The 144,179-nt window shown below is 37.1% G+C and overlaps 3 protein-coding genes across 10 annotated transcripts in view; 2 read left to right on the forward strand and 1 right to left on the reverse strand.

Moving 5' to 3' along the window:
• The first annotated feature begins 14,199 nt into the window (after positions 1 to 14,199).
• On the forward strand, positions 14,200 to 97,363 carry CMC1 (C-X9-C motif containing 1). The gene is made up of 4 exons (XM_025883268.2): positions 14,200 to 14,409; positions 39,061 to 39,150; positions 93,773 to 93,863; positions 97,117 to 97,363. Exons 1-4 carry the CDS (start codon positions 14,391 to 14,393, stop codon positions 97,235 to 97,237), a joined length of 321 nt encoding a protein of 106 aa, XP_025739053.1. The 5' UTR covers positions 14,200 to 14,390; the 3' UTR covers positions 97,238 to 97,363.
• Positions 97,364 to 100,151: 2,788 nt separating this feature from the next.
• On the reverse strand, positions 100,152 to 134,235 carry AZI2 (5-azacytidine induced 2). Its single transcript, XM_025883271.2, has 8 exons — positions 133,735 to 134,235; positions 120,639 to 120,859; positions 118,878 to 119,003; positions 118,314 to 118,413; positions 117,054 to 117,202; positions 110,415 to 110,473; positions 104,457 to 104,575; positions 100,152 to 102,178 (listed from the first exon to the last, which is right to left on the reverse strand). The coding sequence occupies exons 2-8, from the start codon at positions 120,852 to 120,854 to the stop codon at positions 101,766 to 101,768; spliced, it is 1,182 nt and encodes a 393-aa protein (XP_025739056.1). The 5' UTR covers positions 120,855 to 120,859; positions 133,735 to 134,235; the 3' UTR covers positions 100,152 to 101,765.
• Positions 134,236 to 134,265: 30 nt separating this feature from the next.
• The window catches only part of ZCWPW2 (zinc finger CW-type and PWWP domain containing 2), a 149,898-nt gene continuing 139,984 nt past the window's right edge, over positions 134,266 to 144,179 (forward strand). For 3 of the 8 annotated variants that reach the window (XM_073901076.1, XM_025883283.2, XM_073901102.1), the window contains exons 1-2: positions 134,266 to 134,396; positions 142,259 to 142,373. The gene's annotated coding sequence lies outside the window, so the exon portion shown is untranslated. The other 5 variants (XM_025883290.2, XM_073901105.1, XM_073901089.1 and 2 more) reach the window with 4 other exon arrangements.

Consider the following 144,179-nt stretch of genomic DNA (forward strand, 5'->3'; position numbering starts at 1 on the left):
TTGCAAATCATTCATTAGTAGGATGAACTAGAGTAAAGAACATTGTTTATTTATTTTTTATTTTTTTATTTTTTTGAGAGAAAGAGAGCTCAAGGGGGAGCGGAGGGGGTGAGGGCGAGGGAGAGAGAGAATCTTAAGCAGTCTTTATGCCCAATGAGAGGCTCGATCTCACAACTCTGAGATTATGACCTGAGCTGAAGAGTTGGATGCTTAATTGACTGAGCCACCCAGGCACCCCATAAAGAACATTTTTTAAAGTGACCTGCAGTAAATATGACCTTTTTGACCTTTCTCATCTATTAAGTCTGATGATAGGTATAGGAGTACCTATTATATTTTCTATTTAAAACATTTAATAACAAAAAATAAATTTTAAACTTCTAATGTGATGAAAAATGCAAACATTGAAGGATCTATTTTTTTATGATCTTTGTATGAATAAAGAGAACACTTGGGAAATTTGCCAGTTCTCAGTATTTAGATTATAGGGAGATGACAAGAAGTGCTTATTAGAAGCACCTACTGACATCCTAGTGCCACTTTATATTTGTGAAATCAAGTTGTGTCTCTAAAGAGGGGTTTATAATCATGAGGAGGTGTTCTGGACAGAAAATGAAGTATCTCGGGAAGATTTTAGGTCTCTACCCTTCCTTGAAAGAGTTGCTGCCTATCTAAAACCTTCTATAAATGGAATGAATGGGGCCCCAGAGGGATAGTGATAGTGGGAAGGAGTGGGATTATAAAGTCAGGTTAGGCCAGATGTAGGCCTGGAAGGCCTACGAGTTTGGAAAATCTGTGGAAACCTGTGGAAACTTAGATAATTGAAGGGTTTTCAATAAGCAATTCCATGATGAGTTTGTGCTGAGTTTGACGTATTGATACAACATCAACATTATTCAATAGGGAGCTGGAGATGCAAACCTGAAATTTGAGAAATTAGAACTCCAGTAATATTTGGGAACCCTCCACATAAACTGCAACAGTTGCATCTCCAAAAATGGATGGATTCTCTAAGAGAAAGTCCACAGAGAAGACCATGGATCTCAAGATTGTACATAATGGAAAAGTCAAGTATTTTAAAATGGAAGAGGGTAAATCCGAGAGAAGAAAAGGGCAGACTTCATGGGAGAAGTAGGTGAATATAGTTTCAATCTGGTACAGAGAAAAAGGCTTTCAAAAAGAACAGCTCGGAGTGGGGGGAGTGGGCAACAGTGTTGGATACCACAGAGAGGCAGAAAATGAGGGCTGAGAAGTGGTTCCAATGCATTCAGCTTCCAAATCCATTCACAGAAGCAGCAGTTTTAGTGATTTCCTACTTGTCTCATCTCTTCACAATAAACCTCCTCTTGGCAAATGTGATTCTGTTTTGCATAGTGGAATATGCACATTTCCCACTGAGCTTGTCCATCTCCCCTCCAATAGCCTTTCTAGAACACCAGATGTGTCTAATTGGGTACTTTAAGTGTTCCAATATTCTTCTCGAGAACACTCCAAGGAGCAATTCACTCTACTTGACCAGAAAATATAACTATTCATGATCATTTGTATTTCCTGTAAGAAAGCCCATGGATGCCTAAGCTATTTCTGGGACTATGGTACTATTATGGGACATCTAACATTTATGGTACTATTATGGGGCATCTAACCACCAACTGTGCACATGCATTATCTAGCATTTCCGCAATTATTCCCTCATTTAATACCGACAATAATACTGCAAGTTGGACATTATTAAGAATTATTGTTCCCCAGTTTTTGAATGGTATCCCAAGATTGTTTTATTCCCCTTGTAGTAGAAGGCAGTATCTCTATGCCTTTTAAAACTGAAAAAAGAGCCCACTCTTGGTGGAGGATCTCAGATCCTAATAGAATGAAAGGAACCTTACAGGATGTCAGAGCCACCATATATCCCACGAATGGTTTAAGCCTTTTATGAATAATTAAACTGAATTAACCTCAAACACAAATTCAACATATACCAAGCAGCAATTCTTGGCAGACGCTATGTAAATCATCAGAAATACAAAAGTGAGACACGTCCCCTGTACAGTCAAACCCACAGTGAAAGAGAAGGGCTTGAAAAGTAATAAAAATAAAGCGGTAATATAAAACAGAGATACGAACACAGTGTGTGGAATCATTAAAATACTCCAAAAGAGTAAGAGAAGGCCGCCCAGAGAAGAAGCATGTGAGCTGGGTAGGAAATAGACTGCCAGCCATGAAGGCATGAAGTATGACAGCGCCGGAAGTATTCCAGATGTGGTGAAAATGCGTGGGTAGAATGTAAGATCTATGGGAGTTAGAAGGAGGGGGGTGCAGAAGGGTAAGCAGGAGGGGGGTAAGCAAGGGTAAGCAAGCTGAGGCCAGAAAGAGGCAAAAGCTGGGGGTCAGCCTTCTCTGCAGGGCAGAGGTTCTCCAAAGGTAGTCCCAGGATCCGTTTCATTAACATCATGGGAACAGGTTAGAAATACAAATTCTCAGGCCTTGCCCCAGCCCTACAGCATCAGAAACTCTGGGGGTGGGGGGGATGTTGGTGGAGGGACACCAGTCTGTGTTTTAATGAGCCTTCTAGGTGATTCTGATGGACAATGAAGTTTTAGAACCACTGTCACAAGGAAAAATGAGACTACAGGGAGGAGTTAAGCGAGGGAGTGACAAGGTCCTATTTTCTTCTCAGGATGAAAACTAGCCCAGGTATGGAAGATGGACTAGATTAATGGCTGAAGACCATAGCTATTGCAGAATACAAGAAAGAGAAGCTGAAAGTTAAGTATCTTCAATGAGAAAATGTGGGTCAGAATTTGATACCGTGGTTAGAAAGATACTTCATGGTCTGCAGCAATTTGGAGTCACTAATTACGGGAGGACCAAATAACCCTAATGTTGAGTACTACTGTCTATTTTTAAAGTTTCTCATACCTTTCATTTCAACATTTTTCTGTTTTTGTCTTATTTCTTATATAATTAGACATAAATGGCAGCATTACTTTTATAATAGTGCAGAAGGCAGAAAGAGAGTGCCACAGTACTGCCTAAGGTAGGCTCCCCTAAATCTTAATGGTTTTATAATAAGCCCTGGAAGTCTTCCTGTTATGGACTGAATCATGTCCCCCCCAAAATTATATGTTGAAGCCCTAATCCCCAGTGTGACTGCATTTGGAGATAGGGCCTATAAGGAGGTAGTAAAGGTTAAATGAAGTTATAAATGTGGGGCCTTAATCTGATAGAACTGGTGTCCTTATAAGAAGTGGAAGAAACACCAGAGATCCCTTTCTCTTTCTTTCTCTCTCTCTTACTCTCTCCCCCTCCCTCTCTGCATGTGCCCAGGGAAGAGGCCACGTGAGAGCACCGGAAAAAGGTGTCCCTACAAGCCAGGATGAGAGATTTCACCAGTAACCAATTCTGATGATCCCTTGATCTTGGACTTCCAATCTCCAGAACTGTGAGAATATAAATTTCTTTTGTCTAAGCTACCCAGTCTGTGGTATTTTGTTTTGGCAGCCTGAGCTGACTAAGACACTGTCATAGTAGAAAGAGCATGGCCTCTGGAACCAAATTCATGTGGACTTATATTTCAGCTCTACCATTTATTAGCTCTATTTTGTACCTCACTTTCTTCTTTGTAAAATATAGACAAAGAAGAGAATATTGCCTCCTCTAGTCATTTATTTATTCAGCAATTATTTATAGAGTCCTTTGTATGCATTAGGTACTCAACAAAACATTGCTATGGTCTGAGGTTGCAACAGTGATTAAGAAACAGACATGGTCCTTTACTTCTTGGAGCTTATGATATAGAGAGGGACAGTTAATAATGAATGCATTTCACAAATTCATGTTAATTTGTAATTATAATTCTGGTAATTGTAATCATGATTAGTGCTACCTGCTAAAGAGACATGCCTCATCCAAGGTCATCAAGGTCATCCAAACAGAAGGCTCCCTACAGCAGCGTTCTACCAATGATTGGTCAATGCAGGAGTATGAAGCCCAGCCCCCTAGCTCCAATTCAGGATAGTTCTGAAGGGTCATCCAGCTTCAGAGTTTGGCTAAGTTCTTGTTAGGACTACACCACAGTTTATCTCCTCCTCCTACCTAATCCTATTTCCTTCTCTTCTCTTCCAAAAGTCTTGACCACCAGAGCACTCCCTAGCAAACTTCCTGTGTTAATCTCCGCCTCAGAATCTGCTTCCCAGGGACCCAAGGTATAATAATATAAATAGTATGGAATAAATATAAACATGCTCTGCAACCAAGGATGGGAAGTCAAGAATCATTCTTTAGTTGAACCTGGGGAAGGGGCCATGGGCTCTCGTAGCCCATCCCCCATCTGTCTGCTCACAAACTAGGAGCCAGCAGGCACAGAGCCAGAGTGGATGGGGCAGGTGACACTGCTCAGTGTCCTGACACATACCAATCACAGACATTGTCTTGAGCCTTCAGTAAGTTCAGTGCTAAAGTGTGCTGAGACGTGGCCTGAAATGGGAAGAGATGAAACATCATTTGTATCTTCTCTTTACCTACCCAGAGCTTAAGAGTTAGTTGAAAAATGAAAAGACTATGACATAGTCACAGAAGTAGGCAGGGAGATGGAGAAGACAAAGAGCCTAGAAATAGATTCAAGATCAGAAAAAACTGAAAAGGAAAAAGTAGGTTATTTGGTAAATACTTTTGGGAAAACAGTGTTAGAAGAATTGGTTAGTTCTTTGGAGAAAAGGATAGATTTTCATTTCCCACCATAAGAAAATAAAATAAAGAGGAAGAAAAGAAAATAGTTGTAAAATAGCTATTTATTTATTTATTTATTTATTTATTTATTTATTTATTTGCAAGAGGGAGGGGGGAGAGAGAGAGAGAGAGAGAGAGCACAAGCAGGGAGAGCAGCAGAGGGAGAGGGAGAAGCATGCTCCCCGCTGAGCAGGGAGCCCAATGCAGCACTCGATCCCAGGACCCTGGGATCATGACCTGAGCCAAAGGCAGACACTTAACCGACTGAACCACCCAGGTGCCCTAGCAATCTATTTATTAAAAAAAAAAAAACAGGAAACAAGAAATATAGAGGATAGGATGGGTTATCTCTAAGAATTAAATAATGAAATAAATAACCAAAAGAAAAATACTCCATATGTACATGAGTCTGTCAAATTATTATTCATAAAAGTAAAAGGAAAACAATTATAATAAATGCCACAAACAGGATAGAAAAAAGCTTCATATAAAAAAGCAATAGATAAATCAATAAGAAAATGGTAATGGTTTAATTTAAAATGGGAAAGAATATGGATAGAGAATTCATAAAAGGACAATAAGTCTATTAAGCAAAGTATGTATCACTACTAATAAAAATTAATGAGTTGTAACAAAATGCCTGTCTGTGTCAACTTAGCAAATATATTTAAAGTGACCCTATATTGCCCCTATATTGTTGGTAATTTATCCATAGTAATTAGTACCATAATTCCATTTCTAGGAATTATCCTTCGGAAATACACAGACCTAAGATGATAGGTCTATTCTATAAAATTACTATAGGTCTAATTCTATAAATTTACTATAAAATTACTTTTAGAATATTCACTTCAGTGTTAATTTTAAAAGAAAAATTAGAAACAGCCCAAATCTTCAACAATAGTTAAACAGTGAGGTAAAGTGTGGTACCTAGACACAGCTCGCAACAGGAAAAGAACAAATAGTGATGTGGAGTAGGATTTTTGTGTGTGTGTCTGGATTTTTATGTATTCTCAATGGCACATTGCATAGTTAGGGAGAATTTGATTGACTTTCAACTGGGAGAGGGTGATAAACATTTACAAAGCACTACAGAAGTTAAGAATGTAAACCCTGGATCAGATTTCCATGTGTTCCCATCTAGTTCTGTTGCTTGTATGCTCATATTCTATGGGCGATGGGGGAACCATTGCAGGGCTTTGAATTAATCTGGACAATGTCTTTGAGTCGCAAGGAGCAAGAACCAACTTGAATCCATTTAAACAAAAAGAAACAAGGCACAAGTGCTCTTTTTGCCTAGATTACGTGCAAGTGGGTTATCTTTGAATATCATCCCAGGAAGTGGGAAGGAGGGACAGGGAAAAGTGAAGCAAGGAAGGAGGGAAAGATAATATATTCATGTTTTAATGAATGTCCCATTTTACAGGTGACTGGTACTGGGTACCATGAGACTGTTGGAGAGGTCTTATAAAATGTGCTTCAGAACTGTCTTCCCAGGGAATAAAAAGTGGGACATATTTATCCATTGGATTCCATTCACTGTTGATCACAGTGGCCCCATAGACATTAACTTCCCCTGCACTTCTGTATATGTGTATATGTGTGACTCTTCGGAGGATCCATATGGGTGTTTTGTGCAGTAGTGTGAGAGAGGTACAAAGTATTACCAGCTTACACCTATATGAAAGTATCTGAAGCCTACAAAGAACTAGTGGTCACATGCAAGAATTGTGGCCGAGAAGATTTGGAGTCATATACAAGACATATCCTATATAAGAGTCTTTGGTGGCTGAAAGAGCCAAGACTCAGAAAGGCAGGAAGAGAGATGAATCTCAGAGAAGCTACAACCAGAGGTTCAAACTCCATATGGATTTTCTCAGTCTTGAATCTCTGTACCTTTTAGGTTAGGCATCATCTTTCCCTTTTCCTTAGAGATAACTTTCTCTACATGGCACAAAATTCATCTTTTTCTTTTCTTTTTTTAAAGATTTTATTCATTTATTTGAGAGAAAGAGAGGGGTTGAGAGAGAACACGAGAGGGGAGAGGGTCAGAGGGAGAAGCAGACTCCCTGCTGAGCAGGGAGCCTGATGTGGGACTCGATCCTGGGACTCCAGGATCATGACCTGAGCGGAAGGCAGATGCTTAACTGACTGAGCCACCCAGGCACCCATAAAACTCATGTCTTAATGACTGACACATTCTGCATTTTACAATTCTAAACTCAGGAGACAAATTGATATACTTAGACCCACAGCTAATATTTCCTAGGCAAAACGTCATTGGTCACTTTAGGTCATGTATCCATTCTTTGACAAATGAGTATGGCTAGAGAGAGATGTCCTATAAGGACATGAAAACATTGGTAGAAACCATGTAATAAAGCAGGGGAGGAGCAGTGTCCAAAAGAACAAGATGTCAAGCAGATCGTGCCATAAATGTGTATATCGTGTTCTAAGTGAGGAGATGCCTTGACCAGAAAACATATCTTAAAGAATGAAAAAGTTGTCTTTAGCCAAAGATCAGAAATGGCAAAATAGAGACTGAATTGAGGTAGGGGTTAGTGACAGGAGGAGGATGGAAGTGATGCTAAAGAGAAATAATCAATGGACCATGTGACCCATATTAGTTTTACATGGTGCCCCTATATTCTCCATTAACAGGATCTTATGCAACCAACATTTACCTTGCCAGATGCCAAGTCCTCTGAGAGGTGCTATAATGGTGCATAAGACTGTCTCTCTCCTCAAACAGCAGAGTCGTGTGGCTTAGCAACAGCAATACCACATTCTTTTAGGAAACTCTTCATCCGTACCTTGGGATCCCTGGCTCCATGACATAGAATTTGTTTTTTAATTTTTTTAAGATTTTATTTATTCATTTGAGAGAGAGAGAGAGAGAGAGAGAGAGAGAGAGAGAGAGAGACAGAGAGAACAAGAGCATGAGCAGGAGGGGAGAGGCAGAGGGAGCAGGTGAGGGAGTGGGAGAGGGAGAAGCAGACTCCCTGCTGAGCTGGGAGCCTGATGTGATGCCGGGCTTGATCCCAGGACCCTGGGATCATGACCTAAGCTGAAGGCAGACGTTTAACCAGCTGAGCCACCCAGGCATCCCATGACACAGTAAATTGTTAAGGGAACAGATCTGTGTAAACACTCTCCTTTACTGAAGGTCAAGTCCTGAGCTTTTGGGAGCTCTTCATTTGGACTTATTGCTTAATGTCCTATGATAAATATACCAAAATCGATGACATAGGATTGTTTTGACTGAACATAGCACTAGTGAGAAAGCATCAGAACTTGATAACAATTCTCATTTTTATCTCCTTGGGTGTCTATGTGGCTCCAACTAATAGTGGCCAAACTCACTATTTCAACCATATTTGTTGTTCATGATGGTTACCCTATGCCTATTCTATACAGCAAAGTGCTGTCAACTATGACTCCATTGTCTTTCTCTTGTTGAATAATAATTTTTAAAGAGTTACTTCAAATGTAAACATTCATGTTTATGTTTATCTTCTGGAAGTCAAATGAATTGGGCTCCGTCTGGGCTCCCACATCACAGTTTATCATGTTGGACTGTAATTATCTGTTTGTGTGTTTGTCTTATGCCCCCTGTACTGTGAGTTCCTTAAGGGAAAGGACATCATCTTATTTATTTATTCCAGGACTCAGCACAGTGTATGGCACATAGTAGGCTCTCTGACTTGGGAGAGGAGTGGGTAATGAATTCAGGAAGTTTGCCCTCTGTCAGATTAATAGTGCAGAAACATCTGGAATCCTAGAGTTTTCACTAACTTTATTTCCTCCAAATAAGCAAAAGATCCTTGAGATGTTTTCAGGGCAGCTGGCCATCTAATCAGAATGTCACTGTTCTTTCAGACACACTGTACAATGAAAAGCACTTCTGTTTTTGTTTGTCAAGTTTGCCAGCTCCTATGAGAAATTCTACAAAGGATCATAGCATCTGCATAAGACCAAGGTAAGAGAAATCCAATATAAGTCATGTCATAGTCTGATCATTATCTTTATTACTTTTTTTTTGAGTATTTTTTAGGAACAAAAGTCTGTGACCCCAGAAACAACTGTGGTCTATCTTAAAGGAGGCCACCCAGAAAACAATTCACAGTAAAAACAAAACATAATATATAAAAAGCATTCCACAGAGGTGAGAGGTGATTTTTTTTCACACTTTTTTTTCTCACCTGATAAGTGATAGGGCACACTGTTAAATCTCCTTTGTTCATTTGAAAGGTGTTCACATAATACTGATTTAAACATATTGTTACCCAGATTTCAGTCTTGAAGGCAGAGTAGCTCAGAAGTATTACATTAAAAAAAAAAAAACCCTGAATATAGTGCAATAGTTCAAAAGGACAGTTTTGTAAAAGTAAAAGATAATCATCACAATAACAATAGTTAGAATTTAGCAATGGCCTACCATGTGCTAGAAAACACTATCACTGTTTGTTACAGGTCTTCTTTAATGCTCATACCAATTGTGCAGGGATGGTGTGATTGAGGACACTGAGACTTGGGAGGAGACACAGTTTACCAAATGTAAATTAGAAGTAGGAGAGCAGATATGTGGATATATACAACATGAACGAGTCTCACAGCTATTGGGCTGAGCAAAAGAAGCCAGATATGAGAGACTACACTGTATGATTATGTTTGCATAAGTTCAAGACCGGGCAAAACTAATACATTCTCATAGAAGTCAGGAGAGTAGTTATTTTTATGAGAGGGGTTTCACTAGGAGGAGGTATCAAGGAACCTTCTTGAATGCCTAGAAATGCTCTAGGTCTCAACAGAGGTGTAGTTCAAAAGTATATACATACTTAAGAACTCATTCAGCTGCACAAAGATTTGTGCCCTTTTCTGTATATGTTACATCTCAATAAAACAGTTAAAAAGTAAAAGAAGGCAAGAGGAATTAGAATTTGGCTCTGTTTAGTTCTACAGCTCCTGTCTTTCCACTACACACTCTTTCAGAAATCAGTTTCAAGTTTCTATGTTCAACACAGAATTTTATCTGTTTTTCTAGGATAGTGTACAGAAAAGTCCCCACAGATACTTTCTAAACTATTGCAAGTAGGCTCATATAGTGAATAATGTAGAGTACAAGCAGGTTGTTGATGAAGGGATGATATAATAAGCTGCAACTTGTCTATCAGGGGCTTTGTGAACCTTGTCCAAGGAAAGGGTTTGGATTTTATTTATATGAGGAACCACTGAGGGATTTTACATAAAAAGTTTTATGATCCTATTTGCTGTTGTGGGTGGAATGAGTTAGAAAGAAATGATGGGAGGAGAAACATCCTAGGAACAGAGAGCAAGTTAGGAGACTGTTGTAAACATCTCTGCAAAAGCAGGTAGATCTTGGACTGAGTCATACCAGTGAGGTTGGCAGATGAAATAAAAAGATTTGTTAAAGAGCCAGGTGGATGTTGTGATCCGTTGGGTGTGGGCAATGGGGGACAAAGAGGAGCTGACTGAAGTAGCTAGGTGGACTGAGCCATAGCAAGGCAGAACCTATTCAACCACCAGAAAGACAGGGACAACCTCTATTGTGCTAGGGTGACGCGAAAGCTAAGGAAGTTGTCAGGGCTCTAGCCAGGTGATTTGGGGACTCCAGGAAGGGGTCTGGTCCTTTGGACACAGACACCCACAACCTGAAGACTATGTGAAGATACTGGGAGAAAACAGCCATCTGTAAGCCAAGAAGAGAGGCCTCAGAAGAAACCAAACCTACAGATACCTTGATCTTGGACTTCTAGCCTCCAATTGTGAAAAAAATAAGTTTCTGTTGTTGAGGCCACCCATTCTGTGGTACTTTGTCATGGCAGCCCTAACAAACTAATGTAAGTGTTAACCTGGACCTAAGTCCATTCAAATGGGAAAAGGCACAGGTTCTGGGGTACTGGGGGCTAAATTATGCAGCTCAGAAAGCAGACAGGGCCACCAGGGTCCAATGGATAGTGATCTTCTAGTCAAGAACTGGTTCCAAATTTCATGTACGGTAGGGATGGAGCTTCTAGTATTCTTCCAAATGCAATTCTCATTGGCTCAAAGACAGGGCAGAGCAGAGTTATCAGTGAAAAGTCTTCAGTTCTGATGTTGGGCAGTTGGAAGCAATCAGGGACTATCTCGACCTTTAAAAATAACTAACTGGATATCAACAGAGAGCAAAAAGGTGTGCTAGATCTAGTCAGAATTGATGCAATAAACAAGATATTTATGTGTACTTGCAAATTCCTTAGATATTAAATTAAGATATGTATATGTGTGTGTGCATTCATGTCTAGTCTACATACAAAGCAGTTCACTTCTCTTCGCTTTTGCATGCTCTGCCACAGATCAGCTACTGTCCTTGCCTCCCTTGGGTCACTACAATTTCCTCCTAGTTGGTTCCTCTGTCTCAGTGTTGCTCCCCAGTAATGAGGATCAATGGCAGATCATTTGAGGCATGAATGGGTGCATTGCCACGATTTTCTCATTTGTCTGTGGACATTTGCCAAGGAATGGAATCACCTAGAAAATCTTGACTCCCTGTTCTAGTCTCCTAAGTCAGTTATGAAGAATGGATTCTTCCTTTCCAGGTACATTCACATCCGTCCTTTCTTTTACATTGCCACATATACTAATTCAGGCTCTTTTCATATCCTACCTGAACTGCAATAGCCCCTTACCCTTCTGCTTAACCCCTGCCTCCTCCTCACCGCCTGTATCTAGCCTACACAAAATCTTTAAAAGACACCACTTTGACCACAAGGCCGTTTTTCTACTTGTTAACCTTCAATAGCCCCTGACTGCTTATAGCATCAAATTCAAACACTCCTCAGCCTAATGTTTAAGGCTTTGGGAATCTGACTTCTTCTAACATTTGCAGTCTCATTTATAACCATCCTAGCTTCCCAAATCCTCAAACGAATGGTTTCAGGCATTGCTCTCCACCATGCCTGCCACACAGCTCTGCTTCCTACCCCTAGCTTCTGCACATGTGTTTTTATTCCTTACCTTCTATCTTTTCCATGCTTCACTTGTCCTTCAAGAACACCTCAAATCCCAGACACTTTTTTTTTTAAGGATTTTATTTATTTATTTGAGAGAGACAGAGACAGAGCACAAGCAGGGGAAGGAGGCAGAGGGAGAGGGAGAAGCAGACTCTCCGCTGAGCAGAGAGCCCAACGCGGGACTGGATCCCAGGGCCCTGGGATTGTGTCCTGAGCCCAAGGCAGACGCTTAACTGACTGAGCCACTCAGGTGCCCCTCCCAGACACTTTTGTTTACTTTTCTCCTAGTGTGACATGCATTCTTCTCTACTGACACATGCTACCCATCTTAAACTGCCAACCATAATTTCTGCCTCATCTTTGAAGTCCTTCCTAACCACCCATGCCAGCATTCAGCCATTATGTACCAGATATTGTCTAAGCCCTAGAGGTCATGCTTGGATAATACAGATTTCTTCATTTCCAGGACAATGTGCTCTCCTCTTTTTGTTCCCATTGCAGTTATGGCTCAAAGAATTGCCCATTAATAAAGTGATATCTTAGGAAATTTCTTCTGTTTTGAATTACCAATTACATTTCTATGATTTAACTTTTAATAAATAACTTATCTTTCCCAGGTATATTATAAAGACTTTGCCCCCAAATGATCTTATTTAGCATGAGACAGGAGCGGGGTACACTGTTATGTACCAGGTACTGAGGTGCTTCTCATAGTGTGATATGTTCAGCAGTCCATTTTATGGGACACACAAAACCCTTGATTTTACAGATATTATTGCGTAGGGTAAGGCTAAAGTGGATAGTGCCCATGTAAGTTTTTCTTTAAGTGAGTTTAGATAAAAAATATTAAATAACGGTTCAAGTGATACTCAGTTATGGCAAAAACTGTAGAAGCGGTTTTTCAATGGCTGAAACAATGTTAAATGATATCACATTTATTCCTCACAATGATTTTACAAATTAGAAACTAAAGTCTAGAGAAACGTTGGAATTTATTCAAGTCATAAAGTTAATAGGTTGTGACGCAGGATTCAGGTAGAGGTACTTAGGTCTCTGACTTAAAGCTCCAGGTGATGCCCTTTTGCATGTAGGAAGATTTAGTTTAATTACCTAAGTGTGAGTGTCTGGCTTGTGTTTTTATACCCCACTTCATCTCCTTAAAAAGATTTATTTTCTAAACGAAATATTCCACCTCCTGAAAAAGAAAAGGGGCACCAGAATGAATCTGGTATGTTTCAAAACACATTTATAAAACACACAAGAAAACCGACCTGCTTTCCTGCCTGGCTGAGTGAAACATTAATTCTTCACCTTGGCATCTCAACCTACAGCTGTAATAAGGGCCGTTATGCCCAAATAGGCCCTTAAACGGAAGACCTGCTGAGCAGAGACCCACTTTCCCAGCCCTGTTCAACTGTGGCTGCTTTTTCTGCCAACTGACCAGGCTGAAGCAGCAGCAGGGGAGGAGGGACTGCAGGTAGGTGGGGAGGGGATCATTTTGAAAGCTTTAAATCCCTCCCAGGGAAGAAGCAGCTGCTCCTTGTTTTTCTAACATCTGTCCCATCTGTCCCGGCCGCACTTCACCCTTTGGAATCTCCAACTAGCGAAACGTGGATATGACAAGGAAGCATTTCTGAAGGCTGGTTGGTGAGTGGAAATGAGCATAACTGCCACCAGAAAGTTTCCTTTAATGAGAAGAGGGCAGTTGGGGTTCTTCAGGAGCATAGCTATCACCTTCCTTCATTTTTCTCAAAAACATACAGCTTTAATTGACAGAGTCGGGATTTGTAACATCACCCAAATCATGCTGTACGCCCTAAGGATAATATTTGCTAGCGCCCAATTTTTTATTTCCCCTCCAGGGGAGCCACAGGCTCCTGATTTGTGGGAGAAATAATGATACCGCATGAACTAGACCACCTCTATAGTAGAACAAGCTGTGCATATCTCGCATGTGTGGAGTTTATCACATTTAACAGCGTGTTGCTTGTATCTGACTCTCCTGTCAATACGATAGTACTGGAGAATAGGGGGACCTTATTTTTATTCAGTTATTTGCCCCTCGTATTTAGAACCCGTGGCTGGAACCTGACAGGCATAAAATAGACATTTATGAATGAATGAACATTAACGAAGAAAAAATAAAGGAAGAGGATGATTCATTCCGTTCTCCAAAGGCGGACGTGGAGGGAGGGGCTTGGCCGGGAACCTAGTAGCCACGTGAGGCGCACTCCCAAAGGCCCACAGCTTCGGCTCTGGTCCCCGCAGACCCGAGTCTGCAAGCGGCTGCTCACGCTCCTTCCCAAGCCAGACTGCGTGCGTCTGAAACAGTCCCGCCTCCCAGGCACGCGAGGCCACGCCCCCTTCCCGGTCATTCCCTGGGAGATGTCCGTTCCCCTTCAGTTACAGGCTTCGGGGCGGGGCCAGGAGGGCGCAAGCGCAATGGGCGGCGGAAGTAGCGAGTAGGGAAATAAGAAGGAAGGAAAGAGGCCTGCCGCGCTTTGCGGAGGGCACTGCGCTCCTCCTCCACCCACTCATCCTCCCGCGGGGAAGGTCCGGGCGGCCGCACGTGCCGCCCAGCCCAGGCTCCTCCCCTCCCTTCCCCCCCGCCCGGGAGCGGCCAGGAGCTGCTTTCCTCCGCCCGCCGAGATGGCGCTTGACCCCGCAGGTACGGGGGCGGGACGCGGGGGTTGCTGAGGAGTCACGGCCCGGGTCCCTAACCGCGGCTGTGCGGTTGGGGGCCGGCCTGGGAAAGGGGCCGAGCGCTGAGGTTGCACCAGTTTCGCAGACGTCCGCTCACGCCCGGCCCGCCGGCCTGCTGCCTTAGGGTTTCTGGCAGCCCAACTTCTTCCCTGCAGTCATCGGTCTTCTTCCCGCTCCTTGGGGTTCGGGTTAGGTGAAAGGCTTGGCTTTGCTGTATAAGCTTTCGTCCATTTGTGGCTTACACACATTTCCTTCTTAACGCGACTGGTCTCATCTTTTTCGCCCCTCTGGGGCACTGATTCCTTTAAGTATCTGTAATCTAACTTAAAAGCGATAATCCAGAAGACCCATCATTGTGGCAAGAGTCCGTTTCTTGAGAAAGGATTCCCAAGGTTTTGATCAACGTTATTTTCACTTTAGTGTTTCCACCCCACTTCATTAGCAGCGGTAGTTTGTTGCCTTCGAATTCCCGTCCTTACAGAAGCTCACCTGCGGTGTCCTTGCTTTAAGCTATTATGTTACGGAAGCCTGAGGTATCGTTATTGGGTATTCATGTAAATATAGGGAACTTCATTTTTGAAGGTAATGGTCATTGGTCTAGTCCACTCCCTTCATTTTATGAATATGGAAACTTGAGGCATTGGGAGGAGTAGTAATGGCTTCAAACCTTTGGAGATTCAGAAATGGAAACGTCACTTTGGTGGCTCTCAAGGAGAGCGGAAAGTGTAGGTAGCCAACAAGTAATACCAATTATTGAACGCTTTATTATCAAGCTAAGTATTCTCACTTGTCCAACAGTAGTGTGTGGTGTGGTAGATAGTGTTATCTCCCTCTTACGGATTAGGAAACAGGAGAGAGGATAAGGGACTACTCTAACGCATAAAATAATTTCTGGAACACTTAATAATCATACCAGTATTGGGCCAGGTGGTTGGATTAGACTTTATGAGGCAGTTAACAATTGATCTGGGCTTTAAAGGATAATTTCCAGTGGTTGGAGTTGGAGAAGAGGCAGCCGAATGAGGAAATGTATGGGCAGTAAAGTGCGCTGTGTGATGTTTGGTTGCAGGGTGTAAATAAGGGGTGGGTAAGGAGAATTAGAAAGTGGATTAAGGCCTATTACAATAACGTCACACCCAGCGTGGAACCCATTGTGGGGCTTGAACTCAAAACCTGAGATCGAGACCTGAGCTGAGATCAAGAGTCCAAAACTCAAGCGACTGAGCCACCCAGGTGTCCCATAGTTCTAGTATTTCCAGCTGAAATTCAAAGCAGTCTCATACAAATGAGGAAACGGATGCAGAGAGAGGTCAAAGGCTTTCAAATATCTATATTCTTGAATTTAGATCCACGAAAAAATTTAGAAAAAAAACATACTTGCCGTCTCCACTTTTTTTTTTTTAAGATTTTATTTATTTATTTATTTGACAGAGAGCCCGCGAGCACAAGCAGGGGGAGAGGCAGAGGGAGAGACAGAAGCAGGCTCCCAGCTGAGCAGGGAGCAGCAGAGGGAGAGAGAGGGAGCTGGACGTGGGGCTTGATCCCGGGATCCTGGGATCATGACCTGAGCTGAAGGCAGGCGCTCAACCGACTGAGCCACCCAGGTGCCCCATCCACTTTTTTACTGTCCAGTTACTCTTAACCCACTCAAATCTTGTGGTATGCCCAAGGCTACCCAGCGAATTGCTGGTTGAGTCAAGTCTGGAATAGAACTCCGTAATTCATTTCCAGGCCAGTGTTACAGACCATGCCTCTGTTGGAGTATTTATTGATTAAACAAATACATGCCCGTTACATGTCACAAGCATACAGTGTTAGAAGAAAGAAGACAGCTCATCCCTCTGCCCCCATATACATTTTGCCAGATTATGATAAACATGAAGAAAATAAGCAGTGTCATGTGGTAGGTGGTGAAGAGAGGCCTACCTCTGAGTGATCAGTGAAGAGCTCTGTGAGGAAGTGTTGTTTGAATTGGAAATCTGAAGGACAAGATGAAGTAGCAATATGAAGAGGTAGGGAAAAAGTATGCCAGGCAGTCAGAAGTAGCAAATGCTTAAATATTTGCCTGGAATGAGGGCCAGAGGGGTGGAGGGAGATCCGTAACGGAAGATGTTGGGAAAGTAGGCAGGAGCTTGATGCTGCAGGGCCTTGAAGGCTCTGATAAGAAAGCATTCGGAGGCTTCTAAAGAGGGCAATGACATAATATAAATTATGTCTTTACTACCCTGACTGCAGTGGTAGCATGCACTGTGGAGGGGTCCTGAGTGGAAGCAGGGAGACAGGTTAAGAGATGGTGGCTGTAGTCTAGGCCAAATATGTTAGTATCTTACCCTGGAATGTTATTAGAAAAGCTGGAAAAGAATATAAAGCTTATTTGGTTGCTGTTTTGGAGGAGCAGTTGAGCTGCTGTTGCATTGAATAAAGGTGGTGAGGGAAAGGGAGGCATTAAGGATAATTAGTAGGTTTTTTACCAACTGAGTGGCTGGTGATGGTCAAATCTAACAGTATGATCATTGGAAACTTGATAAAAGCAGGAATGGAAGCAAGATTGAATGGGAAGGAAGAAAGTGGAGTCAGCAAGTTGGACGTTTTAAATTTTTCGTATCTGTTTAAATTCCAGAATAAAAATATATTAAAGCCAGTTTTGTGTTTTTTTAACTTCATTTTTGTTTGGTTCCTAAGTTGAAGCATAGGTTCACATTTTGATATTTCTCTTGCTTTTTATACAGTGGTATGTGCCCATACTAGTAGTTACATCAAATGAGGTTTGCATAGCAAAGTCTCTTTTCCCACTGGTTTATGTTAGATTTTTAAAAAATCTTTTTTTATTAAGTTTTTAATTTTAATTCCAGTATAGTTGACACAGTGTTATATTAGTTTCAGGTGTACACTATAGTGATTCTATAGCATAGAACTCAGTGTTCATCAGGATAAATGTACTCTTTAATCCCTGTTACCCGTTTCATCCATTCCTCCACCTACCTCTGGTAACCATATGTTTGTTCTCTATAGTTAAGAGTCTGTTTCTTCATTCGTTTCTCTTTTTTTTTTCTTTTGCTTGTTTTGTTTCCTAAATTCCACATATGAGGAAATCATATGGTATTTGTCTTTTTCTGACTGACTTATTTCACTTAGCATAATACTCTCTAGCTCCATCCATGTCATCCCAAATGGCAAGATTTCATTCCTTTTTATGGTTGAATAATATTCCATTGTGTATGTATATACCACATCTTCTTTATCCATTCATCTATTGATGGACAATTGGGCTGCTTCCATAATTTGGTGTAAATAATGCTGCTGTAAACATAGGGGTGCATGTATCCCTTTGAATTAGTGTTTTTTGAATTTTTTTGATAAATACCTCATAGTGTGATTGCTGGATTGTAGGGTAGTTCTATTTTTAAGTTTTGGAGGAATCTCTGTACTATTTTCCGCAGTGGCTGCACCAGTTTGCATCCCCACCAACAGTGCATGAAGGTTCCTTTTTCTCCACATCCTCTCCAACACTTGTTTCATGTGTTTTTGATTTTAGCCATTTTTACAGGTATGAGGTGATGTCTTATTGTAGTTTTGATTTGCATTTCCCTGATGATGAGTGATGTTGAGCATCTTTTCACGTGTCAGCCATTTGGATGTCTGTGGAAAAATGTCTATTCATGTCTTCTGCCTATTTTTTTAACTGGGTTATCTGGTTTTTTGGTGTTGAGTTGTATGAAGTTCTTTATATACTTTGGATACTAAACCTTTATCAGATGTGTCATTTGTCAATATCTTCTCCCATTCAATAGGTTGCCTTCACTGGTTTATGTTAGATTTTTAAAGATCTTTATACAAGTTTGATCTTCATTTGGCAACAGCTTTTAACTAACTTTGTAGGGTCCATTTTTCTCAAGAAACTCTGAACCCAGCACTGAAATGCAGGTTATATACTTACTCTTCTATGTAGTTTTATTGAAACTCTTTTTCTTTTTGTTAATGTAGAGGTAATAAGGGCACTCTTTGTACATTTTTCAGCTGTAATTATGTTCATTATTTTCTCTTACTATTTGAATGCAGAGAGAAAAGCTGGAGGAGTTCACAACACCCAAGAAAAGTGGCTGTGGAAAGAGATTAATATTTGTAAAAACTACTCGTATGTGGGTTGCACTCCTGGATATTCAGATTTAATTTACTAAGCCTCTGACATTTTATATAGTCCATAGACAGTTCTAATATGCAAATAGAGGAGGAACCACTGTTCCGAACTCTTCCACTTTTATTGACTTATTCTTCAGCTTTGTTTTCTTATCAGTCTAATCTTCCTATTTCCAGAGAAAATTATCCCTACATTTTTAGCCATGAATGGGACATTTGATGGCATAGTAATGGTTCAGAAATATACAGTATAGCTCATTCTTGTATAATAGGACTTAAGCATAGTCTAGTCCAACTTATATTTGCCAATTTAGAACCCCTTCTACAAGTATTGTATATTTTAAGAATCTAGTCAGACTTAATTGATTGCAAATTTAAATGGTTGTGTATTTTGAATGCATAACACATCACCTATAGGAACAATTTTAAAAGTGGTGCTTGTTAAAGTAGAATTTTCAAAAAGGTAAAATTATTACTCATGTAAATACAAAATGAACATGTGTTGAAGATTTTCTTCAACTCCTTAATTAGGGAAGTAAAATGTAAAACAGTCCAAAAGCATTTGAGAAACTCTGGTGCATCGACAGTTTCATAGATTACTTGCTTAGATAAAAGAAAAATGGTTAGTTTACAACAGGACCATATACTGTAATCTTTGGGGTTATCTTTTTCATTGGTCAGAAGTTATGTCTGTCTTTATTCAACAAAGTTCTAGATATTAACCTCCTCCCGTAACTAGTTATAAAAGGGCCTGGTAATGGAAAGTCAAGCCCAGGGCTGTACTGAAAGAACACCCAGTTATTCCTTTGCTATTTCCAGACTCCAGAGAATTTTCCAACCTGATTATATTCCCAGAAGACAACCTACAGAAACCTGGGCCTGATAATTTTGATTACTTCCTCTAATAACCAGAAGAGATTCCTTTTTTCCTTTTTTTTTTTTTTCTTGTACCATTTCCTCTTTTAGCAGGGTAGCTTAGCTCCCCTTTCCTCATCCATTAGTGTGGATTTGTTCTCTACTTTTGCGTGATGGAGCAATAGCAGCAGAGAGAAGTTTCCTTTATCAAGTGTGTGTGTGTGTCCCTCTAACGGTGTTTTCCAGGAATCTAAGTAGGGGAGGAAGATCGGACAGCAAGGGCTCAGGGGATGGAAAGTGGAGTCAGGAATCTCAGGATATCCCATGAGTAGATGTTGAGGGTGGGTCTTGGGAGGGTGTCCTCATGGCAGTTCTTGGAGTATTTGAATGATAGGGGTTCTTTTAGTGGTTCCTGTGGGCATGTAGGTAGATTAGCTTTAGGGGTACTAGCACTTATTAAATTCACTGGAAATTTTTAAGTTAGACATCTAAACAGATTTGAAGGCTCTTTTCTCAGCACTGTGTAATTAATATATAAAAGGTTATGTAGCTGATTAGAAAAATTTTGATTTTATTCTTGCTTCTGTAGCTCTATAGTATTCTCTTAGACATAAAATACATTTGTAGTTCAGAGCTAAAAATCTGTTTAACTTGTAAATTTTACATATTTCTAAACTCAAAGTATATTTGTTATAGGAGTTATGAATCATGAATCATGAAATGTTTTGTCAACCAGCTCAAGGAGTTTGAATTTTATCCTGAGAAAAATGGGAAGATGCTGCAGATTTTTAGGTGAATAGAACTTTCCTTCATTTTCTGTTTATCTGACTTTTCATCAGATCCAGGTTATAGTGGTGATGTATCTTTCTCTCAGTATCATATGTGGAGGCACATAATGTTTGTTTCTCATAAGTGATATTAATTTTGATCACCCGGTCAAGGGCTTTGTCCCATTTCTTTGTTTTTCCTCTCGTCATTAATTAGTAATCTGTGGGAAGACCATTTAAGACTAGGCAAATACCCATTCCTCATCAAAAAATTCCCCTTTGATGTGGTATCCATTGATGATTTTTGCCTGATTCAGTCTTTCCTACTGTGGTTGCAGAATGACGATTTTCTGCCTCCAGCATTCTCTCCACATTTATTAGATGGTTGTTGACATTTCGATATAAGCCAGAGACTATTTTGTTTCTTGTTTATTTATTTATAGATTTATTATAGATGTGCACTCATGAATTCCTATTTTTCCACTGGTTTATAATTTGTTACTGTATGTAATTTGGTGCTCACATTTTCCCAGATTTAGCCAGTGAGAGAGTTCCTTCAAACTAGCTTCTGGGTCCTTGTGATATGCTCCGATCCTTTTTTGGAGCATTTCCTTTTTTTCCTCATACAAGGTGTTTCTGGCTCATCCATAGAATTCGTCCTATCTCTGACAAACCCTATGTTCCTTTATTTGGGCATGACATTACAGAACAAGGTCTGAGGACCATTGGACGTTTCACACGCAAGTTTATGAGTGGCATGCTCTTAGGGAAAAACCTGTGAGGGACTGAGGGGAACAGGAAAGGGAAGGGGAGGAAGCTGAGCAAGGATGTGGTTTCAGGGAAGGCTGGTCTCAACCCGATCAGCTCTGGTGCACCACTAAGTGCAGGCTTATCCCACTTTGGAGGCAAGGGCACTGGGCTTTTGTGCCCTCTGTCAGTCCTTGCCCACTGCAGGAGATGGGAGAGGGGCAGCAGGAAGGAAAGCTGGAATGTGCTACCATGGCCAGGGGCAGTCCTGAAAAGGTTGCAGGGGTGAATGCTTCTGCATTCTGCTGCAGGGGGTGGGGGGGGGTGGGATTCCAGCTTTGTCCTAAAAATCATTTATCTGAAGCTCCTAGGAACCTTTGTTCAGGTAGTGAGAGTTTGGATAGTGGTAGGTCAGGTAGGAAGGGCTACTTGCACAAATATATAAATACGCACAGGTGTGTGTACTGGCTCCAGGTGTGGACATCATGGGGTTGTGGTAATGACATTGGCCTAAGATATACCTAACATCTGCCAAACTGTGCTTTGTTTTTTTTCCTCTAGGTCATTTGACATGCTGTTCTTTCTTTTTAGAATTTTCCCTCTCTTCCCCATCCCCAAATCTAATTCTTGTTCATTTTTCACACCTCACTTTAGAATCATTTACATAGGACGCTTTCCCTGATTGTTACCACCCCACAATCTTTCAAAAAATAATTTTAAAATTATTTGAGATTTTTAAAAACTACCAAAATGTCATATAACCTGGGTATAGAGTTTTTCATTCTAGACCTAGTTTTTTTCCTTGAGAAATAAAGTGAAACTTACAGATGTGAATTATTGGTATGTGTCCAGTGATTTGAGAGAGGAAGAAAAGCATCGTGTAGAGAATGAGAATATTTACCTGTGTAGTAAACAGTAAATATTTCTCATATGATTTCACCTCTTTAAGTTTATCAGAGACTAGATGATTAGAGAAGATAAACCAGTTAATTACATCTAGATGATAATAGATTGCCCACCAATGGGGGCTCAGGCTGGGGGGAGCGCACTGTCCTGTTATGGAAATAGCACACAATTGAATTGGGAAATTAGTAATGATATCTTCTTGTTTTAGACTTTGCCATTAACCTTAGGCCCAATTCTAAATGGCATAACCTCAGGTTTGAGGATGAGGGTCGGGAGAGTAAGGTTTATCAGATAATTGTAAAAGCTGCTTTTTTTTTTTTTAAGATTTTATTTATTTAACAGAGCACCAGCAGGGAGAGCAGCAGAGAGAGGGAGAAGCAGGCCCCCCTGCAGAGCAGGGAGCCCAATTTGGGGCTCGATCCCAGGACCCCGGGATCATGACCTAAGCCAGAGGCAGCCGCTTAACCAACTGAGCCACCCAGGTGCCCCTGAAAGCTGTTTTAAGCCTTAAACTTTTATGATTTTTAAATACTTGCAGTTGGTCTCAAGGGGTTCTTGACTCAGCACAGAAGTTTATGTTCCATTGGCTGGATGAATATCCTTATTTTTGTATAAAGGTGTTAATAGCATATGTGTAGAATTCCCTAAGTTTATAGATGCCAAAAAATATTACCTTTTACTTGATATAAGTGGATCAAACAAAACTGCCAAATAAGAACACTGGCCCAAATTAACCTTCTCCCCCACCAGCCCCGATTGTATTTTAATATTTTTAAGTAAAGAGATTGAGGGGAAAATTTTTTTAGACATGGTATTTAATATCCTGCATTGTGTGTTTGCTGAGGAACTGTTACTGGGAATTTTTTGTTTTTTGTTTTTGTTTTTACAGATCAAAGGATATGTTAATTAAGCATGAATTAAAATACTAAATTTCAGTGGGGCACCTGCCTGGGTGTCTCAGATGGTTGGGCGACTGCCTTCGGCTCAGGTCCTGGTCCCAGGGTCCTGGGATGGAGCCCCACATCGGGCGCCTGTCTCAGTGGAGGCCTGCTTCTGCCTCTCCCCCTGCTCATGCTCTCTTTCTCTGTCTCTGTGTTTCAACTGAATAAATAAAATCTTTAAAAAAAATACTGAGTTTCAAATGTTTATGCAGCAGAATAAGGAACTAGCTTGCTTTACTCATCATTGTGTAGAAAAGCCCTAGCATGGTGACTGATACGTAGTAGGTGCCTGATATCTGTTAACAGAGTGAATATCTATAATTATGAAATATTGAAACACTGTTAATCATGGGTCATTTATTAAACTGAGTGTATACTTATCATGTGCCAGCAGTTAAAGGGAATTAAGAGATGAATTAGACATGGTCTCAGACCTCACTAAAGTTTCATGCAGCATTCCTTGATTTAGCTACATATTAGAATTATTTGAGGAGCTTTTAAAAATACCAATGCCTGGGTTTATCCCAGCATTTCTGATTTAACTGGTCTAGGTGGTGCCCAGACATCATAATTTTATCAAGCCCTCTCAGGTGCTTATTGGATGCAGCCAGAATTGAGAATTTCTGGTACCAAAATCTGTCTTAATCTCTTTGGCCTGCCATAACAGCATACCATAGATTGAGTGGCTTAAACAACAGGTATTTATTTTTCCACAGTTCTGGAGGCCGGAATGTCCAAGCTCAAGGTGCTGGCCAGTTTGGTTGCTGATTCTTCTTATGAGACCACCTGTCAGATTGGGGCCCTACCCATATGATCTCCTTTAACATATGATTGTTAAATGAATAGATTGCCCAAATAAAGTTATATTAGGGTTTAGAGCGTCAGTATGAAGTGGATTGGGGGAGGGGGACAAAGATTCAGTCCATGGCAACCACTGATCTATCAGGAGAAGAAGATTGCACAGACGGTGTGATGTGATGTGTTAAGTCCAGAATCAGAGCCATAGCATTGGTGAACACAAAATCTTGGGCTTAAAGGAGGAGAAAGCACTTTTGGGTGCTGGGTTCAGAGAGAACCTGGGGATGGAACAAGTGTCTGATTTTAAATCGGTGGACTTTGAAAAGGAAAAGGTAGAAAATGGTAAATAAGAGCAGAAGATTGAGCTGGAGTTTGACTTTAAAGTTTTTTGCTGGGTCATGTTGCAAGATTGCTTTGAGTTTTCTGAGCCTCCCCACTACTTTATAATATCTTGTGTGTGGTGATGTTTGTAAAACAATTCCTTCTACCACTTCTTCCTTCCTTCTTTAAATATTTATTGTGCTTCTTTTGTGTACTGTATAAATGTAAGCTGATTTTTTTTAGGTAAGAAGGATAACATAACCACCAGGATGGCAGAATGAAGATTTAAATTGTTGAAATTTTTAAGTTGAAATCGTGGTGCTGGTGGGACTTGGAAATTGCCAATAGACACCTGAAAATGTGGGCAGAGTAGATTTGGAGCTGGAAATAAGCCCTGAGAACATGGCATAATCAGCAGCATTTTTAAAGGTAGAACCTTGTGGGGTTGCCACAGGAGGAATAGGAGCAGATCTTACCTTGGAATCGTTTGTGCTTTTTCTAGTATTATTACATTTGTTCAGAATATTTTTGAGACTCCTTTAGGATTTGCCTTCAGCCAGTACGGTCCATTCATCTCAATATCCTCATTTTTAGCACATTTTTTGTGTAGGAGGTGAACTTGGATTTCAGCCAAGGTTAGCCAGGGGCAATCTGGTGAAGGTGGTAGATGATCATCCTGGGAAATGCTCCTCCCCCAGAAAAGTTGTATTATGGAACTGGTTTTCATGTTAATGCACACTGACTCTGAAGGCCACACCAAGAAAGACGTTGAGTAGTGTGAGCAAAGTTTTGACTCTTTGAAGTAAGTGAATAACCTCTCAATGTAAAAATAATTCCCCCACTCCATTACAAAGTGGCACATGTTTTTTGAAGAAATGTTATGAAATATTGTAAGATGAAGGACAACTGGTTTAAATAGAGTGGCCAAAAGCACTGAGGAACATTCATAGATTTGAGGATAGTCTACCATGTTCTAGATGTACATCAGAGAAAAATCAGGTGTGTATTGCTGAGAAGGCATAGGCAGGCTGTCACTTATTTCTTTCTCAAATACCTGTTTCTGTCTCCCCTAACACTGCTGATTTTCTAGTATATATCAATGGGAAGTTGTGCTTGTAAGAAAAGATGGTCTCAAAGTTTTACCAAGTAAAGTAAAAAAAAAAAAGTAGAAAGTAAACCAATGGAGATTGCAGCACGTTTCTTAAATTGGCATGTCTTCTTGTATAAGTTGATTTCCTGCTTTGGTATACGTTTAGATTTGTTGTCCCCTTTTGGCCTCATCTTGGTCAAAGTAACGTGGGTGGAAGAGGAAGTTTTCACACCTTGCAATCTACAGAATCTGAGGTCCAAGAAATAGGTGCTTTTGGGAAATGGGCACATCTAGTGTGAACTAGGTGGTTATTAACAGTGAAAGCTGATAGGACAAAGTACTTCAAATGAAGACTACTATTGTGGGATATAGGTGGTATTTGACCCAGAAGCTAAGCAGAAATAGGCACATCTACCTCACTGATGTGCTTTCCATATTTTGTTGAAGTTTGAGCTTATAAAAAATTAGATTGTTGCCAGTTGACCTAATATGTGATGTTTACTTTCTTTGAAGGTATTTTTTCAGCCGGCTGACAAATGGCTCCTCTTGTGTGTTTTTTTTTTTTTTTCTTTTAAATAATTTTCTCCATGCTAGAAATCAGAGAATCAGAATTCCATTTAACTTTCTGATAAAGAAAAAAATCTGAACAGTGAGTTCTTTATTTTGCCTGTGCTTCTGATGCTTCTGAAACAGTCTTAACTATCTAAGGGTTATTTCATACTTTGCATCTTCGGAAGCTTACATAACCTTGTTTGCTGAAATCCCCTTAAGTAGGCCACCACCCCCATGTGTGTGGTGTGTCATGGAAGAAGATTCAAGACCTGGGTTACATGATCTTGGCATTGCGGCTTTATCAGAGACTTGGGTTATTTCACCTCTGTGGGTCTCCACTTCTTTATCTGCAAAATGGAATCAAAGTACTTTACCTGGGAGTGCTGTTACACAGACTATGGGGCATTCATTGCCCTCATCTTGAAGGCCTCATAGCCAGAGGCAGCCCAGAATTTTTTTTTTTTTTTTTTTTTTTGGCTGGGGGGGTGGTGGGGTGGGGTGGGGAAGGGTGCAGAATATCTCCTATTACTGATTTTATTTCTTCTGGTTTTGTCAGTTCAAGTAAGGCTTGAAGGTAAGAATGTGAAAGGAGCACTATCTTCACTGTCTTAATTTCCCCAGCCTAAGTATCTCTGCCACCCACCCCCCCTTCCTCATTTTAGCATAGCGAGAAAGCACAAGCAAGCTGGCAAGAACCTGGAAATCTGATCAAGAGCATCCCTATTTTTGTGCTTTTGAGGAGAACTGGAGGCTGCCTAGCCTCCTGGTGTGAAATGAAGCACTTACTGGAAATGTAGCAATCGAGAACACTGGTCTTTCTATGTTGTGCCTGATACCATCTGCCTGGAGCCCTTCATTTCCAGGCTCTTGGTAGCTAGCTAGTAAAGAAGAGACCTAAAGATAGAAACTGTGGCTAATGAGAATACTGTTGCAAACTTACTGCAAGCATTTTTCTTGTTTTTCCTCCAGACTAAAGAGTAGCACCCTTCAGGAGCAAATACATTTAACTAGGAAGTTAAAAAAAAATGGCATTATCTAAAAAAGAATCAAATTAGTTAAATTAGAACATTTTCACTATTGTAAAGGCATACCTTGCCCTTCCGGCATCACGACTTTCCAATGAAAGATTCTGTAATATTCTGATTTGCTTCACTGTTAACCTTTGTGGATTCATAGCAGGTGCTGTTGTCAGTAGACTTATCATCTACTACTGCCATCCTGCAAGAACACGTGAGCCCCAAAGCAAAATCTGAGCTAACAAATTCAGCCAGTGAAAAAGATGAAAATTGACTTTCAGATGATGATAGAATGTTGAGAAGTTAGAGCTTTGGAAATTTTCCCTGGTGGTGTTATCCTGATTCTTTATCTCAGTATAAATTCATGTGACTGTATAGTAGCAAACTCTCAAATTTTTATTTTTATTTTTCGGTAGATTCTTGTACAAATGTATAACATATATGCACCACGTTGATTTTGAGAGAATCGTTCTGTAATTTTATGAATAGAAAGTATACTTGTAATTGTGTTGAAGATAGCTTTGTAATATGTATAAAGTCGTAATTAATATTTAATATTCAGTGGTTGATATGCTATCAAATGAGAGAATCTTTAACAGAATTTATTTATATATTTTTAAGTCTGTTATTTCTGATTTAAAATCAAGAGTTTGGAAAATCTAAATCAATATTCATGTAATTCTGGAATTGTTTTTTTTTTTTGCCCTAGGAGGTTTTAGGAGAATGATCAGAAGGAGTTTTTGCAAGCCATTTAAAAAAATGTGTTTAAATAGGAATCATAACCTAGAATTCATAAATAGGTAAATTTCTACTATAATTTCTTAAGGAAAAATAGTTCAATATTACACAGCTATGCCTGTATTTAAGGGACTGATTTGAAAAATTAGTGCTTTTGTTATCGAAGACCACTGCAAAGTTTATAGAGCAAAAGATACTCATCAGGACACATTATTAATAAGTTGTATAGATTAAAATTATATAAGTGAAGAGATAACATTTTGAAATTGATTTTATAAAATAGGCCAGTATATCACAGTGTTCTTCTACTCATTAATTTGTGCATTAATAACTGATGCCCCATATGATGTGTGCTGCAGACCAGGAGAAAAGAAGTATGTGGAGATAGTCCCCTGTTATATTATTTCCCTTCAAGTACACATCAGCTTTCCACCCCACAGGATGTCTTGCATATGAAATTCACCAGGTCCACACCTGAAGTCCTCTCCCACCTGGTGTTTGTCTTGTGTTCCCTGTGTCAGTGAGTGGCCACAGCATTTCCCTGGGAGCCAGAAAAACTGGGAGCTTTCTTTGAATCCTCTCTTCTTAGGTCCTGTGAATCTTGTAGGGTCTCCCTCAAAGCTGCCCTTTTTTCTCCTTCCATACTTCCAGTGCCTTCTATAAGCTCAGTTTCCTTTTCCCCATCTTACAGCAGCTCTGGCAAAGCTAAGGAGAAAGAGAAAGTGTAAATAACTAGTTTCGGCCAGAGTTCAGCAAACCATGGTCCAGGCAAAATCTGGTAAGGCCTGTAAGCTATCAATGGTTAGTAACATTTTCAAATGTTACTAATCATTGATATATACATGACAGAGATAGTTTGTAGCCCGTAAAGCTTAAAGTATTCACAAGTATGGTCCTTAACTAGAAATAACTTGTTGAACCCTGGCATAGGCAATGAAAATTGGGATGTAACTATAGGTATGGTAAAGAAAAAAATCATGTGAATATTTCATATCATTGTTTGGAAAGTTTGATGAAATGGATAGTTTCCTTGAGAACTGTAAATTTACTAAAACTGCAGCTGACTAAAGAATAAATAAAAAGCCCTTAGAAAATTGAATTAGTAGTTAAAACTGTGTCTGTCTCACACGTACATACTGCAAGATCTAGGCACTAATAGCAGGTGTATCAGTCAAGAGTTCAGTAGAGATCATAGGGCTACTGTGTGTAGGTACGTACACACAGACATTAAGGCCAGATACTAGGTCATGTGACTGTGGGAGCTAGTTGGGCAAGTCTGAAGTGTAGGGCAGGCCAGGCTCTGGGGAAGAATGGCTATCAGCATTGGAACTCTTGGTTCTGAGCTGAAGCTGCAGTTTACAGAAGGAATTCTTTAGGAAAATCTCAGTTCTGTTCTTCAGGCTTTTCTTGTAACTGTGATACCAAAGCAACACAGAAGAAAATCATAGGCAAATCTCAACATGAAGATAACTATAAAAATTCTAAACGGAATTTGAGCATCCAAAACAGAGGTGCTGTTAGTTTCTACCCATCATTTTTCTAAAGGACATAGCCAGTAAGAATTTAAAAAGTAAGAGCAGAGCTGTCCCAGTGATTGTCTTCATAGAAATTAGAAGAGACTATGGCCAATTTATTAGAACTAATGAGAGTTAAGTAAGATTATGTTGGCTATAAGGACAATGTAAAAAGTTCAAGTGAAACCAGCAACAAATAATTACATGTTACTTATGAAAAGATACCTTTACCAGTAGAAATAAATCTAATAAAAGATGAACAGTATCTTCGAGGAGAAAATAATAGAACTTTTTCTCTACTTAATTATTTAAAGTTATGTGTTAAAATCACCTACTATAAGTGCAGATGTTTATCCTGTTTTAAAGCTAATATATTATAAATTGAGGTAAAATATGCAGTGAAGTTTATAGATTGTAAGTTTTGGTAATGTATATGAGCAAATCAAGACATCCCCCAGAGAGTACCCTTCTCACCTCTCATAGATAACCAGTGTTCTATTCATCACCACCGAGTTTTTCATGTTCTAGAACCATGTAGTATTTATTCTTGTGCCTAGCTTCTTGTCCTCAACAGAGTTCTTGAGCTCCTCCCATGCTGAGTGTATCAGTTATTAGTTCTTTTGTATTGCTGGGTAGTATTCAGTTGAGCATTTAGGTTGTTTCCAGTTTGGGGCTAGTATGAATGCTTCCATAAACAGACTTGTACAAGTCATTTTCTGGAAGTGTGTTGTCATTTACATTGGGTGAATGAATACCTAGGAGTGGAAAGTAGGTTGGGTGTATATTTAACTATAACTTAACGATTAGCTTTTCAAAGAAGTTTATCTCTTCACACTCTTGCAATAGATGAAAGTTCCAGTTGCTCCATGTTCTGACATTTGGTGTTGTCAGTATTTTTAATTTTAGTCATTCTTGTGAGTGTGAAATGGTATAATGGGGTTCATTTGCATTTTCTTAATGACTGATGATTTTGAACACCTGTTCATCTAAATATTTACAATTTGTATATATTTTTGAGGAATCCATTCACACCTTTTGTCCCTTTTTTATTGGGTTTTTTTATTTGTTTTATATTTTTGTTATTGATATGTAGGAGTTCTTTATATATGCTAAATTCAAGTCCTTTGTCAAATATATGTGTATATATCTGTGTATACAGATATAGATCTGTACCTATTTTTTTTTAAGATTTTATTTATTTGAGAGAGAGAGAGCGAGCACAAGTGAGGTGAGGGGCAGAGGGAGAGGCAGGCTCCCCGCTGAGCAGGGAGCCCGATGCAGGACTTGATCCCAGGACCCTGGGATCATGACCTGAGCCGAAGGCAGATGCTTAACTGACTGAGCCACCCAGGTGCCCTGTACCTATTTCTGTGTCTGTCTATCTACTGTGAACGCTTTCTCCTGGTTTGCCTTTTACTTTTCTTCATGGTGTTTTTTAATGAACAGATTTTATACTTGATGAAATTAAATTTATCTTTTTTTCTTCTGTTTAGTGCCTTTGTGTCTTCTTTAAAAAAAAATCTTTGTCTACTCTGAGGAATTGAAGGTTTTTTTGGTTTAATAGTTTTAGTTTTTATATTTAGGTTTATGATCTGTGGCAGCTTAGTTTTTGTGGGTACTGTGAAGTAGATCAGGTTTAGGCTGATATTTTTCCCCCCTCCATTTTTATCCAGGTCTACCACCATTTGTTGAAAATGCTTTTATTGGGTGCCTGGGTGGCTCATTCAGTTAAGCATCTGCCTTTGGCTCAGGTCATGATCTCAGGGACCTGGGATCAAGTCCCATGTCAGGCTCCCTGCTCAGCGAGGAGCCTGCTTCTCTCTCTCTGCCCCTCCTCCCTGCTTGTGCCCTCTCTCTCTTTCTCTTTCTCACTCTCTCAAATAAATAACTAAAATATCTTAAAAATACTGCTTTTATTTCTTCATTCAGTAACCTTGGTGAATCTGTCAAAATAAAGTGACTGTATATAGGTGGAAACACTTCTGGACTCTGTTTTGTTACATGAATCTATTTGTTTATCCTAATGATACCAGTACTACACCACTTTGATTGCTGTAGCTTTGTAGTGAGACTTGCAATCACTTGAAATCAGGTAGTGTAAGTCATCCAAATTTGTTCTTCTATTTTAATGTTGTTTTGGTTATTCTAGGTCCTTTACTCTTAGACATTTTTAAGCTTTTTAAAATTATAACTTTGTTTTGAAATAGTTTAACACATCAAGCTGCAAAACATGGCAGTTTTTATGTTCCTTTTCTCCAGCTTTTCCTAATGATACTGTCTCTCATAACCATAGTACAGGTCTTCAGTGAGTATGATATTGCCTTCAAAGGGGCAAAAATTGTTATTGGAGGGAGAAAATAATCTTGCTCTTTTAATGTATGAACTACTGTTATACATGCAGCATATAAATAGATAGACAATGTGTCTGTGGTATTAACAGTTCATGGGGGCATTAGAAGAAAAATCTCTAAAAAGGCTCTTCTAGAGTAAAAATGGAAAAAAGTTGGGACACACTGCTATAATTAATTGTACCTAAGGAAACCAGGAATTGACATTAGTATGCTAACTCAGATACATATCTTAGTTGAATTTTACCAAACTTTACATGGTGTGTGTGTGTGTGTGTGTGTGTGTGTAGTTATGATATTTTATTGCCTGTGAATAGTCAAGTAACCATGATCACAGCATACAGAACTGTTCTATCAGCACAAAGGAAACCCCTCATGTTTGCTTTTAATAGTCATACTGCTTCCTCAGCTCTGAACTACTGGCAACCAGTGATCTGTTTTTCATCACCCTAATTATGTTACTTTAAGGATGTTATATAAATGGAATCATAACACATAGCCCTTTGAGATGGTCTTTTTTTCATTCAATATAATGCGCTTGAGATCCATCCAAGTTTCTGTTGCTGTTGTGTATCAGTAGTTCATTCTGTTTTATTGCTGAGTAATATTTCATTGTCTTGAACTGTCATTCATTCACCTTTTGAAGTACTTTTGGGTTAATTTCATGTTTTGGCTATTACAGGTAAAGCCACAGTGAACATCTGTGCACAGGTTTTTGTGTGAACATATTTTCATTTCTTGAATAAATCCTGTTGAGTGTGTTTGCTGGGTTATATGGTAAATGTATGTTTAACTTTATAAGAAACTGCCTGATTATCTTCGAGAGTGCCTATATACCATTTAATTTTCCCACTGGGAATGTCTAAGAGATCCAGTTACTCTGCATCCTTGTTAGTATTATTACTTTTTTCTTTTAGCCGTCTTAATAGGTCTTTAATGGTAACTTGTAACTTTATTTTGGATTTCCCCAATGACTAATGAGTTAAGCATCTCTTACGTTTATTCGCTATCCTTATATCTCCTTGTATAGTGTTTGTTCAAGTCTTTTGCCCATTTCCAAATGGATTGTTTTCGTACTGTTGAAGTGTAAAAAAGTCTTTCTATATCGGATGCAAGTCCTTTATCGGGTATGAAATTTGTGAATCATTTTTTTCCCACTATGTGGCTTGTCTTTATCTTCCTAAGAGCAGTTTTTGTAGAGTGAAAGTTTTAACTTGGATGAGGTTTGAATTTATTGATTTTTTTTTTCTTTTATGGATCATGAGTTGGGTGTCATGTATAAGAACTCTTTGTTTAACACTGGGTCATGAAGATTTTCTCCTATGATTTCTTACAGAAATTTTTTTCCTTTAACTTTTTATTTTGAAACAATTAGAGACTCACAGGAAGTTGCAAAAAATACTATAGAAAGTCCTACATGCCCTTCATGCTGCTTCCCTCAGTGGTGGTTTCTTGTATAACTGTAGTATAATATCAAAAGCAGTATTTGTGGAACATAAGGGATAGCATGGAGGACATTAGGAGAAGGAAGGGAAAAATGAAGGGGGGGGAATCGGATGGGGAGATGAACCATGAGAGACTGTGGACTCCGAAAAACAAACTGAGGGTTTTAGGGGAGGGGGATGGGTTAACCTGGTGATGGGTATTAAGGAGGGCACGTACTGCATGGAGCACTGGGTGTTATATGCAAACAATGAATCATGGAACACTGCATCAAAAACTAATGATGTATTGTATGGTGACTAACATAACATAATAAAACTGAATTAAAAAAATATCAAAAGCAGGAAACTGAAGTTGGTATAATACTATATACCTAGAATGTAGATCTCTTCAGTTTTCACCAGTTTTTATATACGTGCATATGTGTGTGTATAGTTGTATGCAGTTTTACTCCATGTTCCTCTTCTTACAAGGAAAACATTCAGTGTTTTACCATTAAGTGTGGTATAGGATTTTTTAGCTATAGGATTTTTGCAGACACTCTGTAGGTTGAAGAAGTTCCTTTTTATTATTGAAAGTTTTGTTTGTTTTTAATGAATAGTATATTAAATTTTTTCCTTCAGTTGATGTGATCATATGGTTTTTTTTTTTAGACCGTTGATAGATCACATTGATTGATTTTCAAATAGTGAACCAACCTTGTATCCTGGAATAAATCCAACTTGATGTGGTGTATTTTTCTTTTTCTATATTGCTGTATTCGATTTGCTAATACTTTGTTGAGAATTTTTGAGTCTGTATTCATGAGGAGTATTGGTCTATGTTTTTTGTTTTTAATATTGCCTTTGCTTTTGATATTAGAGTAATGCTGGTCTCATAAAATGTACTGGGAAAAGACTATAGAATTGGTGCTATTTGTTCTATAAATATTTCAGAGACTTTGTCAGTGAAGCCATCTGGGCCAATTTTATTGATTTTTCTAAAACAACAACAACAACAACAAAAACACTTCAGTGTGATTATCTCATTTTTTCCCTGTTGTCAATTTTACTGAATTCTCTTATTTTTATTTTTTTATTTGCTTGTTTTAGGTTCTTTTTGTCCTTTCTCTAATTTTGTCAGATGGAAGCACAGATTATTAGTTTGAGACTTTCTTCTTAAATGTGAACATTTATTGCTATAAATTGCACTACAAGCACTGCTTTAGCTTTGTCTTAGAAATTTTTGTAAATTTTGTTTTTATTTTCATTCAGGTCATTGTATTCTTCCACTCTCCTTGATACTTCTTTGATCTATGAATTATTTAGAAGAGTGCTATTTAGTTTCCAAGTGTTAGGAGATTTTCCTGCTACTTTTTGTTCTTGGTATCTAGTTGATTCCATTATAGTCAGAGAAAATACTTTCCATTTGTTGATACTCCATTTGATTTATCTAGTGTTTTCAAAATTTTTTTTTTAGTGGTTTTAAAGATTACACTGTATGTACATAGTTTATTACAGTCTCCCAGTGTGAACATTTTATCACTTAAGTGGAATATAGATAATCTTGCTATCATCAAAGTTGCTTTACCATCTCCCCTTTATGGTATAGTCATCCTTAATATTACCTCTATATACATTGAGAATGCTATGATTTTTGCTTCTTTCAAAAATAATATTTAAAACTCAAGAATAGTTTATTTACCTTTCTGTTGCCTTTTCTTCATTCCTGTTGTTCTGAGTTTCCTCTTGTTATCATATCTTTCCTGTTTGAATAACTTCCTCTAGCCATTCTTTGAAAATAGGTCTGCCTGCAAGAAATTACCTTAGCTTCCCTTCATCTGAGTTTTTATTTCATCTTCAATCCTAAAGAATGTTTGATGGATATAGAATTCTTGATTGACAGTTCTTTAGTACTTGAAAATATTATGCACTTCCTTCTGGCATCTGTGGTTTCTGATGAGAAATCCTTTGTCTTTTGAATCTTTGTTCTATATTTCTCTCTGATGCTTTGAAGATTTTTCTTTGCCTTTCATTTTCAGAAGTTTGATTATGATGTGTCTAGGTGTGTGTTTTTTGGGGTTTTTAACTGTTTTTCTTAAATTAATAGGTTTATGTCTTTTCCGCATTTGGAAAGGTTTCAGCCATTATTTCTTCAAATTTTTTTTGTCTCTGCATTCTTTTTCCTTTTTTTCTGAGACTGGTAAAATAAGTGCTAGATTTCTTTTTTTGGTCTTGCAGGTCCCTGAGCCTTTGTTCATTTTTTAAAAAGCTATTTTTTAATGTCATCTCCATTTGATTTTTGTATATTGATCGTATATCTGGAAACTTTGCTGAACTCACTGATTCATTCTAGTAGCTTTTTTTGTAGATTCTATTGAATTTTCTAGATAGATGATCATATTACCTTTGAATAGCTACAGTTTTATTTCTTTTCAATCCAGAAGCCTTTTATTTTTCTTTATTATACTGTCTAGAACGTCAAGTATAATGTTAAATAGAAGTGGCAAAAGCAGACTTCTTTACCTTGTTCCCTATTTTGGGGGGAAAACATTTGGTGTTCACTAATAAATATGTTAGTGGGGTTTTTTCTGTAGCTGTTATTTATCATGTTGAGGAAGTTTCCTTCTGTTTCTACTTTACTGGAAGGTTTTATTAGGAATGGATGTTGGATTTTGTCAGATGTATCTTCTGTGTCTATTATAACCATGTGTTTTTCCTTTTTTAGCTTTTTAGTCTGATGCATTACATTTATCAATTTTTGAATGTTAAGTAAATCTTGCAATCCTGGGATAGACCTCATTTGGTCATGAAGTAGTATCCGTTTTTATATTATTGGATTTAATTTGCTAATTTTTCATTAAGATTTTTTGCATCTATGTTGATGAGATATTGGCTTGTAGTTTCCTTGTAATGTCTGCCTGGTTTTGGTATCAGGATAAACTTCAATTTTCTGTAAGCGTTTGTATGGAATTGGTATTATTTATTTTTTAAATGGTCAAATTCACATGAGACTACCTATGATTTTTTGGGAGAAAGCTTTTAACTACAGATTCAATTTCCTCAGTAGATACAGGGCTATAGTGGTTATCTCTCTGCGTCTTCTCGAGTTACCTTTGGTTGTTTGTGCTGTCAATTTTATTGGCCTACATTTAAAAAATATTTGAAAAGATTATCATTTAAAACTGTGTCATTTCTAATGTTTGTGATACCTCTTTTTTTCCTGGCTGGTGACATCAATTTTAATAATCTTCGCAAAGAATCAGCTTTGGTTTCATTCCTTCTATCTATTATTTTGTTTATCTTCTAGTTTATTGATTTTGACTTTGATCTTTATTTTGTGTTTATTCTTTTTCTGGTTTCTCATGGTGGAAGCTTATGTCATTGATTTAAGACCATCCTTCTTTCTCAATTGTGGGCTTTTAGTGCTACAGATTTTCCTCTCAGTACTGTTTTAACTACATCACACAAATTATAGTAGGTTTTATTTTCATTTTCATTTATTTCAAAATACTTTAATTCCCTTTTGATTTCTTCTTAGACCCATGGGTTATTTAAAAGCATGTTATTTAGTTTCCAAATATTTGGAGATTATCAAGACATTTTTCTGTTACTGATTTTTAACTTAATTACATTGGTGTCAGGGAACATACTTTGTATGATTTGAATTCTTTTAAATTTACTGAGATTTGTTTCATAGTCCAGACTCTGGTTTATCTTGGTTAATATTCAACTGTTGTTAAGAGGAATATTCTGTAAATGGGTCAAAGTAGTTGATAATGTGGTTCAAGTATTTTACAATTTTAATATGTACATTTAAATATGTTTTTCTAATATGTTTTATATATTTCACATTTGTACATCATGGATTTGTTTTTATTTTATCAGAGTATATTCTTTATTATGGCACGTTTTGTTTTACAAAGAAGGTCACAACATTATCTTCCATTCCTCATGCTCTTCTGTAATGTGGCCTTGCAATAAAGAATTCCCCTGCACTTGAGTATAGCCTGTCCTTAGTGACTTGATCAATGTAGTGCTGTAGGAATGATGCTTCCTGGCTTCTATGACAGGGTCAGGAAAGGCCAGATTGCTTTCACTTGGTTTTCTTGGAACTGCTTGCTCTTTAGACATTCCTTCTTAGATTGCTCCCTCTCAGAACCTACCTGCTGCACTGTGAGAAGCCAAACCCCTTGGGGAAGCCATGCATAGCTGCTCTAGTTTACAGTCCTCACTGAGCCTGTTCATCAGCCATTCCAGCCCAGAGGTCAAATACATAAGTGAAGAAAGACATCATCTTGAAAGTAGATCCTCCAGCCTCAGCTTTTGCAGCTGTTGATGTCAATGCCAGTCATTTGACTCTTCCTAGAGGAGGCCCCAAGATACTGTGAGGCAGAGAACAGTCAATTCTGCCTTACCTTTCTGAAGTTCTAGCCTGTTGGCTCTCCAAGCATAACAAATTGTTTTAAACCACTAAGGTTTTTTTTTTTTATTTTTTTATTGTTATGTTAATCACCATATATTACATCATTAGTTTTTGATGTAGTGTTCCATGATTCATTGTTTGTGCATAACACCCAGTGCGCCACACGGAATGTGCCCTCTTTAATACCCATCACCAGGCTAACCCATCCCCCTACCCTCCTCCCCTCTAGAACCTTCAGTTTGTTTTTCAGAGTCCATCGTCTCTCATTAAACCACTAAGTTTGATTGATGGCTTGTTGCACAACAATAGGGGTCACTTCATTTCAGTAGGATTTGCAAGAGGTTTCAGTCCCTACATACCTGAAAATATCTTTAACTGCACTCTTAATTGGCTTTGGAACCCTTGGATGTAAAGTAATTCACTCTCAGAGCTTTGAAGTTATTTCTCCATTGTCTTCATGTATCTCATTCCTCTGTGTGAATATTGTTTTCTCCCTTTTGAAGCTCTTAGGAGTTTTGACCTTCAGATATTTCTTCAGAGTTCGCGTAGGTAATCTCTAATCCATTTCTTTCTGAGGACTCGTCTTTTTATTTGCCTCAGTCTATTTATTATACTTTAAAATCTTTTTTTTTTTTTTTTTACTCTTTTAACTCTCCAAGATTTGGATATTTCTTGATTAATTACATTTGGTTTCCCCCTTTCACCTAAATTGGGCCCGTCCAATTTAGGTGATTCTTGGCTGTTGTTGATTTTGTTTGCTTTTTGAGATGCCCTTTTACACTCTCTGCAAATATTCTCAGTTCATAGTTGCCTGTATCCAGAGGTTGTTAGGAATTGCATAGTACCAGGAAAAGTTTAGGGGTTCCTGGTCTTCCTGGGTGTCACTAGATACTGGGAAACTTCCTGATCCTTTGGGTGTAACTACATGTATTTACTTCTTTTACCCATGGTCTAAAGGCAGCAGAAGAGGTGACCCACTTGCTCCTACGGAGGCATTTCAACCAATAATGCTTTTGTATCCTTCAGGGAAGTCTCTTCACATTTCTGCTGCTTCAGTGCATGGAGCAGTCTCCACTTTGGGCATCAGTTTTTTCCTGGGGAAAAAGTCTTGAGTATATGATTACCTCCTTTAATCTGATCTCATCTGCCTTTTATCTTTCAAAGAGATTCCTGATTATTTTGGTTTCTCTGAGGACATCTACCCCTTTGTTTTTCAGGACTCTATGAATTTAAGGAGCTGGTAGGTCTCTGGAGCAGGTGCTTTGTCTACCGTTTTAGTCTAATTGTGGTGGTTTTGTTTAAAATGCACAGAAGTCTCACGTGCTGTGTTTTTATATGCATGTGTAGTTCTACTTTTTCTTCTGCCAGTTCTTTCTTTCTTAGGCTACTCTTATTACTGGGTTGAGAAACTACTCATGTGTCTCTTAATCTTGGATCTCTTCATTTATCCTTGAATCTCCGTATTGATAAAAATCCTCTTTTTGTGGATTATATTAAGAAGGAAAATTATAATGTTTTATTTATTTTTTTTTAAAGATTTTATTTTATTTGTCAGAGAGAGAGCACAAGCAGGCAGAGTGGCAGGCAGAGGGAGAAGTGGGCTCCCTGCCACGAGCAGGGATCCTGACGTGGGACTCAATCCCAGGACCCCGGAATCATGACCTGAGCTGAAGGCAGACGCTTAACCAACTGAGCCACCCAGGCGTCCCAGAAATTATATGTTTTAGTTTATGACTTTAATTTTGACAAGACTGCATGGAATATGTTTTCAAATAAAAGTGTTGCAATATAGCTTGTAGAAATTTTTAGAAACACACTGCTTGTGTCCCACATTTTTTTCTGTTGTATATAAAAAATACTTAATGATTTTTACTGACTAAAATAATCACAATTTTATGAGGTTGTAAGAGTCAGTTTTTAGTATATTTGTATAGGTTTTCATTTTGAGTAAACCAGAGTGCTTATTTTTTCCCTAAACTGGTGATTTACGTGAGACTTCACTATATTAAAGAAAGATCTCTGCTCCCCCCCACCCCCAGGGCAGCATCTCAGACATGTCGAAAAGGATGTTTTGATTCCTAAAATAATGAGAGAAAAAGCCCGAGAGAGATGTTCTGAACAAGTTCAAGGTAAGATTCAAATATTCATATAAATATCAAATACATTTTTTATAATATGATCTGAATTTAATCCTTAGCCTCAGAGTCAAGTAGTGAATGAATTAATATGTATGAATTGCTTCTCACCCTTTCACGGAGATACCAATATTTCAGCTTTCAGAACTTCCAGACGGTGTTCAATTCATTTACAATTTAAAAATATTCTCCCAAATTATATGACCTCACTGATATGGGGAATTCTTAATCTCAGGAAACAAACTGAGGGTTGCTGGAGTGGTGGGGGGTGGGAGGGATGGGGTGGCTGGGTGATAGACATTGGGGAGGGTATGTGCTATGGTGAGCGCTGTGAATTGTACAAGACTGATGAATCACAGATCTGTACTTCTGAAACAATGCAATATATGTTAAGAAAAAAAAAAGCAGAAGATAGCAGGAGGGGAAGAATGAAGGGGAGTAAGTTGGAGGGTGAGACGAACCATTAGAGTCGATGGACTCTGAAAAACAAACTGAGGGTTCTGGGGGGAGTAGGGGGATGGGTTAGCCCGGTGATGGGTATTCAAGAGGGCACGTTCTGCGTGGAGCACTGGGTGTTATGCACAAACAATGAATCATGGAACACTACATCAAAAACTAATGATGTAATGTATGGTGATTAACGTAACAATAAAAAAATAAAAAATATTCTCCCAAATTATTAGTAAAAATTTTTTTCCCCAGAAGTACAGTTACATATATAGAGAAAAACTTGGTTATGAGTATTTTAGAGAAACAAGTAATTCTGGTGATTTTGATAGGGAAAGAGAAACCTCAAAGGTAACATGTACCTGTTTTTTCTTCATCAATATATTCTTACAGATGTAAATTCTAAGGTGATTTTCTTTGGTGCCATTGTCTATTACTGAATTGTTAATGGAATCTCAGTAGTACTTACAGTGAGTCTTTTTGTTTTTTATTTTTTTACTTTTCTATATTTTACATTTCTTTTTTTAAAGATTTTGTTTATTTGACAGAGAGAGACACAGCGAGAGAGGGAACACCAGCAGGGAGAGTGGGAGGGGGAGAAGCAGGCTTCCCGCGGACCGGGGAGCCCGATATGGGGCTCCATCCCAGGACCCTGGGATCATGACCCGAGCGGAAGGCAGACGCTTAGCGACTGAGCCACCCAGGCGCCCCTATATTTTACATTTCTAAATGGAAGGTATTTATGTAAATGCATGCATTAGGCACCCACATATGCCTGTTTTCTTTAGAAAATGTTTCTTAACATGAGATACTCCTGTATTCTGTAAATCTAGAGAGATGCTGTTGATTAGTATATAATATTTAGTGAAAACATGTAAACAAAGCAGTGGAAGGTAAAAAATGAGGCCATATATGGAGGGTCATTAGAAAAGCAGATGGCAATATTACTGTAGAAATGTCTTTTTAAACAAATCTACCTCCTGGAATGGCTGTCTAAAAGAAATAGTGGTAAAATTTTTGTTGATGTAGACTGTTTCCTGTCTCCCTTCTTCACCTTTCCCTGTAGTCTTCTTCCTTGAGGGACCTCAGTGATTCTTGTAAGGATGATGGGCTGTAATTCCACAGCAGGTTTCTCTACAGGGGAGCCAAGCTGAGTCAACTGTAGTTTGGGGACCATGTCAGTAATGTTTGGATGGCGGGAACGTTTCTGTCCCTCTGATGGTGTTCTCCTTAGAGAATGACCTTTGGAATCCATGGATTGAAGCAGTAAAAGAAGAGTAATTCCTCAGAATGGACATTGTGTGATGGTCCTTTCTGTTTCTTAGATGACTTATTATGACCTTTTCCAGTTTCAAATCCATTCATAAGATTTAAGTTAAATCCATCCATAAGTAATGTTATCAATAATTACTTAGTATCATTCTGTGATACTAGTTTTGCTTTCACTGTGAAGTAGTTGTTTAATCAGGAAGGAAGGTTCCTTCCACCCACACCCCCAGGTGTCAGGAGAAATTAACCCATTGCCACCTGCAGACAGGCCTTGGTGCAAATCTGGAATTGGCAGGTGTAATGCTGATAGTCTCAAGAGAGAATTCTCCCCTTGCCTTAGAACTTGGGGGAAAAAAAAAAAATACCTGTCCTGACTCAGGTGAGGGAGGATAAAAATTAACAATGTGTGATGAAATTATAGGGCTGAAATTTCACTACCAGGAAAATTTACTTATTACTGATATATTGGTTCGAAGTTATAAATATGAGCTATATTTATGCTGTTTTTAACACATTATTCTGATATTTAGAATAAAAAAAGCTAGCTAACTCAGTTATAGATTGAGTTTTTACTCACATGATTCAGATGAAAATGCAGAATTGGGTTTGGGTTTCAGAACTGCCTTTGTTTACTCATAGACGGTGAAACTGTTTTTGTTTTTTTTAAATGAAAGAGAGTATAACTTTAAAATATTTGTAAGTTTGTGTTGCACAACGACTATCATATAATGAGTGGTACAGAAAAAATGTTTATTTTTTGCTTTATCAAAAGTTAAGTTGTTTAGGATGTTGACTTGGTTAAGTTTTTTTCTTTAATATACTTAAAATCTTAAGACTGAAACCATCTTAAAATTTGACATCTGCTTGGGTTATTGCAATGCATTTGTCCCTATTAGAACATGTTATAACAATTGATTTTTGAATATTTGAATCTTTTATAGATAATCATATATTGATTTTTTTTAGGCCATATGGTTTAAAACAGTGTTAGAGAATCTAAAATTGATTATTTTATAAAACAGTACTCTTTAGTATTCTTGCTTAATCATGTGATTTAGTAAAGAGCATACGTTGGTATTAAGCAGCAGCAGAAGAGCGACATTTGAACTGAACATAAGATGTAATTTAGAATCAGGACACTTCCCTTGTAGTTTATTTACTACTTACAGCCTTTGCTTTATTAAATAATTGTAGGAATTTATATAAAAGCATTATGTATATAGTTCTTGGGTAAAGATATAGGAATTTTAATAAGTGATCTGGCTTTCTGCTAAATGCCTTAAACCTGATTATGTAGGAAAGCTTTTCTGTTTAATTTTTTGCATGTCATTTCAACCCAGCTGATCATAAGAACTGGGTCACAGTGCCAGCAACTTAGGTTTGTGAAGGGAATGGAACAGCTTTTCCAAGGACAAAGAGAAATGAAATCACTTTCAATGAAAGAAAGATGCCTCATTATAGTCACCAACAGCAGTTATTGACAGCTACACTTCCTATTAACAAGGAGCATTTAACTAAGAGTTTGGCTGTTGGATCTTTGGACTTGATCTAATTTGCTAGCATTAATTAGTTTCTTTTGAGCACAGACACTTGGTGCTCACAGCTATAGATTTGGAGGGCTAATTAGGATAGAAAATTGAACAGAATGGGGTAAGGCATTAACCTTCAACCATTACCAGCTGGGACACTGATAAAGACCACAGAGTCCAAATGCTCCCTATTGATGTGAAGAGTACCCTAATGAATATCAATTTCAGCCAGGTTGCTATATTCTTACTAGTTCTCTCTTCATTATAATTTTTAACCAGTTTGCGTGATACCTTCATTATCTATATATATACTATTGGTTTTTACTATACACTGATTTAGTCTGAGTTGCATATTTTATCTTATGTTTAAACACAATTAAAATTTGTCTTAAGTAGCCAATAATATTCAGAATGTTTCATTGTTATAAGCCTTAATACTTCTAAAATTTAATTTTTATTTAAAATTCAGAATTCTTATTCTACAGTGAATTTTTATAAAGTCACAGTAACTGATTTCAAATAAGGAAAACTATAACCAGAAACAAGAAAATCTCAGCTTCTGGGTAACATATTAAACTGGTGTCAACTTGACAATCTTTGTCTTTATAAAATACGCTTTTTTGGGGTTTTTTTTGTTTGTTTTGAGTAGAAAAATAGTACTCATCACCTTTTCTTTTGGAATTTAACTTTGATTTGATGAGTAAAGGTGGCTTGACTTAGAGATTAGATACAGAATTGAGAATGCTGATCTTGTTATATACACTTAGATAAGATTAACTGTTGGTAGAGTATATATATCAACAGAAAAGAAAGTGATCAATTCGTTTAGATGGACAACTAAATTTTATAGTATTCTTCTTTTGCCAGTGATATTGGCAATAAATAGAGCCACTAAAATTACCAAAGTGTATTTTTAAATGTTAACACAATGAACACTGACTATGTTGGGAATGAAACTGAAGAAAAATTCTAAAATGTCATGCCTGTCTGCAGGTCTCCCATTTCCCAAAAGCCAAAACAAATTCTCTTCCATCGTGATGGTAGAATCATTGCTTTTCTTGGATCTTGGAGTTACCAACTTGAGGTGTTTTAGGAAGATGGTTTGATGACCTCTGGAGGTTACTTTTCATTCAATGACTTTTTCCATATGCTTGACTCTTTGCTAATTTAATTTATATTTTCTATGTTAGTAATATTGTATCATATGTTATATGATATATATATATATAGTTTGTCATATATACACTTATATATAATATGCATATAAGTAAAGTATGCAGTCTTGTGTTACAATTTTTCTTCTGGAAATAGTCCATGAGAGATAGAGTCACTGAATTACTGTTTTGTAAAAATTCATTATATTTTGTTGCTTTTTTTGAATTGCGTAGTTGGCATTTGATATAAGGCTTCCATGTTGAATACCAAAGTTAGATTTAAAAATAACTTTTTTTTCTTGTTTCTATGACCCATCAAGACCAAAGAAGTACCCTATAATCAGGGATGGCCTGGAGCTCTCTCTAACCTAGATGTAACTGCTGCTTACTAGCTCCTTTCATCCTTTGGGCTTTCTTTTACTTTATTTTAATGTTTCTTTTGTATTAGTGTCTTCTACAGCAGTCTTTTTGATCTTTTGCCCAATATAGGTGGGGTTAGTTCTAAAGGAATTCTATAAAGCATAAGGAAGCACGGATTGTTCATTTCCTAGAGACCTTGCAGATCTGTAGTTAACATAAAATGCCTGTCGTCTTCTGTCAGTCACATGCAATTAAATATGTTACATTTTATAAATTCCAAAGACAATATGAACTGACAAAATCAAATTAAGAATGCTTTGGATATTCTTTAGGATGTTTACAGGTGAGCCTGTAAACATTAAAACATTATTAAAACAAATTGGAGGACTGCAGACTGCAAATAGTCAAAAGAAACCAATCTTTTATTCAACTGCGTTACTTGTATCTGCCAAAAACTTGTCCTTTGTTGTTTGAATGGTGTGTTATCACCATGTATATTTTTGCCATTTAACAGTTCACCAGTGTTAACTAACACTGAAATGGAGATAACTAACTTGGATATACTAGGAGGGTAAAATATGTAAAATCACCAAATATGATGCATATCTGTTATGTATAAGAGTAGGTTATGTACTCTAAGAAATATAAAGAGAAGGTACAGTTCCCCTTCTTTGGCCTTGCACTGGACTCATGACCTATTCATACTCATGCTAAGATTTATTACACCCAAAGGGAAAAGGCACATCAGATGAAGTTTGGAGGAAACCAGGCGTAAGCTTCCGCGAGCCCTCTCCCAGTAAAGTCGCTCAGGATGTGCTTAATTCCTCCAGTGTGGCATTGTGACAGCATGTGTGAAATGTTGTGTACTAGGGAAACTCATTAGAGACTTAGTCCTCAGAATTTTTATTAGGAGCTGGTCACATGGGCATCCTTTGGTTAGCATTACCAAAATTTCAAGACTTCCATAAGGAAAGCAGGTGTTCAGCATAAACCATATGGTTTGCACAAACAGTTTAGACACAGTAAGCCACTCTTAGCAATTAGGGAACGATGGGAACACTCCCAAAATCCAAGTTGTTAGACACCAGCTTAAAGGCCAACCTTGCAAACAGGCTTTTCTAAAGATAGCAGCATCAGGCCTGCCATGTTCACCCCTTTCTGCACATGGACATAATACAGTTTAATTGCCAATAAGTACTTATGTATGCCTCTCAGGCCTAAAGTCATGACATGATGAGTAGTAGACTTATATCTGACAAATACAGCTGAATTATTTTTAAAACAACTGAGCCAAGTATATAGTGGTCATTACTTATTGATATAGTGGTTCTCAGTTATGTTTGTTAATTCATACCTGTATTGTAAGACTTAGTAGCTTATTATGATTGTCTTGTTTTTGAATAACAAGGCAATTTTGTAATTATAATTGTACCTAAGTAATCTTGAATAAATTGGTTAGTTTTCTTCTCACTGAGAGAGGTGTAGTCTGTTTTAGTTTTAGAAGTAAGTTAAATCTTTAAATGCTAAATCTTTAAATGACTAAATTAGCAGGGAGTTTTGTCAGGGCAGATGAATTTAATATCTAAAACAACTAATTTATGCAGCTTATTTTTGAAGGTATAAGTGTGAAAAGTCTACATTTGAACACAAAAGCAAAGAATTACGTGACTTGAAACTTAGGAATATTGTTAAGATGAATAAATATTATTAATATAAAATATGAGCTAACTGTGATTACTTCATTAACAAATTTTTATTATTTCCCTAGTTTTCCTAGGCCTCACCTTTCAATGATTTTGCTGTAATAGTTTTAAATTCTTTTCTGAGAAATTAATCCAAAATTAAGTATGGTCTTTAAACAGTACCATCCTTGTTTATAAAATCTGAGTACAAAATCACATTTCAGCTAACTGATGATCCTTGAGTTGTAATTGACATTCTTTCCAGATAATCAAAGCAGATGACTGGTTAACTTTTTGCAAATACAAATAATTGTATTTTGACTGAAATACATTCTTAGAAGAATCCTGTCTGTTGGAAAGATAAAGGGGAAGTCTGGTTTGTACAAAACTCTGGAATGCATTTAGATTTTGAACCATTTCAAAAATAATCAGTTCCTTTTTACAGGGGGCTAGAATTTGCTTGGAACTGTAATGTATAAAACAGATAAAAGCAGTATTTTATTGTAGTATGTTTAATTTTGTTACATTTACAGAATGAACAGATGGAAACAGTGTTGTTGCATTATTTTCATGAAGCAAATTTTAAATCAGATGTTGTAGATTACAGTTATAGCCTAGTATGTATCTCGTCTTCCAGTTCATTTTTCTGGCTTGCTTTTTTGAGGAATACAAAATATAGAGTAAATCCTAAATCATATAAAATAGTAGTCTAAATAGTAATGATTTCTTATGATTTACTCAGATTTTTGGAGTATCATTCAATTAAACAGCTATGAGAAAAATTTTGATCTGAGGCCCCTAAATAAGTTTATCTGGCATCATATTTTAACATATTGGTTGTCTCCAGTATGTTAGCATTCAATAGTACTATTTGCATATATTTTAGTGTTACCCAGTTATATCACTCAAGATATACATATATATATGATTTTATTTATTTACCTGACAGAGAGAGAGAGAGAGAGAGAGAGAGAGAGCACAAGCAGGGGGAGCAGGAGAGGGAGAAGCCGGGAGATCCCAGAACCCAGGGATCATGACCTGAGCTGAAGGCAGACACTTAACCGACTGAGCCACCCAGGTGCCCCTAAAGATATATTTTTACAAGCAAAAACAGAATTTTCAGGTTCCCTTAAGCACTTGAATGGAACGTTAGGGTTATATGGAACATAGTCAGTCAGAATGTTTGCTGAGTATTTCCCAGCCACCATTACATGAACAATGAATGAAACAGACAAAAATTCCTACCATTACGGACCTTATGTTTCAATGAAGGAGGGAGATAAATATTGTAGGTTATTATAAGTAAATATAAGTGATCTGGAGAAAAAGTTGAGTGAGGGCCATGGGGAATGCTAGAAGGGCACTGCAGTTCCTCCCTCCCTCCCTCCCTCCATTCTTCCCTTCCTCCCTCCCTCCTTTCCTTTTAAGATTTTATTTAATTGGAGAGAGAGAGAAAGAGCGTGCATGCAGGGGGAAGGGCAGAGGGAGAGAATCTCCAGCAGACTCTGTGCTGAGCACAGAGCCCATCGTGGGGCTCAATCCCACAACCCTGAGATCGTGACCTGAGCCGAAACCAAGAGTTGGATGCTTAACTGACTGAGCCACCCAGGCGCCCCAGGACTGCAGTTTCTAATAGGTGGTCAGTATAGTTCTCACTGAGAAAGTGACATTTGGACAAAATTTGTGAACGAGGTGAAGGAGTGAGATGCGCAGCTATCTCTGGGAAGAGTGATGTAAACAGTACATGCAGACCTTGAGGCACTAGACGAAGCTGACGTGTTTGAGGAACACCTAAAAGGTCACTGTGGCAAGGTAGAATGAGGGAGGAGAAGAGTGAAAGGTGAAGGGGTCAGCAAAGTAATTGGGGGTAGAATCCTTTTGGGTCTTTTGGTACTGAGGACCTGGAGGTATTAAGGAGAGAAATGGCAAGACGTTGATGGCTTAGAGCAGTGGAAAGAGACAGGGTCTGGTTTACTATTCAGTAGCATCCCTCACTGTTGTGCTAAGTGTAAATGCATTAGGGTCAAGGGGAGAATCAGGGACACAGGTTAAGGACGTGATGGTGGATTAAAAGGGTGGTAGCAGTGGAGGTGAGGATGAGACATTCGAGATGTATTTTGAAAGTAGAGGCAACATGAAAGAGATACCTTCCTGTTATTTGTCCTGAACAAGTAAAATGATGGCACTGTAGTGCCCAGAGATGAAGAAGAATGTGTGTGGAGAAATACTATTATTTTAGTTTAGTTTTTGGTGATTGATCGATTAAGAGTTTAGTTTTGGACATGTTAACTCTGAGGTATCTAGTAGACATCTAAGTTTGAAACCACTGTATTAAACAGTGGTAAAAATTATTTTAAAGGGAAACAAGGGAGTAGAATGTTTATGCAACTGCAATAGTTCTGGTATCAAAAACTGACATTTTTATTTTTTGGTTTTCCTTTAAGATTCCATATAGACCATTTCCCTTCCAGAGCGAATCATAGCTACACTGATTTGTTTGTCTGTTTGTTTGTTGATAATTTAACAAACTGTACCTCATTACTCATGGGGAAAATAATGGTGCCAGACACAGAGGGGAATCTGAGGACATGGTCTCCTACACAGTAAATGGATTAAGTTACCTCTTCAGTGTGGTGTGACTGGTTAATATATCACAGTTGATATTAGAATCCAGGTATCTTAATTCCCAGTTGAGTGCTCTTCCATTAACATACCATTTAACTATGTCAAAGATAGCAAATGTACTTTATGCTGACTTTAATCAGCTGGAAGTGGCTGCCTAGCATACTACAAAGGGGATTAGTCAGAAACAGTGTCATTACCCAGCAATTGCACTCCTGGGTATTTACCCCAAAGACGCAGATGTAGTGAAAAGAAGGGGCACATGCACCCCAATGTTCGCAGCAGCAATGTCCGCAAGAGCCAGACTGCGGAAGGAGCCGAGATGCCCTCCGACAGACGAATGGATAAAGAAGATGTGGTCCATATATACGATGGAATATTACTCAGCCATCAGAAAGGATGACTACCGACCTCTTGCATTGACATGGATCGGACTGGAGGAGATGATGCTAAGTGAAATAAGTCAAGCAGAGAAAGTCAGTTATCATATGGTTTCATCTATTTGTGGAACATAAGGAAGAGCATGGAGGACATTAGGAGAAGGAAGGGAAAAATGAACGGGGGAAATCGGAGGGAGAGATGAACCATGAGAGACTATTGACTCTGAGAAACAAACCGAGGGTTCTAGAGGCGGGTGGGGTGGGGGATGGGTTAGCCCAGTGATGGGTATTAAAGAGGGCACGTTCTGCGTGGAGCACTGGGTGTTCTACGGAAACAATGAATCGTGGATCAAACTGGTGATGTATGGTGACTAACATAACATAATAAAATAAAATTAAAAAAAAAAACCCTGTGATTAGATCAGTTAGCTGTGTCTGTCATGGGTGGTAGATTTGGTGGTGATTATATGCTCTGCCTAGTATTTGTTTTTTCTTGCCTATGTGCTAGTTTATTTCTATTTAATACTTTTCTGTTGCTGGATTGTGTGTGCTGTGTATTATTTATCCCAGACTTCACCAAGACGGAAAAGTTATTTTCTTCTGTAGCTTAAGCAATTCTGAATTTTTATTTCATTTTCTGGGAACATTTCTGATCTTTCCTATGGCACACTTTGGAGCTCTAGCCCTATACCCACACAAACTACAGACCATTTGCTCGTTAAAAATGCAGTCATACCCGTACAGCATAATTTATGCATTGAACTTGAATGTTTTCCTTATTTTTATAACAGTTAACAATATGTACTTCTTTGATTGTTTTTTACTAGAATTGAAACTCTTTGATTTCCATTACCTTATATCTTATGAAAGATATCACTCAACAAAATATGTGGAGTCTATGAAGGATCATTAACAAATGTGAACATGTTCATTCACTAAGTAAAAGGGCATTATATAAAATCATATACATGGTATAGTTGTAACACCATTACAGATATGTTAGAAAAAGTAAATATATCCAAAATTTAGTAAGTATCTGAAACATGAGAAGAAGGTGGATCATAGGTTCTTTCTCTCTGCATAGCTTTTTCATATTCTTCAGAATGAAAACATTAAGCTTTTTTATATCCTACATGCACAGATTATAAATGTATAGCTTGATGAATTATGACAGAGTAAACATGTGTAACCACTGTAGAAGTCAAGAAATAGAAATTACCAGAAGCCACCCTTCTTTTGGTCTCTTCCCAATCACTGTCCTTTTCCTGCTCTGCCAAAATAACTATCCTTTTGACAGAACTGCATAGATTAGTTTGCCTGTGCTTTAGTTTAGATGGAACCATACAGTATATGATCTTCTGTGCCTGGATTCTTTTACTCAACATTATATTTGTTAGGTTCATCCATGTTTTTGCATATAGTAATAGTTCCTTCATTTTCATTGCCATATTGCACTATTATATGAATGTGCTATAATCTATAGCAGAGAAATGGGATTTCTGGGTCATACACTATATAAAACTTCAATTTCAGCAGATAATGTTAAACAGACTACCAAATGACTGGAAGTATAACTGGTTTTTAAAAAACAGCCATAAAAGGGTATTGGAGGAAGAAGGAGAATGATAGGTGATTTTTATTTTCATAGAATGGATTTTTTTTTTCATTTCCCATGATGAACATGTATTTTCTAAGGAATCAAATGTTATATTTCATAATACAAAACTAAATATAAAAAAATGAAACTTTTTGTATGTCACATCTGTCATATAAACATAATAGATCACAAATAAGGAAAATATATTTGTAGCGTATGTGACAAAGGTTTGCTATCCTTAAAGACTTATCAGTAAGGAATTGGTAAATATCCAATTTAAAAATGAACAGAGGACAGAGTTTCTTTTTGACAAATTACATATTATTAAACATGAAAAATACTTGCCCTCACTTTCAGTGGGTAAATTGCAAACCATACCTACAGTACTATATGTAACCTGCAAACTTGGTATGACTTAAAAGTTCATAATGGAGAAGTTCAGCTTCTGGCATGGCCTAATAGCTCTTATTGTACATGTCTTTCTGCAGAAAACAACTATAAACTATGAACAAAATGTAAAAATAACAAGAAGGCATTTGAGTGTAGACAAAAGCAATTGGAAATCAGAGGGGAGTCACACTGAAGGAAGGGAATAGTACGGGGTGAGTCTCCATCTTGTAAGGTGGCTGCAACTCTGACCAAACAAGCAAACAAAAAAAACCCTTTAGTCTTACTGGTCTGAAGGACCAAAAACAGGATTTAGTGTAACGACTTAGAAAACTTTGTTTTTATTTGTGATGGTGTAAGAGGCGGGAAAGAGCATAAATCCCAACAAGTTGAGAGCTAGAGAAGATGAGCCTTATATTGTGTATAAACTCTGTGTCTCTGGCTCAGTCCTAAACTACCTATTGAGCAAATTCCAAGCCACTCAGTTAAGCCACTCAGTCACCAAACTTTGAGCTGCTACCCACTATACGTTATAGGGGAGATAGGATCCCACAGTTAAAACACTGAAAATATTCACTAACCACATACCTGCCCACAATGACCCAGCAACTCTACCCGGGAGAAACGAATCATTTCAACGTTAGTTTCATTTCTGTATAATAATGCTTATGGTAGATTTTTTATAAGAGCCAAAAATGGAAAATAAGCCAGATATTTCTCAAAAGGAGAAGGGATAGCCTAATTGTGGTGTACAAGTACAACGGAATACTCTAACAATAAAGTTGAATAACTCCTGTTATACATTACAACACAGATGAATCTCAAAACTTTATTCTGAGTAAAATATAAAAGAAATATAAAAGTACATACTTTAAAAAAAAAAAACTATGTTCTAGAATAGGCTAAACTAATCCAAATGATGGTTGCACCATTAGGGTGCGAGTAGGACTAATTGGAAAGGAACTTTAAAGGAACTTACTGGAGTGATTTTTAATGTTCTGTATTTTGTTGGTTTGTGATGCAGAGGTGTGTATATTTTGTTTCATGGAGTGCTATACTTAAGATTTATTTCCTTGTATGTAACTGTTATAAGAAAAAGGTAAACAAGTATAGAATTCTAATCATGTCCACGATGAAGTCTTTGTGGGTAAGAAAACGTATCGTGTACAATGTTGAAGAGGCTTTGGAGAAGCAGGTATGCACACTGCTGGCTAGAGATACAGATCAGCACAATGTCATGAAAGGGGTTTATGAGTATTTTCTCTTTTTTATTTTAATTCCAGTTAACGTCCAGTGTTACATTAGTTTCAGGTGTACAATACAGCTGAATACAGTCCATACATCATCCAGTGCTCATCACTGACAAGGGCACTTCTGAATCCCCATCACCTTTTTAACCTATCCCCGCATTCATCTCCCCTCTGGTAACCATCAGTTTGTTCTCTGTAGTTAAGAGTCTGTTTCTTGGTTTGTCTCTCTTTTTCCCCTTTGCCGGTTTGTTTCGTTTTTTAAATTACACATATGAGTGAGATTAGATGGTATTTGTCTTTCTCTGATTGACTTATTTCACTTGGCATAATAGTCCCTAGCTCCATCCATGTCGTTGCAAATGACAAGATTTCATTCTTTTTTTTTTTTTTCTTATGACCAGGTAGTATTCCATTGCATGTATATACCATATCTTCTTTATCAGTTCATCAATCCATGGACACTTGGGCTGCTTCCGTAGTTTGGCTATTGTAAATAATGCTGCAGTAAACATAGGGGTGCATGTATCGCTTTGAATTACTTTCATATTTTTTGGGTAAATACCCAATAGTGTGATTGCTGGCTCATGAGGTAGTTTTATTTTTAACTTTTTGAGGAATGTCCATACTGTTTTCCACAGTGGCTGCACCAGTTTGCATTCTTACCAACAGTGCACAAGTGTTCCTTTTTCTCCACATCCTCAGCAACACCTGTTGTTTCTCATGTTTTTGATTTTAGCTGTTTTGACAGGTGTGAGGTGATATCTCATTGCATTGTAGTTTTGATTTGCATTTCCCTGATGGTAAGTGATGATGAGTATCTTTTTATTTGTCTGTTGGCCATCTGCATGTCTTCTTTGGAGAAATGTCTGTACGTGTCTTCGGTCCATTTCTAAGTTGGATTATTTGTTTTTTGAGTTTGAGTTTTGTAAGTTCTGTATATATTTTGGATACTAACCCTTTACTGGATATGTCATTTGCGAATATCTTCTCCCATTCTGTAGGTTGCCTTTTGTTTTTGTTAATTATCTCCTTCAGTGTGCAGAAGGTTTTTATTTTGGATGTAGTCCCAATAATTTATTTTTGCTTTTGTTTTCCTTGCTTCAGGAGATCTATTTAGAAAATAGTTGCCATGGCCAAGGTCAAAGGGGTTACTGCCTGGGTTCTCCTCTAGCATTTTTATGGTTCCAGGTCTCACATTTAGGTCTTTCATCTGTTTTGAATTTATTTTTGGGTATGGTGTAAGAAAGTGATCCAGTTTCGTTCTTTTGCATGTTGCTGCAGTTTTCCCAACACCATTTGTTGAAGAGACAGTCTTTCCCTTTGGGTATTCTTTCTGCTTTGTCGAAGATTAAGTGACTAGAGAGTTGTAGGTTTATTTCTGGGTCTTCTGTTCCATTCCTTTGGTCTGTGTGTCTGTTTTTGTGCCAGTGCCATACTGTTTTGATTACTACCACTTTGTAATATAACTTAAAGTCCAGAATTGCATTGCCTCCAGCTTTACTTTTCTTTTTTGAGATTGCTTTGGCCATTCGGGGTCTTTGTGGTTCCATACAAATTTTAGAATTCTTTGTTCTAGTTCTGTGTAAAATGCTGTTAGTATTTTGATAGGGATTGCATAAATGTGTAGATTGCTTTGGGTAGTAGTATAGACATCTTAACAATATTTGGACATCCAGTCCATGAGCATGGTTTATCTTTCTGTTTCTTAGTGTTGTCTTCAATTTCTTTCATCAATGTTCTATAGTTTTCAGAGTCCAGATCTTTCACCCCTTTGGTTAGAATTATTCCTTGGTCTCTTATTTTGGGTGCAGTTGTAAATGGATTGTTTTTCTAATTTCTCTTTCTGCTGCTTCATTATTGGTGTATAGAAATGCAACAGGATTTCTGTACGTTGATTTTGTGTCCTGCAACTTCAATCAGTTCTAGTAGTTTTTTGGTGGAGTTTTCCGGGTTTTTCTATGTAGTATCATGTCATCTGCAAAAGGTGAAAGTTTTACTTCTTCCTTACTAATTTGGATGCCTTTTATTTCTTTTGGTTGTCTGATTGTTGTGGTTAGGACTCCCGGGCCTATATTGAATAGAGGTGGTGAGAGTGGACATCTTTGTTCTTGACCTTAGGGGAAAAGCTCTCAATGTTTTTCCATTGAGGATGATGTCAGCTGTGGGTTTTTCATAGATGGCCATTATTATGTTGAAGTATGTTCAACTAAACCTACTTTGTTGAGGATCTCTATCATGAATGGATGCTGTACTTTGCCAGAAGCTTTTTCTGTGTCTATTGAAATGATCATATGGTTCTTATCCTTTCTCTCATTGATGTGATGTACCCTGTTGATTGATTTGCAAATATAGAACCACCCTTGCAACCCATGAGTAAATTCCATGTGATCATGGTCAATGATTTTTTTTAATGTGTTGTTGGATTCAGTTTGCTAGTATTTTACTGAGGAGTTTTGCATCTGTGTTCATCAGGTTATTGGCCTGTAGTTCTCTTTTTTAGTGGTGTCTTTGGTACCAGGATAATGCTGGCCTCATAGAATGAATTTGGAAGCTCTCCTCTCTTCAATTTTTTGGAATAGTTTGAGAAGAAGAGGTATTAATTCTTCTTTAAATGTTTGGTAGATGTCACCTGTTGAAGCCATCTGGTCCTGGGCTTTTTTTTTTTTAATTGGGAGTTTTTTTATTACTGATTCAATTTCTTTGCTGATTATTGGTCTGTTCAAATATTTTTACTTCTTCCTTTTTCAGTTTTGGTAGTTTATATGTTTTCAGGAATTTATTCATTTCTTCTGGGTAGTTCTATATGTTGGCATCTAGTTTTTCACAGTATTCTCTTATGATTGTGTTTTTGTGGTGTTGATTATTATTTATCCTCTATCATTTGTGATCTTATTTACTTGAGTCATTTTTTCTGTTTTTCTTGATAAGTCTGGCTGGAGGTTTATCAATTTTATTGATTTATTTTTTTCTCAACGAACCAGCTCCTGGCTTCATTGGTCTGTTCTTTTTTTTTTTTTTTTTTCCTCTACCATTTATTCTGCCCTAATCTTCATTATTTCTTTCCTTCTCCTGGTTTGAGGTTTTGCTTTTTCTTTTTGTAACTCCTTTAGGTGTAAGGTTAGGTTGTTTATTTGAGGTTTTTCTTCTTGAGGTAGGCCTGTATTGCTATAAATTTCCCTCTTAAGACTGCTTTTGCAGCATCCCAAAGGATGTGGACTGTTGTGTTTTCATTTCCATTTGTTTCCCTGTACTTTTTAATTTCTTTTCATTTCCTGGTTGACCCATTCATTGTTTGGTAGCTTGTTATTTAACCTCCATGTATTTGTGGTCTTTCCAGATTTTTTGTTGGTGGTTGACTTCTACTTTCATAGTGGTGTGCTCAGAAAAGTTGCATGGTTTGACTTCAGTCTTTGAATTTGTTGAGACTTGTTTTGTGGGCTAATATGTGATCTGTTCTGGAGAATGTTCCATGTGCACTTGAAAAGGATGTGTATTCTGCTGTTTTAAGAAGGAATGTTCTGAATATATCTGTTAAATCCATCTGTTCGTGTGTCGTTGAAAGCCATTGTTTCCTTGTTGCTGTTCTCTTTAGATTATCTGTCCATTGATGTAAGTGGGATGTTAAAGTCCCCTACTCTTACTCTGTTATTATCGATTAGTTCCTTTATGTTTGTTATTAAATGATTTATGCATTTGGGTGGTCCTATGTTGGGTGCACAAGTATTTACAACTGTTACATCTTTTTGTTGGATTGTTACCTTTATAATTGTAAAGTGTCCTTCTTTGTCTCTTGTTAACAGTCTTTGTTTTAAAGTTTATTTTGTCCAACAGAAGTATCGTTACTCTGGCTTCCTTTTGGCATCCATTGGCATGATAGTTGTTTGTTTGTCCCCTCACTTTCAGCTACATGTGTCTTTAGGTCTGAAATGAGTCTCTTCTAGGCAGCATATAGATGGGCCTTGTTTTTTTGAGCCAATCTGACACTCTATGCTTTTTGATCAGAGCATTTAATCCATTTACATTCAAAGTAATTATTGACAGATATGTGTTTATTGTCATTTTATTAGCTGTTTTGTGGTGGTTTTTGAAGATTTTCTCTGATCCTTTCTTGTCTCTTTTTCCTGTTAGGTGATTTTCTTTAGTGATATATTTGGGTTTCTTTCCCTTGTTTGCATTTTTATTTGTGGTTTTTGATATATGGTTACTGTTGGGTTTGTATATAACCTCTTCTGCGTATAGCAGTCTGTATTAAGCTGATAGTTGTTTAAATTTGAACCCAATCTTTTCTCCTCTCCTCCCAACATTTTAGGTATATGCTATTATATTTTGTATCCTTTTGTGTGTGTGTCTGAGTTGTTTGACTGATTTTTTACAGAAATACTCATTTTTACTGCTTTTGTGTTTCCTGCCTCTATCCTGTCACTTTTGATCTCTCCTTTCCACTCAAAGAGTGCCCTTTCATATTTGTCATAGGACTCGTTTAATGGTCATGAGCTCCTTTAGTTTTTATTTGTCTGGGAAACTCTTTTCCTCCTTCTATTCTGAGTGACTGCCTTGCTGCAAAGAGTATTCTTGGCTGCAGAAATTTCTCCTTGAGCACTTTGCAAGCCAGAGGGAGTGGCATGATATATTCAAAGTTTCTGTTGAAAAATCTTGTGCCAGCCTTATGGGTTTTCCCTTCTAAATTACTGTTTTTCTTTTGTCTTGATGCTTTTAAAATTTTTTCTCTATCACTATATTTTGTGAATTTAATTATATGTTTTGGTGTGGGTCTGCTTTTGTTGATTTCGATGGGAGCTCTCTTTGCCTTCTGGATCTGGATATCTGTTTCTTCCCTCCGATTAGGGAAGTTTTCACCTGTTATTTCTTCGAATAAATATTCTGCCCTATTTTCTCTCTCTTCTTCTGGGACTTCTATAATATGAATGCTATTACGTTGGATGGTCGGTCACCAAGTTCCCTAATAAGTCTATTCACATTTTGTAGAATTCTTTTTTCTCTCTTTTGTTTAGGTTGATTACTTTCCATTTCTCTGTCTTTTAGGTGACTAATTCATTTCTCTGCTTCTTCCATCCTACTGTTCAGTCCACCAAGCATCTTTCTCATTTTGTTTAATGAGCCCTTTATCTCTGCTATGTTATTCCTTATCTCTGTTTAAAGGGTCTCCCTCATGTCTTCCATTCTTTTTTCAAACCTAGTGAGTATCCTTATGACCACTGCTTTAAATTCTCTGTCAGGCATGTTACTTATATCTGTTTTGTTTAGATCTCTGGCCATGGCCTTGTCCTGTTCTTTCATTTTCATTTCTCTGTCTTCTCAGTTTGTCTGCCTCTCTGTGTGTGTTCTTGTGTGTGAAGAAAATCATCTGTGTCTTCTCTCTTACATGCAGTGACTTTATGCAGAGGAGGTCCTGGAGTCCCTGCAGTGTGTGTCTCCTGTTCACCAGCATCTAGCACTTCAGGAGAGCAGCCTGTGTGTGTCGCTTACGTCCTGCTGTCATGTCTGAGTCACTTTTCCTTTGGGTGCAGTTGTTGGCAGTGACTCTGCCTGTTGTGGGCTGTGCTTGCTCTCTCTCATGTTAGTGGGACCTAGTCAGGTCAGCTCTGAGGGGTGTGCCTGCCGGGGTACTTGTCAGCCGGGCAGTGGTGGTAGAAAAATTTGTGCAGGGCCCCTAGTCCCATGTCAGATCTCCCAAAGTGCTGCGGCAGTCGAGGGTGTGTGGCTGGGTGGGGAATGTGATGATGACTGGCCCGTGGCTGGGCCCAGCACGTGATGGTGCTAGGGGTGCGTGCGTGGGCACTGTGGGAGGCAGTAGCTATGCATCTGGTGGTGGGCGTGGTGCACATGTACTAACAAAATTTGCCCTGAGTCCAGAGCTGAGGCTAACAGGCTTTGAGCAGGCGAGTCCTGAGGAGAATTTGTGAGGGAAGCCCACTGCTAGCAATCAAGGTAGCAAGTGTCTGCAGCCTGGCCTCCCGCATGTGCCTCTCTGTTTATGCTGGCAGGTGGGGGAAGGAAATGGTGCCTGCCAGCTCCCTTGTTTTTGGAGACGCCCCAACACTCTCTGAAATCAGTATTAATAGATCTGTCCCCTGTGTGGCCCCGTTGTTTGTAAACTGCCCTTTTTCATTTTGCCTCTCCGCTGGGGCTGCTTTCTCTTTAAGGGCAGTGACTCAGCTCTCCTCACACTCCAGGCTCGCCCAGTGCTGAGTCAGCTGACTTCGAAAGCTCCAGGTTCTGAGTCCCACTTGTTTTACAAACTCACTGAATTCAGCCCCTTTGGATTTTAAAGCCAGAGATTACGGGAGTTAGTTTTCCCCAGGTGAGGAGCTTTTTCCCTCCTGCTGGTAATCACCTCCATCTTCCTTACCTTTCTAACCTTTCAGATGCAGCTTCTTCTCTATATTTAGTTGTGGAGTTTGTTCTGCCAGTCTTCTGATCACTGTCTGGTTTATTGACTTGAATGTGGATGATACCTAGTTGTAAATGTGTGATGGGGTGAGCTCAGATTCCCCCTGCTCCACCATCTTCCCAAGCTCCCCCAGTTTGAGTATTTCTTTTTCCTAACAAAAATTCATACATGTGGCTACTGCTTAACCTAGCATTTACAGTGGGAGGAGTGTCTCTTAAGGAAATGATCAGAGGTATCCAATAAAACACGGCTTAGTATATTCAGTACCGCATTATATATAACATGGAATATTGCCCAAAACTTGGATATCAACAGAGTCTATGTAAATTATGTTATGGGAAATGATACATACGCCTTTGCGATCATAATTAAGTCCACTGTTGACGTGAAAGACTAGTCACACCGTACTATTTTCATTCAGGGATTGGCAGTCTACAGTCTCATGGTGAAATCTTGCTCACTGCCCGTCTCTGTGCTTTATTGGAACCCAGCTATGCCCATCACTTCTGTATTGCCTATGGCTGCTTTCACACTGCAGTAGTAGAGTTGAATAGTTGCAACAAATTACCGCATAACTCACAAAGCCGAAAATATTTACCATGTGACTACTGAAAAATTTCCTCACCCCTGGTTTAATTAAAAAATACAAGAAGGGCTTACCAAAATTAACTCATTCTGTAAGTTTTTTATGAGCACTTACCATGGACCAAGCATTGCACATACACTACACTGTGCACATAAGTATGACAGAAATAGATTCAGTCCTTGTTCTTACTGAGTTTAACCAGGGGAGGTAGTTATTCAATAAGTATTCAAATTAAAATTATGGCCAATACTGTGAAGAAAGAGCACTATGAAGAAATGTTAACAGAAGTTACTTATATAAGTGTTGGAAGTATTTGTGATTTAAAAAATTTGTTCTTGGGGCACCTGGCTGGCTCAGTTGGTGGATTGTGTGACTTTGGACCTTGGGGTTGTAAGTTTGAGCCCCATATTGGGTACAGAGATTACTTAAAACTAAAATCTTTTTAAAAATTTTGTTCTTTTTCTAAGTTTTCTAGATTTTTCTTATACTCATCAATTATTTTTTATTGGAGATAGATCAAGAAGATTAAGTAGACAAGCAGACATTTGCTCAAACCTTTTTTAAAACCCTTTTAAAGAATAGTACTGCCCTTAATTTACAGAGTTCATTGTAATAGTCTTATTACATATTTATTGACTGCCTATCACATGTTCAACGTTGTAAGAAGTTTTATAGAGGCCTAGTAGGAAACTTGGTTTAAGAAACTTGTCTGGTTGATGAGATTGATGAGAGACAAACCAGGCATACGTAAAATAGAAGTACATCATGTAAAGCAATTTATAATAAAATAGCTGCATGTTAGTTTAGAAAAAAGAAAAGCCAATAAGTTTCAATTTAATCAGGTGAGACTGAAAGAAGAACAACATGGGCTATGAAGTGGACCTTGAAGGGTGGCTAATGATTTGGCTAAGTACAAGGATGCTGGAAAAGCATTTTATACCACAGACTCAGGATTGAAGGCACAGAGGTAAGAATGGGCACAGTGTGTCTGTACAGCAGTAGGGAGATCGACCTTAAGAGACCAGTGGTGCATTTGGGGAATATTGACAAGTAAAGACTGGGAGTCAAGCCTGATTTTGGAGTGCCTTAAAAAATCTACAGCAAAAGTTTAGATTTGTTTTCCAGTAAGAAACCAGAAGCATCTGAAGTCTGTCCTTTGTCCCTCCCTTTCTTTTTTCCCTCTCTTTCTTCCTCCCTCCCTTTCCAGGAAGAGACTCGATACACATAGAATTGAAAGATTAGTTCTGCAGCAAAACACAGGCTATATTAACAAATTTCCTTTCTAAAGTCTGGTTTTCTACATTTTTCTAAAACTAGAAGGTATTCTTCATTAAAGTGACAGGCAGTGATGTGTGTTTGCCAGAGCTAAAGGGGCACCCCGTCACCGGCTGCTGCAGCAGAACCCCTGGCATTTCTGAAAAGTGTCAGGTTACTGAGCATTAACTGCACATAATACTTCCACAGAGTTACCTGCGACATATCTTTTTTTGTTCCTACAGGTGTCCTTAGGCATATATTACTACCTTTTTTAGACAAACTGATTTGTCAGATTTTTATAACATTTTATGTTGAGTCCTTAAAGCTGAAGAAAAAAAACTTTCTTTGATCTAAGAATGGCTAAATAGCCAACCGGCAGCTTATTCCCTTAATTTAATGGAGTTGATTTCTGCTGCATACCTAATTTGAAAGTTGACATTGTCAGGCTGCTGCTTCCCACCCTCCCCCACCCCCCCCCCCCTAGTCTTTCTCCCCACTCTGATACAGTACCCAGGTCCTTAACCTTTAAAATGCATGAGTGAATAATGTATGTTTGCATTGATTTTTTTTTATCCCTTTGATTCTGCACCATAACCCTAAAACCAGTTTTAATGATGACCAAACTCAGAAATACAGCACAGTATTATTAGATGTCTGTCTTTATTTTAAATATCTCTCTTAGCAAAGTTTGAGAAAATCTTATTGGATTTAACTTATTAGGACTTATTATATTTAGTAAGATTTCCAGGTCATCACACATAAATTCAGCTTCCTCTTGATTTTCTAAACTTTACCATGTGTTTATTACAAATTATTTCTCTAGTTCAGCCCCATATTTACACCTCCTTAGTCACTGACACTGCCAAAGAGCCAAGTCTTACATAGAATTTAAGTGATGGGTAGAATCTTTTTAAGTATCATCTTTTCCAGTGTCTTTTATGTAAGAGATTAGGTAATTGACTAACCTTAGTTCAAACCATAGGTTAATATCAAATACATGATTAGAACTGAGCTCTTTCTGCATCAACATATTGTCTCACTCTTTAAATTGTCTTTCTAAGTCTATTGGATCCTTGTGCTCGGGTAATTTCACTTCTGTTCTGACTGTTCCAGACAGATAGTAGCCCTGTATTGTGGTGGAAGATGCCTTTATTGGATCAGTAGGAACAGTTCTATTCCAACTCAGGGCAGGTTAATGCAGGTATAGCTCTTGTTTACTTTTCTTATCACTCACCTACACAAACTGTGAACTAGACCATCCTAGAAGAGTCAAGACTATGTTTGGAAATTTGAAACTCACTTTAAAGGGAGCTGAATCCTAGATTGTGTCAGTACAGGGTAAAAACTGAAGATATGTTGCATCCTATTCTTTGCCTGGCATATCTCCCATAGATATGCCCAGCTCATAACACTTCTGAAAAATTCTGTTCTTATTGAAGGTTTGACCAGCCATACCTTTTATGTACTAGTGTGAAAAAGGTGATTTTTTTTCTTATTTTGTCCTCAAGAGACGAGACCTATGGTTGACTTATATGTGGTTGAGTTTATTAAGGAAATCTAATTTCATTAGTACCCCCATGATTTTCAGAGTGGACCTATTTATTAAATGCCTCAATGATAAAGGCTTTGGGCCGTTTCTTCTGTGTTATCTTTTTCTTCCACATCTTCCTTCCCTGGTCAAATCTCTTCAGATGATGAGATTCAAATTGTCATATTCTTAGGGTAGAACCTCTGCTCTGCCTCTTTGATTTTATCCTCTCACACACAGACTAGATCAGTGGTCCTCAGCCTTTCCTGTACATCAAGGTTATCTGGGAATCTTTGTAACAATGCCAGTGCACAGGCTTCTCTCCACAAAGAAAGATCAATGTTGGATGTTTCTGTTTTCTCTTCAAGGCTCGCATGGTGATTTGAATGTGCAGCCAAGGTTGAGAACCAAGGGATTAGCCAAAGACACAGAACTGCTCCTTAAAGCAGCACCGGGGAACAGGCCATACGGATTTTACTCCTTATCTGCAGCTCATTTGGTGTATCTTCAAGATACACACCTAACTATCTAGAGCACTTCTACATATGAACCAGAAGCTTTTAGTTGTGGCTGTTGTGACTGTGTGTGTTTTCTATTTTTGAAACTTTATTTCCTTTCCTTCCATCTTCAAGGTTGAGCACCACATTTTCTAGGCCAGCCTTCAGATTCTTTTCTAGGGGGCCAAAGAATCTTAGGAAGTGATGAACCCAGGTATGCTCTTGAGGTCTTAACCCTTGCCTCCTTTTTATCCTATACTCCTCCCTGTCCCCCTTTCCTATTTTGAAAATTACCGACCTCATGGCACACAAACTTCACTCTTCTCAGCAGCCTCTCTCTTCTCTGTGTTCCATTAGTCCATGCTTAATTTGTCATATTTATATACAGATTCTAATCTACATGAGCAGAGTTTGATTTGTGATCATTTTAGATCTGTGAGTCCATAGGATGTAATGTGAATAATTACAAGTAATTGCACATGTGATTAGTTTACAGCAAAGTTAGTGAAGAAAATTACTGTGACATGGAGAAAGGGTCTTTAACCAGCATGTGTTTGTATTCTCTGCCTTCCAGAGGATGGTGGTTCTGGCACTGAGCCACTGGTGACATACCCTGGTGGGGAGGAAGGCCTTGTGTGGTTACACATTCACACTCAAAAACTCCATGGATTGGGGGCACCTGGGTGGCTCAGTCAGTTAAGCGTCTGCCTTCGGCTCAGGTCATGATCCCATGGCACACAGCTCGGCGGGGAGTCTGCTTCTCCTTCTCCCTCAGCTTCCCCCGCTGGCTTGTGCTCTCTCTCACTCACTTTCTCTCTCAAATAAATAAATAAAATTTAAAAAAAAAAAAAACCCCGGGGCTCCTGGGTCGCTCAGTCGTCTGCCTTGGCTCAGGTCATGGTCCCAGGGTCGTGGGATCGAGCCCCGCATCGGGCTCCCTGCTCCGTGGGAAGCCTGCTTCTCCCTCTCCCACTCCCCCTGCTTGTGTTCCCTCTCTTGTTTTGTTTCTCTCTGTCAAATTAATAAATCTTAAAACAACCCTATGGATTGAGTTAAAGTTTTGTTCCAATTAACAAGTACATATTGTAAAGTAAATATACAAATATGAGAGTTTATTGTTTAAAAATCTTTTTGGATTTTAAAAAAAACCACGAATAATCAAGTTACTATCATAACCTCATATATCATCCAGGTAAATGTTCAACTCATTCTGCTATGTTTCTCTGCTGGTATATACATGTTAGGCTTACATATGCTTAATTTCTCAAGTTTCACTAAAAAAAAGGCTAATCAAATATGTCATTGTTGCATTGTATAGGTTAGTGGCCTTGCTAGCTAGTATTTTTTCACATTGATACATTAATGTTTTGTTTTTTCTTTTTCTTTCTTTTTTTGGTATGTCAGTATTTTAAGTAGGCCTATTTGAGTATCAACACTTGTACCTCATGGTATAGAATTAGCTGAGATGGGCAGTTAGGAAATCTTGTCACATTTTTTACTTTGAAGGGGCCACTGGTTTTCCTATAGTGAGTTATATTGGGTAGTTTATATAGGGTTAATTGTTAGTGAGATTGGGTTCTTCACCTTTTTTCCCTATAAATTTTAACTTGTCCTTTAACAAATGTAAAGTTATGCAAAGCATTTATATTAAATAGACTCATTAAGTATAACTTTCCTATCTGCTGCATGGTTCCTACTGAGAGTGCTAATATTCAGATACTCGTTTATGATCTGTGTTATTCAGGAATACATCTATAAGAATACACCATATTCTTCATCTTTGAATTATCAGTGTTTAAGAGCACATTCCGTAATGGTATTTTTCATTGGTGGGTGGAATATCTTAGTTTTCTTCTTTCCATTTCCCTTTGTTTTAAAGGAAAAGTTCCAAGGTATAAGGAAATAGGTCATGGTATCTATAAACTGGTTAGGAACTGAAGTATATTATGAGGTAAAAATTGAAGCTCAGTTGCCCTCTAGGGGTTCAGTTTCAACACAGCACATGTAGAAATCATTTAATGAGATCTTTTGGGGGAAGGGTAGATCTGCTGAATGGCAGGCTGATTTTGACTATTTATTGGGAATGAGAACATCCTGATTTTGTAACCTACAGATAATTAAACATAAGTAAATATTCTTGTTTGTTTTGTTTTAAAGTCAGAGCACCAGTGCCAGAATAGTCCAGCCGTCGACATATTTTCAAGAATTATTTGCTGATCATTCCACAAATTCTTTTCTACACTCTTACCTCCTCAGTGTTGCTTTGATAACATTTCAGGTCAGCTCCCTCCCTTATCTGCCCAAACCCAGTAAAGACATGAGTAAAGTGGTTTGGTCATGAATCTTTATGCTTTCAGGATGCAGTCATGAAATTTTTTCCTTTTGGTTTCAGCACCTGTGACTGACATCTTTGTCTGGATGGTGAGAGTACTCCTAGCTAGAAACACCCTGGCTATTGGCTCTCTAGTCTAAATGGTACCCAGCTTGGAATTGATTGAGGTCCAGTGGATTTTTGTTGGAATCTCTCTCTGTTGCAAAGTGCTGTACTTTGTAATTGCAGAGTTAGACTCTTACTGTTAGGTAAGAGGGAGCAATTTTTTTTTTTTTTTTTTGAAAATGTTAACTAAACTTTGACTTGATTAAGTGGTAAATATGGAGTTTATTTTGTGTACAATTATTTGATATTTAATATTTTGAATATTTAAGCATATTTCTAAATCAAATATGAAAGTTCATATGGTCATTAATATATTTTTAAAAGATTTGTGTGTATTGTGTATGTTTTAATAATGCCCTTTTATTCCCTTTGAAGGATGGTATAAAACTTTCTTTTATTTTTTTAATTTTTTTTTAAAGATTTTATTTATTTATTTGACAGAGAGACACAGCGAAAGAGGGAACACAAGCAGAGGGAGTGGGAGAGGTAGAAGCAGGCTTCCCGTGGAGCAGGGAGCCCGATGCGGGGCTTGATCCCAGGACCCTGGGATCTTGACCTGAGCCGAAGGCAGACGCTTAACGACTGACCCCTAATGTGCAATATTTTTTTCATCCCTGTAGTTTGAGTTTTTCCCTTTTTTTCCTCATGGTTATGGAAAAACCTCGATTATTGTCAGAACACATTTTTGTATCATTAATTCATAATTATATTTTAGGTTTTTATTTAATATCTGAAAACTCCATTAGGTGTTGATATAAATTAAAATATTAAACTGGCTATGATATAGATTTAGTAGTCATTAGTAGCTAGTAGTAGCTAGTAGTCACTAGTCCTATTAGTTACTTAATTTTTCATAGCACTAGTCACATTTCAAATGCTCAACAGCCACGTGTGGCTTGTGGCTACCACATTGGATAATGCAGACTATTGTTCATTTCCGTCATTTTAGAAAGTTCTTTCGGACAGCGCCGGTATAGACATATGAATCATCTTCAGTGTATGTTTAAAAATAATCTTAATATACTGGTAGTTTCCTGTGTAAAATGAATTGAAACATGAAAACATTGTATGTCTTTATGTTTTCTTTTATCAAAAGAATATTTTGGAAATGACTTTAATTGAAACTGATGTCATATGAACTAGTGTTACCTTTCTATTTATCATAAAGATCAGCATATATTTCTAATTATGAACTACATGATATCAAATATTTTATTAAAAATTATATCTTTTAGATATATGTAAATATGTCTACTTTATCTCCATCTTGTGGTAGAAATATATGGAAATGCTTTTCTTAGAATATAGTTAAGCCATATTCATCTTTACATTGACTTATGCTCCTTCCCATTACTCTAAATGTAACATTAAATGTTAGGGTTTATTAATAAAGTTTTGTTACTCAAGGCATCAGCTAAAGATAATTTTAGATTTTAAAATTACAATGAAGGGGAAAAACAGAATTACAGCTACCATTCTGAATGTTGGAATATTGAAACAAGGAATATAAATATTTTAATCATGGTTGAGAGGAAGAACAAGTAAGAAAGCTTTAGCTGCTTACTCGCAAAAGTAGTTTTGTCTTGGTAAAGAGGATTTTGATGAATATGTTTCTGTGATAAATCTGTGATGTTTCATAAACTGTTTCTTACTGAAGCAATTAAAATTTTCATTTTTATAGTTTTCTAGTTTTTGAATGTGCTCATTGTCCTTTTGTGGATAATTATAATTGTAAAATTATTTTTAGAGGTAAAAGAGCATTCAAACACTTTGTAAACTGTAGCATTCTATATAAATGCGTAAAATTCTCTTTTAAAAATACCTAATATGAAATATTTGATTGGGAAGACCATATCAAAGGTTTAAGAACATATTTCATATCAGAATTATTTGTATCACCCTTTCATTTTATTTTTAATTAAAAACTTTAAAATTTTTTCTTTTAAGTTTTTTTCTAACTAAATATATTTAACCTAATATTTACTACTTTTTCTATTCTTCCAGGTTTTTAAATTTTTTGTGTTAAGACTAATCAAATTTATGTAACAGTATTAACTTAGAGTTTTTATATAGAAAAGTCTGAATGCTCTAGAAATTCTGAAAAAAAATGTTTTAACTTCTAAGAGTTTAGGAAGAATTCTATGCAGCAGATAGACGTTTTAGCTAGGTTAGATTTAGATAGCTTTTTTAAAACTCAAGTCTGTCTATCTTATTAAGTATTGGGATGAAATAGCCTATAAATTGGTAACATCTCAATATCCAACTATTTAGAAGATATCCCACATAGGAGTTAAAACATGAAAGCTGAATACAGTGCAAGCTATCTGTGGGACAGTGAGCAGATTGGCCTAATTATGTAAAACTAGTTGCAGTTGGAATCATATTTTGGTGCTCCTTGAAAGCCAAACAAAGAAGTCTAGACTTAATGATATAATAGAAAACAGGGATTTTCATGTTGCCTAGATTTTTATATAGGAGAAATTCTGTGATCTTGGAAACTTAGCATTAGATGGAGCCTTTGAGGGTTACTAGTCCCAGTTCAGGAATCTTTCAAATAATATGTGAAAATTTCTATTTTCAATACCTCTATGCCGATTGAGGCTTTCATTACTTACTCCCCCTACATGTTATTGTTAATTTTTTAGAAAAATATCTTTTACTACAAATTATAAATACTCCATTTATATAATGTAAAGAATATAAAAAAGATGAAATCCCTTCCAAAAACATACCCTAAATCTCAGCATTCACAAATACAGGTATCTCTGTGAACATAAACAGAATGGATTATATAAAAAGCACTATTTTTTAAAGTTGAATTTAGCAAAACTAAACTAAACTGAAAGAGTTACTGAAGTTCAGGTAAAATTTTCCTGGTTAAAAAATGTATTACTGCTTAATGTGCCTCAGATCTTAAGAAAAAATTATGTAAAAGCCATTAATAAGCTTGAATCATTGTGCGTTTTAAAGTTCATATTCTAGTTTGGGGCATTATCAATTGATTCCTTGCTTTGAAGGTGAAATTATACTTCCCCACATCCTGCCTTTTAGGTTCCATTTTTTATAAGGTTTTTTTTATTGTTGACATTTATAATACGTCCGTTCTTTTCTGTAACCATAAATTCAGTGCTCATCACATCTCCTCCCTTTATTACTTCTTTGTTTTGATTCATTGCTTGATTGACTAGACTTCATTATCAAATAATTTGTTTAAGAATCTTTGGGTTTTAGAATCCTAGATATCTATCATGTTTGGAAATGACTGCTTGTTGCCTTATACGTGTATGACGTAATAAGGCAGGTATAAAATTATCAGGTCATATTTTCTTTCCCTTGGAAATTTGTACACCTTGTTTTAGTATTTTATGACATTGAATGTTGCTCTGGGAATTCTGAGCCTGATTTTCATCCCTGCCTCATGACTATCCTGCCATAGGAGTTTTGATTTTTCTTGGAGAGTAGAAAAATTCTTTTTTTAATTCTTTGGTTAGGTCTATAGGCTATATCTTAGGTGGTTATTGTTCTCTATCAGTTCTTTTTGGAATATATGGTGTCTTTTTGATTTGCAGATTCAATTCTTCATGTCAGAAAACTTAAATTATCATGTAAAATATTTTTTTCTTTTCTTTTTTTGGATTTTCTACCTCAGAGAGACCCGTCATCCTTGGAACACTGAAACAGGGTTACCACTTGATGCTATTTGCTATGTAACAAATTACCTCAAAACTCAGTGGCCAAAACAGCACCTATTTATTACCTCACAGTTTCTGTGGGACAGGAATCTAACATGACTTAGCTGGGTCCTCTGCTTTAGTCTCTCTCTCACAAGGCTGCAATCAAGGAGTTGGTTCAGGGTCTGCAGTCTCATCTGAAGCCTCGACTTGGGAAGCTTATCCAGTGGTTGTTGGCAGCCTTCAGTTCCTCTGTGGGATATTGTGCTGACAGTCTCAGTTCCTTGCTCACTGTTGTCTGGAGGACATCCCTCTATTCTTTGCACATGAGTCTCTCCCTCATGGCAGTTTTTATCATCAGAGCATGCAAACTGGAAAGGACTAGAGAACATCTGGTAACAACACAGAAGTCAGGCTCTTTTGTCATCTAACCATGGCAGTGACATCCTGTTCTTCACATTGCCATGTTCTTTAGTTAGAAGGAAACCGCTAGGTTTAGCCTGTTCTCAAGGGAAGTGGTTTCTTCTAGGGCATGGATACCAGGAGACTGGGATATTTTGAGGCCATCTTAGAAGCTGCCTACCACATTTTGGTTTTCTCTGTGTTTGCATAAAGTTTTAAATTTTTTCCTCTATATTTACTATGATTATCTAAAGTCATTCTCACAAAATCTCTCATTTAAATTTTAGCTGTGTGTAGTCTCTTCTTGTTATATTTCTAATATATCAGCACTGTTACAGATCTGTTTAGAGCTTTAATTTAGATTTTTATCTCCTCTTAAATCTCAGTTTTATCAACTCTTCCTTGAAGTCTGGCTTTCTTGAATTTATATTTTTATTAAGTTCTTACATAGTGTGACATTTGAGATGAATCTTTTTTTCCTTAGGGTATGTTTGCAGAGTTGCCCTGTTGTTTCTCTGAAAAATTGTGGGTGAATTCTCTTTAACACTCCTGCCACCTTTCTCTGATATGTTTGTCTTCCCTTGTGGGCTATAGTGTGAGGGCTGAGGTGTTCTTCTCTGTACTTTCCTGAAGCCTGGAGGGAGGGGAGAAAAGGAGCGTACTGGCCAATGCAGTGTTTTGGTTAAATAGCCTTCAGGAATGTTTCCTTTTTTCCTGTGGGGTTACCTTTGGGTTATCCTCTCTATTAAAGCGTGGAGCCCTGAGAGAAATGGCCTACTGTGGGCTTTTCCACCCCTGCTGAGATCCTCTGTAGGTGGGTAGAGGCTTTTATTCTAAGGGGTCTTGTTTTGTTTTTTACTTTTCTCTAGGATTCCTATTTATGCCCTCGGTCTGCTGCTCTCAAGAATAAGGAGTGCTACTAGTGGAGATTCTCAGTACTTTTTAAAATTCATTTTCTTTCCCCAGTGTGTTCTAAGGGGTGGAAATGGGACTAGTGGCCATGCCATGCTGAGCCTCACCATGCTGAGTTTGCCAGTCTTTTCTTTCTTTCCTATTATTTTTTTGAAGTTTAGGTATGAGACTATATATACCTCTTTCCTTGTATTGTGGCAGTTGGACAATTTTTCCTCTTTTGAAACTCCTTTTGTTTATCTTACTGTGGAAGAGTTTATGAGCTTGCAGTATCCTATGATTTTTTTTTTAAACCCAGAACTATCCTCAGTATCTGTTGTCTGAATTGTTTTATTAGCATATAGACTAGCTCTCCCTATCTAGAAAATTTCTTTTCCTTCATCTTCCCTAACTTTACCCTAAAAGTTGCTAGGTAAAACTTTCCGAAGTATACAGTTTAGTTCATGTCATTCTCCACTGCCGATAGGATCAGGTCTAAAGTCTTACATTTAAGGTCTTCCAAGATTTTATTTAAGCCTACTTTACTAATCATAGTCTCGTTTCCTTTCTTGAGCTCATTTCAGGTTAAATTGAAAATTTCTGTATTTTCCCATGCATACCCTGAGTAGATTTCCAAGATGTAGTTAGTACATAACGTGGTGTATACAACTGACCCTTGAATAACATGGGGGTTAGGGATGCCAACGTCCTCATCCCTGTCTCCGTGGCTGACAATCCACGTATCACTTTTCACTCCCCCAAAACTTAACTACTATTAGCTTACCCTGGACCAGAAGCCTTACCAAAAACATAAACAGTCAACACATATGTTGCATACGTATTATATACTGTATTCTTTAAGTTAGAGAGAATATGTTATTAAAATCGTAAGAGAAAATACATTTATACTATTGTACTGTATTGAAAAAAAACCCATATATAAGTGGACCCATACAGTTCAAACCCATGTTGTTCGAGGGTCAACTGTATATACACTGTGGTTTTTCTTTCAATCTCCTGATCATCTTTCTTTAGGAACATGCTTATTTGTCAAGATCCATCTAAACAAATATGTGGTCCCCAGAGAAGGGCACAAGATATCTGTGAGTTTGTGCCACTGTGACTGGGACACTGATACTAAGATGGGTTTAGGTGTTGTATTTATCGTGTTTCATTTTGTTGGATCACGTTGAGTTTATTTGTCATTCTCTTCTAAAATTTGGAAGTATTTCTCTAAACCTAAATGCAGGAGTTTGCATTTATCCCTGAGAAATTTCACCTTAAATTTTTTCCCCCTGGTTGTCCATATTGTTGAGATTATTTTGAATCTCAAGTCAGTCCTCCCTTAAATTGATATGATGCTAATCATGCCTTTTATGTAAGTCTCTCTTAGAAACAGGAACTTTCCGGGAGGGTAGCTGCAGTAGTTCCAATAGAGTTACGTCCTTGTAATCTCGTCACGTCACACCTCTGGTGACATGAGAGAAAACAAGTGATTGTTCTATTTATGGGGGATGGCTGGGTGGAGGAGGAGATGTTAGAGAAAGGGGATGCTTTTCCTTTCATTAAGTTACAAGCATTGGGCCTCTTTTGGGGAAGATGCCGGTGAGAATGAGAAGCATCAGAGGAAACATTAGCAGCACTTAGTGACTGGAAGGATGACCCCTGAAGTGTGATGATGTCAAAAGTTTGACTTCAGGCGATTTGCAGGAAGCAGGGAACCTGGACATGTTAAGTTTGAGGTCAGTGAATTGAGACATAGTTAAGAAGATACCCAGCTTTTAACAAAAATTTGCTTTGTGTCTTAGGTCTCTAATATAAGGCATTACAACAGAGTTTTTTTTAAAGCAAAACATATACCTTTCTTTAACTCAAAAACCCTTGAGTTCTGTAAAATCTGTGTTAATTTTTTTTTTAAGATTTTATTTATTTATTTGGCAGAGAGAGAGAGTGAACACAAGCAGGATGAGCGGCAGGCAGAGGGAGAAGCAGGCTCCTCGCTGAGCAGGGAGCCCGATGTGGGGCTCGATCCCGGGACCCTGGGATCATGACCTGATCCGAAGGCAGACGCTTAACCGACTGAGCCACCCAGGAACTCCTCTGTGTTAATTTTCTTTCTAAGACCTTGTGTGTTTGGATGCATGATTAAATTTGAACTGTGTGAATTTCAAATAAGGGAAGAAGATAATTGTAATTTTTTTGAACTCATTTTAATTGGGTAAAATAAATGTGAAGTTAGTGATTTTTTTTTTTAATTAATGTCCAGTTGTGTAGAAGAGTTTTCAGTGGATCCCATCTACCATAACTTGTATACACCCATTAAGCACCCTTAATCAGTGCCAGTTCTGGGGCAATCACATAAATTAATTCCATCAAAAAAGTTACAGAACTGGCATTGCAATTATGAGACCCTGACTCAGTTGTTGTATGTACAAAACAGAAACATCTTTCCCCATTCATATGCAAAAATTGCCTTATTTTCTTACAGAACAGCTTGAAGTTGCAGATTATATAGTTAAATAGCAAAAGTTGGGGATAATATTTCCTTTTTGTCATATGAAATAAATTTCTCTCTTCTACAATATAGGAGAAATAAATTTTACTAACCATTTCAGATGGATTTGAGAAAATTTTTCATAGGATTTTATAAGATAGGTAAGATAAAATATTTGTATAGCTACATGGTTATTGATAAGTATCAGAAGTTAAGTACTGCTTGTATTTCATAAATAAAAAGAAATAAACCTCTTTAATTGCAAGTTAAAGCATGAATGGAAACTAACATAGATAAGTGAAAGTCAACATAAAGTAACAATACCAGATCCTAAATTTGCTCATGCTATTTCATTTTTATGAATTAAGAACATGGTTTTAACCTAGGATGTAACATTATTTTTCCTACTTTCTCTTTAAGGAAATATATTTGTGTTTTCTGACTAGAAAAAAAAAAAAAAGAGGACATAGGTCCTTAGTACATGCATTATATAATAATCTTACTTCCAGTTTTGTCATTCCAAAACATCAGCCAATACTCATGTTCCCTATTACTCAAGGAGCTTATTATATTAGAAATCAGGCTTGGGTTAATTAACTAAACTCATTTCTTCATTCTTTGTTACCCAGGAAAAAGTTGCAGAGATGCTTAATTTATGGTATTTACTGATTTTTTTTTTTTTAGGAAAACAGAAGAATCCGTAGACTCTAGAAGAAGTGGAGAATGCTGTTCTCACGCTTGGCTACCCTAGAAATATCTTTAGTGAATATTGTTTTTTTCAATAGATGCATTTTAATCTGAGCTCATTTTGCTTTAGATTTTAAATCACTTTTTATGTGTCTCTTTTGTCTTTAGTGTTTATTTTCATTTTAGTGACATCCTAAAATTAGGCCCTGATTCCCACAAGAGCAACTTTGTTGACATTAGTAGCATTGCCTTCTCTTTGGTGCTTGGAGTGGCCACCTGTATTGTGCTTAGGAATCCAGTTCTTGAAATTTAGTTTTAGCTACAGTAATTCTGTCTTCAGGTCTGTTTGCCTTATAAATATTTTTTGATTTGTCATGTACAGAATTAGAAACTAAAGAATTTATATTACGCTGTCATTGGGTGTATAAATGATGATACTCATTCCTCCACTTCTTTTAAGTTTTTCCCTCAAATTCTCAGAAGGGCCTACCTTGACAACCCTACATCAAATGCAACCCACTGTCACCACCCTCCCATAATGCGCCTTACTTCTCTCTCCTTTGTCCCTATAACTCTTACCGTATATATACATTTTTTAAGATTTATTTATTTGAGAGAGAGAATGAGCGTGCACATGCACGGTGGCAGGGGCGGTGTAGGGAGAGGGAGAGAGAGACTTAAGCAGACTCCACGCTGAGCACGGAGCCTGCTGCAGGGCTCAATCTCACAACCTGGAGATCATGGCCTGAGCTGAAACCAAGAGTCAGATGCTCAACTGATTACGCCACCTAGGTACTCCAACTCTTACCATATTTGAACATACTATACAATATTATGTCTCTTGTGTATCTTCCTGTTGGATAAGTTTCACGAGGGCAGAGATCCTGAGTTTGTTTTACTCATTTGTCCCAAGTGTCTAGAATAGGACTTGGTATATAGAAATATATTTATATAGATATATAGGTTTATTTTTTAATTTTTATTTTTTAAAGATTTTATTGATTTATTTGAGAAAGAGAGTGAGAGAGCATGAGCAGGCGGGGGTGCAGAGGGAGAGAGAGAATCTCAAGAAGACTCCCCGCTGGGCGCCTGGGTGTCTCAGATGGTTAAGCATCTGCCTTCGGCTCAGGTCATGATCCCAGAGTCCTGGGATCGAGTCCCGCATCGGGCTCCCTGCTCTGCAGGGAGCCTGCTTCTCCCTCTCCCTCTGCCTCTGCCTCTGCCTCTCTCTCTCTCTCTCTCTCTCTCTCTCTCTGACTCTCATGAATAAATAAATAAAACATGTAAAAAAAATTAAAAAAAAAAAAAAAGAAAACTCCCCGCTGAGCAGGGAGCCTGATGCAGGGCTCAATCCCAGGACCCTGGGATCATGACCTTAGCTGAAAGCAGACGCTTAATAACTGAGCCACCCAGACACCCCTAGATATATAGGTTTATATAGAGGAAATGCATAGTGTATGTTGATATTTCCTATTTTCTTTCATTTTTAAAAAATTTATTTATTAGAGAGAGAACAGGGGAAGGGGGAGGGGAGGGGGAGAGAGACTCTCAAGCAGATTCCCCGCTGGGCAGGAGCCTGATGCAGGGCTCCATCTTATGACACTGAGATCATGACCTGTGCCAAAATCAAGTGTTGGACCTTTAACCTACTGAGCCACCCAGGTGCCCCTATTTTCTTTTATTTTTGAAAACAAATACCATTTGTAATCTACTAAATTTTCATGATGCACTAAAACTGCAGACTGTAGTTTGCCTTATACAACAGATAATTCTAAAATAATCTTATGTAACTAGAACCTGGTTTTCTTTTTGTCTTATGTGACTGTTGGGAAGTATCTTGCTCGAATTTCAGATTGATCTTTGAGGGTACTTGCAACATTATTTTTCAAGTTTCCATATCTGTTATCTGCTGTTATGAGATACTGATTTTATGGATCAATTATTTGGATAAAATAATTTTGGATAAAAGCTATGGATACACTATTTTAGTAAAAATGAACTTAATTTGTAATGCGTGCAATTTCTTTAAAGTGTGTTTGTTTTATGTTTGAGTTCATTTCCCTTGGAAGGAGGAAGAGCTCCTAACCAATATACGGGAGCAAGTGGTAGTTAAGAGACAGACATGGAAGTGCCATGGAGTTAAAGGCAAGCATAAGATTTATTTTGAGATCTGAATAAAACCCAGGACCAAGTGGATTGGGAACAGATTGCTAGAAATCTGAATTCCTTTCTCCCCCAGCTGTTCTTAGACTTAACAAGCCAGGAATTATGCATATATTCAGTTAACAAGAATGTGACAGATACCTTCCATGAAAAATGTAATGCTGAGACTCCTTAAATGGTTGGTTGATTACCCTGGTAACCATGTAATATTTTATACTAAAACCAGAAGACCTAGGAATAACTTCTTTCTGTTTGACTTTAAAAAAAAAAAATGATGATTCTCTAGTTTTAAAGTTTGTACATTTTGAGAAAGCTTAATGTCAGCAAAGCAGCTGCTGTTTGAATTTACTTTGTAAAACACTGAATTATTCATTTCCATAAACAAAACTTCCTTAGTAATTATTTAGCATTAATTTATTTCTCTTTATTTCAATCAACCCTGTTGACATTCTGTTTTAAAATTAAAAATATTCTTTGTGGACTCTAACATAAGACTTTGTGACAGCTACTTTCTCTACTTCCTACGACAGAACATTTCCAAATCCTTTTTTATTTTTATACTTTATATTTTATTTTTATTATCTTAATGAAAGTTACTAGTGAAATATAGAACAAAAGTAAAATTCTTACTTAGCAGTGTCTTTTAAGTAGCTGAAGACCAACCCCTATGTTGTTGACTTGTTAGATTTTGCCATAATGCTTTATGCATGAGTATAATTAACTGCTATTATATGGGATTCTGAGAATGTAAAATTATTAGATATACTTTAAAGAATTCTTCATTTTATCCTTTGTACTCACAGATTGTTTAATAGACTAGTAGGGGGAAAAAGATAGAGATGGCTGTTTTACATTTCTTGGAATTCTTCCATCCATGTTTGCAAATGGGGGGTGGGTTGTCCTTTAAATGTTGTGCTGCTTTCCAGTAGGCTAAGATGTGCCCTTGGACCTGTGGACTGGTATTATCAGTCATTGCACATGCCCTCTTTGGGCAGTCGGTCTTTTACTGTCATGTGATACTTGTCATTTTTCCATAATTGCAGTTTTATTTTGTATTGTTTAACATTTTAAGGGTGTCATTGTTTTGCTGCTCCATTAGACACTTCTTGAGGGCAGCAGACAGACAATTTGTTAGGTTACCAAGTGTCTGGTAATTTAACAGAGGAGGAAAAGAAATCCCTTTATTTTTTAAAGTAGCATCCACTCAAAGGAAACATTTTTCTTACCTCAGGTGCTTCTTGGAGCATACAGAGATGTTTAACCCAAAGGACCTGTAAACTTTCAGTTAAGGGCCCATTTTGATTCCCTGTTGTTGGTTCTTGGAAGGAAGTAAACACACCACATCCGTCATGACAGAGATGGTCTCATGGGATCATGGAAAGATTGGGGAGTCTCCATTTACTTGGCTTCTGTGGCTACGATGTTACTTAGAATAATTATGAGACTTCTTCAGTAGTTGTCAAGTGAGTGATAGTAGTTTTTGAATGGATAACCACATGTGCATAGTTATTCTAGAGGTGAAGTGTTCAAGAAAGCCTTTCATGTCAATGACACAGACCATCAGCTTTCCAACCAAGACCCATTATGTAGACATATTTTGTTTTTCCTCTGTGCAGTGTCTTAGAAAACAAAGTTAGCTAAACTATTTAAAATTGTGAGATTTTACCTAAAACAAAAATTCCAGCTTAAAAAAAATGTAAATTCTCAGATCCGGAAATGATGTGTTTCCCATTCCTGCAAGGCAAACAAGTTATCTGGAATGAAGTAACTGCTATACCTTTAAACGGGGCGGGGGGGGCATGTGCCCTGGTTCATTACGGTCTGCTTGCACTGTTACTTTCTATATTTGGAGTATTTATTTTATATATATATATGTATATATAAATACTATAAAATATATATACACACATAAAATACATAATATATATTTATAATATATATATATACACACACACACATATATAAAATATTTCTCCAAAAATAATGTGCTTCAGTCATACGTAGGAAAATCAAACTGAAATGTCTGTGTGATTCAACAAAAATAGAACAGTCTTTCATGAAAGTAAAGACGGTCCTTTTGTGTATAACATACAAGTGGCCCACCTTCCAAGTTGCATGCGTACGTGCAAGTTGTCCAGGCAGCCCAGCATCAGTTTCTACAAGTCTTTGGAGAGTATCCTGCCTTAACATAAAATCTAAATTTTTATATCCTTAACTATCACATATAACTAACTTCTGTGACTATCTCTTATAGGGTATGGTTTTGGGAATCTTTATTTCCAGGCCAGTTTGCATAATTTTTGGTTCCTCATATTCTTTTCTATGAATTGACATGTCTAAGACACCAGAAAAGGTACATCTAAGGTAAGCACCTATGAGTTATTAGGTACATAGTAATAACCTATTTTGTGAGGTTTGAGAATAATGTGTATGAAATAGATATTTTATATAAATTCTCATATTTTTAAAGTACTTTATAGAAGTATTTTCATATGATATATACATTATATATAGTAAATGTATATAACGCACAATGTTTCGCACACAGTAAGTACTCTCCAAATTGGATTATTATTTTCACTTCTAATAGTACCTTTAGCTGTGATTTTGCTTTCTTCAATGTATTGTTTAAAGTTTGAAAATTTTCTGTCCTTTTCATCTGAATTACTGAGTTTGCTAACAAACAAAGCAATACTTTGTATTCAATTAATCCAACAAATAATTTGGCTTTACTCTTCTCCTCCATCTTAAATTTGAAGTGGCATTAAGGAATGAAAGAGGAGGAAAATCTATTTTGTGTTTTCCTCAGTAGTAAGAGTTACAAATATCTAAGTATTTTCTTATTTTAGGATTCACTGATTTTTACCCTGCTTAGCAAGAATGAGTCAGTATGTCTTTTTTCTAGAAAAGTCATTATGTGGTCGTTTTCAGGTTTAGATGCATGCTTTTTGGAGGTCACCGTGGTAGAAAAAGTATGATCTAAAAAGAACTGTGTCTGCCCATCTTGTAAATATCTGAGCCTGAAATAAGACTCTTCTGTCAGAGTAATCAATCTTTAATAAGCCCATGTTCCTAACTACTTGAGCTGATAAATAGTGAGGTTTGTTTTAAAGAAGTCAAGTTTACTTTATGTCAATTTTCTGTTTGCCCTGTATAAGATATATTTAATTACTTTATTCCATCTCTGTGTTCAAATTAATCAGATTCTGCTACATATCGGTGCTCAAATTAGAATAATTCTTTAATCAACTGTGTTATCCATGCCATGGTAGACTAGAATAGGAAAGCTACTCTTGGCATATTGAAGATGCGTGCATTTTATTTTCTTTTGTAATTTAAAAGTAAAATCAGAAATATTGATTTCTACTTGACTGGAGAGATGATTTAGTTTGAATATCAGCCTGATCTTAATCAGGTGAGAATTAATTGAGTTGGAGGTATTAGATATTCAGTGATGTTAACTGAACCGTGATCAATCTAGAGAGAAGCTTTCTTTTGTACTATGTTAGAATTATCAAATAGCTCATGCACTACAATGTGAAATGATCTTTTCATGTTCATCATTCTAACTTCTTGTCTCATTAAATGCACCACTAAATTCGTTCTATACACAAACTAATCTTTAAAGTAGCAAGCTAATAAATCACAATTTAATAGAAAATTAAAAGCATAATAATTTTGTCACAAAATGCTATTGTTGTGAGAATTTTATAATGTTGTGTTTTTCTAGTGCCTAATTTTAAAGCCAAGTGATTAACTTCTGCTTTTCAAGTATACCTTGGACTTAAAAAAAAAAATCTTAGTTTTACTTTTTTTTAATGTTCAACATTGCAAGAATAAAGTGAGCAATACAGAATTATTTTAATGTTTATTTCTAGAAATAAAAATAGAGTCTGTAGCATTACATTGGTCTGAAATGTGGCATGGGCTTTTCATTTATTTTAAGAGTGTGATAGCAATATCATAAGTGTTGTGAAAATATAAATGGTGAGATAACACCTCCATAGGACTTGCTCTTAAGTAGTAAAATTGTAAAGTCTTTAAATAAACTGCAGCCAGAACTGAAAGGATCGATTTGCCTTGTTAACTAGGGACACTACACTTAGTAAATGTCTAAATTTAGCATAGCATGTCTTTTATTCTTTTTTTTTTCTTTTTAAAACTGAGAATTTGGACCTATTTATGAGTAAGGTAGCACATGTTATTGTCAGATTTCTTCCGTTTTGGCAGTTGGTGTGACCGTGTTAAATTACAAGAAAGTCAGTAGTGTGACTTTTGATAGTGTCATTTTACCTTGGAATAGTGCTTTTCACTTGGCACTGGTATAATGGGAATAGTAGGATCTATGTAGCTGTGTGTTTTGTGAAAAGGAATGTCCAAGTTTGTATTTGAGAACAATTAGCATTTAATGAAAAGAAGCCATATGTGCAGAAATATCCCTAGAGCGTGATGAACGGGGTGTTCTTAGTGAGATATAGAGGGGTTCCCCACCTAGTCGTTGCTGAGTAGCCTTCAGGGAGAAGCACTTGTTTAAGAAGGAAATCGCAGAGTATTTTTTCACACTGCTCATCAAAGCCTGAGCCGGACTCCACTCTCCCCTCCCCCCAGAGCTTGCTTGCTTGCTTGCTTGCTTTTTTTTTTTAAATTACATTTTGGAAGGTTGACACATGTGTCTACTACCCAGACTCGTACAAATGTGTTTATTTCTTGCCCCCCAGAGCCCCAGTTTTCCTCCTCTGAGGCAACCCCAATTACCAGTTCTTCTTTTGTATAAACATCCGTCTGTATAGATACATAGATATGCACCCGTACACAAACCTGGGTTATTCTACACAGAAAGGGTAACATGCACTGTACGGCTCTGCACCTTGGTTTTCAGTGGAGTCCTAGGGATCATTTCCTGTTAGTGTGCCTTGTTTTTGTGTGTGTGTTTTGTTTTTTGTTTTGTTTTTTTTTTTAGTGGCTGCATAGCATTTCATGCTATAGTATTTCTCCTTCGGTTGTTGATATGACTGTGTTAGAGTAAAAGAAGGCTGATAAGTGGTTTTTAGTGGTGTCAAAGGCTATTTTTTACTTAGGTAAAAATCTTTTTTGTTTCAGCTCAGAGAGGGTAGAGTGAGGAATGGTTAGTAATGTGTCATTCTCTTAGTGATTCCCTCCGAAGGATTTTTGATATTTATGTATGTATTTATTTATATCTTCATTTTTGTTAAGAAAGACCTAGCCATGGTCATTTTCATATTTTAATTGCCTACTGTGTTTGAATTTGCAAAACTTACTGTGTTTTGTAAGGGAGATGCCAAGCTCTTTTAGATCATTTTGGGAGCAAAGCAAGGTGTTAAATACATAAATAAATTTGACAAACGAGAAGATTATGAGGAGGGTGGCCAGGTTTTGTCAGTAATCGAGAAAGCTGACCCAATTAGGGAGGAGAGAACAGTGTTCCCACTGCCTCTGAACCAGGAAAAGGAAACAAGGGATGTTATTTCCTGTAGCATTTGATGAGGAGGCAGCATTAGATACACACACACACACACACACACACACACACACACACACACACACACAAACTAGCAACCGTGGGAGATAAGGAGTTTTTGTCACAGTGTTTAAACAGAGAGATGGTTAACAAGGACCTTTTGAACCGAGTAAGAGTTTAGATTAAGTGGCCTGTGAGGTCCTTCCCATTCTCACCATTTCAGTCCCAGCAGTCTGGAACAAGGCAGCTCGTTCTTCCCTGGACCCTCTGGGAATTGGTGTAAATGGTCACTAGTGGCTCATACTCATCCCCAGAAGAGGCTGTAAAACTTCTTGCAAGAGTGAAAAAGTACGGCAGGTTAGTTTATTGCTAGCATTACTTTGCATTATTAAAAGCATTGATCCTACTTTTGTGTGATCATGCTTCTCGTGAGAGGAGCGAGAGGGCGGAGCATCCAACAGGAGATGGCAGGGAAGCCTGGAAGGCTCCATGTTCAGAGATGTGCCACTTTGTTAGCTGCTTGGATCAGTGCCTGTTAATGGACAGCTCTTTGAACTTTGGAGGCAGTGGGTGCAGAGAGGAACGTGTAACAAAAACGTACGGCATGAACCAGACTCATTCACTTATATTTCCCCTGCTTTATCACCTTCTAAATCCTCCACCTCTGCTATTATTAATGATCATGGATACTGTGATTTGAGGAGACTTAAAGCATCTCTTACAGGCAGTCTTTTTAAAAAGGATGGGCTGGGTGGGTGCTTTCCTCAGCAACACTAGGCTGTGCTAATGTGTACCTTTCAAATGCTGGTAGCACTTAAAATCTGAAACACAGAATTTAGCATTTCCTTATATACCATTTGGAGAAGCCACTTTCTAGTGTGTAAAATCCTTTAAATATTTAAATATATTTTATAGGAATTCTAGAAAACAGGGTGGGACCAGAGAGTGAGGTATCTGGTGTTACTTAATTTCAGATGAGAACATAAAATTGAACAGGAAGCCTACAGCTTATTTTTTCCTGTGGTGATGATAGGGGTGTGCTGAGCCACCCCCGCTCACTCCCCACTTTTCAGTTGTGACCTCACGTGAGCTAACTGGCCTGGGTTTAGTTTACTCTGTGACCATGGAAATCGCAGCTAGATGTGGAGATTTTTCTTATGTTCTTATTGTGGAAGGAGTAAGTGGGATTCAATAGTAGTTACAAGTATTTTTCCGGAATTAGAAGAGGCCTGGTTCTAGGCTAGTCTGTGCCAGGCTCTGTGGTCTTAGAAATATGACATAACCTAAAGATCCGTTTCCTCATCTGGTAAATGAAGATAATAATAGTGCTTATCTGATAGTGCTTTTATAAAATTCAAGTGAGCTAATGTACTCAGTATCTGGTACATAATAAATGCTCAGCATATTTTAGTTGCCATTATCATTTTGTTCTTATTGTTATTATTAACACCTTTAAAAACCTTGAAAGGAATTACGAAGTTACGTGGGAAAATGGAAAAACAAACCAACAAAACAGCCACCTGAAATCAGTTTCTTCTAATGGAGAAAAGAGTTAAGAACTATTTTGGGGCACCTAGGTGGCTCAGTCAGTTAAGCAACTGACTCTTGATTTTGGCCCAGGTCATGCTCTCAGGGTGGTGGGATCGAGCCCCGTGTCGGGCTCTGCACTCAGTGTGGAGTCCGCTTGAGATTCTCTCTCTCCCTCTCCCTCTGCTCCCCACCCCCTGGTGGCACAGTCTTTCTCAAAATAAATGAATAAATGAAATCTTTTTAAAAAGGAACCATTTTATTTACTTATTTTTTACAGCTTTATGCATATTTTATTTTTTAATTATAATTTTTAAAATTTTAATTCCAGTATAGATAACATACAGTGTTATATTGATTTCAGGTGTACAGTATCGCGATGCAGCAGTTCTCTACATTACTCTGTACTTGTCAAGATAAGGGTACTCTTAATGCCTTCACCTATTTCAACCACCCCCCTACCCACCTCCCCTCTGGTAGTCATCTGTTTGTTCTCTATAGTTAAGTCTGCTTTTGGTTTGTCTCATTTTACCTTTGTTCATTTGTTGTGTATCTTAAATTCCACATCTGAGTGAAATCATATGGTATTTTTCTTTCTCTGACTTATTTTGCTTAGCATTATACTCTATAGAGCCATCTGTGTTGTTGCAAATGGCAAGATTTCATTCTTTTTCATGGCTGAGTAATATTCCAGTGTGTGTGTGTGTGTGTGTGTGTGTGTGTGTGTGTGTACACCCCATATCTTCTTTATCCATTCATCTCTCCATGGACACTTGGGCTGCTTCCATAATTTGGCTATCGTAAGTGATGCTGCAACAAACACAGGGGTGCAGGAATGCCTTTGAATTAGTGTTTATGTAGTTTTTGGGTAAATACCCAGTAGTGCAATCATGGATCATGTGGTTTTTCTATTTTTAATTTTCTGAGGAACTTCGATACTGTTTTCTACAGTGGCTGCACCAGTTTGCTTTCCCACCGATAGTGCACGAGCGTTCTTTTTTGTCTACATCCTCACCAACACTTGTTTCTTTTATCATTTTAGCCATTCTGACAGGTGTCAGGTGATGTCATTGTAGTTTTGATTTGCATTTTCCTGATGATGAGTGATGTTGAGCATCTTTTCTTGTGTCTGCTGGCCATCTGTATATCTTCTTTGGAGAAATGTCAGCTCATGTCTTCCATCCATTTTTAATTGGATTATTTGGGTTTTGTTGGTGTTAAATTGTAGAAGTTCTTGATATATTTTGGATACTAAACCCTTATCAGATATATCACTTGCACATATCATCTCCCATTCAGAAAGTTGTTTTTTAGTTTTGTTGATTGTTCCCTTTCCTATGCAGAAGCTTTCTATTTTGATGTAGTCTCAGTAGTTTATTTTTGGTTTTATTTCCCTTGCCTCAGGGAGACATACCTAGAAAAATGTAGCTACAACTGCTGTCAGAGAAATGCTTCTAGGATTTTTATGGTTTCAGGTCTCACATTTAGGTCTTTAATCCATTTTGAGTTTATGTGTATGGTGTGAGAAAGTGGTGCAGTTTCATTCTTTTGCATGTTGCTGTCCAGTTTTCCCAGCACCATTTGTTAAAGACACGTCTCTTTTTCCCATTGCATGTTCTTTCCTGCTTTGTCGAAGATGAGTTGACCATATAAATGTGGGTTTATTTCTGGGCTTTCTGTTCTGTCCCATTGGTCAATGTGTTTATTTTGGTGCCAGTACCATACCTGTTTTGATTATTACAGCCTTGTAGTATAAATTGAAACCTGGCATTGTGATTGCTCCAGTTTTTTCTTTTTCAAAATTGCTTTGGCTGTTCAAGGTCTTTTGTGGGTCCATACAAATCTTAGGATTTGTTCATTCTAGTTCTGTGAAAAACAAACTGTTGGTGTTTTGATAGGTATTGCATTAAATCTGTAGATGGCATTGAGTAACAATATTTGTTCTTCCAGTCCATGAGCATGGAAGGTCTTTCCATTTGTTTCTGTCTTCTTCAGTTTCTTTCATCTCAGTGTTTTATAGTTTTCAGAGTACAAGTCTTTGACTGCCTTGGTTAAGTTTATTCCCAGGAATTTTCTTATTTTTGGTGCAGTTGTGAATGGGATTGTTTTCCTGATTTCTCTTTCTGCTGCTTCATTGTTAGTGTATATAAATGCAACAGATTTCTGTATATTGATTTTGTGTCCTGTGACCTGTGTGAATTCAGATACCAGTTCTAGTAGATTTTTGGTAGAGTATTTAGGGTTTTCTGTATACAGTATCATGTCATCTACAAATAGTAAAAGTTAGACTTCTTCCTTACCAATTTGAATGCCTTCTCTTCCTTTTTCTTGTTTGATTGCTGCAGGTAGGACTTCCAGTACTGTGTTGGATAAAAGTGGTGAGAGTGAACATCCTTGTCTTTTCCAGATCTTAGGGGAGCTCTCGGTTTTTCACTATTGATTAAGTAGTAGCTGTAGATTCTTCACAGATGGCCTTTATAATATTGATGTATGTTCTCTCTAATTCTACTTTGTTGAGGGTTTTTATCATGAATGGATGTTATACTTGACAGTGCTTTTTCTGCATCTATTGAGTTGATCATGTGGCTTTCATCTTTTCTCCTGTTGATATGATATATCACATTGATTGATTTGGGAATACAGAATAGAATCACCCTTGCATCCCATGAAGAAATCCCACTTGATCGTGGTGATTTTTTAAATGTATTGTTGGATTCAGTTTGTTAATATTTTGTTGAGCATTTTTCCATCTATGTTCATCAGCAATATTGGCCTGTAGTTCCCTTCTTTTTGTAATGTCTTTATCTGGTTTTGGTATCAATGTAATGCTGGCTTCATAGAATTAATTTGGAAGCTTTCCTTCCTCTTGTATTTTTTGGAATAGTTTGAGAAGAATAGTTATTAACTCTTTAAATATTTGGTAGAATTCACCTGTCAAGCTGTATGGTCCTGGATTTTTGTTTATTGGGAATTTTTTGATTACTGATTCAGTTTCATTGCTGATAATCAGTCTGTTGAAATTTTCTATTTCTCCCTGGTTCAGTTTTGGTAGTTTATCTGTTTCTAGGAGTCTCTCTATTTCTTCTAGATTGTCCAGCTTGTTAGCATATAATTTTTCATAATATTCTCATAGTTATTTGTATTCCTGTGCTGTTGGTTGTTATTTCTCCTCTTTCAATTTCTGATTTTGTTTGAGTCTTCTCTCTCTCTCTCTCTCTCTCTCTCTCGCTCTCTCGATGAATCTGGGTAAAGGTTTATCAGTTTTATTGATCTTTTCAAAGAACCAGCTACTGGTTTCATTGATCTGTTTTATTGTGTTTTTTTTTTTTTTTTAGTTTCTATTTCATTTATTTGTACTCTAATCTTTATCATATCTTTCCTTCTGGTTTGAGGTTTTGTTTGTTATTTTTCTAGTTCCTTGAGGTGTAGGGTTAAGTTGTTGATTTGAGATTTTTCTTCCTTCTTGAGGTAGAACTGTATTACTATAAACTTCCCTCTTAGGACCACTTTTGCTGCACCCTAAAGATTTTGAACCATTGTGTTCATTTTCATTTGTCTCCATGTATTTTTTTTTTTATTTCTTCTTTGATTCCTTGGTTGACCCATTCATTGTTTAGTAACATGATATTTAAGCTGCATGTATTTATGCTCTTTTCCAGATTTTTTTCTTGAAGTTTGTTTCTAGTTTCATAACATTGTGGTCAGAAAAGGTGCATGGTATGACTTCAGTCTTTTTGAATTTGTTGAGACTTGTTTTGTGGCCTAATAGTTGATCTGTTCTGGAGAATGTTCTATGTGCACTTGAAAACAATGTGTATTCTGATGTTTTAGGATGGAATGTTCTGATGTTAAATCCATTTGGTCCAATGTATCATTCAAAGCCACTGTTTCCTTGTTGATTTTCTGTTTGGATGATCTGCCCATTGATGCAAGTTGGGCATGAAAATCCCTTGCTATTATTATATTTACTATTGATTACTTCTCTTCTGTTTGTTATTAACCTTTATTATGTATTTGTATGTATTTCTGTGCTCTGATGTTACAATTGTCATATCTTGTTGAATTGTCCCCTTTATGATTTTATAGTGTCCTTTTTTGTCTCTTGTTACAATGTTTGTTTTAATGTCTGTTTTGTCTGATAGAAGTATTGATACCCTGGCTTCTTTTCCCATCTATTTCATGATAAATGTTTCTCTGTCTCTTCACTTTCAACTGCAGGTTTCTTTAGGTGTGAAATGAGTCTCTTGTAGGCAGCATATAAATGGGTCTTGGTTTTTTTTTTTTTTTTTTTTTTTTTTTAATCCATTCCATCACCCTCTGTCTTCGTTTGGAGGCTTTAGCCCATTTACATTCAAAGTAATTATTGATAGGTAGATACTTACTGCCATTTTTGTTTTATGGTTGTTTTTGTAGTTCTCTGTTCCTTTCTTCCCTTGCTCTCTTCTCTCACGATTATTTGGCTTGCTTTAGTGATATACTTGAATTCCTGTCTATTTTTTGCATATCTACTACTGGTTTTTGAATTTTGGTTTGTTTATAACATCTGAATATAGTAGTCTATATTAATTTGATGATTGCTTAAGTTTGAATCCATTCTTTATGCCTCTCCCCTCCATGTTTAGGTATATGGTTTTACATTTTACACCCTTTTATTTTGTCCCTTGAGTGATTTTGACATATAAACATACTTTTACTGCTTTTGTGCTGTCTACTTTTCTTATTCCTGCTTATGGTCTTTCCTTTTCCCTCAGAGAGTCCCCTTTAACATATCTTGTAGTGCTGGTTTAGTGGTGATGAATTCCTTTAACCTTTGTTTGTCTGGGAAACTCTTTATCTCTCCTTCTGTTGTGACTGATAGTCATGCTGGATTGAGTAATCTTGGCTGCAGATTTTTTTTTTTCTTTTCAGCACTTTGAATGTATCATGCCACCTTTTTTTAATGGCCTGTAAAGTTTCTGCTGAAAAATCAGCTGATAGTCTTAAGAGGTTGCCCTTGTATGTAACTGTTTTGTTTTCTCTTGGTGCTTTTAAAATTCTCTTTATCACTACTTCTTGCCATTTTAATTATTCTGTGTCTTGGTGTGGACTTCCTTGGGTTAATTTTGTTTGGGGCATTCTGTGCCTTCTCGATCTTGATTTCTGTTTCCTTGCCCAGATTTGAGAAGTTTTCAGCTATTATTTCTTCAAGTATGTATTTGCCTCCTTTCCCTTCTCTTACCCTTCTGATATCCCTATAATGTGGATGTTATTACGCTTGATGGTGTCACTGAGTTCCCTAGGTCTATTTTTATACCTTTTTTTTTTTTTGTCGCTCACCTAATCAGCTTGATTACTTTCCGTTACTCTGTACTCTACTTCACTAATTTGTTCTTTTGCTTCCTCTAGTCCACTATTCCATCTGGTGTGTTTTTAATTTCATTTATTGAGTTCTTCTATGAATTTTCCTTTTCTATGTTTTCTGTCTCTTTGTTAAGGGTCTCACTGTCCAGTGAGTTACCTTTATGATTTATTACTTTATTTTTTTAAGCTTTTATTTATTTATTTATTTGACAGGTACAGAGAGAGCACAAGCAGGGAGAGTGACAGGCAGAGGGAGAGCGAGAAGCAGGCTCCCCACTGAACAGAGAGCCTGATGTGGGGCTTGATCCCAGGATCCTGGGATCATGACCTGAGCAAAAGGCAGACATTTAACGAACTGAGCCACCAGGTGCCCTATGATTTATTGCTTTAAATTCTCTATCAGGCATATTACTTTTCTCCATTTTGCTTAGGTCTCTTGCTGTGATTTTGTTCTGTTCGTTCATATGAGACATTTTCCTCTGTCCTCAATTTGCCTAACTCCATGTCTGTTTTTGTGTGTTGGGGAAGTCAGCTATGTTTCCAGCTCTTAAAAGTAGTGGCCTAATGAAGAAGAGGTCCTGTAGTGCCCTGCAGTCAGTGTTCCCTGTTCACCAGAACCTGGCACTTCAGGGGTGTCTTCTATGTGTGTTGCATTCACCCTGGTGTTGTGGTTTGGCTCCTTCCTTTAGTCCGGTTGTCTGCAGTGGCTCTCTGCCTGTTGTGGGCAGTGTTTGGTTCCTGCGGTGTTAGTGGACCAGTCAGGGGCCACCTTGGGCTTGAGTTGAGTTAGACTAGAGGGCAGTAGCACCAAACTGCAGGACACTTTCCCTGTGTTGAGAAGCTTTCATTGGTGGGCATAACCTGCAATCAGACTCCTGTCTGCCCCCACACCACTGCTGGGTAGTTGCATTCGGACTAGTGTGTGTGGTTATCTTCCCTTCTCTCCAGGGCAGGAGTCACTTTGGAGTGGCACTGGTCCCTGTCATGGCTGCTTGCGCACTGCCAGGCTTGTGGTTCTGCTTTGGATGGGCTCTGGTCAAGAGTGTATTGGAACGCGCAGCTTTGTAGAAGCTCATTGTAGTGGGAGGTGCAGTGTTAGCAACATTTGCAGGCAGAGGGATGGCACACTGTTAGCAAGTCAGGTGGCAAGGGTTGGTGCCCCGCTGGTTCCCGCAGGTAGCTGTGTGTATATGCTAGGCGACAGGGGAGAGAAATGGTGCTTGCCAGTTCCTTTGTCCCTGGAGGAGTCCCCCAGTGAGCCTTATCCCTCCAGGATGAGCTCTGAGATGACTAAAATAACTCTTCTTTCTCTGTGCCCCAGACATTTTTCAAACTTCTGCTTCCATGCTGCATCTCTGAAGGCTGTTTGTTGTGCTGTCTCTTTAAGGATGGGGACTCAGTTTCCTCTTGTCCTCTCAGCTCTCCAAGAACTTGAGTCCGCTGATATTTAGTGTTGCCTGTGTTAAGCTCTGCTGATTGTAAGAACTCATGAAATTTGACCCCTTTGGTGTTCAAAGCCAAATGTTATGGGGATTTGTCTTTCCCATGTGGGCTCTCCAGTGTGAGAGTCTGTTTCTCTTTCCTCTCCGCACACCTGCCATCCCTCCCCACCATGTCTCCACCCTTCCTACTCTCTTTGAGGTGCTCTCTTCTCTACATTTCATGGTTTGCTTTGCCAGTCTTGGGGTAATTTTCTGGGTTATTTATACTGATGTGAGTGTTATCTAGTTGTATCATGGGACAAGGTGAGCTTAGAGTCTTCCTACTTTGCAGTCTTCTCCAGAAAATCTCCAAAAACCATTTTAGAACCTGCCCAATATTAATGTATCATTGCCCTTTGGTTTTCCATAAGTAGAAGTCATCTGTGTTCCAGGTGCTACATACTAAATGCACTTTGTCAGAATCACATGTTATTCCCCTTTATGTTCTAACAAATGGAGATAATGAATCTGAGTATCCCCCCTCAAGCTTTTTAATTTATTTTAAATATCAGATTTTTGCAAATATCTTCTCCCATCCAATAGGTCGCCTTTTCATTCTGTTGATGGTTTCCTTTGCTGTGCAAAAGCTTTTTATTTTGATGTAGTCCCAGTAGTTTATTTTTGCTTTTGTTTCCCTTGCCTTAGGAGACGTATCTAAAAAAAAAAATAAATGTTCCCAAGGCTGATGTCAGAGATTACTGTTAATGTTTTCTTCTAGGAGTTTTATATAGTTTCATGGTTTCAGGTCTCACATTTAGGTCTTTAATCCATTTTGAATTTATTTTTGTGTATGGTGTAAGATGGTGGCCCAGTTTCATTCTTTTGCATGTAGCCATCAAGTTTTCCCAGCACCATTTGTTGAAGAGATTGTCTTTTCCCCATTGCATATTCTTGCCTCCTTTGTCAAAGATTAATTACACCTATAAGTGTGGGTTTATTATTTCTTTGCTGTCTATTCTGTTTAATTGATCTCTGTGTCTTTTTTTGTGCCAGTACCATACTGTTTTGATTATTATAGCTTTATACTATATCTTGAAATCTGTGGTTGTGATCTAGCTTTGTTCTTTCTCAAGATTGCTTTGGCTATTCAGGTTCTTTTGTGGTTCCAAATCAGTTTAGGATTTTTTTGTTCCAGTTCTGTGAAAAATGCTATTGGTGTTTTAGTAGGGATTACTTTGAATCTGTAGGTCTCCTTGTGTAGTATGGGCATTTTAACAATATTTGTTCTTCCAATCCATGAGCATGGAATATCTTTCCATTGGTTTGTGTTGTCTTCAATTTCTTTCATCAGGGTTTTATAGTTTTCAGGGTGTAGGGCTTTCACCTCCTTGGTTAAGTTTATTCCTACATATTTTATTCCCTTTGGTGCAATTTTAAGTGGAATTGTTTTAATTTCTCTTTCTGTTACATCATTATCACTGGATAGAAACACAGTCAATTTCTGTGTATTAGTTTTGTATCCTGCAAGTTTACTGAATTCATTTATCACTTTAATAGTTCTTCAGTGGAGTATTTAAGGTCTTCTACATATTGTACCATGTCATCCGCAAATAGTGACAGTTTTATTTCTTCTTTCCAATTTGGATGCCTTTTATTTCTTTTTCTTGTCTAATTACTACAGCTAGGACTTCCAGTACTATGTTGAATAAAAGCAGTGAGAGTGGACATCCTTGTCTTGTTCCTGACTTTTAGGAAAAGCTTTCAGTTTTTCACTATTGAGTATGATATTAGCTGTGGGATGACCTTTATTATGTTGAAGTATGTTCCCGCTGAACCTAGTTTGCTCTTGCATTTTGTCGAATGCTTTTTCTGCGTCTGTTGAGATGATCAAGTGCTTTTTAATCCCTTTGTCTTGTTAATGTGATGTATTACATTGATTGGTTTGTGAATAGTGAGCCACTCTTATATCCCTGGAGTAAATTCCACTATTGTTGAACTTTTTTTATATTTTGTTGAGGATTTAAACATCTGTGTTCATCAGAGATATTGGCCTATAGTTTTCCTTTTTTGTAGTTTCTTTATCTGGTTTTGGTATCAGGGGTACAATGAATTTAGAAGTTTTCTTTCCTCTTCCAGTTTTTGGAATAGTTTGAGAAGAATAGGTACCATGTTCTTAAAGAAAAAAAGCCTTGAATGTTATCTTTAAGTACGTTTCTTTAAATTTTGAAATAACTTTTAAAGCTCTCTGTTCTTACTGTTTATTGATACTCATTTGTATTTCCTTAAGATATACTTAAATGCATGAAATTTTGTTTTCATAATCTTTAGTGGTAATTAATATTAAATTATATATAGGCATATAAGCTTTATAACATTTAACATTGAAAGACAAAGACTTTATATGGATGTCTTAGAATACCACTTTAGAAATCAGTTGGCAGTATTAGCAACATCATTATTATACGAATGTATGCTAATGTGGTATGAAAGCAAGATCCTCATTAAAATCTTGTAGCTAAACAAGTGACAAAAACCTTACAAACAGCTTGAGGCTTTAGGCCAGTCACGGTTTTTCCAAGAGATTTGGACAAGTGTGAAAATATACAGACTGTGCCTTTATTGTGGTCAGAACATGTAAATGCTATCTTGCATCAATTCCCTACTGAGAATATTTTTATTCATATTAGGGAAAACGCATCTGAAAATAATGCAGTGTGTAAGCATTCTGTTGTGAATCTATCAAATGTATTGGGTTTAATAAACTTGGAAAGTGGACTTTTGATAATAGCCATTGTGTTTGTGCTCTCCAGGAAAAGAGGGTTTTGATCACCTAGGATATTTTCATTGGGCAAATTCATGATGCTAATGATCTTTCTTCTAGACACTATCTGAGCATGGACTGGTCTGCTGTAGGTCTAGTGAGATTATAGTAAGTTTGGGTGATGCAGGGCAATCAGCCCATGGTTTGTCACCACTATGGAATATGGCAGTTCCCTTAAAGAAGACCTTTGCCAGATTTAGTCACATCTGGGTTAACTTTACATACATATTCCCTTTGAGGATTTGTCAGGTCTTTTTTTTTTTTTTTTAAGATTTTATTTATTTGAGAGAGAGAAAGCACGAGCACAGGTTGAGGGGAGAGGCAAAGGGAGAGGGAGAAGCAGACTCCCCGCTGAGCAGGAAGCCCAGTGTGAGGCTCTATCCCAGGACCCTGAGATCATGACCTTAGCTGAAGGTAGATGCTTAACCAACTGAGCCATCCAGGTGCCCACAAATGGGGTTCCCATGTCTTAATTCTTCATTAGCATCATAACCATTGCTTGTTGAAAAGTAAATCTTAATACCATGCTTTAAGTAGAAAAATTCACATGTAGGAGTGCTAATGACATTTCAGAGTGAAAATTAATAGACTTTTTGATAGCCATGTAGCCACCCCTTAGGATCTCCCCTGATAATGAGCTGATTGTAAGTCTGTTCTGCCTTTTTGAGTTGGAGGGAGTCCTTAGTTAGAGGGCACAGAGGAAATTCCCATGGTGTGATTGGGCTCACGAGCTCAGCTCATGTGCACAGAGTGGAACACAATATTTGTAATTGAAGCAAAAAAGCTAGCTGACTGGGTTCAGGGGTCAGAGAGCAGTGGTGGGGCTGCCAGGACTGGAGAACAAGCAGCTAAAGGAAGCGAGTCCTGGGTGTGTCTTTGATGTGGAGAATTATTGCATGTCATCCACTTTCATGTGATCACACGCATTAAACTGTTTGAATTAAAGTCATTGCCTGCATCTTTTGTTCTTGTTCCTGTTTTACCACTTTGCCTTCAGACTATGCTGTGCCGCTTCAGGTACATACAGATGTCTGTGCTGTGGGGCTCCTGTCCCGGCAAAGCCCCTCTCCTGAGGTTGTTTATGCATTTACTAAATCTCAGTCATTTCCAGTTTGCTTGGGTTTAAAACTATTTTTGTTACATATTTTGTAATGTGGAGACCCCTGAATTAATCTGCTTGCTTTAAGACAATTATAAATTATATTCTTTAGTAACTAGACGGGTAATAGCCCAAGAAAAGAGGGAAATCTTGATAATTTTGCATTAAAGGAGTTATAAAAGACACTCAGAAAACACTGTTTTACCTACAGCTTCTGTGTGAGGATGATATCATATTGAAGTCTGACGTGGAAATGGTTCGTTACTTACAGCGGACTGGAGATGGCAGAGCTGAAACTAGAGTAGCCAGTGGACAAGAGGAAGGACCAGAATAGTTAGGAGAGTAGCTGCAGCAAAGCACACTGTCCTGTGGGAAGGAAAAGGTAGGACCGAGTCTGACTTTCCAAAGCCAACTGGATTATGGCGCCAGGCTTCTCAGAGTTGGGAGTGCTGAGAAGGCAGGATACCAAGGGAGCAGTACAATTTAAAAGGCAAACTACCAGAATGGAAATTTGACAGAAAGCTGTTTTCAGGGACATCAAAGAGTTGACTTGGGAAAGGAGTGGGAACTCTGTTATCAGGTATGAAGGCCCTTTGGCAGGGTTGTCTTAAAGCGGGTGCCTTGATGCCCTCAGGTGACCTGCGGAGACTAGACGCCAGAGGCCCGTGTCTGGAACCATCTCCCCTTTTACGCTCACTCATTTCTTGTAAAGGGTGCCCTTCTTCTCTGTTGGGAGTCTTCCTGATTCTCCCCATCCCTTCTATCCTCATGAGGCCTCCTCAGAGGTCCTCTCTCCCCCCTTTTGGAGTTCATCCTTTATTTCTGCAAAGTTAATGGCACTCATCCTGTTCTGCCCTTTATTTGTATGCATGTCTTTTGTGGAGTGTGTACTATGTGCTAAGCATAATCTGGGTAATAGATGTTAAATGGATGAGTGTTTTAGAGCTGTTAAAAATTAGTAGGAGTGACTGGGTGGCACAGTCGGTTGAGTAGCCAGCTGACTCTTGGTTTTGGTTCAGGTCATGATCTCGGGGTCATGGGATCGAGCCCTGCGTTGGCCTCTGTGCTCAGCACGGGATCTGCTTGGGACTCTCTCCCTCTCCCTCTGCCCCTCAGCCCCACGCATGTGCTCTCTCTCTCTCTCTCTCTCTCTCTTTCTCATATAAATCTTTAAAAAAATTTTTTGATGTAACTGCAAGTCGTTTTTTTCTTTCTAAACTTTTTCAGATTTTACCAAATGTTGCAAGGACTCTGGAATCCTTATGGTAGTAAAATGCCGGAAAGAAAATTCTGCATTGAAAGAATGTCTAACTGCTCAGTAAGTAGTCACCACATTGTGCTTCTCTGTGTGTGTGTGTGTGTATGTGTGTAATATATGTAGCAGGTAAGAGTATGCTACTTAACTCATTACATGTAATAGATTCTGTACTTTGCCCCCTCAAACATTTGATACTGTTAGCTCAATCTGAGATTTCAGTTTGTTAAATATTAAGCAACATATTTATGAGAGGTCTTGTCAAGTTACATGGGTCACCATTGTATCTGATTAAACATATAAGGTCAGCAAACAAAAATACAGGATTTTTCATATGACTTAGCAAATTCCTTTTCATGAACAGGTTGATCTGTAGAATACATTATAGATGGGCTTATATTTGTCTCTCTTAATGAAAAGTTACTGAATTAGATGATTTGTCTGCCTTGTGATTCGGGAATTAATATAATTTAACTCCTGGGAAAGTTGTAATCAAATAAAGGATACAAAGGTAAATTTAGATTTTTGAAGTTAATCGATTTTAAAATAATTCTTAAATATCATGTTCACTGACATTTAGTTGAATATCAAAATAAAAATTTGCAAAGTTCTTTGAATGCAAGTGCTTTCTTTTTTCAAAGACTTTAATTTGTAGAGAGAGAGAGAGAGAGAGCACAAGCAGGGGGAGGGGCAGAGGGAGAAGGAAAGAATCTCAAGCTGACTCCATGCTGAGCTCGGAGGCTGAGGTGGGGCTCGATCTCATGACCCTGAGATCATGACCTGAGCGAAAACCAAGTGCCGGACACTCAACGGACTGAGCCACCCAGGTGCCCCGAGTGCTTTCTCTTGTATCTCCCCACACATTTCATTGTCTGCGTTATTGATAGTATTGCAGAATACGTTAGTATTGTTAAGTGATAGTTGTGAGGTCTTAGTTGTGGTTATCCCTTATTTCCTTCTGTACTTCTCTAGCCTGTGAAACATATAGGTCAGCATGGTTTGATGCTTCCTTAGGGAATTACATAAAAAGTGATTATCTGAATCAAATATTAGTTTTCGATTTTGATACCAAATAATGTACATATGTATTTGAATTTACGAACTTATTTTAGAATTCTGTAGTTAGGAGACTTGAGAAGTTAAATTAATCTCTGCATTTATGGATGAGGAAACACCCTTATTTATGGGCCAGGACCTGCACTAAGCATTTCATCATAGAGTAAGAGTTCCTTCTCTGACTTGTTTTTCTTCCAATTCTATTCCCTCATGCTCCCAAGAGATGTGTAATGAATAAATGAACCTGTTAAAAATTTAAATTCAGTCACAAAGAAGTTTATATATTAAAGGGGTTTCACACCTCAGTTTTAGCCATCATAATAACTTGTTCTTAGTTTGCCATATTATCCCTCCCATGGGCATCATTGGGGCAGAGGGTCAGGAGTGCCAACTGTAGAGAGGGCAGCCTGGGCTTACCTTCTGGACCAGCCAGAGCTTAGCTAGCGGTGCGGCCTCAGGCAAGTTCCTCACAGAAGACGGGAAAATTATTCCTCATGGAGTGGTTGGGAGGGACTGTACGTAAACTCATTACAGCAGTGCGTGGCACATAGTAGGTAGTCAATAAATGGTAGCTCTTTAAAATTGTATTTGTTAGCTTTTGTTAACTGAATTTTAATCATTAAGAATCCTTCCATCTTTTACCCCTGGAAATAGAGAACTTGTGGTCTATTTGGGGGGAAGGGGCTGGGAAGGGTTGGAGGAGGCTGCTTCTGTTCAGGAGAGAGAAACAGTGAAGGAAACAAAGACGGTTGTGACATTTGCTGAAAGTAAATGGAGTTAAGGGTTTTACTTGACCTTAAGTCTCAACACTCTATTTCTTCATCTTTGAATAAGAAAGTGCTCTGCTTTACTATTGACATTGCATGAAGTTAACCACTGCCCTCTCATCTATTCATAGTGACATCTTGAAACATGAATGCTTGTTCTTTTATCTCTGTCTCATCTTCATTCCTTAGTAAAAGGCAGTCTCACTTCTGCCCTCTTCCACTGAGACTGCTCCTCCTCAAGTTTCTAGTGGGTTCCAGGTAGCCAAATGCAGTGAATTGCTTTTCATTCTTTTACTTGGCTTCCCTCCAGAAATTCCTTAAAATTCCCTTCTATCCGGCTTCCCTTATACTCTTTCCTGTTCCCCCAACATCTTATTTCTTCTTGGCATTTTCTTCCCTAACCGATTTCTTAAAGTGGGTTCCCGGTTCTCTCCTCATGCTTACGTCCGTGAAAGCTGTTTGCACCCATGCATTCAGTTACTTCCTATAGGTCATGACATTGCTCTCTTCAGATCCAAAACTGAACTCACCTCCTTTTCTTCCTCCTGCGTCATGCATCTAGAATTTAGAATCCTCCTTGTCTCCTAACTCTAAATCGTAATTTTCTATTGATTTTATTACCTAAATCTCCCCCAGATCCATTTTGTCCTTTTAATCCCAACTTCTCCTGTTAGTTTAGGCCCTCATCATTCTTTCCTGGGTTATTGTGGTAGTTTACTTACTGGGCATCCTGCGTCTAACCCTGCTGCCCCCTTTTGGCCTGTCACATGCTGTCAGAATCATCTAAGACACAAAACTGATCTTCAGAGTTGCTCTGTTAATATTGTCCCATTGCCTTCAGGATAGATTTCGACTTCTTGGTGTGGCATACAGGGACCTTCATGATGTGGCCCATGCCCTGTCTAGCTTCATCCCAGGCCCTTTCTCTTACGTGCATAATCTGCCGTCATGGTACTTATTTATTTGCAGTTGCTTCATTTGTTTTTCCTCGTCTTTGTGCCTTTCCAGTGTACCTTCAATCTGGATTTCTCTTGTCCTTCAAAGTGCAACTCCTGCACTTCTGCTTGCCATCTCTCCTTTCCCCACTTCTTTCTGAGGTCTCCATGGTGCACTGGGCCATGCCTCTGGGACAGCACTTTGTATACTTCCTTGTTGTGCAGCCTTTACTTACCTGTCCCACAACACCATGCACTCCTTGAGGATACGCGCTGTGCTTCTCATCGCTCTATCCTGCCATTCAAAAACAAACCACTGGGTCTTCCCCCTCGCCCTCTTATCCAGTTTGATAGCCTAATGTTTACAGTAAATTTATGGCCGTTTCTTAAAATTTACTTCTAAAGACTGCACCTGATGAAATGTCTGAACATTATTAAAGCAAGCTTATATTAAACACTTGGTTTCATTTTTTTTTAAGATTTTTATTTCCTTCTTGTAGTTAGAATTAAACACTTGCAGTTTCATTTTTTTAAAAGATTTTTATTTCCTTCTTGTAGTTATAATGATCCAGCCTTTTATGAAGAATGCAAAATGGAATACCTGAAGGAAAGGGAAGAATTCAGAAAAACTGGAATTCCTGCCAAGAAAAGGCTACAGAAACTTCCCACAAGCATGTAGGCAAATACTCAGATACTTAGCCCTGATACTCATGGAAATCATTATCACCTAAAATAATGGACTCAAGGAAGTGTTTGCTTTATCCCAAATTACGGAAATAATAAAGATTTCCTTTTAAATTTCAAAGTCAAGTTTTATTAAATGAGATGGGAGTAGTAAATAGTGAAATGGGATACGGTCTGCCTGGTCATCATGCATTTTTTGTAAATTTTTCTACAACTACAGTTCTGTAACAGATACTGAGTTTTAGGGTTCTATATAGACCTTATATTACTTTCGTCCAGTGGCTAATCATAGGGACCAGAAGTAACCAAAGGAAAGCAGGAATGGACAGCCGTCAAAGGTATTAATAATAAGGCAGTATAGCAGAATAGTGATGAATCAGAATCCTTCCTGGTTGTGTCACTTACTAGTTATGTAACCATGGAAATGATTTTCGGTTATTGTGAGGACTATTGCAGGTAAGTAGAGTATGTAGGACACTGCCTCGGATGTGGCAAATGCTCTTTAATGGTTATTGTTAGTAGTAGTAAAAAATTATTTGGAAACAGATGAAGAAAGTACTTACACATGAATTAATTTTACTTACATATTTGATGGAAAATTTCCTAAAATGAATTATTACGTTCCTTGACCTGTTAATTTGGCTACTGAAAAAAAAATATATTTTTTAAAGATTTTATTTATTTGACAGAGAGAGACAGCGAGAGAGGGAACACAAGCAGGGGGAGTGGGAGTGGGAGAGGGAGAAGCAGGCTTCCCGCTGAGCAGGGAGCCCAATGCGGGGCTCAATCCGAGGACCCTGGGATCATGACCTGAGCCGAAGGCAGACGCTTAACGACTGAGTCACCCAGGTGCCCCAAAAATATTTTTTTATTTTATTTTATTTTATTATTTATTTGAGAGAGAGAGAATGAGAGAGAGCATGAGAGGGAAGAGGGTCAGAGGGAGAAGCAGACTCCCCGCAGAGCAGGGAGCCCAATGCGGGACTCGATCCCGGGACTCCAGGATCATGACCTGAGCCGAAGGCAGTTGCTTAACCAACTGAGCCACCCAGGTGCCCTGCCCCAAAAATATTTTAATGATTTCAGGAGCTAATGTAAAAAATTGTCCGAGTACAATAATCTGGTTCCAGGTTGAGCTTTTTTTTATATCAAAACTTGCTTTCCTTTTCCTCCGTGAGCTGTTAACTCTTCACTATAGCCATGGCAACCAGTTTCCAAGTAAATAAAAAAAAATGTATGGATATATATATATATATATATAAATTATATATATATATATAGTTCTCATTAAAATCACAAATAGAAATTACTACATACTAGAACAAGATTTTTGACCCCAATCCCATAAAATAGATGAGGTGTTTTTTTTGTTTTGTTTTGTTTTTAAGGACTTAGTTTAAAGCAGATAGGATCCTAAGGAACCAATGTGATGTTCAAGTTCCATACTTTACTCAACTGAACCACTCAAAGAACTATTTTACTCTTACTTGAAACCCAAAGAAACCACATTTTCCCAGGCCACAGATCAAAAGGAAGATTACTAGAGCAGATAAAAGCAAAGCAAATATAGAAACCTAGAGACCACATACCATAGGAGTAAACAAGCCTATATTCTTCTGTTGGCCTTTTGGTATTGGTACATTTCCTAGAGCACAGGACCTTAATTTTTATTTTTAATGGTGCAAATTAAGAAAAGGCCGTTGCTTTAAAAAGCTGGTAAAATTTATAATGTGTGGCTGATTTCTAATTTGGATGAGAATCAGAGGAGCCACCTTCAATTTTATGTAGAAAATTCACTTATGTAGATGTCACTTTCCCCACAGGTGCTGGACAGTAGGTTATATAAATATGTTCATTCTTCTGTAATGTCAGAAGCTACTCATTTATCACAGCTTTCAGGATATCCATGCCTAGCCACCACACTTGTCTACTTCTCTGACTAGTACAGCTGCCTCATTTGTTGTCTTGCTTGCTCATTCATACCTCTGGCTGATACTATTTCTGTTAAGAAACAGTGCACAGATTTTCTTCCCCTGAAGATTCACCTTGTTGAAGTAGCCTCTCCGGATCAGATCATTATGGTTTTTGCATGATTTGGTCTCAATTTAAGTCTAAATTTTCCCCTACTTACTTGGTTTTCTAATTGTCTCACATAGATATGTCCCTGCTCTGCTTAGGAATTAGGTTCCATTTTGGCAGAGTCTCCGTTTCCTTTTAGAGAAGATGCAAATTGTATTTTCGCTAATGGGAGATCGAGGAAGGAGTAAGTGGCTTTTTGTCCTTACCTGTGTTCTCTTTGTTCTGTTATGTGAAATGTGAACTGGGTTATAAAAATCTAAAGATTAAAGAAATTTCCAAGGAAAGCCCTTTGGAGTAAATTTCAAGCAGTATGAAAGAACTCAACATAAAATTTTTCAGTTCATGATCTCAGGGTCCTGGGATCCAGGCCCCCATTGTTGGGCTTGGCACTCAGTGGAAAGTCTGCTTGAGATTTTCTTTCTCCCTCCCACCCCCCTCAATTAAATCTTTAAAAAAATTTTTTCCATCTCAGATATCAACTACAGATGGGCCATTCTCATTTCTCTTTGAATCTTATGTACAACGGAGATGATCATAAAGCACACATTTTTAAATTTGTGGCTAGGTAGAGTTTTTGGTTAATCTTTACTAAAGAGTCCTACACATCATTTATTTTGCACTTTACACTGTAAAGAACATACAACCACTGATTTCTAGCATACCTGTTTGATAGCCACCCTCTTGGTCAGATGGAAGAACATTTTTTCCACTTAAAAGAAGTAGAAGTTTAACAAGACAAATGCCTGTTAATATGTATCAAATGAACAACTAACAATTAGTACCTGACCTTGGAATATATAGGCAAGGACAGTATTTCACATTCTCTTCAATTTCAAACAAAAATAATTTATTTTAATTAAACAATTTCTTGGCATTGTTCAAAACATTAATCAAGCCATTATCGCATACTACTTCTTTACAAAGGAAAGTTTCCAACCTTGGTTTAAAAAAAGGCAAACCAGTAAGCTACATTAGAGATTAGATAGAATATATAGCCTATGCAGCCACATGAGAAATAGTTTCTGCTGCTTTGTTATTACACAGGTAGTTGCTTCCTTTAGCTAAAGCCTGGAGTCTTGTATTTGTTTTATGCATATTGGGTTTTGTTCTATCACTTGGCAGGAGATTGTACTCCCTGGAGTCAGCTGTGTTCATTGGTCAATAAATTCCAGCATCTGACACCAATTCCATTAATCACAGACAAGCTTGAATAAGTGAGTAAGATAATAGAAAGACAAAAATATCTGGTGAACAGTGAACACTGTTTATGTATGTATGCTATTCAGTTAATATAGAAGAGATCTGAGATATTCTTTTGAGTTCAAGGTATTTGAAACTGTCTATCAAAAAGGATAAAGGCCTCCTACATGAAACACTTTATCTCAGGCAAAAGATGTGTAAGCCAACTAATACATTATATTACTAATATGTTAATACCACCACCCTGCAAGAATTTAGATAGATTTCCGTGTGAAGTCATCCTTGTTATATCCTTGTTTATAAATGATAGGCCACTTAGAATCAAAAAGTCGGGACATTTCATGATTGTACTATATCAATACAGCACAGATTTGGTTTACAGAATGATAATTCCTAATTTGGTTAATGAAAAATCACTAGCTCAATGAGTAAAATGTTACATTTCAAAAACACTAACAATTTATAAGTTGCTCTACATTAACAAGCAGGTATAGACTCTTTGAAGAAAATTACTTTATCCAGTTACATACTTACATTTTCATTATGGACCACTGAAGGCACAGATTTAAACTGAAACCTTTGTGGTGCTCTTTCTACTTCTCATTGAATACTGTAGAATTATAATAGTTCACACACCACATAGTTTTTCAACTATTTCATTACTTCAAGTATTAACACTGTGATTAAAAAAAATTTTGTCTTGAAAACTTTGAAACACAATAAGCATATGGAGATGGAATAACCTGTAAGAGATAACTATTCAACTTTATGCACTCTTCATCTTTATGCAATATAAAGTCAATAGGAACATAACCTATTCATTTTGCCATTTGCTCTTTTTTGCAACTTAAAGCAACTTATTACTGTTTTTCTCAGATATTAATGGCCTCTTATTTTTATGAATGGTTATTTAGGCATTTCACATGCTTTATAAAACCATGTCTAAGAAATTTTAATTCCATTCTTTATGAGAGGCTGTTATTTACAATTACTATCAAAGGTAGAATTGTCTCTTTGAAACACCTTAAGTTTATTAATAAGTAGCATATGTCTGATTCTTAGCCGGAACATGGAGCTGGAGGGTGCTCTTTCGTACTGGAAAATCAACTACATAATGTGGAACAGTATGTGCAAATGTATATACCGAAGAACTCTGCGAAGTTTAATCAAAATCTGCTTTCAGTTTGTTAATTTCTTGAGAGTGCCACTGAGGGAGCATGACCAGATCATGAATCTCTTCAGAATTAATTCTTATAAAGACAGTTTTGATTATGTTGATCCAAGTAATGCAGTGGTGGCAGGTTGGGTAAAGGCAAAGTTTTATTTTTAGTTTCCCCAAATGCTGTCTCACTTGATTTAGGAGGGCTTGGGAATACCCAAGAATTATCTTCCAGAGAATTTCTGCCGTAAGAGTTGTGTTCCTGAAAGTTAGTACCATCATGAAGAATGGATCGCTCATTATCTGTCCATGATTGGAGAATTGCTTTCTCTGATAAAACTTTTATATCTCCTGGTAAAGGGGAAGATGTGGTATGGCAAACAGTTTTGCCGTTTGGTGAGAGGGGGGAATGTCTTTTGTATGTTGCAGTAAAATTCGCCAAGTGCAGTTTTGTGCTGTCTCTCCCAAGGTCTTCCATGCATCCTACTGGGGCACAGGCTAAAAAGAAAACACAGGCTAAATGTCAGTTGTCAAGGCATTTGTGATCATAAAATACGTAACATTTCATTAATTTGGTTACATCTAGAACTGGAAATAAAATTAACATTTCTAAGTGTGATCACTGGGGCATTGTGACTTGACGACAGATGAAAAATGATCTGAGTTCTAATCCTGGATCACTATTTACTGACATTGTGACTTTACTTTAAAATCACTTAATTACTTCCAGGTGTCACTTCTCTTGTCTGCAAAATTGACATAGTAATCCTGCCTTGCCTATATCACAGAATTATTAATGAAGATGAAGAATTCCATAGTTTAAGAAGCTGGAAACCAATAAAGTTAAAATACAGGAAGGATCCCCTTTTTGGCTCTTAATGTGGCTAGAAAAGATTTGTAGACTATTTACGTGTCAGTGGAAACTAAGCTGTTCTAAAGTAATGTTAAATATATCCTTTGCTTATTCAAATCTTTTTTCCATAGGTGCTTTAAAAGTAAATTTTTTCAGAAATAATTATATTGTGAACTGATGAGGCCTAAATGAAGTTTTAATATATATCCGAAGGCTTTTATGGATAAAAGTTTGAATAAAATTTATAAAATAATCCTGTTTCTTAAATAAACACACATTTCTGCTATGGTTACAGTAATAGGTCAAGGAAAAAAAATGTGTTGAGTACACACGTAATGGCTTAGAAAACAAATTGCTTTAAAGCTGTTATTTAGTGATAGCCAGCATAACGGTAGTATGAGCTTATGAACTTCTCTTCCCTTCCAATTCAACCAACTAGGACAGAATGCTAGGAATTAGAACAAAGACTTCAATCTATAATTTTGTAAGAAACTGAACCACATTGTAAAATAAGCTCATTCCCTTTTTTTCTTGGGAAGAGGGCAGGAGTAGAGGAGACATAGAAGTAATGGTGCTCCACTTCTGGACAAGAGTGATCTGTAGGTTAGGAGAAAAGGTGATTTAGTCTGTTTCTATTCCTCAAAGCACTGAGTTCTGCAGTAAGGAGTGGTGGTCTTAAGCCTGCCACTGTTGTAGTGTGCTAGAAAATTTACGGTCTGATACACCAAAAGAACTCATCCTTCAGCTCAGAAGGGACACACGAATGAGTCATTCTCAAATACGGAAAGAGCATGTCTCCTATATTATTCTTTGGAAATTGTATTTATTATATAAACAAAGAGCCTCACTGAAAACTCCCTACAAAATTATTGTGCGTTCCTTTTAAAAGGACATACATTTGCCTCATATGTAACCCTGCCCTTGAAAAACTCAAGGGCAAAATGAACCATAAATTAAGTTGGAGCCTGCCAGGGCACCATATTAGTTTGCCTGATTCATAAATAACTCTCAGGAAACTGAAAGGAGTTTTGACTTCAGTTTTCCTTTTTCCCTCCTAGTAAATACTCCTGAGGAGATTTATAAAATACTCTTGTGCCCTCTTTAGGGGTAATACGAGGTGCATATAATTTTAAATTAGGTGGTGGCGATTATTTTTTATAAAAAGTCACAACTCATTCCTTTAAAATAAACTTAAGGCATTCAAATTTACAACTTTTCAGAATATACCTATTATGTAATAAGTGCAAATGCACTGATTTTTCTCTGAGGTATAAAAATAGCTTTGGCAAAGTAGCCACTACTATGTTAGCCCAAAACTCAAAAAGTTTAGTCAGCCAAGCAGTTACATATGAAAAGCAAACCAATGAAAATTTTCATTTCATTGAAAGGGATAAGGGGATAATGCCTAGTCTCCATTCTAAACAATCTATCCTTTATGGAAAGAAAAATTAAGTTTACCAAATGAAAAGAACCCAATGAATGCATCAAAGTAATTTTTTTCAAAACAATTTAAAGAGCTAGGTCTTTGATATGTTCTATAGCACTGTAATGAAAAATAGCTTTTGGTGTCTTGGTCTCTCTCTCTTTTTTTTTTTTTAATATAAGAAGGAGTTGTGGTAAAAGGTCAACTAGAGCTAACTTAACACCTCAGCCTTATACACAAAAGCAACACTTGGCTGAGAAAAAAAGCCACAAGGGGAAAAGAATACAGTACTGAAGAAAAAAACACATCAGCAACACCTTTATGTGTGAAGTTGACCAGTATGAGAATGAAGCCAAAGCAGAGAATAGGTAGACTGTGAACATACTATATATACTTTGGCTTATCAAAATCATCTGATGAAATTTCGATAAGAAACGATAGCCAGTTGCTCTTCAAGCTGTTTGGCTGGAATCAGTGGTTTCCAGCAAACATTAACTTGCCTTTCTTGATTGTAGTTGGGGTTTTCAGTTTTCTTAGTAGTTCAGCTTGTACTTGAGTCACCAAATGTAAATTAGACATTTCTCTCTTCAGTTCCCAGTATGCATTTTGCATATTATCACTGAAATACAGTTTTTTTAAAAAAGTTAATGGTTATAATTTTATAGACAGAAAGGAGTGACTTTAACATAGAAATGAGCATATCTGCATTTCTGCTCCAATTAGTTTTGAGATGATATAAATTAAAACTTCCTCATTAAATAACTGAAATACAATTAGGGCATTAGAACAAGTAAAAAGATCTTATTCATAAGAATACTGACCTAATTTCTAGCCATTAATTGAACTATATTAAACAAGGGTATTACAAAAATTATTACAACCAAGTTTCTTATTAATTATAGCCTATCATGTGCTGTGCTGTGACTATAAAAGTAAGGGGTATGGCCTTCATTTACAAATCTGATAAAAAATAGTGACATTCATGTATAGAGTTTTAATTTGTATTTATCTCTTGATTATTTGGTTTTGACATTGTGAATTGAAATGTATCAACTGAATATATACCCAAATCCACATTAAAATTTAGGTTTCATGCATTTCATTCTTTTATGTTTGACTGGGCTGTCTCATATTGTTGGTTCTAAACCAATGTGACATGACAGCACAAGAAGAGCCATATGATTTCCTGGTAAGGGAAAAGAAGCGAGAGAGGATTATATGAAACAGAAATTACAAACTTCATAAATGCCAGTCATTTTCATAATTTGAGAAGTTATAAATTAGTTATTTTAAACCTAATTTGCAAAAGTTTCATTCTCCCATTAAACATAGATATTCATGATTTTTTTTTTTGGCTTTTAATTGCCAACTAAATAAACTGAAATCTTCAATATATATTCTTACTTTGCTTATACAAGAATATGTAAAATTTTAAGTATAAAAACAACTGATCTCATAGCATTCAAATGACCGTTACTGCCTCTTAAAGATATTGGCATAAATTTAATAAGTAAATCAAGTTAGAAAATATGGCAGTTTTTATCTAGCTATACACAAAAACCTTTGAACAAACCAAGGGATAATACTCTTGATATCTAAATCTAACATCCTATTCGAATTACAATGCAACAGACCTACTCAAAAACCATCATTCTGAATGTAAGCTTATATGTTTTTTTTTGTGTGTGTCAGATATTTCTATTCCACTCAGACTACAATTCTTTCACTAGAAGCAGAATATACTGCTTTTGGGAAAAATCTACATGTTTTAGTCTACTGTAAATGTCATTTGTCAAACAGTAGTCTATTAAAAATCACAGGGCTTTTTGCAGGTTTTTGATAAGTGTGAAATAATTACTTCACAAAAATTAGTTAACCACCTCCACTTCACCAGTAAACATCTGAGATGTATGCTACAATGAATGTTTCACATAGGAACCTGTCTTAAGTGTGAAGAGTTGTTGGTTCCTTGTTGCAATTGTGGGTATTCGGTATGCTTTCCAAAGAGTTAAATTACACAGCAGTAAGTGTAAGTGCTGTATATGTGCTAATTCATGCAGACAGTCATGATATGAATAATACAGTTCAAAAATAGTGTTTAATTATTGGCATGAGATGGTAAATCAGTACCTGACTTTGAGAAAAGCAAAGCAAATACCCAAGACTATGTTTGGATCCTAGAATGTCAAACACATTTAATCATTCAAAATAGCTAAGCATGTAAAATAAAAGAAAAACAATTATAATAGAAGTGTTAAAGCAGTATCTAATACACATTTTCCAATTCAATTTAATGAACACTGCTTATATACTAGGTTAAACTAAAAACTAGGTCACCAAGTTTAACATATATCTAAGTCTTTTTCTTTGCCCTTAATGTCACCTGATTAAAAACTACAGCTTAAAAAAAAAAAAAAAAATTACTAAGTATAAGCTCTCCCCCTTGTGGATTTCAAAGTAATAACAGTCACTTTAAAGTCCTATAGTCTTCAAAGTATGTTAAAAAAATTCTATTTGAACAAAGTACTTAAACATTACTTAAGTGAGATTGGAAAAGGCAAACTGTCATCCACAAATCTTCAACAGAGTTCCAATTAACCTTCACTTACCTAGATATTTTTGAAATTGTACAGGCTGGCTGTGCCCCAGCTCCCCAACCAACCAGGAGTATGAATTTAAGTTTTGGTTTAAATGACACAGGTGCATATATATGTATAGGTGGGTGTGTGTATATTACATACATATTACATTCATATATATGTGTGTGTGTGTGTGTGTATGAAACTATAAAACGAGCACTGAGATGCAACACTAAAAAGCATCCCAAATGAGAACCCTACAAAACAAAACAGACGAAACAAAATGGGTGAAATGCCTAACAATAAATGCTCAACCATGTTCTCACACCAACTTGGCAAGCTGGGTAACCACATTTTCCACGTGAGGAAACAGGTTCAGGAGAACTTACTCCATACTCAACATGTTGCTGATCAAAACCATCTTTTAATTATCCCCAGTCTAAGGACTGCTTGCTGCCTTTTTGGGGTAACATTTTTCATATCATTATTACCATCATCTTCATCACACATTTACCCAAGCACCTCCAATATGCTGGCTGCCAACACAACCTTCTTAACCTCAAATTTCAACCCTCTAAATTTTAAATGTAACATACCTCCTTTTTGAGATATGTGAATAAGCAGATTTCATGTCCTGCTTACGAAGTCAAATTGTGTAAAAGCCCAGTTTTATTTTTTTTAAAGATTTTATTTATTTGACAGAGAGAGAGAGCGCGAGAGCAGGAACACAAGCAGGGGGAATGGAAGAGGGAGAAGCAGGCTTCCCGCCAAGCAAGGAGCTCCGTATGCATGGAGCCAGATCCCAGGACCCTGGGATCATGACCTGAGCTGAAGGCAGACGCTTAACGACTGAGCCACCCAGGTGCCCCAAAAGCCCAGTTTTCTTAATTGACACTATACATTCAAAACTCTTCCAATAGTGAAACGAGTATTCCTTGTCTAAGAAAAATCTAATTTTTTACTTCACCTATTTGTGTTTTTCTTTAGCTTCTGAAAAAAATTTACTGAACTATTAACATTCCCCAGAGGAACGAAAATCAAAGTATGAGATATCTTACCCAAGAGCTAAAGATTTAGAAATGTGTATTTTGACAACTGCGATTCCCCACAACCAAGAGTCTTTTAGACATTTTTGATTATGAGGCCCAGCAAGGAATCATTTTACACTGCAACCCAAAGAAAACAAGTTATGAGAAACCATACTTACCCCCTTATTATGTTTAATACAATCTGGTATGTTCTATTCTGTTTTATTCAATAGTTGTATAAAATACTTCTCTCAACACACAAAGTTTCATGACCACTAAGGGAACACAGCACGGTTTGAAAAACACTAACCTAATCCATATTTCCTAAAGATTTACATTTTAAGAAGTTCACAATGTAAGTTTACTCCATACCTAGATATGTTTAAGAACAACAACTAAAGCTAACACCAAACTGAACACTGGCAGGAAACAGGCCAAATTTGATTGAGCTGTTGTTAAATGATGTTGCACACAGTAAGTACCATATAAAAGGCCTCCAGCAACTAAAGTTTCACTCTATATGAGGTACCTCATTTGCCTGGCAATATAATGGAGGAAATATGAAAAAAAAAAAGTTTTCCCAAAAAGGGTGTTTTACAAAGAAATGAAAAACAATCTGGGACTCTTGGGTGGCTCAGTCGGTTAAGTGTCTGCCTTTGGCTCAGGTCATGACCCAGAGTCCTGGGATTGAGCCCCGCATCAGGCTCCCTGCTCAGCAGGAGAGTCTGCTTCTCCCCCTCCCTGTGCCCCTACCTCCGCTCATGCTCTCTCTCTCTCTCTTGCTCACTCTCAAATAAAATCTTTAAAAAAAAAAAAAGCCTTAAAAATATATAAACTTGAACTTAAAAGTTTTGTGGAAACATTCCTATGTACATTTTTGCTAATGTAGTAAACTTACATCTGAATTGTTCCACTTAAAAGTGATGAGGTAACTTAAAAATATCAATAAAACACAGGACTATAAACTGGGAATAGGTATAAACGGTAAGGTGAAGGAAAAACAAGATAAAATGCAGCTAGCTCATAGCAGTTAGCTATGAGGCTAACATAAAAATGCGTGATAAAAAGTTTACCAAGGAATAAGATACAAATTTGGTTATTAGTTTCTAGTTACTAACCAAAAAAGGGAAACCTAATTAGTTTTGCAATTCATACTGTTTACATAAAATAAATGCAAACCAACCTGTATAAAACCATAAGTATACTTTGAGCACTAGTGGAGCCATTAGGACATGCTTTAATTATACAGTTCTTTTAGCAGACAAGTAACTCTCAAAGTGAAGAACTTAAGGCAAATCTTTCTAAAAACTGTTTCTCTCAGCTGATACTCTGAGTTAATACTAAGCTTTAGAGAATTCAAAACTGCACTCTGAAGCCAAAATTACATAGACTTGGGTAGCCTCAAAAACTAGACTCATCTCCTTGTACCTTTGTCCTCTTAAATCCTGGTGTAGAGATCCCTCATTATCTTGTTAGTTATATGATGTCTTTAAAGACATTTGGGGGCAGAGGCAGCTTTTTGAGTTATTCTCAGTAGATGTAAATCAAATTATGTAAAATTTCCCATGAATGGAAGCAGAAGTCTCATTCTGTATCACGTATCCCTAATACACAATATACATATAGCCCTTTCATTTGATGTACTCTGATTCTATCCAAAAATGGTTTGAAGAGGCTTATAAAACTGATAAATACAACAAAATGAGGGGAAACCTGGGTTGACAGGAGAAAAGATAATTTTGATAAAGAAAACTTTCAGAAATATGGGGTGCCTGGGTGGCTCAGTTGGTTATGCATCCAACTCTTGGTTTCGGCTCAGGTCATGATCTCATGGTGGTGAGACAGAGGCCCTGTGTCGGGATCCATGCTTGGTGGGAAGTCCGCTTCCCCTCTCCCTCTGCCCCTCCCCTGCTCACACATACGCCTTTCTAAGATAAATAAATATATCTTAAACACAACTTTCAGAAATAATTTACATGGACACTGACCTAGACACACTGTTTAAAAAGGAAAAACTTCCTTGCTGGTAAAGTTAGATGAAACTTGAAGGCATAACAGAAGAACTGTCCAAATGGCAGAGTTTAATAGTTGCAAGAGAGATGTGTTATGACCCACAAGGCCTAAATATGCTGGTCCCTTACAGAAAAAGTTTGCCTATCCCCTGGATCTAGAAAATTGGCTGCAATCTTCAAATTGTTTGCCCTAGTTGCTCATTTCTCTCAATTAGGTTTTTTGATAGGAATAGGAAGGAGCCATTTCACATTATTTACTTTTGACTAGTAAACTAGAAGCCAAATGATCCAATAATGAAGTCAACTCACTATTTTTCATTGGATGAAAGAATCCATATACAGAAGGGATGTAAAATAAGATAATTCGAAACACAGTACATGTTACTTAAATAAAAATGACGTCTTAAAGTAATATACATGAACACTTATAGATACTTTTGTTTTTACCCTAGGAGGACAGTTCTCTTAAAATTCATGTTATACCAAAGACTAAGGTGGTCCAAGTATGCCCTTAGGACAAGATGGTATTACTGTATATGGAAATGTATAATTCTTCATGCAAAATCAGGATTACAGAATACTTTCTACACAGCTAGCTCCCTAAAGCCCTATCTAAAATATTGAGGCCTCACAATATATACCTTTTTACTAAAGTTCAAGCCAACTGTTGAAGAGCAGTTAAATGTTTTTCATAAATCCACTGTGGTCAGAGATTACATGCAGTACCCAAATACTATCCATTCGCTTTTAAGGTTAAATCATAACAGAAATCTAGGTAAGCTATACAAAGTGGCCTACAAAAGAATATGCTATTTCTGAATGTTGAAGAATGTTCATACCTTGAAATGCTCAGTCTTTGGAGATCGCTGCTCTTCAGATTGTCTTCCTGAGATTGATCCTATTATTTGTTTAAAAAAAAAAATTAAAGTTGTAATTGTTAAGAAGTATAGATCTGTTTCCCAACTAGTGCCTTATGATGTGGAAATTTCACATATACAGGGGCCCATGGTTACAAAATATTGGGAAACACTGTTCAACTTAAATAGGTTCCTACACTTTAGGACTTCTCAGAACCTTTGGTATAGATAACAGCACATTGTGAATCACTAAATGGGCTATTAATAGGTACCTGAGACCTCTACAAAAACTCCATTTTAAAGATCCAGTGTTTTCTAAATTTCTTTGGCCCTAGTGTCTTTTTTTCCAAAGGATCAACTTTTCTGAATATAAATGACTGGAATACTGGGGGGAAGTTTAAAAGGGCCATAAGTGGAACTGACGCTCATTATCTCATTGATCTCATTAATACCAAACAGTAATCTACCGAGTAACCCCCCCTCCAAAAAAACCCTCATTATTATATCCATGTAGGGATGCTATTTCACACTTTAAAAGATGTTATAAAATATTTCACAGAAAATACCACCTCAGAAGTATTTGTAAATATGGCTACAGTAGATATAAGATTAATAAAGTGAACATAATTTTTTCTGCGACTTGCTCTCTGATTCCCAAATCCAAGGGGACTCTGATCAGCAATACCTTTGAACAAAATTTAAAAGTATACATCTCACAACATCAAGATTTCAACTTGGAACCTCTGATAAGTTTATTTTGAGCATTCCAGTCTTCCTTTTCCTGGTTCATTTCTTTATCTTAGTTGTGGGCATTTTTAAATTTTAAATCCCTCCCTCACCCTGTCAAAGAAGTTCCTATGAGGGTGAGAACTAAGTCTTAAATTTTATTATTTATTTAAAGATTTTATTTATTTGACAGAGAGAGACAGCAAGAGCAGGAATATAAGCAGGGGGACCGGGAGAGGGAAAAGCAGGCTTCCCACTGAGCAGGGAGCCCGATACGGGGCTCGATCCCAGGACCCTGGAGATCATGACCCGAGCCAAAGGCAGACGCTTAACAACTGAGCCACCCAGGCACCCCTTAAATTTTTTAAAACAATTTTATTAAACTCGTTTCTTAGTCTTTCAGATGCCATTTCAGCAGTAAATGAAAAATTTCTAAAGTTTCTTCTACCTTCAAATGTCTCTATGATTTATGATAGATAAATTAAACTAAAAGCAAATCCCCTAGCACCATCTAGTGGGAAAGAGTAACTAATAAGAACTGAACTGTAATACACACACCCTCTTAACAGTACTGCTTTTCTGGATTACCTTAAGTTCTTTTGAAACACACTGACTTACTGAATACACTATATACTAGGCATTGTGCTAAATGTGTTATATGTTATCTAACCTTTATGGAAAAGACATATTTAAAAGTCTCCTTTAAAGAAAACAAGTTCAGAAGAAGTAAATGATATTCCTAATGTTACACAGTTAATAAGCAACACCATAATTATAAGCCAATTTTTTTACATGGTACTGCTACCTACTCTATAAGGAAATATCCATTACGTAAAAAGCTATCATTTTCCTTTCAAGGAAAATCTATTTACTGACAATTATAATTCAGAGCTTCCAGGTACAGATCTTTCTTGCAATCACATCTTTAAAAAAAAAAAAAAGCCTCTAGGGGCACCTGGGTGGCTCAGTCAGTTAAGCATCTGCCTTCAGCTCAGGTCATGATCAGGGCCTAGGACTGAGGACCGCGTTGGGCTCTCTGTTCAGCAGGTAGTCTGCTTCTCCCTCTGCCCTTCCCCCTGTCTCATGCTCTCAATTAAATAAAATCTTTAGAGGTCTTTTTTTTTTTTTTTTTTTTTAAAGAAGATGGCAGAGGAGAAGGATCCTATGCTCACCTCGTTCCACAGATACAGCCAGGTAACATCCACATCAGTGTCAATAACCCAAAGAACTTACAGAACAGACGCTCCATGGCAAAAAGTAAAGAGGCGGCCAATCTGAAGAGGCAGGAATAGCAGGCAGGAGCTAAACACACCCACCCAAAGGACTGTCTGCAGAAGGGAGGGACACCACTGGCACAGAGAAGGAAGAAAAACAGACCCTCACACTAGGCACCCCAGGTATGGGGAACACATACAGGGAAAACGAATCCCTGTAACATTTGGCTTTGAAAACCCAGAAGGGCCTAATTACCCCACAAAAAGAAGAGAAAGAAAGGAGGCAGAAAAGCTGAAGAGCTGAAAACTTCCCAAATCTGGGGGAAGAAACAGAAATCCAGATACAGTAGGCACAGAAAGCCCCCCATCCCAAGAGGTCCACAGCAAGACACAGAGTAACTAAAATGGCAAAAAGTAGTGACAAAGATAAATTTTAAAAGCAGTAAGAGGAAACATATACAAGAAATACCCAGGATTATAAGAGAATATTATGAAAAATAATATGCCAACAAACTAGGAAACCTAGAAGAAATGGGAGAAATTCCTACAAACATACAATCTCCCAAGAGAATCAGGAAGAAATAGAAAATTTGAACAGACCAACTACCAGCAATGAAATTAAATAATCAAAAAATTACCAACAAACAGAAGTCCAGGACCAGATGGCTTCACAGGCAAATTATACCAAACATTTAAAGAATTAATACCTATTCCTCTCAAACTTCCAAAAATTTGAGGAGAAAGGAAAGCTTCCAAATTCATTATACAAGGCCAGCCTTACCCTGATACCAAAACCAGATAAAGATACTACAAAAAAAGGGAACTACAGGCCAATATCACTGATGAACACAGCTGCAAAAATCCTCAACAAAATACTAGCAAACCAAATCCAACAATACATTAAAAAAAAAATCATTCACCGTGATCAAGGAGAATTTATTCCTGGGAAGCAAGGGTGGTTCCATATTCCCAAATCGATCAATGTGCTACATCACATGAACAGGAGAAAGGATAAAAACCATATGATCATTCCAATAGATGCAGAAAAAGCATTTGACAAAATTCAATATCTGTTCATGATAAAAACCTTCAACAAAGTAGGTATAGAAGATACATGCCACAACATTATAAAGGCCTTTTATGAAAAACTCATAGCTAACATAATACTCAAGAGGGAAAAATGGAGAGCTTCCCCCCTAAGGTCAGGAACAAGACAAGGATGTCCACTTTCACCACTTTTATTCAACACGGTACTGGAAATGGCAGCCACAGCAATCAGACAAGAAAACAAAAAGGCATTCAAATTGGTAAGGAAGAAGCAAAACTTACCACTGCTTGCAGATGACAGAATACTATATGTAGAAAACCTGAAAAGACCACCAAAAAGCTACTAAAACCGATAAATGAATTCAGTAAAGCTGCAGGACACAAAATCAATATATAGAAATCTGTTGCATGTCTATACACTAATAATGAAGTAGCAGGAAGAAATTAAGGAAACAATCCTATTTACAACTACATCAAAAATAATAAAATACCTAGGAATAAACTTAACCAAGTAAGTGAAATACCTATACTCTGAAAACTCTAAGGCACTGATGAAAAAAATTGAAGATGACACAAACAAATGGAAAGATACTCCATGCTCATGGATTGGTAGAACAAACTGTTAAAATGTTCATTCTACCCAAAGCCATTTACAGATTTAATGCAATCCCTATCAAAATACCAAGAGTACTTTTCACAGAACTAGACACATTATACTAAAATTTGTATGGAACCACAAAAGACCCTGAATACCCAAAGCAATCTTGAGAAAGAAGAACAAAGCTGGAGATAGCACAATCCCAGATTTCAAGATATACTACAAAGCTGTAGTAATCAAAACAGTACAGTACTGCCACAAAAACAGACCGAACAGAGAACTGAGAAATAAACCCATGCCTATATGGCCAATTAATCTATGAAAAAAGAGGCAAGAATATGCAATGGGGAAAAGACAATCTCTTCAACAAATGGTTTTGGGAAAATTGGACAGCTATATGCAAAAGAATGAAACTGCACCACTTTCTTACACCATACACAAAAATAAACTCAAAATGGATTAAAGACCTAAATGTGAGACCTGAAACCATAAAACCAGAAGACAACATAGGCAGTAATCTCTTTGTCATTGGCCTTAGCAACATTGTTTTAGATATGTCTCCTTGGGAAAAGGAAACAAAAGCAAACATAAATTGGGACTACATCAAAATAAAAAGCTTCTGCACAGCAAAGGAAACAATCAACAAAACTAAAAGACAACCTATTGAATGGGAGAAGATACTGGCAAATGACATATCTGATAAAGGGTTAGAATTCAAAACATATAAAGAACTTACACAAGTCTAAACATATAAAGAACTTACACAAGTCAACACCTAAAAAACAATCTAATTAAAAATGGGCAAAGGACTGACTTCCAGGTTTTAAAGAGGGCACGTACTGAATGGAGCACTGGGTGTTATACGCAAACAATGAATCATGGAATACTACATCAAAAACTAATGATGTAGTGTATGGTGATTAACATAACATAATAAAAAAAAAAAATGGGCAGAGGACCTGAATAGGCATCTGTTCAAAGAAGATATACAGATAGCCAAAAGACACACGAAAAGATGCTCAACATAACTCATCATCGGGAAAATGCAAATCAAAACTACAATGAGATATCACCTTGACACCTATCAGAATGGCTAAAATCAAAAAACGCAAGAGACAAGTATTGACGAGGATGAGGAAAAAAAGGAACCCACATGCATGTCAGTGAGAATGCAAACTGGTGTAATCCACTTTATAGTCTGGAAGTTCCTCAAAAAGTTAAAAACAGAATTACCATGAGTGTGTGTGTGTGTGTATACATATACACACACACACACACACACACACACACACACAAGGGGACTATTACTCAGCCATAAAAAGAATGGAATCCTGCCATTTGCAACAACATGGATGAATCTAGAGAGTATAATGCAAATAAGCAAAGTAAGTCAGTCAGATAAAGACCAATACCGTGATTTCACTCACATGTAGAATAAAAAACAAATGAACAAAGTAAAAAAGAGACAAACCAAAAAACAGACTCTTAACTATAAAGAATGACTAGATGGTTACACCAAAGGGGAGGTGGGGGGGATGGGTCAAATATGTGAAGGAGATTAAGAGTACACTTATCATGATGAGCAGTTAGTATAGAATTGCTCCCATCCAAATACTAACCAGGCCTGACCCTGCTGAATCACTATAGTGTACACCTGAAACTAACACTGTACGTTACACTGGAATTAAAATATTTTTAAAAATTAAAATTAAGAAAAATGTACATAAATAAACAAGAAAGTACATCAGCCAGCCAGCCAGCTAGCTAGCTTCTCAGGGGCTATGGCACCTAAGCTTGTGGGCTAGGATGCAGGAAGCCTTTGAAGGAACTGTATGTAACTGCAGAAATTAACTTCAGATGTTAAGTAGGAAAAAAAGTATTTTGCCCTAATAGGAACTAACAGTAATCTCTATAGTGTTTCCCCTTTATCAGGTCTGGGGGCTTGAAAACAAGTTCTCATTGTCCAGTTCAGAAGAATTCATTTGGCTAAGGCCAAGGTGGAATGCTGTATTATTCTTAATGCCTGGCTGTCAGGCAGGATGTCAGGACAGTTGGGATTCAGGAGCAGTGTCCTGGCTGGCAATCAGGGAAAATAGGAAGTAGTGTCTTTTTAGGTATTGGCATCCCAAAAGGAACCTGGGGTAGGTGACACAGTTCCTCAATGGGGTTAGAATGCTGTGATTAGTAAAACAGTTGAGAAATAATTATCTAACTGGTTAACTTATTTAAAATACATGAATGCATATAATGGCTGTTTGACTCTAGACTACTAAACTTTTCTTATAACAACTATTTTAAACTTTGCATTTGGTACACTGCTCTCACACTACTCTTTTTCTCTACCATTTCTGCTTTTTCTCTTCAGTACTGTCATGACATCTAAAAACTTGTATTCAACTCTGTTAGAACCCAATGTAAAGTATTAGTGAACAGACCTGGTGAGGACCTGAAAGGCAACTTGTGTTTCAGTGGATGACTTCAGGCTAACCATACTTCAGTAGCTCAGCACGGTTGTTTTTACTTTTTCCCCCCAATTCTTAAAATTCAGCTATTTGCTGAAAATTGAAGTTGCCCAAAAGTAATGAGACCTTTGAAAATTAGTAGACTCTGTCAAGTTTTTTCTTTTCTTTTTAAGAGTTCTAAAAACTAAGTTGCCTCTTGTGGTGTCTATATTAATCAAATTATTAAGTTAAAATGATAAACTTAAAAACTTTACAGAAAAAAATGACTTAAGGAAACTGAAGGAAAAGGAGTTTAAAAAGAACAGCTTTAATAAATTAATAAATGAACTAGTAAGCTTTTTTAAAATGAGTTTTTTAAAACAATAAAATTATATAATTCGGGGATTATGCTAGAAGTATACAGTATATCAAATTTTAGACAAAATGATTAAAAGGGAAGATAAAGGTAAATTTTTCAGAGAATGTAACTCTCCAGGTAGTTATATGTTAACTCTATGATTTAATCTTTAGTTATAAATCCTAGAGATAGCATACACAGAATACTGAATTTCTCAATTTAATAATTCTGTAGTACCGTTTGTTTGGCTTTTTGTAGCTGTATTTTGAGGTCACTACATTCTTTCCTCAACAGTTCCAGCTCTTGTTCCAAACCATGGATCTTCAGGTCACAGCTCAACTTTTCCACCTCCCAGTTTGATGAAGGTGGATTTAAATTCCTCATCACTAAAAAAAGGATGGACATTAACTATTATTTTTGCCTTCTATATCTGTTGTAATTCCATAAAGGTTATACCAGTAAAATGTAGGTAATACAAAAACTAATACAAAAGATGCACAACTAACAGTTTTTTAAAAACAGTAATTACTTTCAAAGATCTATGCTAATGAGAATAAGAAACCTACCAATCTTGTTTCAGAATGTATTAATCACCACTACCCCTGACTTTCTGTTTAGGTTAAAGTACAAGTTTGTCAGTCTGGAACTTTAAAATATATAACACTAATCAAACACATGCTAAAACTGTTGACAAGTCAATAATATATAAGTCAAGGTTAAGACAGTGATAATTAAATGAAGTGAGGAAACTGAAGCTCATGTCTCTAATTACTCCATCTAGTCCCCTCAGAGTATAAAGTATAACAATCAGGCCTAGAACATGATGTCAAAACAATTTATTCATAAATATCTGCTGTAGAAACTCAATACAACTGGATACTGAATTACCTTTGACTTAGTTCTTTAGTCTATCTAGAAAAAGCCCCAACCAGCTACTGTAAGAGAGCTCATCTCAAACTCCTATCAAAAGGTCTCTCTCAGAGACCTACTCTTCAGCTTGTCTCATCAGAATGTTCATGGGAACAGGCCAATAGCCATATGCTCCAGAACTAATTATTCACTCCAGCATCTCATCTGCACATTTTAACAATCTTCAGAAATTAAAAAAAAAAAAAAAAAAGAGTAATTGTAACTACTCCATGACAGTGTGTCTAAATAGCAGGCAAAAGTTCAGCAGAAAGGAAAAGCCAGGACATACCAGCAGGCAAGACGTTTTGACAAGGATGGAGTTCTACTCCTTTCTTCATCTACTTCATCACAAACTAGCCCTGAATAAAAACCATCAAATTTTCTCTAGGAAAAGTGCAACCTATATCTAAGGAAAAGTTAAAGCAGTTGATATTTTGATGAAAGCAGATCAGAGAAATTAATGTAAGCCTAAAATTATAAAATAAGTTAAGGCCTTAGCATACAGATATAGAAAACTGATAATGGATATAACACATAAATGGAAAAATATATTGATTCCATTATATTTGTAACAAGTAAGTGGCATACCCTGCTGAGTTTCCACCTCTGTCCTTAGCTGGAGGAGTTCTACTTCTTTAGATTGTAGCTGTTCATTCAATACTTTCAAAGATTCAGAGTTGTCTTTATTCTAGTTAAGTAGGGAAAATGCCAAATTACATTCAATAAAATCTATAGGTTGATATATATTAATTTTCAGGTAGATAAAAAAACAGATTTAGGCCTTTAAAAAAGGCAAGGTGGGAAAATGAACCCAGTTTTTCACTAATCTCTCTTTTTCTTTTTCAAATTTAGGACATTATTCGCTGGTTTTTTTTCTTTTAAAAACACATTGACAAATTCTACCATGTCATGATTTTTCAAAATAAGTTAGTGGTGTTAGATATACTTAATTCCTAAACATCATTACATACTATATATTTATTTTGTACAGAAATAAGTTATAAATATCACCATTAAAAATTCCTATTTTTGCCTTAAGGATGTATATTTTTAATTTTTTATTTAATAAATGTATATCTCTTATTTCTAATTTTAAACTTCCTGAAGAAAACTCATTTGCAATACATAGAGATTGTTTTCAAACCAACTTACCATTTTATCCAATTTGCTTTTCAAATTATCTCTATCAATGCAAACCTCTCGATAGGCATGATAGGCTTTATTCACTTGTTCACGTCCCACAGAACTTGTTTCTTCGTCTAATCGAGCTCCTATAAGCTAATGGTATAAAATCAGAAGGGAAAGCTTAAAGAAAGAATTCTACAAAACAAATAAAAAAGAAGGCAGTCTTCTGATGGCTCCACACCTTACTTTTCTTTGTAATGCAGTGATAAAGCCTTGAGTATAATTAAGTAAACATTTCACTTCCAACAAGTAAGCCTTACTGATTAAGAAAGCAAAAAAAGTACAGGTAAATATTTTTAAAGTCTTCTATTTTATGCTTTTAATCAGTATTTTTTGTTTTATAACATATATTAATTCATCATACTAAAACAGTACGTCATTCTTTTATACTACTTAGGTGATTTCCCAAGCCAGTAGTATTTCATTTCCACCATTAGAAAAAACGACAAGTTAAGGTATACCTAACTTTTTAAAGAATGTGGTAGTTCATTAAATACTGTATTATTCCAGAATAGAAATTATAGGATTGTTGGTCACAAAGTACAGAAATATTGCCAATGCTAGCTACACCAAATCACATTTTTCTAATTTTAAAATAAGCATAACTACAAGCTCCAAAATGTTACCTTTTCTCACTCTATCCAATTGTATCACAAATTTATTTGATTACCATTAAAGACAATGTATATGAATATAAGGAAATTATGATGATTTTTACAACTGACTTCCTTTTTATTTCTCCTAGATGAATCAAACCAAGCCCCATCCTAAAGTTTTTAATAACAAGATAATTCATTTCCTTGGCAGCTAAGAATCTATTTCCTTTCCTTTTGAGGAAGCTGCTGTTTATAAAATACAAATACAATGATCTAATCTGAAGAAACTTATAAAATTAAGTTAAAACTTTTTAAAACTCAAAATATAAAAGGGTGAGTGATGAAGATTTCCCAGTACAAAAAGCCAAGTAGATATGATGATTTATAATGGAATCAACTATCAAGCTTATATATTCTGTAACATTTAAGAGTGTCAGGTTTCTGCATGAGAAAGGTAAACAGAGAAAGGTAATTTATCAGTTAAAAGCATTATTCTGTGTGTTCAAGAACAAAAGAGAATGTTGAGGTAAAGAAGATGTCAATCCTGAAGATGTTTTTAAACATTAGAACAATGTTATAGGAGATTCCTCCTTTGACATTTAATTTCCTTTGCTGGCATATCATTTTTTGCACAGATTTTTTTAATTTTTTTTAAGATTTTATTTATTTATTTGACAGAGACACAGTGAGAGAGGGAACACAAGCAGGGGGAATGGGAAAGAGAGAAGCAGGCTTCCTGCAAAGGAGGGAGCCCGATGTGGGACTCGATCCCACAGGACCCTGGGATCATGACCTGAGCCGAAGGCAGATGCCCAATGACTGAGCCACCCAGGTGCCCTTTTGCACAGATTTTAAAATCCTGAATAAAACACATACAGTTTATGAAGGTAAGGCAATCTAAAAAAGGAAAAATACATTCCAAGAAAAATATATTCCAAATCCTATTCTACAAATATTCCCCACATACATGATATGTGAAGCACAGTATGAGAAGTACTGGATTTTGAGACTAGCTGTGAGTTATCCTTGGAAACTTAGTACAACCAGGGAAGACAGGTTAGAAAAATTTTTAAAACTTCAAGTATTTTGAATTATTCTTTGAGTCATAAAATATAATAAAGATAATAATTACCTTTTCTTCCAAAAATCTTATTCTTTTCTTTAAGAAAGAGTTCTCTTTCTCTGAATCCTTAAGTCGTTTTTTGATGTCTTCATATGCAGTGACAAGGGCAAAATGTGAAGCAACAGATTCATCTCCTGAATATATTGAGATTGGAGTCACTGTGTCTCTCCTATGTGCTTTTTCATGATTCAGAATGCAGATATCATCTTCTACCAGTGCATCCATGACAGCTTTTTAAAAGAATATAAAAGAAAAATGTCTCATTGAATAAATGAGCAGGAAAAGAGAGATGTATTTAGAATAATGAGAATACTGGGTCAATGTTAAAAACTCCTATTTCTTTTAGAAGCAGCCTAACATAGTGGTGAAAAGCATGGGCTCTAGAACCAGATTCTAGGAGATGCATCCAAGCCCTACTTAGTGTCAGTAAGACTTTGCACTTAATCTCTCTGCCTCGGTTTCCTTATTTATAAAGTATAAGAAATAGTAGCAACTACTTCACAGAATTCTTAAGAATATTAAATAAGTTGATACCTATGAAGTATTTGAAACTAATCTAAGCTATTATTAGTAAGTTTTAGAAAAAGTAGTAAAACACTTTTTATAGGATAAAAATCTCTAAATTTATATTATTTTATTTATTATTATAAATATACATATTTCTTCATTATTGGCATTTCCACTCTCAGATGTAAGTAGCAAGTTTTATAACTTCCCAAATTATAAATTTTCAAAAACTCTCCTGAGTACAATTCATTACAAGACTATTATAGAAGTTTTAATGCATCCTCCACTATATTCTTTCTGTAGTGGTAACTGATTGTAATAGAAGACACAAAGGAATTAACATTTCAGTACTCACCATGTCCCAGTACCATACACTACATTCTTTTAATATTATCTCATTTAAATTCATCCAAACAATTCTATGAGGTAGGTATCACCTACATTTTATAGGATCAAAAAGGTAAAGTAATTTGCCCATGTTAAAGCTAGTAGATGTTAGTTAGCTCTGTGAGGGTACAGGTGTGTTTTGCTCATCATTGTGTGTAGGATTCCAATTAAACTCTAACTCAAAAACCTAAGAGAAGAAGCCAGTAGTTAGTGAACTTAACTTGCTTTGTACATCTACTTTTGCTGTTAGGTTCAGCATGACTTCCCCACCTGAGAGTTATGTTCCTGAAAAACACTGTGAAAGGAGAAACTGTAGCTGAAATCTTTTAAGACCTTATGGGAAAAACAGAGTAAGAGGAGCTGCAGGTCATAAGAGAGCCTAAAAAATCCTTTTAAATACTTTCTGGTTTGAAATAAAACATCAAATACAGCATTCTAAAAAAGACTATCAATGGAATTTCATGTATCTTATATTAGTAATTCAGGATTAATGAAAAACATTTTTATTTACTATTTCTTGCTTGGAATGACATTTGATTGCTTACTGTGTCAGTCACTGTTCCAAGAATATTATAGGTAAGGAAACTGAGGTAGAAGGAATTTAAGTAATTTTCCCAAGTAAAATAGTAAATAATGGGATGTAAACATAGGTGATTACGCCACAGGATCCATGTTTTACTATGCCTGCTTTTCTCTAAAACTTCTGACCTCCTTCCCTCTATCAATGCCTGTAAAGTCCATTTTGCTTTATTTCAGACAACATGAATACTAAGGAAAAGTGTATGTTTTTTCTGGTTCCAGTCTTCTTTCACTGTATTTTTGCTTTACTGATTTTTATAACAGAAAGCTTCCAACTTGAGAACGTTCTCAATTAATGTCAGTTTGGTATATCCAGCAATTTGTTTATATCTAGGATTACAAGAAAGGCAGACAAAAATGAATGTGTGTACTACAATATGAGTAGGTGAAACCTACCATTCAATCTTCAGCAACACCAACTTAAAAATTTCTAACCACATAGGGCAGCTCCTACTAAGTTAGAACTTTCCCACCCTATTAAGTAAGTCCAAAAATAAGAAAGAACTATGCTACCTACATATCCCAAAAAGGTGGCAGGTCCTCAGAACCATAATTAGTTCCTGCTGCTTCTGGTGGAAACTGTCTTTGTTCTAGTGATGGAGAAAAGCTTTCCTTCCTTTAAAAGGGTTTACTTTTTCCTCTCTGAATTCAACTCTATTCTAAAATAACAGCAAACATCATACCAATCACACTGCTGATAGATGAAATGTTGATATTTCTTTTCCAAAAGGAAAGTATGGATTACTATCATACTGCAAACTGTAAGTATACATGTATATCTCCATATTAAGACTCTTCCTCATACACATTACACCTTAAAAGCTCGACAAGTAGATTAAGAACAGTTAGCTAATTAAGTGGTAGGATGCAGTGTAGCTTAAGAAGAGATAAAATTGTGCCCATTTTAGACATGATTTCTCATATCTTAATATCCAACCAAATGGGCAAGATTTATTCAACTGGGATAATTTTTTTTTCTAAAGACACTTGAAAAACAAGAAATAAGCATAAACTACTCTACACAGTCAAAAAAGGTATCCTACTGATTGTGTACTTTAAGGATCGGAGCATGGATGCTTTTACTTTACACAAAGTTCCAACTAGCTCAGATGTGTGATTTCCTATTCATTTTTATCATGAAAATATCACTTAGTCAGGAAGGAAAACCTAGTGTGGAAGACAGCTGTGCAGTAAAATAATTATCATACCATAAAGATAAGTAGTAATATTTGAAACAAGAGAAAATGCTATGGGAATTGAGGGTTGGGGTGAAGGAATGGTTTTTAAAGAAGGTATCTCACACACACACACACACACACACACACACACACACACACACACACTCAAAAAAACCAAAGGATTCTTAGTTCCATACTCTTGGGTGAAAAGGATGGTGATTTTCATTATACTTGTAACTTCCAGCAGGGTAAACAAGTTAAAAGGCCTGAAAGAGTATGGGAAGAATGTATGAAAAGGGAAATGGCAAGATGTGAAAAAAAAAAAAAAAGACCTAACAGAAACAAACTGAGGTGGTCTTTTATGTAGAGAGACTATAGAATTTGGTCCTTATTCTGTGGAATTCAAGACAGACCAGACATGATTCAAGAATGTGAAGAATGATTACACATTTGTAAAATATATCTATAACCAAATAAACTACTTTGTATTGTATTAAGCATTTTGTAAATATTATCCCCTTTCATTCTTATGACTACCCTGAGGTAGAAAATCTTACTGTAATCATTTCACAGATGAGAAAACTGGGGCCTGGGAAGGTTACAGAGCTTAGCCAAGACCAGATGATTAGTATATAGCACAAGCGCCTGGATTTCAGAGCCTGAACTATTAATATTTTTCCCTCCTCAAGGAATCTTTCACATATTTAAATTCATCAAGAACTACAAAACTAGGGGGTGCCTGGGTGGCTCGGTTAAGCATCTGACTCTTGATTTCAGCTCGGGTCCTAATCTCAGATTCCTGAGATCCGCCCATACCTCCGCTCAGCAGAGACTTCTCTCCATCTCTCTGCCCCTCCCCAACTGCACGTGCACACATGCGCACGCGCTCTCTCTAAAATAAATAAAATCTTAGGGAAAAAAAAAAGAACCACAAAACTAGGAACCCCTTGGAAAGTTTTTAAAAGTACCTTAGATGGAAGGAGGTATACTGATATAAAAATGTCACATACACAGTACGGTAACTGGTCTTTTTTAGGACAAAATGCACTGGAAAGCAGCATGAAAATAGCTTATCTGTCCTAAAAATTATATGAGAACTAGCCATACATTAAAACACACCCAAGAAGTGCCTGGCTGTCTTAGTACAGCATGTGACTCTTGATCTTGGGGTTGTAGGTTCGAGCCCCCTGTTGAGTGTAGATTACTAAAAATAAAATCTTTAAAAAAATAAAACACACCCAAGATAAAATCTACTAGCATCACAGACATGCATGCTGTTTTAATGTTTTAAAATAACTGTATTTTAAATTTGCTGTAAAATAAAAAAGGAAAATTTGATTCCTATCTTTGCAAAAATAAATGTGAAATCATGAAAGTATCAGAAGTATTAATACTTATATTACTCTGTACAAACTAGACTTAGAGATTAAAAGCTGCAGGGCCAAAGAAACTGTTATCTTAGAAAGGTTCCAAAAAACGGCAGCTATCCCGTTATATAAATTATTATACTGAAAGGAAAACCACTAGCAAATTAACAAAGTAGGCTATGCTTTAATGCTTATGTAAGCAACCATTCTCAACCTTATTTAGAGAAGGGAGCTGCAGTAATCTGCCTCACAGGAAAGTATGGTTCAGTTTTATAGACTTCTGTTGTGATGAAATGTCTCTTCATGAGATCCAAAGTTACTGGCCCAGTTAATTTGATTTTCTGGATAAATCATGAAAGCTTAACTGGCTATCATTATACTTAACAAACTAGGCTAGGCCAGTTTTAACATCTAACATTTGGGAAAACTTATCCTATACCGATCTAACCTTATTTACTGTAAACTACCTTAAAATAACAAGCATGTGCTTACTTTAATCTTTAAAAAGTGGTATATGCAGGGACAGCTGGGTGGCTCATCTGTTAAGCATCTGCCTCATGCTCAAGTCCCAATCCCAGGACCGTGGGATCAAGCCCCACATCAGGCTCCCTTGCTCAGCGGGGAGTCTGCTACTCTCTCTTCCCCTCCCCCCTGCTCATGCTTGCTTGCACTCTCTCTCTCAAATAAATAACACTGAAATAAAAAGAAATTTTAAAAAGTGTCATAAGCAGAATATTATCAAGATTTGAATCATCAAAAGACTAGATAATACTTTAAAGGTAAATCTAGTAGGAATTGAGAGCATTAATTTTAAAACTCAACACGTATCAAAAATATTATCCAAAGAGGGGCGCCTGGGCAGCTCAGTTGGTTGGGCAGCTGCCTTTGGCTCAGGTCATGATCCTGCGGTCCTGGGATCGAGGCCCACGTTGGGCTTCCTGCTCAGCAGAGGTGTCTGCTTCTCCCTCTCCCTCTGACCCTTCTCCCGCTTGTGCTCTCTCTCACTCTTTCAAATAAATAAATAAAATCTTAAAAAAAAAATACACAAAGATTAAGTAGACCTCTCTTGATCATAAAAATCAGTAATAAATATATTCTACGCAATACGCCACACACACACAAAATGTCTTTTTCAAGAACATTCTAAGAAACTGAAGATGACCTAGAGCAGTGTTTGACAAAGTGAGATGTGGACCACTGCCTCAGAATCACTTGGAGTTCTCTTCAAAATACTGATCGTTGGTTCTGGTCCAAGATGGTGATGTAGAAGATCCTGAACTCAACTCCTCTAGGAACAAACCAAATCTGCACCTATTTATAGAGCAATCACTCCTGAAAAACTGAAGCCTAACTGAACAACAAAAGACCACACAGAGAATGGCAAGAGAAACAGACACATGGTAACAAAGGGAAGCCCTACCCTGGCCACTGCAAACTGCAGTGAGGAGGGATACTATGGGAGACAGAGAGCAGATTCCTCTGCCCTCTGGCACAGAAAAAAAAAAAAAAAGCCATGCCTTTATAAGGGCCATAGAAAATAAAAGAACCAGCCAAAGCTGCTGGAACTCTCTCTGGGTCAGGAGACTGGTGAGTGCCACAGTCTACTTTCCTCTTCCACCTTGATAATGTAGACAGGAGCAGAGTCCAGGTACCCTAGCTGGCCTACCCACTCAGTGAGTTTCAGGCCCCTAAACCACACTGGTATACCCCTGGTGAGTGCTCACTACAGCTCAAGCCTCCTTGCAAAGGTGACACATATCCATTCATTATAAAACTCTCAACAAAGTAGGAATAGAAGATACATGCCACAACATTATAAAGGCCTTTTATGAAAAACTCATAGCTAACATAATACTCAAGAGGGAAAAATGGAGAGCTTCCCCCCTAAGGTCAGGAACAAGACAAGGATGTCCACTTTCACCACTTTTATTCAACACGGTACTGGAAATGGCAGCCACAGCAATCAGACAAGAAAACAAAAAGGCATTCAAATTGGTAAGGAAGAAGCAAAACTTACCACTGCTTGCAGATGACAGAATACTATATGTAGAAAACCTGAAAAGACCACCAAAAAGCTACTAAAACCGATAAATGAATTCAGTAAAGCTGCAGGACACAAAATCAATATATAGAAATCTGTTGCATGTCTATACACTAATAATGAAGTAGCAGGAAGAAATTAAGGAAACAATCCTATTTACAACTACATCAAAAATAATAAAATACCTAGGAATAAACTTAACCAAGTAAGTGAAATACCTATACTCTGAAAACTCTAAGGCACTGATGAAAAAAATTGAAGATGACACAAACAAATGGAAAGATACTCCATGCTCATGGATTGGTAGAACAAACTGTTAAAATGTTCATTCTACCCAAAGCCATTTACAGATTTAATGCAATCCCTATCAAAATACCAAGAGTACTTTTCACAGAACTAGACACATTATACTAAAATTTGTATGGAACCACAAAAGACCCTGAATACCCAAAGCAATCTTGAGAAAGAAGAACAAAGCTGGAGATAGCACAATCCCAGATTTCAAGATATACTACAAAGCTGTAGTAATCAAAACAGTACAGTACTGCCACAAAAACAGACCGAACAGAGAACTGAGAAATAAACCCATGCCTATATGGCCAATTAATCTATGAAAAAAGAGGCAAGAATATGCAATGGGGAAAAGACAATCTCTTCAACAAATGGTTTTGGGAAAATTGGACAGCTATATGCAAAAGAATGAAACTGCACCACTTTCTTACACCATACACAAAAATAAACTCAAAATGGATTAAAGACCTAAATGTGAGACCTGAAACCATAAAACCAGAAGACAACATAGGCAGTAATCTCTTTGTCATTGGCCTTAGCAACATTGTTTTAGATATGTCTCCTTGGGAAAGGAAAACAAAAGCAAAAATAAACTTTTGGGGCTACACCAAAATAAAAAGCTTGCATGGTGAAGGAAGCCATCAACAAGACAGAAGGAAGGCAATCTACTGAATGGGAGTAGAGATTTGCAAATTACATATCCAATAAGGCATTAATATTGAAAATACATAAAGAATTTATATAATTCAACACCAACAAAATCCAAATACGAATAAAAAATGCGCACAGGACCTGAATAGACATCTGTCCAAAGAAGACAAACAGACGACGACATTAAAAGATGCTCAACACATCACTAATCATCAGGGAAATGCAAATCAAAACCACAATGATGTATCGCCTACAACTGTCACAAGAGCTACTATCAAGAAGACAAAAAAATAACAAGTGCTGGCGAGGATGTAGAGAAAAAGAGACCCTAGTGCACTGCTGGTGGGAATGCAACCTGGTATAGCCACTTTGAAAACAGTAAAGAGGTTCCTCAAAAAATTAAAACTAGAAAAACCGTATGATTCAATAATTCCCGCCCCCCCAAAAAATGGAAACACTTATTTGAAAAGATATATGCACCGCTGTGTTTACTGCAGGATTATTTACAACAGCCAAGATATGGAAGCAACCTAAGAGTCTACTGAAAGATAAATGGATAATGAAGATATGGTACACACACAATGGAATATCACTTAGTATAGAAAAGAACAAGATCTTACCATTTGCAACAACACAGACAGACCTAAGGGGCATCATGCTAAGTGACGTAAGTCAGACAAAGACAAATTCTATATGATTTCACTTAAATGTAGAATCTAAAAAACAAAAAACAAACGAAAGCAGAAACAGACCCAATAACCGAGAATGGATAGCTGCCATAGGGGAAGGGATGACAGATGGGCAAAATGAAGGGGAGTAGGAGGTACAGGCTTCCAGTTACAGAATGAGTTAAGTCACAGGATGAAAGGTACAGCATAGGGAATATACTCAATGATACTATAATAGCATTGTATGGCAACAGATGGTAGCTACATGTGTAGTAAGCATAACATAATGTATGTAGTTGTTAAATCCCTATGTTGTACACCTGAAATTAATGTAACATTGTGTGTTAACTACATTTCTATTAATAAATAAAATGATAATGGAAAACAAAAAATACTGATTACTAGATGGCACTGCAGAACATGCAAGTCAATATATCTGGGGTGAAAATATCAAACTGAACTTTCAATAATCATCCCACATGACTTTAAGCCCCTATCCAATCTGAGAGCCACTGCTCTACAGTTAAGTGGCTACTATGTGATTTACAGAATTCCAATTTTAACTAGTATTCTTTTTTTATTTAAAGATTTATTTATTTATTTATTTATTTGAGAGAGAGAGAATGAGAGATAGAGAGCACGAGAGGGAAGAGTGTCAGAGGGAGAAGCAGACTCCCCGCCAAGCAGGGAGCCCGATGTGGGACTCGATCCCGGGACTCCGGGATCATGACCTGAGCCGAAGGCAGTCGCTTAACCAACTGAGCCACCCAGGCGCCCTTAACTAGTATTCTTAAACATTTATGGTCCTGGTTAGTTCTGTATTATCAATTTGTAAACATCACCTAACTTGTGCATGGAAATTTTGTTTTAATAGTATAGAAAACAAATTCATATTCATTATCTCTCTCATCACAATAGCATAGGAGAATCAGATATATTTACCTACAGGAAATATACCTATATAATCATGCAAATATTTTATATATTTGGAATTGTTTCTTCTTAGAGGTTTACATAAGAGAAGTATAAGTTAAAAGAATTAAAAAGGGTTAAGGTGAGGGGCACTGGGTGGTTCAGTCAGTTGAGCATCCCACTCTTGATTTTGGCTCAGGTCATGATCTCAGGGTTGAGATCAAGCCCCGTGTGGGTCTCCATGCTGGGTGTGGAGCCTGCTCAAGATTCTCTCCCTCCCTCTGCCTCTCCCCACAACCACCCCTCCCACACTTGCATCTCTTAAAAAACAAACAAACAAACAAACAACAAAAAAAAAAGAGCGGGGGTTAAGGTGAAAGATGCTGACATTTATTGCTGAGAACAGTGAAATTCCCAAGAATGATTAAATGGTGCTCTGGTCAGCCAATTCCAATGTGAGATGTTTCTACATTATCAAAAAGCAATGTTCTGGACAGCAGCTGGGTAGCCTACAGTTCAACTCCATTCTAATACTATCTACCAAGAGACAGCAACATATTCCACTGGTAAAGGGCTTGCTCCCACAAGACTGCCCTCTACTTTGGATGCTAACTGTAAGCCTAGGTTGTTAACCTGTGCTTCTAACCATACAGATACATAGGGTAAGGTCCTGAACAAAGCAGCTTCTGTCCTTCTGGAATTTGGGGCCAGCATAGTGGCATGTGAAAATATTCTGGAAGCTCTCTGAACTCTCTCCTCTTTGGGTTTTTACAGAGGCTTCCTTACACAGAAATGACTAAATCATTGGCAACTGATTAAAATTTCGCCTCCTCATCCCCCAGTGTTGGTGGGACTGAAAGCTTCAACCCTCTAATTATAGGACTGGTTTCCTTGGCAATCAGCTCCCATCCTTAGTTGCTGTCCAAAAGTCACCCCATTAACATAAACCCAGTCCTGGTAGAAAGGAGCTTGTTAGAAATAAACAAGACATGCATTTCACCTTCATGGCTCCATAAAAGATATTGAGAGACCAAATATTACGACGAAAGATGATCCTATTTAACTCTTACCCTCAGGAAATTCCAAGAGTTTGGGAGCTGAGGGCCAAGAACTGTGGACTAAAGCCAAATATATATGAGAAATACATTCTGGTCATCTAAATGATCAAATACACAATTCTCATAAATCACAATATTGAAATGATAATGGAGAAAGAAGGGCACAATTTGCCAGATACGGTGGGTAGAAAGAAGCAAGAGCAGTTTGTGAGGCTAAGGAAGAGACAAAGAAAAAAAAAAGATTCAAACACTGTAAGAACTATTTTAGAAAATCTTAAATTTCAGTCTTTACTACAGACAACATTAAGAGGACCCCAAGTTGAGACATGCTATATATAGTGGCTTGTGAGATACTAGAAAACACAGAAATATCTTCTTTTCTAGGAAAAAATATGATTCTCCTGTCATATTTCATCATCATAATATTTACCATACTCATCACTTACCATATGCCAGGCACTAGTGCTTCCAAATGCATTTTCCAACGTAGGTACTATTATCCTAATTTATAAACAAAGTCTTAGAAAAAAATTAAACATCTTACCTACAGCTATATAAGTTATCAGCGGCAAAGCTGGGATGTAAGCCCAGGTAAGTTATCTTCCAAATCTGTGCTCCTAATACAACATTCTGAGAGGCAACACAACATGGATTCAGATTTTTTCCATCAAGAATCCGGAAAAGGCAAAACTCAGCGGTAGAAAGAACCCTGACCAGAGATTGAAAAACCCAGATTCTAGTCTACGATCTGCCACCTTGATTACTGATTGGTTTACCTCTCCGGATCTAAATTTTCCCACCAATAAAATGACAAGGTTGAACTACATACTAAGATACTACCCTCCTAAATTGTGAAGGAAAAATTTAATGCAAATATAGAATGGCAGCCTGAACAGAAGGAATTCACATTTTTGCCAGAAACTAAATAAATGGTATAGTACAAATCTTACCTCAAATCCACACCAAACTTGGCTAAAAAGTTATCACCACTACCACAGATGAAGAAACTTAAGCTCAAAGAGGTGGAGGTTAATTTGCCGATAATCACCTGGCAATATGTGACAGAGCTGGGGTTGGAATTAAGGACTATTTAGTAGGCTCTTTCCACTATTCTACATTGCCTCCTGAACTGAATTTCCTATTTCCATCATCTTTCTACCTCTGAAAAGCTAGAATATCCCTAACCCACTTCATAGGATCAGTCACCATACAGTGGAGCAAGGATTAAATCTTACGGAGGCAAACAGACCAACACTTACTCCTCATTCTTCTTTTCTTTCTTTTTTTAAAGATTTTATTTATTTTAGAGGGAGAGGGAGGGGCAGAGGAAGAAAATCCCAAGCAGACTCCCCGCTGAGCACGGAGCCCAACTCTGGGCTTGATCTCATGACCCTGAGATCATGACCTGAGCGGAAACGAAGAGTCAGACGATCAACTGACTGAGCCACCCAGGCACCCTCCTATATCTTTTAAAGATTTATTTCTTTTTAGAGAAAGAAAGAGCACTGGAGCACATACACAAACAGGGAAGGGGCAGAGAGAAACAGAGAGACAGAGAATCTCAAGCAGACTCCCACTGAGCATGGAGCCCTACCCCAGCCAGGGTCAATGTCACAACCCTGAGATCATGACCTGAGCCTAAATTAAGAGTCCAAGACTTAACCAACTTAGCCACCTAGGTGCCCCTTCACTCCCTATTTTTAATTAAATACTTAGGGACAGGAATGGCCTACCTAGTTTATAAAGAAGGGATAATCAAGTGCCTTTTTTCATGATACTGTCACTCCATCTATATACCTCAGAACTCAAATGCCCTATAATTCAGTGAATGCCCAAAATGTACTCAGCATCAGATACACAGTATGAGAAACTCCACTCTCTTTTCTATATGTCACTAAACTGCATTAGTCCAAAAATAAGTGTTATGGCTAGGGAATCAAGATTTTTTTCAGGGTTAGCGTAGGTTTGAAGAGCAGTCTACTTCTTTTCAATCTTTTCATAAAGTAATATATCTCAACAGAATTGAGCACTTATATACACTGTTACTAGTATTAGCAGTAATTACCCTCTAATAGCCATAAGACGACTATACCTTAATCCAGAATATAAGTACAAGGAAGAAAAAAATAAATCACATTGGTTCTATTCGTGGATTCTGAAAAACTTCATCACATTTCATTCAATAAACATAAAAATGCTCAGTGTTGCTAATTAATATTTACAGACATACAATGGTATGTCTGGCAGTTTTTAGGAGAATCACCCCATTTGTTCTTCATAACAATTCATTAAATCTAAGACCTCTGATGTGGGCAAGAATTTCCTGTTATCACAGGTGGACTGAAAGAAAGGCAAAGGGTGAAAGTGAGGAAGCCAGGAATGTAAACCAGCCAGCTTACTCTAAAGCAAAGGGAAACTCTTAGAAACTAAGCATTGGTGCCTTGGAGAGTTAGGCATTACTCTCATTTCAGAGACTGGGAAAATGAAGAGATTTAGTCTCCTATCCAGTGTCAAATGAGCTAGTGGAAAATTCACTCAGATCTTGAGTTAATGTTCTGACTCAATAGAGTGCATTTCCCATTACACTATACTCTCTAATACTAAAACCTGACATTTGTATACATCTTCCCATTTTATAAACAATATTACATTAAAATTTTCTAAGGACCCTGTGAGTGATGTAGTATTCCTAATTTACAGATGAAGTAGGGAGTGATCACAAAAGGTTGGGAAATTAGATATGGCACGTTTAGAGAACCAGAATTTAAATTATGCGTTGAGAACTTGAGCAATCCAATTCAAAATTCCATAGCAGGAAAAAAAAATGTCCCCTATATTTAAGAAGCACGAGTCACTTTCAATCCTAGTACGTCACTGTCTTCGATCATCTTAGCATATCTCCAACAACACATGCTGGAGCAGTTTATATTTCAACTTGTATTACTGTTTTAGCGAATATTGTATCTCGCTTTCGAGTGAGTTCCTTGTACGGACACGAGTCAACCTACCATGCATGTATGCAGTAGTCACTCAACAAATGATCAAAAATCATACCAAACATACAGGTTAGACACTGCAGAAACGACGAATATCTACTGTTAGCCTCGATAACGGGGGGGGGGGGGGGGCTGATGTCCACTGCCTCAGGCAGTACCGTCCCTCTTTAGTTTTCGATATAAATGCAATCTCAATGAATGAAATAAAACTAATGGCGCCCTAGTAATTCAGAGTACGGAAAGAAAATAAGCAATGGAGACAAAGAGAGTGAAAGACAAAGTAGGGCCTGGAATAACTAGCATGAAAAGGTGACATGAGTAAGGGAAGCCCAGGGACGGGCTGCTCCCTAGCCAAAGGAGAGCGCACGGGTTTGTGAAGAAAATGACGTGTCTTTTCGAAGCAGCAACGGCAGCGGAGGTTGGTCCTAGCACCGCCCGCACCCCTGGCCCGGCTGAAGCGAGTCACTCACCCCGAAGACAGGCTACGTAGGGCCGCCCCCAGGGCCGCCGAGTTTCGATTCCCCAGTGTTTGGAAACGGACGGAAAACAAACCGGGTCGTCAGGGGTCACCACGGGCTTCCGGTTTCCTCGAAGACACCGCCGCTTCCCCAGAGAAGGCAACCGCTCCGGGAACGCCTCGGAGAAATTCCCATTTCTTTAGCCGCCGCTGCGCCGCAAGCGGCGCAGCCCGGCCCGTCGACTGGGGCTCCGGAGGTTGTGGAAGGAGGGACAAGCCGAAGGAAAGGCCGAGCGGCTGCCGGAGAAGGCCCGCTACCCAGCGACACGCGCGCGAGACCCAGGCCCACCGGGCGCCCGCCTCGTCAGCGTTCACACGGGCTGATGGCCATGTCGCGTTCCGCGGAAAGGAAGCGCTGTCGAGGGGGGTTGGAAGGGAGGACCAGCAGTGAACGGCCGGAAGTGGAGCTCCCGCGGTCCTCAGGCTGGGTTCCGAGGCCGCGCGAGCAAACCGGAAGTCGGTCGGTCCGCAGGGAGCTGAGAGGGCGTTCTCCAAGCCGGGGCTTTGAGGGGTGAGGGAAGGAGAAAGTGGGCGCAGCGTACTACGTGTCCCGTGAGTCTCCGCGGCGGGGCGGGGCCGCGGCGACGTGAGGAGCGGAGGCGGAGCTGGAGTTGGGTAAGCGCGTTAGGCCGCCTTGGGGGTTGGGTCGTTGGGGTGTTTTTCTGCCTTTTTCCAGGGCGTCTTTTTCATTCGGCGTCCGCTTGGGGGTCCCCGAGCGTCTGTGGTGCGTTTTGGGCCCCCTCAGTAGCGCTCTTCCGTGTTTATAGCTCTGTCGCCTCGCTGTGGCCGGGAGCTTGGGAAACTAACGACGCATTCGGGGTGGGCTGAAGGAAGCTGTTCAAGCCCCCCGCCTCCGTTTTCTGGGCGCTGCTGCGAAACGTGAGGCCATCAGTTGAAACACAAGCTCGGCGAATTACTCAAGGTCCCGTAGTTATTCGGCACAGTGCTCTTTAAAAAAAAATCTACTTTATTGAGTTTAGGGCAAAGTTTTGGGATTTGGGGATAGTAACCGGCTTCCCTAGGGTTGCTACCGCCTTTCAGTATTTCTAGATGATACCCCTGAGCTGTGGAGTCAGGAGTAGTTGAACTCTTTCCTGTCTTTGGAGGTCGCAGCCCCATGGAACCCCTCAAGCTCTAGGGCTACTTCTGATTTTTAAAAAAATAAGCGAGAAAACGGTCATTGTAGGCAGTTTATCCTCATTAACCGCCAATTAGCAACAATGACACCCCTCGCCACCCTCTTAGTACTTTGTCAACTGAAGGCTTAAATATTGTTTAAATAGGTGTTCTGTGTGAAGGTGTTTTTACATCGCGTTTTAATTCATCAGCCCACCTGTCAGCTCTGATCAAAGAATGGATTCGACTCAAGGGTTAACTTTAAAATACGTTTTTGTTCTTGTTAAGCTTCTCTTTTTGGTTTTAGTGAAAGTTCACGGCTATTACGAACAAAGAGCACATGCAACTTAAAGTTACATCATATTTTTAAAAATCTAAATAATAAAATCATTTGCTTCAATTTGTCCGGCTGCGGCGTGGAAGAGAGCGGTGTTTTTATTGTTTTAGACGTGAATCATTTATTTTTTGATTGCCTTGGTAAACCGCTTTGCAAATTTAAAAGACCACTAAATAGGATGTTTTCGCTAGTAGAGTTTTCAGGAATAGTCACAGAATTGGCTGACGCACCCCAAATCGTCAGAAATAAAATGATAATCTGGTTTCTAATTTGTAGATATGAAAATGTTTTCTATTTTTCAACTTTCATTCACAATTTAGAATAATTTGAGACTTGTCGAAAACGAAGGGAAATTCATTTTTATCTTTTCTCACTGAGTAAGGAGAAAATGACTTAGCCCATTATTTTAGTTTTTCTGATAAGAGTCTGTTTTTATTTTAAAATACCTCTTTACTACAGTTATGAAAAAGGTGGGTCTTTATTAACAAAATTATTTTATATTAAAATTATTTTCTCCCACCTCATCACACCCACAACCCCCCAAGAAAAAAAGCACATACACACGGACAAAAGGATGTAAACATACTTAAGTCATGACTTGATAAACTCTGTATATCCAAATCTGTGTGTATCCTGAAGCAACAGTCTTCAAACAGGGCAACACATGGGACGCCTGGATGGCTCAGTCGTTAAGCATCTGCCTTCGGCTCAGGTCATGATCCCGGCCGGGGTCCTGGGATCCAGTCCCACATCGGGCTCCTTGCTAAGTGAGGAGCCTGCTTCTCCCTCTCCCTCTACTGCTCCCCCTGCTTGTGCTCTCTCTCTCTGACAAATAAATAAAAATCTTTAATAAAAAAAACAACAGGGCAACACATATCCCTAACCCTTAACCTTAGAAGATACATGGAGGATTTCCAGACATAATCCTTTACATAAAGGATAGTTTGAGGGTACTAATTCTCAGGTTGTCCACTTGCATGTTTTCTTCCCTAAAATTGATCTACCTCAGAGTGTGCCTGAATCAGACACCTTTCTCCCTTCCTCTTTGGTAATTGTCCCTCTCCTACTCTACATATATAAAGCAATACCTTTAATCTGACTAAATCTGTTTAGAAAGTGAGTGATTCTAATGACTGGGTAGCTAATTCCTTTGCAAGAATGGCGGTTTCCAAAGGCCTTCAAAAATATTGCAGGACCTGAGTTGTCATCTGACCATTAAAAATAATTTTTATGTCATACCTCTATGTGATTTTTGGTACATGGCTTAGTAGTTCGAAAGAATGATTGCTGTTACAACCAGAAATCCTTCTACTCCCATATGCTTGGAATGGAAGACTACAAAATAGAAGAACAACCTAACCTGTTTCTTTCTAGCAATGAGTAGTATTCATTCTGGATACATGATCTAAATGGGTGTTGGGGGAGAAGGCCCTATCTATTTCTTTATGAGATGCATTTCCAATAAAAGCTGACCTGATATTTTCATATGATCATAATTTGTAGTATTTTTGTTATTTGATCAGTAGTAATCTAGTAATTTAATGATATCATAATATAATACTGAGGAAAATTTTTAGAACTTATGTTCTCAGGAATTTTAAAATATTTTTTTGTTGTTGAGGGAAATGTGATAGGATGGTCAATTTAAAATATTTTCAAACACTAAAATGTTAGGATAAATTTATGTGGGAGAAGTGAGATAAAAATATGAATTCAAGGAGAAAAGGAATGATAATCAAGTTCCCAACTGTGAAAAGAGAGCTTGCTCATGTGCTTTTCAACAGGATGAATAATAATGGTACTAAATTAGTATGGCAATTACATTTGATTTATAAAAGAGAGAGATGCTACTGTCTCTAGCAGCTAGCCTTGTTCTGGACATACATTCTGTGCTTCATAATAACTTTTTGATTTGAAATGCTTTGTATTCAGTCAGAATTAGCTTCTAACAGAACTTTCATTTAAAAAAAATGTGAGTGTCATAATTGTATGCATAGTAACTAAGTGCAATGATTTTCTTTCGGAAATGCGTAGGTGAAGAAAAATTTGATAGCCCTGGAAAGCCCTAAAGTAGGGAGAAGAAGTATGAGAACAGCTAACAGAACAGCAGCAGAGAACCCAGAATGGGGTTGGTATGTTGTACAGGGAAAGAAAAAAGATCCAGTAGACGGAATCCTACATTCTTTTTAAATGAATTAAGATCAACCCTCCTCTGAGGCTTGACAGTTAATACTCTTGTTATTTGGGATATGAGTTGATTGATTTATTCGGTAATTAACAAATATTTATTTAACACCTACCATGTGCCAGACATTGTTTTAGGCACTGAGATGAAACAGGCAAATGACTTTTTAATGTGTAAGGAAATAAAATCAATCACAGGGAGATCAATCACATAAAAACCTATATGAAATTTAACAATGTGACAAGCAATTCCCTCCCATTAATTTTTTATGACAATTACTATATGTGCCTCTGAAAACTTTTTTTCCTATTTAAAATGGGAAGAGAAGAAATAATTTGGAGACTTCTACATGTTCACTGTAAAAACCAAGAAGACAAAAGTTTGTTAGAGGAAAAATACTTTATAAAGCTGCCAAATAATGAAAGGATGACATTAAGCTTCTATAAGATCTGTAGAAAGAAATTAAGCTAGATTTTTAAAAATAGATTATGTAGCAAAGGAGAGGGAAAATTTCCAAGCCCATTGCACAACTCACATTATATAAAAGTGAAATTGTTAAATTTATAATTGTTGCAAAGTTAAAGACATAAGTTCCTAGTGTAGATTTTTAAATTGTGTGTGTCTGAATAGTCAGTTGATTCTCTAAAAGTACAAAAAAAAGATGAGTTTTTAATCACTGATATTAATCATTTACTCTACATTTTGTATTGGTTCCTTTGGCTTTAAAAAGCTCCTCCCTCTCATCCCATAGCCAATCTGTTCACCTGGTTTTATGGATTCCACTCCTTATCTGTCTTTCCAATCCTGTTTCATCATCCCTACTATGCTACAGTTTACTATTTGTATATTATATAGTTTTTTCTAATTCTTTTTTTTTGCTTCTAACTCATTCTTTATATAGATATCTAAATGATCTTTTCAGAATGTATATCTTACCATTACATTTCTCTCTTACACTTCTGAAATGACTCCTTAGCATGTTTTTAAAAAGCCATTAAACTAGCCCAGCCTGTTTTTCCACCAGCTCCTAGAAACATTGCCAGCCCCAGTCTTGAAACTGGGTATCTTTGCTCATTTATAGTTTTCATTTAGCTGATTCTGATTATGATCTTGTATATATACTTTTTTTTATCTTTGATATTATTTAAAAATTTAAAAATTCTCAGTTAATTGCGGAACCCTGGAAAGATTCTCCAACATCAGTTTGAGAATTATGGCTCTACTTACATATGTGTCTTAAAATGAAATTCCATTTTGGGGCACTTGGGTGGCTCAGTTAAGTACTCTTGATTTCAGCTTAGGTCATGAAAATCTCAGCGTCCTGAGATGGAGCCCTGCTTTGGGCTTCATGCTGGGCATGGAGCCTGCTTAGGATTCTCTCTTTCCCTCTCCCTCTGCCCCTCCCCTTCTGCATGCTTGCGCACATGCGTGTTTTCTCTCTCTCTCTCTCTCTCTCTCTTCCTCTTTTTAAAGATTTATTTATTTGAAGGCACATGTGTGAACAAGTAGGGGGAGGGAGAGAATCCTCAAGCAGACTCGCCATAGAGCATGGAGCTGATAGCTCAATCTTACGACCCATGATAACAAGGCCTGAGGAGAAACCAATAGTTGGACACCTAGCTGACTGAGCCACCCAGGTGCCCCTCTTTCTCTCTCTCTCTCAGAAAGAAAGAAAGAGAGAAAGAGAGAAAGAGAAAGAGAGAGAGAGAGAAAGAAAGAAAAAGAAAGAAAGAAAAAGAAGAAAGAAAGGAAAGAAAGAAAGAAAGAAAGAAAAGAAAGAAAGAAAGAAAGAAAGAAAGAAAGAAAGAAAGAAAGAAAGAAAAAGAAAGAAAGAAAACACATTTAGAAGAAGATCCTGTATCTCCAGATGATGGATATCATCAGAATATATTGAGTCACAATTTTTTTATATTATTGTGTCATAATATTTTTTAGAGTATGTGGCAGAAAGATATTATTTTGACACTAAGTGTTCCCTAGTAGAAATCAAAGCTGTTTTGTTCCCTTTGTGCCCAAAGTGAAAAAAATTTTTCTCCAAAGATCATCCTAATCAAAATTCTTAATTCTTCTTCTAAATCTTCACAATGAATTGTGAATGGAATTGCTACTTGTATGTTATTGGTAAGAGTGCTAAAAAAAAAAGTTCTTTATCCCATCCTACCAGTACTTCTTCTGGAATAATTCAAATTTTCAATTTGAAGAAGTGTTTCTTTTTTTGTGACAAGGCAGTTTGTTATATTTATTATCTCAAACGAACTAATAGGTTTGAAATACCTGTGTTGAATAATATAGAAGTTTAAAGATCAGAGATAAAGCAGAACTAGAACTACCTGGAAATACTTAACTATACATTGAGAAAATCATTGATATGTTGAGCTTAGTGACTGAAGTGATTGCTCAAAACTAAGAGTTTTAGAAGCCAGATTATCCTTTTATTATTTTTCAGTTTTGATTTTTAGTTCTGTTTAGATGAAAAGGGAAATGAAATAACTACATCTACACCAAATCTTGTGTTTTAACTTGTGAATCTTTTAGCAACAGATATACAGTTTAAATTACCAATAACATTTATATTCATGAAAAATGTAATTATTTTTTGATATTGAGTATATCATTCACTAAGAGTATATCATTCACTAAGTGGGACTATTTAATGTTTTGGTCAGTATTTGTTATAAAAGTTATGAAACATAGGCCAGAGAGTCTCAAGAGAATGAAAAGAAATGTTTTTGTCTATGGAGCTAGGCAGAGGACAATTATAGTTTTCCAGGTAGAGCAAACTCACTTAAAAAAATATGCATGTGGAGATCTTTGGGGAGAAAATAATGGCTTGGGTTGAGGAAAAAAGGAAGAGGCCTGGGGAAAAATTTTATTCATCTTGATACTAAAGGAATCAGCAGAATATTCCATAATCCTTGTTCTCTAAAAATAAAAGCAACAACAACAATCTTTAAGAGATTATAAATATCTTTCACCTTTACAAAAACTGTGAGACAGGTTTATTCACTTTTTTCAGAAAAGAAATATAGAACAATAAGGAAATTGTTAACTATAAAATGTAGCATTAGACATATTTATATGACATGTCTGTGAAATGTTCCTTTAAGAGTTAGAGAAAGTGTGCTTTTACCCTACATGACCTAGATTATGTCAGTCTCACGTCTCATTTTTGCTGAAAAAATAATAGAAATTTTAAATATTGATAATACATAATGTTAATAATTTTGGTCACTTCTAATGATATCTTAATAAAAAATTTAGGAAAAATAGACTTACGTGACATTCATTTTATTGCTTTGAATACTGAAGGATGATATATTTAAAACCAAAAATATCAGTGTTGTGTTAAATGTACACAGACTACTCAAAGACTGTCATATTGGATTAAAGAATGTGCTGATAATAAAAGATCTGTGGAAAATAGCAAAGGATGAAAAAATATCGATCATGAATAAACTAAGCTAAAGTGGAAAGTAGCCTGATATGAAATATTACCATGAGATATAGCAGACTTTCAGAAAAAAAAAGTATTACTTCCACCAGAAGATAAAAAAACTCTGTGTGCCATCTAATAAAACAGCTTTATAGTATATGAATTAAGAGATAAACACACAATACTGGAAAATTTGAACTTACCTCCTCACTAGTGGAATGAAAAAAAATACATTAGGGAAATAGATGATTGGAATTAAAATTATTAACATCACACCCACTAGGATGGGTATTATTTCAGAAACAAAAAACAAATGGAAAATATTTATCTTAAAATTAATATGGAATTTCAAAGGAATCCCTAAATCCAAAACAATCTTGAGAGAGTGGAACAAACGAGGTTTCACATTTGCTGACTTCAAAACATGTTACAGAACTGCAGAATCAAAACAGTATGTCATTGACGTAAAGACATACATATAAATCAGTGGAATAAAATAGGGAGCCCCCCCCAAATCCTCATATAAGTGGCCAAATGATTGTCAGCAAAGATGCTAAAACCACTCAATGGGAAAAGGGCAGTTTTTTCAACCAATGGTGTTGATTTGGGGAAAACTCAATATCCATATGCAAAACAATGAAGTTGGACTCTTACCCACCATATACAAAAACTAAGTAAATATTGATCAAAGCCTTAAATTGTAAGAGCTAACACTATAACAGTCTTAGAAGAAAGATAGGGGAAAGCTGCATGGCATTGGATTTGGCGGTGAGTTTTTGGACATGGCAACAAAAGCACAGGCAACAAAAGAAAAAAAAAATAGGTAAGTCAAGGTCTCTAAATCAATCACTAATAAAATACAAAGAATCATCTAGTGACTCCAATCTTGGAAAAATACTGTGCTCTTTTCTTTGAATTTCACTAGAACTATCTAAATACATAATTGATGAGTAAAGAATATAACTTCAGCTTCAAAACTAAATCATACTTATGCTTAAATAGTATAGACAGTAAATGACATGGGAAAATGTTCACAATGTATTGGTAAGAAAGCAAATTGTTAGGGTTGCAGCCCGATTTATTTATTTTTCCTTCCATTAAAATTACAATTAAAAAGTAAAAAAATAAACACAGAAAAGGTAAGAGGGAGTCATCAGTGGATAAAAGATTTCAACAAATATTCTGAAAGAAACTAGGTATGAACATGTTGTCAAAAGAAATAGAGCCCAGGAAGCTTCAGCACAGGATATATTAGGAGTCCACAGTGGAGATGGAAATCAATCTTCCCAGAAAGATGATGGCAAGGCTATGAAAGCCCTAAATGTAAGGTGGAGGATGGATATGAGATTTTTGGAAGTCTTTTATGAAACTAATGTGCTTCCTTGCTTCTCCATTTCATCATGTAGAAAGACAGGCAATCCAGGGTTTCTTCTAAGGCCAGAAGAAGAAAGGACCCACCCACTCTAAAGAAATAGAAAATTGGAGAAACTGGGAAAAAGCTTTAGCTTATTTCTTTCCAGGGTAAGAATTCCAACTTATTTCTATTCTCAGTGTGTCATGTTTACTTTGCAAATTTAGATGTGATATGTTGAAGAAGCGTGGTCTCAGTTTTACATTATGCAATTTAAAATTCTATTTTCACATTCTCATTTTAAAACTCTTCAGTGATTCATTTTCTCAATATTTGTATAGTGATTCTTGAAACAATAATTATATAGTTACTCACTAGCACCCAGAGTAAGAAAGTCATCACTCTTTATTAGAATTATGACACTTATTTCTAAAATGAACATAAATGATAATGTGTAAATCATTTCGAATGACAAATTGAAATTCTCTAATTAGACTAGCTTGAAATTCTATTGTTGTGTCTTGTGATTAAGGGCAGTGGTGAACTTAATTGAAGATTGTTCCTTTACGTTAGTGGAACAAAATTTTACCTTTAAGCAAATCAACTATATGACTTCTATGGCAAATAGCTTAAATAAAAGTCAGTTGAGAATGGGCACGTGTAGGGAGAAATAACCAAGCACATCTGAAATCAATGCTGTCTTTGTTCAACCTACAGATATAATTCTAATCCATTTATAGCACTATTGTGTTTGGTAGACTATCTGAAAAACTTAATTGTGATTATCCTTGTTAGATCTGTTGTTTTATTCTGACAAGTCTCACTATACTGAATAAACTGGGATACTTGTAACCAATATAGACTTAAAGCATATAGATCAATTACTAAGATTTGAAGTAAGCATTTAGCACTATTAGATTTCTAATTATTTGTTAACTGTTCCCTTAAAAAAATTTAAAACTGAAGAATATAGTTGCTGCAAAAGATACCAGTTTTTAATTCTGCTGAAAGCTCTTTCCATTCAACTTTGATTTCTGATTTTGGATGAAATTCATTAGTTATCTTCATTATTAAGACAAAAGAAAAAGGAAAGAGAATATCTATTAAGCATCTTGGAGCATTTATTCAGCCAGAATCTATCCAGAAGTATCTGCATAGACTAGTCCGTGAATGATAAAGCTAAATTACAATTTTGCACAGATAATAGGCTCTTAATAAATTTCTGTTGAATCATTAAGTTTAATCTAAGGTTGACATATAGGCACAAATTTATAAATTAGGTAAATGAATGAACAGCGAATGTTAAACTTATATCACAGAGAAGATTAAGGATAAATGCATTTTAAAGTTTAGAAGCAGGGACAACCTGGTGGCTTAGTCGGTTAAGTGTCTGACTCTTAGTTTAGGCTCAGGGTCCTGGTGGGGCTCTGTGCTGGGGGGTGTAGCCTGCTTAAGAGTCTCTCCCGCTGCCCCCCCACCCCCCGCCCACCATTGTGTGTTTTTGCGCATTCTCTCTCTCAAAAATAGTAAATAAATAAATAAACAAACAAACTGCTTTAAAGTTTAGAAGTAAACTAAATTATTTAAGTTGAGCACTTGAGAAAAATCATTAAGGAAGGATGAAATAATTAGAGTACCACTCATTCTGCTTTGGTTTCTGCATATTTTAATTTTCTATCCAACTACAAATAGAACTCACTTAAAAGCAGTGTAGAAAGGAAATCAAACATTTATTATATGTCTTTAGTGTATCAGGTACTGAAATGGGTTATTTTATATGCTGTTTCATTTTATCACTAACAATACCATGAATTAAGTATTATTATGATCAACATGTTCAGATGATACAGTGATATTCAGACCTTTTAACTGACTTGCCTTAATTTAAAAATCTCAGGAAATGGAGCCAGAATTTAAATCCAGAGCTACAGAAGAAGATATTCACTTGATACACTTAGCCATCCTGGTTGTTAAAT

Source organism: Callorhinus ursinus, unplaced genomic scaffold (genome assembly GCF_003265705.2).
Source record: "Callorhinus ursinus isolate GAN/ISIS: 27379988/994484 unplaced genomic scaffold, GSC_fseal_2.0 scaffold1, whole genome shotgun sequence".
NCBI lineage: Eukaryota > Metazoa > Chordata > Mammalia > Carnivora > Otariidae > Callorhinus > Callorhinus ursinus.

Bases quoted from the DNA above. Each gene is read 5' to 3' on its own strand.
- CMC1 (XM_025883268.2), top strand. The intron at 39,151-93,772 runs GTAAGATTCAAA...AAACTTTTTCAG, and splicing joins ATGTTCTGAACAAGTTCAAG to ATTTTACCAAATGTTGCAAG. The intron at 93,864-97,116 runs GTAAGTAGTCAC...TCCTTCTTGTAG, and splicing joins AAAGAATGTCTAACTGCTCA to TTATAATGATCCAGCCTTTT.
- AZI2 (XM_025883271.2), bottom strand. From the start codon at position 120,854: ATGGATGCACTGGTAGAAGATGATATCTGCATTCTGAATCATGAAAAA. The intron at 117,203-118,313 runs GTATGCCACTTA...TCCTTTTTTTAG, and splicing joins AGAGGTGGAAACTCAGCAGG to TGATGAGGAATTTAAATCCA. The intron at 104,576-110,414 runs GTATGAACATTC...ACTGTATTTCAG, and splicing joins CAAAGACTGAGCATTTCAAG to TGATAATATGCAAAATGCAT.